Genomic DNA, 144,179 nt, shown 5'->3' with positions numbered 1-144,179 from the left:
ATTTCAGGCTTGTGAAGGCAAAAACAATGCATCTACATAAAAATAAATAAATAACAGGACTTTCATATAAAAGGGGACAGCATCACTGTTGCTTAGGATGTCCAGAAATGGGAATACTGGTGGGTATGCTACTTAACAAGGACTAGACTTTTAGAATTGACAGACAAAGGAGGAATAGCTCAGGAGAAGAAAAGAGTGTTCTGTGTTCTTTGTCTCCTTTGTAGACATCCAGATATTGGTCAAAAATATGCCAGCAAGCTCAGGAAAGAACCTAGTTCACTGGAGTCAAATGAGCCCCTCTGTGCTTGTGACAATGTGTTTGTTGTTCTGGATGGATGGAACCCCATGTGAACTAAAATGACTGAAGACACTGTCCCCAGGGTTATTGCACTTTTTAGACAAGAGTCAAGTTTTTGTGTTCTGAATAAATTTTCATCTACTCTTCAGCAGCTCGGAGAAGTGGTGATGGGACTCTGTAGATAGCTTAAAGCACTGGATGAAGGGTGTACAGGGATAGAGACTGGGAAGTTAAAAACAGTGGTGGTTGATGTTCCTCTGTCCAATACAGACATGGCAGGGCTTCCAGCTTCTGCTGAGCAGTTTGGGGCTAGGACTTGAGACTCAAACTGCAGCAGCTGCCCCATGAAGCTGAAATTTGGGGAGATGATGCTTCTCCTCTGCTTCACAAACTCAAAGGCCTCGTCCAGTTTGACTCGGTTGGTTCTCATGAGATAAGCAAGACAGATGGTTGCTGAGCGGGAGATGCCAGCCTGGCAATGCACAAATACCCTTCCGCCGTCATTTTTAACAGAGTCTGAAATAATCAATTAAAGGACATGGTTAACACAGGGGTCAGGTTGCTGCAATGCTATAAAAGCACAAACTGCTATTTCAAATTTCAAATTTATTCTTTCCATAACACTCTTGGTGTGCATGGATCTTCACAGACAAAGACTCTTGTCCTGAGGGAAATAGCAACCTAGGGATTTCTATACTAAACTCTACAAATAGTTTTCTTCAGTCACTGATATTTGTTTAAAATACTCATCTCTACTATTTAAAAAATAAAAACCTATCAGTGGAATAGCAGACTAAGTTTACTAACTGCTTTCTGTAGCACCAATGTTATGGGATTCAATGTTTCAGACAGCTTTATAAAGCTAAGGATCCTCTCAGAATTTAGCAATACAGCCTTCTTTGGAGCACAGACACTAATAGACAGCTACAGATTTACTTCATGTTACTTTAATCCCTGAGGAAACAGTTCTCCATATATTTTAAAATTAAACTGGGCTAGAGTTTTCCCCTTGAGATTTTTGCCTCAAGGGTAATGCAACTGACTGTTTGGAAGCACAGACTGTAAAGAGCATGCATTTACCTATGAAGTCGATGGCTTCGTTAAACCAGGAGCTGATGTCAGCCTTGTGGTTGTCCTCCACTGGGATGCTTTTGTACTGGTAATGACCCTCAAAATGGTTGGGGCAGTTTGCCGAAACGTTGATTAAGGCTGTGATCCCCAAAGCATCCAGCATGTCCTTTCTGGAGGCATGATAGGCACTGCCTAAGTAGAGAAATGGTAGGATTTCCACCGGCCCACCCTAAAAAAGAGACAAAGGAAGAGGATCAGTTAATTTCACTCTGTGATTAAAATAGCCTCCCTCTTCTTTTGTTACATGCAAGCAAGCAGATGTTTGCTCTCTTTACTTGGTTTTAGAATTAAATATATATATCTGTATCTGGGCATCACCTCTGGAGATACTCAGCCTCAAGGGCTATTGTCAATTCAAATGATCCCTTATTTCTTTGTATGTTTCCTACTGACCTGGTCATAGAGCGGGGTTCCACAGGAGCTACAGCCAGAATCCGCACTGCTGGGCATGCTGTTGGCACTCAGAGGCAGGCTCAGGCCCGTTGGAGCAGTTGGCTTGGTACACAGCTCAGCGCAGGCAGAAGAGAAGGCTTCATACCCTCCTGGAATAGTGAGGAAACAGAAAGGTCTTATTAGCAGCGGCCAGATATCAATTCTCTGCGCCCCCTGAAAACACACACCCACCAGATTAGGTCCCCCAGGATCCCTCAATTTTCAGCATTTGAAAGCTATTCTGTAGCACCAATTAGCACAGGGGCTCTCGCTTTAAAGGCAGGTTGGGGTAAGTTTTAAGTCTAAATTCGATCAATAGCTCTTTGCTGAGATTGTTTTAATACCACTCAAAATACCGGGAGGGCAGAGGGGAGTTCGGTAATCGCTGTCTCGTTCTGTTTCTTTCCCGTGCCCTTTGCTAGCTGGAGTGCGTTGGGCAGCCCAGGCAGGCAAAAGGAGGCACCCTCGAAAATCCCATCTCCCGAGGCCCAGCACTGATCGCCCCACCGTGCCCCGAGCCCTCCCGAGACTCACCCTTGAGGAAGCAGATGCGCGTGTCCCTGGCCTCCCTGCAGAGGGTGTTTACGGCCAGCATGATGGTGCTGTCCCGCTTCGGCAGCTCCAGGTCCGCGCTGTGCTCGTCCAATAGCACCACGGCTTGGTAGCCCCCGCTGAGCAGGCGGCTCCGCAGCTCCTCGTTGGGGATAATGTGCTCCAGCCCCATAGCCCCCTTGGCCCGCCGCTTCACTATGGTGCTGAAGCGGACGTTGGAGGAGCCCAGGATGTGCGCGGAGTTGAAGGAGAAGAAGGAGCGGCAGTCCAGCACCAGGCACTGGCAGGCTCTGTCCTGCAGGAGCCCCCGCAGCGTCTCGCAATCCAGGGCGCCCACCTGCATGTTGACCATAGCTCGGCGGGCGGAGTGCGAGCGGAGGGAGGGAGGCGAGAGCTCGGAGCGGCGCGGCAGGTCAGTCCCCAAAGGCAGGACGGAGTCCGGCGGGGGGGCGGAGGAGGGGGGTAGATTGCGGGTCTCCTTCAAGGTCAAAGTGCTGCTCCGGATCGGAGAAGGCGAGTCCTCTTTGTCTGTGCCTGGGGGCGGTTTCCTCTCCCGGCTCCTTTGTTTCTTCTCAGGGGGTGACTTGGTTTCTACTGTTAGCGCTTTAAAAATAATGAATCTCGTAAATTTCTTCTCTTGTTTTTAACTCCACAACCACCCCTCTGTAGAGCAGAGGCAGAGTCTGGCTTGAATTTTGCTGCTGGAGCCTCACTTCTACTAGCGGCTCTTTGCGCCTCCTGCTCAGCGTTAGCAATTTCTCTTTGCTCGCTGCAGCTTGCGCGTGGCCTTATATAGTCTCAGCCTGAGCTCGCTGTCTGCCTTTTTTTTTTTTTTTTTTTGTGAATGAGATTGGGTCACATGACGGCTTCGGGAAGACGTCACTCGGAGGGGTGTAGGGCAGACACTCCCTGCCCAGGAGAACTCACGTCATCGACGCTGAGCAGTAGCTTGTATGCAAAAAACACACAGACAACGTCCAGCCCAGTCAGGCAGGAAATCAACTGATGCAACCCTACGCCCTCCAGCACTGCGGGCAGAAGCAACCGGGCCTCTGGGCGCTGATTAAAGGGCACACAATGTACAGCGGAAAGACGAAGAATATATACACGATCCGTTCATATTATTTACTGTTCCACGTTCCCTTATAGGCTTGGTATGTAAGAATACACACCCAGTCATAGTGCGATGAGAGGTTAGACTGCAGAGCTCACTAACTATTTCTCGGGGTAGAATTAGAGCTCTTCCACTCAGTGTCATAGACCCCCCATACGGCTAAGGAGCTAAGTGAAGTTCTTTTAAAGCACAAGTGGCAGTGGTTTCTCCTTCAAAACAATATTAGTTCATGTCCACATTCCTTTATAGATCTGGTATGTGACCGCAGGCACACACTCTTCATGTTATTTCTCTTTAGATATAGATATATATATACACACACACACACACACTTTTACTGTTTCACATTGCCTCATAGGTCTGGCATGTGAATGGGGTGTTAAGAATAGCGTCACAGTGTGGAGGCAATAGGAATAGACATTTTAAAAATATATATATGAAATGCCTAAAAGAGACTGTGTGTCTGTGTCCACATTCCCCAGTATGTTTTGCATGGAAGAAAAAGCAATATAACTCAGTTCTAGGCCTGGGATTGTATTCTTTGCAGACTCAAAATTCCCACTGAAATCAGGGTTCCCAAATACCTGGCAGTGGAGCTGTTCAACCTCTGATTTTTTTCCCCTTCACCAATGCAGCAAGGCTTCCGAAAAGTTATTTTTCCCTGTGGGTGATGAACTTTCAGCAAACCGCTGGTGTATTTCTTACTCGGTGCTTCCAATCACAGTTACTCTCGCTTCCCCTTCCGGGGTGCCTGGCTTTTAATGCAATCTCACACACAGCCTGTCTCTCCCTAGCTCTGTTTTCTCTGGCCCTGACTCTGTTATCGCCTATGGGGAGAGGGTCCCCCTTGTCTCTCTACCTTCCCTTTTCCCTACTGCCCACTCTTCGGGACTCCCCCTTCTCTCCCAGTCTTGCCCCACACACTTGCTTTTCTCTCTCTGCCTTGTTTCTTCCCCTACCACCCACCTGACTCTCTCTCTCCATTCCTTTCAAAACAAACTTTCCCTGTTTTCATTTCCTCTAAGTCCCTCAAACTACTTTGGACTCCCTCTCACACTTTCTAATGCCCAGACTGCCACACTTTTCTGGGACTTTCCAGACCTTTCTCCCTAGGCGCCTGACAAACTGTTAGCTGACCAGCTACCTCAGAATGTTCTGGAATCTTCTGGGTAAGTCCCTGACAGTTCCATAAACAAGTAGGCCTCTCCCTGCAGCCTTCTAGAACCCCTGGAGTTCCCTGCTGATCTGTATCTGACCAAGTGCCCCAGAGCCATCCAGAACCTTCTGGGGATTTACTGTCTAATTGCCTGTCTGTAACTGATAAACTGATTGTGCAATTGTGTCTATTCTGCCAAACCAGGCGTCCTCTGCCAAAGCTGCAGGCTCTCAAAGCAAAGCAAATCTGGGCGATGTTTTTTTCCCCTGAAAAATAAACACAGGATTGCACTTTTTCATTTCTGCGTATTTATTATTGTTATTACAACAACAACATGACTAAGAGACAGATTGCCAGTGAAGGATTCGTATGTTCCAATGCTTGATGTTCCAGTCCCCTTTCTATCATCTACTCAGTTCCTTGAACCAGGGAGGCAGTTTACAACACATCGTTTCCAGTGGATCATTAATGCTCATGCAGCATGATCAATGAAATATTCCGCTCAGGTGCCCACTTGGTTAGAATAGTCTATTGGATGTGCTGCATAAGATGCTGCCATTAGCAAGATTATTATCTAAAACCCTCACCCTTTACAATGCTCCAATCAAAGTTTTACTGACCATGCATCCGCAAATCTCCTCTTTTAGGGGAATAATAATAGCAATAATTATTTATAATAAATTGATCAATAGTCTTTTCACAAAAAAAAAACAAAAACAGTCAAGAAAGGATGGGCCAAGAGCTGAGGCTCTTATTTAGAGTTTATTGTCTTGGCAGAACTCCTCCTTACTGTATATACCCAGGAATCATTTCAGGGAGAACGAGGGAGTAATTCAGCAGTCATTTAATGTGGCACACTGCAATAGTTTAGAATGTGGGTGAAACCAGACAATCCGTATGCTCTCGAATGATGTCACATCAGAAAATGATAAAAGACAAAAGCACAACATCACCTGTGAGTGAACACTTTCCACAAAGCTATCACTTTACATCTGACCTATTGGTCCTCATCCTCAAAGGAAACCTGCACAACACTTTCAAAAGACGAGACTGGGCGCTTCATTTCATTATCCTGCTAGACACTAAAAATCATGGACTGAGCAGAGACACTGCATTTATGGCTTATTACAACGATCGGTAACCCACTAACCCCCTCTTTCTGTCCTATGCCTGTAGAGGTGTTAACAGTTCACTCTATCTTGAATGCTCCCTTACAATATGTGGTAACTACCTATGCTAAACAATATGTTCCGCCTTGCATTTTGCCATGATGCTGGGAGAACCTTTCCCAGACCTGACGAAGAGCTGTGTTTAGCTCGAAATCTTGTCTGTCTCACCCACATAGTTGGTCCAATAAAAAATATTACCTCACTCACCTTGTGTCTGCAGAATCCCATATCCAGCAGGAAAGGAGACTATAATTCTGAGATGGAATTTGACTAGGATATTGGGCTTAATACCTGTACTGTTGCAAAAAACACCAACGGGATTGTTAGGCCTGGTCCACACTACAGAGTTAGGTCAATGCAAGGCAGCTCACATTGACCTAACTATGTAAGTGTCTACACTAAAATTTCACTGTCGCTGACGTAACTGCCCCACTATGCCAACTTATTACCTCTACCTCTTTGAGAGGTATACAGTCAATGTCGATGTAGTCAGGTTGATGCAGTGTGTCAGTGTAGACGTTGCATTGCTTACATTGACTGTTCCTGGCTTTCAGAAGCCATCTCTAAATGCCCCACACTGACAGTACAATCAATACAAGCGTTCCTGGTGTGGACGTGCACCACTGATACAAGGAGCAAAGTGTAGACACACACAAGCGATGTAATTACTGTAGCAGTTGTATGCTGATGTAAGTTAGGTTGATTTAATTTTTGTATTGTAGACATGCCCTTAGTAACCATGAACCAAGAGGTCAGAACCTCAATGTGATGTTTCATCTGAAGGACAGCACTATCGGCAGGACAGTGCCCTCTACTGTCATGCTAGGGCACCGGGAAAGCACTGATCCAAAGGGACAAGGGCCTTCTCCTCATTGCAACACTATTTTATCCAGCATTCTGGATTCTTCCTTGGAGGTCTCCCATTCAAGTACTGACTTGGGCCAGCTCTGTGAGATTGGATAAGATCACAACCCAACGTGGCATGGCTGCAGCTATAACCTTGCTGTACCAATATTATCTTGCCTGATATCAGCCTCAGGGCACTTTTTCTTTTATCCAATTAAACCAATTTTAACATGTGGTTCGGCTGCTTTAAAATTATTTGAGCATAAAAGTAAAATAAAAATGGATTTTTTTTCCATCTAGGAAGCCTTTATTTTTCCTGAGCTTATATGATTAATTATTCTCTGGTCTTTGAACGATAGTTAGAATGCACCTCAATAGCAACAAATCTTTTCCATAACACTGTTACTAACTAGCACAAGAATATTAAATATTGGACCAGATACACTCTAGCTGCTGTTGGAAAGTGCAAAAAGAACATCATCCATGCCACCATGGCACCCCTGTATCCTAGGGGAATCCACCCAAATGAGGGCGATATCAGTTGTGCCAATTGGTTTTGTCACCGAAGGAGGAGAGCTTTGATTCTGACCTTGCTTACGCTAGAACAAAGTAGGAGGCACACGATTAATATAAAAGGAATTACAGCAGTGTAAAACCAGTGCCAGTAGAGAGGACAATTAAGTGCTGATAGCACTAAAGAATAATTTCCTTGTCTTTGTCTCTTATTTATTTATTAAAAATAAATATCCTTTAAAAGCTAAGATAATGAAAGCACAGAACAGTGTTAAAGCCACATTTAAAGAGTTTAGTTTAACTCAGTTAACTTATATTAGAGTTCGACTTCATGGTTTAACAAAAATCAGGAAATTCCAAGTTAACCCCTAATAAATCCCTGTTTCCAATCAGGCTAAAATGTCATTGTGAAAATAATAATAACACCAATAGAAAAGGACTGTGCAGTGGTGTGAAGGAGGGAGGTGGCTCTTTAATATGATCACGGTGTGACTCACATTAGTCCAGACTCCATATTACTTTAATGTTAGAGTCGTGCGGCTGTGAGTTCACTTTTGTTTTATACAAGCTTATACAAGTTATTTAACAAGTTCGTAGACATGAGAACCTCATGAGGATGATACCATCTTCATGGGGTAGGAGATTCATTGCACAGTGACCTCACCATGATTTCATGGTCACATTTGCTGTGCCTTTACATGTTTGCTGTCTCTTTGTGTATGGACAGTGGGAGGGAATGTTTCATTATCCCTTTTCAGAGTGAAGAGCTTCACATTCCAACCTGACACTTATCTAGGAGTGTAATAATTAAAAGACCATGGAAAGCTTCTACAATACAGACTGACTCTAACGCTGATTTATTTAGCAATCCTGTGATGATCACACATAACCCCTGACCTGGGATCCTTCCACTTACACAGATTTCTACCATACATTTGGTATTCTCCTTCTTAGCTTTCAACCTGTTGAGAGCTAAATTGATGCCAGAGATGGTGAGTCAGGGCCAAATTCAGACCTGATGTAAGTGAGCAAAATGCCACAAAAATCAGAATTTCAGCAGATTTGGATTTGGCTTGCCACTATGCTTTACTGACTTTCACGTGTGCTTTGCCTGAATAAAGATATACAAGATTATTTCTACAGTGAGACGGACGTGCGGAGGAAAATGGAAATGTGCTGGATTCATTTCTTAAGCATGTGTAACATTTTCTCTAAACTCCGTTTCACAACCCAGCATTTCTGTTTATAAACATTTGTATAAATCTTGTATATCAAGAAAAATTCACAAGTGGGAAAAAAAGAAAGGGATGAAAGGAATTAACTAGTAAAATATAATCAATATAGAATTACCAATTAGAAATACTACAGATAACTAGATTTCTTAACACATTTAAATCCCAGGACTGTATCTTCTTGTCGAGTTCTGACCAAGTTCTAGATTTTATCAACTTCATAATGCTGCAGAGGCGAGAGTGGGGAATGTATTTAGTTGTCCAGAGGGCCTGTCCGGACAATGTAACAGGAGGCCCTGGGTTGGGGGTCTTATTCGATGAAAGGGAGGCTGAAAATCCAATATGGTATTTTCTGTATATGCTTATGTCTGGTTGTGTTCTATTGAACTGCTTCTTACTAACTGAAAGCTCAGTGGTGTAGAGGCTCAGTGGTATAGTGGTTATGGTGAGGAGTATGGCTGGCATACAAACAGATGGACCCCCCCTTTGGGGAATAACAACATCTCCTCCTTTATGTCAGCCTTGGCTGGGGCAGACCTCCTCTTCTCTTGTTCAACAGAAAACCTTCACCCATTGTTCCATTAAATCCCTCCACTAAAATACCAGTTCTAGACGCATTATCTGTCTACCCCAGGAATGATCACTGCCTCCAAAGTCTATGCGATAGGAGTTTGGGGCAGGTGTGGAAAAAAGGTCATACACTGAAACTTGGCCCTTGTAACTGGGAATGGCCCAACAGAATGATTTACAGGAGATCCCAGATTTGCTTGAACTGGCCCTGGGAGTCGGGAGATCTGTCTTCTATTCCTTACTCTGACACTGAGTTACTGTGTAGCCTTGGGCATGTCAGTTAAGGGCCAATTTTCAAAAGCAGCCACTGATTTTGGATGTCCAGTATCGGATACCTTGGCCTTGATTTTCAGAAATGCTAAGCACTGTCCCTCTTGTTGAAGTCTGTGTTGATGGCACTAGCACCATTCAGCAGATACTCAGCACCTGGAAGGATCAGGGAAGCAATACTCATGGCTTTAGCCAAATTAGCATTACAGTTAATTAACTCTAATCATCTACAGCAAAATGAAATGTACTGAACAAAGGAATTATCCATCTGATAGTGGTTGTGAAGTAACTCTATGTGTAAAGCTGGGATCCTTCAGCATGAAAGGCACTATATGTATGTAAAATCAGAGCATAATTTGTACCACGGCTTGCTGGAGTCAGCCCCAGCACCTCTTTTCATGTCAGTTGCAGACCCAGCATCTCTACTGTCAGAGGCAGATCTCACACAATTGGCACAAGCAAGGTTACTCTGTGCAGAGGATGCATCTTCCATGCAGCGTGACTGTGCACATATGTTCACGTGCGAGGTCAGACTGTGCAGGGGATGCCATTTTATTGCTTGAGTCCCGGCACCTCAGTCTTTGGAAATTAAGTACTGTGTAAAATGCATGTACACTAGGCCTTTTTAGTAAGGCAAAGTTACAATAAAACGTTTAACATACTACATCATACATTACTTATTACTTATTCAGAACCAGGTTAATATTCAAAGAACCTGGCTAAACATTCTAGCTTGCCGGCTTGGGAGCCCTCCTCCTCTGAGTACACTAAACAAGGTGACCATTCTCTTTAGCAGTATCCAGTAATTCATCCTCATTACCCTTTTATCAGAAACATACACTAATGAGCAGTGAGGTAAGAGCAAGTTTTGGTGGGAGGGAGGTAAATTTTAATAGAAAATGAATGACATAGATTGTAACCAGATAGCAGTAAGAGGCATGTTGCTCTCATGCAGAAATCTGAGACATGGATCTATTGTTAGTCAGCTGATTCCAGCATCATGTGGGTGCAGCGATCACATGTGAGTTCCTAAGCTCTGAAATCAGCAGCTATCTAGCAAAGATTGTGATGACGCAGCTTGGAGCAATACAAACTGTAGGTTGCTCTTCTGACTTTCTCCTTTTTGTTATTATTATTGATTACACATATAGCTCCATAAATGCACCTGGCATTTAGTAGACAAGTGAAAGGCATAGGGTCAGATTCTGATTTCAGTAACATTGGTATAAATGGAGAGTAACTTTAGATTTACACCAGGGTGAATCTGCTTTGAATTTACACCAGGGTGAATCTGACCCATCCTGAAGAATTTACAAACCCAGGCCCAGATTCAGATGTGAATCAAAGTAAGCCTAGAAAGAGGAAGGAGTCTAATTTGATGTAACTTACACCTTCTGGTCCCCTCAATGCATATATTATACCAATTTAGATTCCCTCTGCACTCCAGGGCCCAGTTCTCCATAAGCTACAGCTGTTTGCACTAGTTTCCTGATGCAGTGGAGCCATAAAGCCAGTTTAACCAACTACTCAGAAATTCCTCCAGTGTAGGAAGCATTTCTGGGGAAGAAAGGACATGACCAGTGCTCCTGTGTGGTCTAGCTACTCATAGCTGCCAGAACAGCTCCTGGGGACAATAAGCAGCTGGCAGACATTTATAGTACAGTAGTCAAGGGACCAGCTGTAGAATTGAGAAGCTGCTAGTGTGATGTAAAGTCACTTTTACCTCCCTCTGAGATCCTGTGCCAGTGCATGTCCACTGATCCTAGGAATCAGGGCTCCTTAGAGTTACATACACTTACCAGCATCTAAGCAATATTCCCTGCCTTACACATCACCAGTGCTTGAATTACAGGGAGGGTTGGGGTTGGGGGGGGCTGGGCCCCTTAGTACTTTTAGGGGCTACTGCAGTTCTATCTTCTGATCCCCTTCCTTTTCGCTATCGTTTACATTAAAGTAAGCCAATTCACATTCAGGGGCTCCCTATTTTTTTTCCTGTAATGCAAGCATTGCGCATCACCCCTACATTTGTCCCACTATGTCTAATGGAATGTAAGGGGGAGAAGTAGTTGAGGGGATGGAAGAGAGGAATGTAGCAGCAAAAGCAACTAGCAGGCAGATGTAAGAAGGTGTAAACTAAAGTGGCCACCTCTATTTAAATTCACAACTTCTGCCTTCTTAATGTGTAAATTACACCAACTTAGATTGTCTGACAGTGGGTGTGAGCAGGTCTAAGCATACGGGAGTCCAAGTATAAAGGGAATCCAATTTACACTTTGGTTACCTTTTCTTACTTTTTCTATAGTATCTGTTTGCTCCCAGCACCAGCTTTTGAGGAGTTTACTCCTGTGAATACCTAACCTTTGAGTAGCACCTTCTGATTGTCTGTTAAAAAAAACCCCCAGTATCAGTAAATATAGAACAGCTTATTCATTTTCACTATAAAGTGTGTTAAAATATTTCCTCTATGAGTTGATTCTCTCATGTGATAGTGTGAGGTGATGTTTATGTGTAAGAGAGAGGCTGGTGAAAATGCAGGATTAGTCATAGAAAGGAACAGCACTTGCCTGTTTTGAATATGAAAACCTTTAGGCTTGGGGGAAAAAGTCAAGCCTCGTTTTCCTGTTTTGTTTCTAAAAGTACATTTGAATATATGGGGAGTGACTCACCCATGTGGTCTGTGTCTATTGCCTCTAATGGAAAAATGTGGCATACCTCTGTCTATAGCTTTATTCATACAATTTTTTGCTCATGTGACGTCCTGTCATTGTCCCCTGTGCCTTTTCAGTGCTACCTCACTACCCACTTGACTTTATATAAGTCAGCGTTTACCTGATCTAATCTACCTGAGATATTACCCTCCAATGAGATCCTTTTGCCTCAGGTGAGCTTACACGATGTTCATCTTGCTAGTTTTCTCCTGTACTTTTGATAACATTTTGTTTTCCAATTGGAATGAATAAGTGATGAAGTCATAAGGAAGATCTGGCTGAAATGAATTTTACCAAACATGGCACATTCCTGATGGGGGTTGGCCAGACTCATATCCCAAATGTTCTGTGGATCCTGGAGCCAGCTGCAAAGTGTGATTTCACCTCATACCCTGCACAACATGCTGAAGTCTATTTAGATAGAGGCCCAGGAGAAGGGAGTTTAATAGGCATATGCTTCCTACAGAGCAAGTTTTACCGCTCATGTAGTGTCAAAAACACTCTTGCTAACAAAAAAAACTAGGAAAACCATAGAGCCAGCATACTCAGCTGGAATCCTTTCCTTGATTTAAGCAACCTTTGGATCAGGCACTAGTTGTCATTTTGTATGAGCCAGCCACCAAAGTACCCTGAGATGATAACATCTTTTGGTCATTCCTAATTTAAAGACAAAGTCAAAAGAGTGATCTAGAGGGTCACCTGAGAGATACATCTTTCCCTGTGTCACACTGCACCTGCTATGATCAGCTGAGGCACTCACGCTGATAGCTTCTTGGTTTGAACTGGAAGGAGTGGATGGGATGGCATTCTTTATTAGGAGTCCTTGACTCTAGATTCACTCCCCTGCTATATTTGATTACCTTAAGGTCATGCCGAAAAGCCAGTTATCCTAGATCTTTTTGTAGTAGTGTGGCTGGGTGGGAGAACATGAGTTCCGGTGTTTTCTAGAGGGTTTGCATGTGGAATTTACACCAAACTCTTGTGCATTTAGACCCGGGCCAAGGATGGGCAGATTTATGATAAATTCAAATAAATATACAAGTAAGTCTTCCGCATTACTGGTTGCCTGTGCCAGTCAGAACCACCTGGACAATATCAGTTTCCATAAGAAACAAATTAGGAAGGAAGAAGCAAGTCAAAAGGGACTGTATGATAAGGCCTTGGAATTTGTATAGCTCTGACTTCAAAATAGTTTTATTGGAGCTGGGCTTGAACAAAATCCCAGAACTTAGCACCCCAGAACTTTGAAACACAGGGAATGCAGCTCAGTATCTGAATTTTAATGCTTGGGCCCATGATTAGTTTAATTATTTGCAGGATTTCTTCCTTCTATTCTATTCTATTCTATTCTATTCTATTCAGGTTCATATACCATGACCATCAACCTGATATCTCGGAGCCTGGTGATTGGTTTCCTTCTCTCAAATCTGATTTTTTTCATGAAAAAGAGGAAGAAGAAGTGAAATTTGATATAAGTTGAAGGCAGATTCTGAAATAGTAAATAAAGGAGGCATGAATCATCCTTTTACAGAAATGACGGAAAAGGTAGTGGTTTGGAAGAAGAAAGCTATGTTCTACATGGTTGATTCAGCGCTCTGGACTAAAAATGAATCACCAGAATATTTCAGTGACATTACCAGCATTAACACACACAAAACCCCCAAGCTCAGACAACCTTGCTTATGAAACTCACTTGATGGAAGTTGTATGCATTGTTGTAGTTGTGTTGGTCCCAGGTAATATCTTTTATTGGATCAACTTCTATTGATGGAAATTATCATTCAGATCAATATGATGGCTTTCCCAAAACATTGTATTCAATTAGATTTGCAGTATGTGCCAGCTAGTCAGAGCTCATTGGAAATGGAAAATATGTTGTAATAATAATAACAATACTGTAGCTTATAGCTACACAGCACCTTCCAACACAAAGTGCTTTAGAAACTACAGGCCAAGTTCTTCTTTGCCCTGTGGCACTTTTTATCCTGTTGCTTTGGTACAGAAGCCATAAAAGCAGAGGATATACCAGTGGAGAATACCCCTCATATAGGGTCTTCCTTGGATGGTGTAGAGCTAGCTATGATAGCTCTTCAATGCTGCCTCATAGCTCCTGGTGTAGGCATTATGCTGAGAGCATGGCTAGGGGTGGGGAATGGGTGCACTTTGGCTGTTCTTAGCTACTAGTTTGTAGCTGAGCATAATTTAGAGCATCCCCAAGGCCGTTCTAACTTACACCAGGCTCCCGGCAGGCCCTAGTACAGTCCCAGAAATATGGGAAGGTACAAAGGGGCCTTAAAACCCCTTTGGCCACTTGCTCCATTCCTGGGCTGAGCACAGCTCAACCAACTGCTATAATGAGGGACCTTTTCATCCACTCCTGAAGTGCAACCCCCTGTAGGGTGTAGCAAGGCAGCTGTTTCACAGCAACACCAACACCAGGCTCCAATCCTTTACAATAATATATTATCATAGTTTTACACTAGAGTGGCCCATTACTGTAAAATACTGTAATCCACTGGTATCAAGGTAGCCATACTAAATAACTCTCATTGTTAAAAGTCAGAACTTCTGTTTTATAAACTGGGATTTTCAATGGAGCCAGCTGGAGCTAGGTGCCCAACTCCCAATACATTTCAATGGGCTTTGGGTATCTCACTCCCTTAGGCATCTTTGAAAACCCCAGCCTTGTTAAATCAATGTTAAAGCTTGTGGAATGTGAAGTTTCAAGCCAAGCTGATGTAAAACATTCAGGATTCAGATCAGCCAAATCCCTGACAAGCTATTTTTAATTAAAGAATGTAAAGTTACAGATGGATAGGAAAGGCAGAAAGTGAGGGTGACAAACAGAGCGACAAACAGTCATTTCCAAAGAGCCCCTTGGAACATCTGAAATGCTGCAGTGAGGTCATTTACCAAGAATATCAGCCAATCCCAATGCATGTGGTTCCCATTAGAATAAGATCAGGAGACCACCAATGCTGAAAATATTTCAGTTTGCTTTCTTAAAACTGAATTTAGTTTTCTAATTTTTTTAAATCATGCTTACGCCACCTTTGTAAGTTAGAAATGTTTTTGTGGACAGTCACTTGGACATTAGTTGGATTCCAGTCCCCACACAAGTACTATTACTCAGAGATTTTCCCCCTGAAGGTTTCATATCTTTTTAATTAGCAATGGGGCATGATTCATATTCAATATCTAACCAAAAATGGTTTCTTTTGGTCATAAATGATTCATGACCAATTATCTATCTAGCTAATCATGTCACCAGTGATTAGAGAGAGAGAGACCAAAACAGAGGGAGAGAGCAAGATTTACAGGCCAGATCCTGAGCTGGTGTAAATCTGTGTATATCCAATGAAGTCAATAGGAGTACCATACGACAGGTTTAATTCACTGGCATTACTCCAGTCTGTGCCAGCTAAGGATCTGGTTTAGGGGGAAAGGGACTGATTGAGAGAACATGCAACTATATGTGTAGATCCTTACCCATATATCTCAAAGGAGTTAGTATGCATGGGGCCGAAAGAAGTATGTCTTCTGCTGGCACTGGTTACAAGACACATGGCCACCCATTTAGAGTTGTAGTAGCCTGGGAGCATCTTAGTGCTGCTATGATATGGAATTCAGGCTCTGAAACAAGGAAAACAGATCTGGCATTACCTGTGACTCTACATTTGGGGACGACATCACTGACAGACAGCCAGAAAGCTCCTACTGTGTCCAGAGGACTGGGAGAGAAAAATGTAAATCTGGAGAAAAATATTTTCATTTCTGCATTGAGGTCTGGAGCTTTCAGTCAAGAGCAGTCAATCAAGTCTCTCCTTTCCATTCTTAAGGCAAGATTGTAATAGGAAACTCAAATGCCTGTAGTATGGGGTGGTGCAGAGAATCATTGCCCAAGTGGGGCTCCCAGAGGCATTGTACTTGAGGATAATGCCTCCAGGAGCTCAGAGCTGTCTCTCTACTATGCTCTTTGTAAAGGCTCAGTATATGTGTCCCATCAGCTGACTGAGCCCCACTGGCTAATAGAATGGGAAGAGCAGGTGGTGGGGAGGAGTAGTCCCCACTGTTGCCTCTCCACTGTCTGCTTTCTTTAGGAAAAGCAGAGCACGAGGTGAGCCTAGCCCCAACATTGAGGCACAAAGGGGAGAAAACTTGTGCTCTCTGCCCTGCCCCTTGTGCACCCATGCAGAGTCAGCCACTATCTACCCTATAACTTAAAATGAAGGGGCTTGAATCTATGAGTAATGGGGGTGGAGAATGCCCCCCAACAACAGGAAACTCCAGGTGATACTTAGTTTGGATTTTGATCACTATATTTCCTACTTAGAAAAGCCTGAAGTAAGTGAGTCCAAGGCTGTGAATGCTGGTACGTGCAGATTTGCAGCTCATCTGATTGTCCTTGGGCATAATTTCTCAACCTGTGGTACGCAAGACACAGGCAGGGAGTACCCAGGGAAAAACAGAGTGAAGGGGAGGCGGGCGGCAGCTGCCGACTTCTGGGGAAGGCGGGCGGCAGCCCCCCACTTCCCGCCCAGTCACAGATCCCAGGTAGGAGCCTGATGGCAGCCTCCTACGTCTCGTAAGCTGGGCTTGCATCTGGGTGGCAGCCACCCGCTCCCCGGCTCCAAGCCGAGGGACAGTCTCCAGTGCCCCGGCTTGAAGACGGGCAGCAGCCGCCTGCCCACATCCCTGGGTCCCAGCCGGTACGGAACGCTCCTGTGCCCCAGCTCGAATTGGGTGGTAGTCGCCCACGTCCCGGACTGGCAGCCAGACAGCAGCCGCCTGCAACTTGCCCAGGTGGCAACCCCCATCCTTGGCTCAAAGCCCAGTGCCCAGAAAACTTGTCAATTTCACTGCTCTAGCTGAACAGTGAAATTGACAACTATGACAGCCACAGATTTTACCAGTTACCTTTCTTTTCCTGTCTCTCACTCACCCCTTCCTCCTCTCAAATCTATGGCAAAAAATTTGGCACGGCGCTTTATATTTCCCAGCACAGGCATGCCGCTCAAAGCCTTCTAGCTGTGGCCAACTGGGCTCTAGCCCAGGTACATACTTGAATTGTGCACCCCTGGTGTAAAGGTGGTAACCCTACCCACACTAGATCTGACATCTGTCATATCACAGCCTTATATACTCAGCCCTTCTTCCAACATATGGCTCACATTAGTCAGTTAATATAGAATCCTGTGGAAAATTGGGTGTTGGGTACTTATTAAAATTTTCAGAACTTAGGGGGTACTTGCTACTTAAAAGGTTGAGAAACACTGCCCTTGGGGACAGTTATTAAAAATGTTTCCTAACAGCCTTGTTACCTCTTCTGTACAAGCACTTCCAGTGTTCATAGTCATAGTGAGACACCTCACTAAACAGTTGATCTTTAACAGTGTGGGGCTATCTGGTTTTCCTACATTTCTTTTCAGTTATAATATGAGTTTCTCCCTTGCTTCTCGCTGCAAGAGCTTTGTTACAATTAGCTCAGTGCTGTGAAGTGAGAGCAGAGTTTGCCAGGATCATATATAAGGCAGTCAATGATTTTACAGCATTTACACAAATAAACCAGTCAGGAATGCTACTTCTACCAGGGTAGGGAAAATACCTGGCAATTCAGAGTCTACAATATTTTCAAAGAGCTTTACAAACAGCAACTATTGGACCCCCTCAGCATCTCTGGAGGTAGGTAAACTGTTAGTATTACAGAAAGGAAAAGCAAGGTACAGAGAGCTGAAGGGTGAAATTCTGGTCACACACAATTTCCTAAGTAAAAGGATTTGTGGCCCCCAGCAGAAATTGCAAATGAAAATTTTCAGCTACTTCCTACTGATTCCAAATGACAAATAGGTTTTGGAACACAGCAGTGGTTCAACTGACTCCTTGGGATATTGGTCCTGCATTAGCAACAAACCCTGACCAGAAGAAACCAATAGAGACCAGCTGAAGAATTCTAATGCAGCCTACTGGGATTATCACTAAAGGCCAGGGAGCACCCAGGATATTGAGTGGAAAATAAAACCATCCCCCCAATATGGTATCAGGGCATGGAGTACTCGTACAGCCTGGCCTTCAACAGTACTGCACTCCTGGCTGTGCCTGTTATATCTTCCCCTGCCCAGGGTTTCCATTGGACCCATGCAGTTCATGGATCTACTGGCCCCATCTGTATCACTTCCCTGCACCATAGACTGGGACTGGATGGTTCAGGGGGATTGTTAATAAGAAGGGGAGCTTTTTACCTCTAGGGTACCAATGTGAATCTGTTAATGTTGGTATTAATTAGTTAGTGTTATTATTATTATTGCATTACTCAGAGACATATATATATACATGGTAGCAAGGCATGGTTCTTGACCTAAAGAGTTTGCAATCTAAGACAAGATGCAATGAGTGAGTGTAACAAACAACTAGGGGGAGAGGGATAGGAACACATGATTACATGAGCTCACTACATGTTCAGTTAACTGGTTTTGAGTCATTCTTTCTCTCTCTCTTTTAATTTTTGTTTTGCGTTAGATATATATATATTCAAATATATATTATATACTGACATCAGAAGTCCCTGCTCGCAGTCTTCCTCAGTTGGGAATTTCCCATATGCACCATGAAAGAAATGAGTTTTGAGAGGGATATGAAGGAAGACAAGGTAATAGTTTTACAGACTAATTTGGGGAGGGTGTTCCAGGCATAAAAATTGTTGTAGAAGAAAACACAAAGGTACTTGTGGGAGAAATGAACAAATAGTCCATCGAAGCTGACACCTTTGGTGGATTAGAGGGAGCCAGGGTGTCATGATAAGATACAAGTTTGGATAACTAGGTAGGGGCAGAGTTGTGAAGAGCTCTGAAAGTGACAGCAAGACATTTGCATTTCATGTGGTGGAGCAGAGGGAGCCTGTGAGAGACTTAAAGAGGTAGGTCGAATGCATGGTTGGAATGCATGGCCTGGAAAATGATCTATTCTTAGCAGTCCCCTAAGAAGGACAAAGTGGGTGGCAGGAAGGCCAGCATGGAAGAGATTACAGTAGTCAAGGTGGGAGATGCTGAGGTCTGGATGAGAATGCTGGTCAGCTAGATAGAGAAATAAAAGCCAGATCTTGGAAATGTTATGGAGGAACAAGAGGTAAGGTTTGGGAATGGCCTGCATGAGTGGGTCTAGTTCGAGATAACCACCAGGTAAGAAGTCTTGGAGGATGTGATGCTGCCAATAGTGGTAGAGAAAGGATGTTTTAGAGGAAAGTAATGAAATTCAGTTTTGGCCTCATTATATTTAATTTGGATACATCCAACAAGAGGATTTGTCAGTGAGACACGCTGAAATGTGGGATTGGATGGTGGGACACAGTTCAGGTACTGACCAAATGTCCTTACCATTTGGTAGGTGTTTGGTGGTCTATGAAGAATGAGTTGGTGGGTTTCAGTTTATTTACTAGTGGACAGGTGACCACAAGGTGCATGCATTGGCTCCCTTTTCTTAGTGGAAAAAACAAGAGGAGAGTGATCTTCCCACTTACCATGACAAATTGTCCTTCCATAGCAAGCCTGAGGCACATCAGTGGAGCAGAGTACATGATGCTTGCCTTAACTCTGCCGATGATGTACTTGCTCTATGGCACTGTCATAGGCCGGCTGGCCCCAGTAAATGAAGAAGTTGATTCGGCATCCCTGTGCCAGAGCAGATGCTCTCATTGGCCAGCTAAGAGAGCAGGGCAGTATCTGGGGCTATAAAAGGTGAAGGAGAATCTGAGGGGGAGAGACCCAGTGAGAGACAGTGACCTGCTGCGTTGGGGCTGCCAGAGTGAGGAGAGTGGAGAGGAGGTCTCTAGGAAAAGCTGCAGAGAGCAGAAAGCTCTCTGCAGGCCATCCCTGGAAAAAGAAAGGAATGATCAGGAAGCCAGTAGAGGGGCTAGCCTGCTGACTATTAGGAGCCAAAGCCAGTGTTGGGTCACAGTGAGAGATGCCAGGGCAGTGATGGAGAGCTGGGACATAGTGAGGGACCCCAGGGCTGTGCTGGAGAACAGGGGCATGGTGAGGGAAGCCAGGGCTGAACTGGAGAGCTGGGGTGTGGTGAGAGATGCTGCAGTGCTGCTTGATGTACTGTTTGGACTATGGTTGTGTTACTTGGTGCTGGAACTTGTTTTCTCGTGGTTTATGTGCATGGGGCTTTCTTTTGTAATAAACTAATCCCACAAGGGCCGTTTGTACTTAGAAAGACTGTTTGGACTATTTCTGGGGTCTCTGAAGGAGGGAAACTGAGTCAGAAATGCCTGTTGGACAGTGGCCTCCCACAGGAGGGTGCTCCAGCGGGGACCACTCTACGACAGACACTTTTTAGCAGCATTAAATTCATTTTAGGGAATGAAGAGAAGTAGCTGCAATCACTGAAACCCACAACTACTAGGAAAATGTCACAGAATATGTAAACAGAACTAAAAAACAATCCTGTTCAGTGATAGATTCCAAATCCTGGATACACTGCGCTATTTTTTTCTTGAAATAACTCTAACCATTTCATTGAAACAACACTAACTCCTCTCACTACTCCAGTCAAGAGATGTGTGATTTTCAGCAGTGTTGTCAGCTTGAGGAGTGGGCGACCTTGCCTGGTGTGAGTAATTCAAGTATCCACTACCCAAGTGATTGCAGCAGAATCAGAGAATTTGTAAATTGTGTCCTGCATCCAGCCATTAGTCACCAGCCTGGGGAAATGCTCTCCTGCAAAGTTAGTGTCCCAGAACACACTGTATGTTTGCTTATTTGCATTCTTTTCGGTCTTTCAACAGCAACAGAAACATTAAAGCTTCTCAAAAAGGATTATGACCTAAAACAGCTGGAGTGAAATACTCTGTTTTTCCCCAAAATAGCAAATTTCTGTAGTTGTTGCTCATCATTCACCCTACTACTGTATAACAGTCGGAGGTATTAGTTTAAAAGTATTATAGTAACTATATAGCACTTGTCATCAAAGGAAGTCTAAGCATTTTACATATTAATTAATTAAAGCTCTGTGGTAAGTATTATTCTGGGAGGCAGTGTGCCTTGGGATTCCTGCAGAGAAGCAGAAATGAAGACTCTTGAGTTCTGTCCCTACCTCAGACTTGCTGGGTGACCCAGGACAAGTCCCTCAGACTCCACGTGCCTCAGTTTTTCCAACTGTAAAATAGAGATAATTATACTTAGCTTCAGTTGTAAAGTTCTTTGAGATAAATCCTCAGATGAAAAATGTGACTGTTTACCTTGGGGGTTATGGTACCAGGACATATATATCAAATGCGGCTCTGAAGGCCACTCTGTTTTATATCCAGCTCCCCATAGTTCCAGCCACAGGATTGCCAGCACCCCTTCAGCGCTCCCATTCTTCTGTAAATACCCACTACACCAGAAACCAGGATGGGGGAAAGGGCTGAACACGGAGCTGTTGCCACACAGGGATTCTCTGTACTATCTACGTATTTATATAGCCCTCATCACCATAAGCTCCTGAGCACCTTACAATCATTAGTAGATTTTATCCTCACAACATCTCCCTGTGACATAGTGTGTACTATCCCCATTTTAAAGACAGGCAACTGAGGCACACAATAGATTAAATGACTTGAAGAGGCATGAATTGAAGGCAGGTCTCCTGCATCCCTGTCCAGGGCCCCACACACTAATAGACCATCCTTCCTCCCTACACAGGGGGGATCCTGAGAGGGCCAAATCCAGTAGGTTTCCAACTTACTTTGTGGAGCCAGAACAGAGCAAAAAATGGAGCCCCAGATGTTAACCTAATGGAAAAGCTGTTACATTGTATAAAGGTGACAAAGAATAGCTCATAAAAAAGACTATTCTGAGCGCAATGAGCAAAGGTCATTCTCTTGTTTGTGTATTATTTACACAAGTGACTGTGCCACACAGAGTCATAAGCAAACCAGGGAGTTATCTGAACAGCTCAATATCGCATGACTTATTATAAACTCACGAGAGTTGGTCCCACTGAGCAACAATCACAGTTTGGATAGATGGTGCCTGTTCATTACTAACAAAAACCACCATGAAGGTCCAATCAATCTTCAAAGAGAATGAGCAATTAGAAAGGATTCAGGCAAGTCATTCTGAAGGAGCGTATGCTCAATTTCTGATCACACATCAGCATAAATATCCACCTCTTTGCTTTTCAGGGATAAAGAAATTGTTGGGAGTGTTATCTGAGTGTGCTGACGTGTATTTAACTGCGAACTTTGCTCAGGTTCACATTCCTGTTTTACATGACCCAGCGACCCTGAGCCCTGAGGTAAGATCCTGCCTTCCTCATCCTGCAGCCACAATCTTTCAGCCCTTTTCACTGATTTACTGGAATTTAACTCAGTTTCCTCTCCAGCAGTGCCGGCACTAGACATAAGCAGACTAAGCAATTGCTTAGGGCCCCAAGCAGCTCAAGGGGCCCCCTTTTCGTTTTTAGCATTTGTTGGGGGTGGGGAAATAATCCTGTTTAGGGCCCCAGTGAGCTAGCACCACCTCTCAGCAATGAAGAAGTTCTGGTGGGAATGCCAGGCTCCTGGTGTCCTTGAAATATCTGGCATCAGCCAGTGCACTGAGGCCCCATGTCTTTATCCTCACAACACTGTTGTGAAGTAGGGCAGTGCTGTTATCCCCATTTTACAGATGGGGAACAGAGGCACAGAGAAGCTAAGGGCACGTCTACGCTGCAAAAAACAAAAAAACCCGCGGCAGCAAGGTCTCAGTTGACCCAGGCTCGCAATACAGGGCTAAAAATAGCCATGTAGACATTCCCACTCAGCTGGAGCCTGGGCTAGACCCTCCCCAGGTTTCAGAGCCCAGGCTCCAGCCTGAGCAGGAATGTCCACACTGGTATTTTTAGCCCCACTCCATGAACCCAAATTAGTCGACCCAGGCTCTGAGATTCGTTGCTGTGCGGTTTCTTTTTCAGTGTAAATGTACTCAAAGTGGCTTGCTCAAGGTCATACAGGAAGTCTGTGGCAAAGCGGAGAATTGAACCTGAGTTGTTCAAGTTCCAGATTAACCACTAACCCAACCTTCCCCTCTAGGACTGCCCAACCCCTCCTATACTAGCTGAAAAAGTGTGAAATGGTGACATCTACAATGGTTTCTTCCGGGTGTGAACAATAGGCCACAAGCATTGCATCTGCACTGGTTCGGCCAGTCCCCCCACTCCAAGCATTGCAATTTCACAATTACCAAAAAGCCATTTCTCTCAGGAACAGTGATGGGTTGTAGGGACAGGTGCTTTCTAGTTGCTGTTTCTAAGCAATTATAATTTTCCTTTGCCCAGCATTCATGAATAACCCATTAATAACAAACAAGTGGGCAGAGTCCCAGCACTTATGAGCAGCTAAACAAATGAGTGCAGTGCCAACTTTTATGGGCAATAATAAAACAATGTGACAGAGCTCCCTATCTCCTCCTCCTCCCATGTCAGGGTTGAGGTGTGTAGACCAGGGGGAGCATGCTGTCCCTAGTCTGTTGATAAGTAAAAGCCATTAGCCTTGAGGGCTGCCAATACAGCGCTTTTTGTACCTGATAAGGGTGTTCTGAGGTTTGATTTGTTAATGTCTGAGCTTCTCACATGGAAAGGAATATGGAATTATGGAAGTTAGAGATCATCTATCTGGCTCCCTGGGGCCAATGCAGGATTGTTCCTTTCAGTGTAGTTTCTAGTCCTTTGTCCAGTCTATTTTTAAAAAGTCCCAAGAAATGGAGTTTCCATCACTTCTGTTGGGAGACTGCTCCATAGTCAAATAGATCTTGCTGATGAGAAGTCTGTCCTGCTATTTAGCCTATAGCTAGAGTACAAAATGTAATTACAATTATTATCATCAGCAGCAGCAATTCATTTTCCTAAAGAATTAAACTCAAATATAAATGCACAGGGCCAAAATCCTGGGATTCTTACTCAGCTTGATTTAAGACTATTGTGACCCATCCGTGCCTAGGGTAGACCACCTGAAAATACCACTGTCAGGGCAGGCTGCAAAAAGAGAGCAGATTCTCCCAGCACTGGTGGGTAATACTGAAGTTAGACTCCCCAACCAGTCACAAACAGTGCTTCTGATTCCCCATACTGGCTATCAAGAAACTAAAACAAAAAATACACAGCCCTCTTTCCTGCATTTCAGTCTCTGGCTCCCAGTCAGCACAAGATCCAGTAAAGAGATAAGTTATTTAAAACTCTATTCCCTTTACCAAAATGTTCTCCTGACTCCAAAGGGTCAGTCATATTACCAGATCAATATAAGTTTGTATCTTACCCAAAATACCACACTGCCAGCCAATCTTTTAATTACTAAAACTAAAGGTTTATTATAAAAGGAAAGAAACAAACAATAAGAGAAATGGGGGGCATGCCCCCAGGCGCTGGCCTGGGGAGGGGCGCCGGCCAGGCCCTCCTTGGAGGAGCTGCCCCTGTTGCAGGCAGCCAGGGCATCCTCCCAGCCCCTCCATCCCTGCACTGGGCGCAAGGAGGGAGCCGCGGGGACCAGAGCCCATCACAGCCCTCCCCCTGCTGCCCGCACAGTGGAGGGAGAGTGGGAAACAGGCCCACAGACACAGTCCCCCCCCCCCCCCCACGGAGCGCTGCCGTTGCTGCTGCCACTGACGGAGGAGTGGGGGAGAGCGGGACATGGGCCCGCAGACACCCCCCCACGCGGGGTGCTGCTGCCGATGGGGAGGTGAGGGGGACAATGTAAGTATGGCCCCCGGGTGCCGGAGACCCACAGTACCCCACTGCTTTAAAGTTCATATATATCAGATTCTCAGTAGAATTGTGGACTTTGCAGGCTTGTACAGTCCCTCTGGAATACATCCAGTATCTGGGTGGGTCTCAGCCCTTTGTTTCACAGCTTCATTTGCAGATGAGTTGATCCAGAGGTAGGAAACAGGAATGAAAACAACATGGGATGGAGCAGCTGCCTTTTTATGTTCCTCTGCCATGCGGCTTGTGGGAAGAAAAATTCAAAGAAAAAATGGAGTCCAGGGTCACCTGGGCAAGACCTGGTGACTTATAAGGTGTAGCCTCTAGGTTCTTTCCCTTGGTTCATTCTACCTTTGAGTTCCCTTAATGGGCCATTAAGCAGGTTTATTGCTGCTGCCATCCGGTCTGGAGTGTCACCCAGAAACACAGCACAAATTGAAACACAGATAAGTCATACACATTTATAACACACAGTACCAAGATGATACATGCACATGAACAATATTATCCTATTTAGCAGCTTATAACCTTTTCAGTGGTACTTGACATGGCATATCTCATATGAATTATTGTAATTTTGAAATATTGATGTTATATAATATCATAAAAGGTCCCCCTAATCCAGGCAGTGTCACAACTATAGTCAAGCAACCTCTGTTGTCTTCACTGGGAGCTTTGCCAGAATAAGGGATGAATACAAACTGAGTAAAGACTTCTAGATGTGGCCCTGTCCTTTTAGTCCAGGATTCATTCTAAAGTGATCTTCATGGAAAGAAAAAGTCCAGTTATGTTGTGAAACATCTTCAGAGCCTTACTGTCTGTCTCCCACATACATCAGTGTGACCAGGGATGTCTTGGTACCAACTGGCAAAGGGTACATAGAGTTTTACAGGGATCCCTTGGGCCAGATAGATACATAATAGTTCACCAAAGGATGGCATGGGAGGTCTCTATCAAGAGCCACCAGCCCACTGGTCATCATTATTGTTTCAAGATGGTTGTGGGGGAATTAGTTTAAGATATATGTAAAATGAAAAATATTAGGTTCCAAAGCTGTTGCAGTAAACCTTGTCATCTGAGTCGAGGCAAGCCTGACAGCTAACTCAGTCAGCATAAAGAACAATGAGCATCTGTGGAGACAGGCTATATTTACTGTCTGGGCCAGATATAGGCCTGAGAATGTACAAAGACAAAGGAACCACAAGATAAGTCTCTGAAGTGGGGACCTCTTGGGGTAAGAGACAATAATCTGAAAATGCATAAAAAAGAAGAAAACGGACAAGATTTTATCCTTTACCTAGGAAGCAAGCTGACCATGTATTTGCCTCATGAACGGAGGGTCAAAGCCAACGTGGGTCCAAATTGCTGTAAGGGCAATGGGTGTGCATTGCTCCATAAATCATAAAAGTATCTAGCTAAATAAGTCTAGGTTCAGGAATATGTGTTATGATTTTATATATAACTATTTGTTTCCAATACTTCTATGACAGTCTGTACCCCTATGCTGACCCCCTTTTACAGGGCTAGGATAAATTTTGTACAAAATATGCCTTGTGAGGTATCATTTGAAAACTCTTAATTTGCTGATCATTATTATCCTGGTAAAATATGTGTGGCAACATTACATGTAAAGTTATAGGATCCCTTTGCATGGTAATTCTAGACATGTTTCAAGTCTGGGGAGAGGAGCCATAAACCGATTCCCCAGAGACAAAAATCTAGCCAATGCCTCACCCAGGTGTCAGCAAAATCAAATGGACCATCACCTGTTTAAGTGACCATACTTTGGCAGAACAGAGGGTGTGGATGAAAATCTACCTCATGACAACGAAACAGCGGGGGGTTGCCATCCACACAGACTTTCTGTCTCCTCAACTTCAGTTGCAGATGATTCTAAAGGAAGAGAAAGGACTATAAGAGGTGCCCCAAATGATCTCTTCCTCCATTTCTCTCTACGCACTGCATACACAATACCTGAAGAACAAAGGGAACAGCTTTGGACTCTGGGGGAAGGATCCTGACTGAAAGGAATTCAGCCAGTAAAACTGCTACAAAACGTGGTGAGAGAGACTTTTGCTTTGAATTCACTTAGCTTGTTAAGTTAGGTATTAGTTGTGTTTTATTTTTATTTTCTTATATCCAATTCTGACTTTTATGCCTCATTACTTGTAATCACTTAAAATCTATCTTTTGTAGTTAACAAACTTGTTTTGTTGTTTTATCTACACCAGTGTGTTTAGATTGTTTGGGAAACTCCATTTGGGATAACAGGATTTGTGCATATCATTTTCTATTAATAAAATGATGGACTTTATGTGAGCTTGTATTGTCCAGGAGAGAGCTGGGCCGTACAAGATGCACATTTCTAGGGGAAAATCTGGGACTGGGAATTTGCTGGTGTTGCTCAGCAGTGTAATTCATGGGTGGCTGGCTATAGCACTCATACAATATAATTGAGAGTAACTTACATACGGGAGGCTGTGTGAGAGGAGACCAGGAGTGGTAACTCTCAGAGCAAAGGATGGAGAACTGAGGGGACACAGTGTTCATCGGTCCAGATTGTACTCTGGGGAATGTCACAATTTCTACTTGGTATTACTAGACTCTCTATCCTTTGTTACATAAACTTATATTTGTTTTCACTATAAACATAGGTGCTATGCGTTAAGCAGAGCAGTGATCTGAGGTGTAACTGGTAAGCTGCGATGTACTGCTCCTTTTGGAGCAGTGAATCCGTGAATATTGTGAGTCTCCAGTGGAGCAGGGCTGGACACTCCCGGTAGGTGCTTGAGGAGCTCAGAGGCTGGAGCGTGCCTATAGCTAACCTGTAAAGACAGAGTGGGACCTGCATATGTCTAGAGGGGAGAGCCTGCGCTGCCCGTGACCACTGTATTTGGGGAGCTGAACCACAGTAAGCACAGACAAGGCTTCCCCACACAAAGAGCAGATGGTAGTGAGGTGCCTCACAGCCCTGGGTACCCCTGGGAAGCATCACAATCAGCTCTTCTCTCTAATATGCCAGAACAACAGGAGCAAACTACATTGTGGTTTACTTGTGTCACCAGTGAATTGTGAACCCTGAACCTTTTGCATATTGCATGTGCCAATGACGTGAAATCAACATTACTGTGCAACAGGAAGCAGCAGATAAGACATGGTGTAACTTAACCAAAGGCTGAGCAGCAGTTAAGTTCTTGTTTATATTTTAAAACGTATAGACTCATTGGTTACAAGTACAGTTGACAGAATTATTTATTGCAATTTTTAGTTCTTTTTTTCTGTTCCATGAACCAATCCTGCTTTTCTCTGAATGCATCTGTTATCCCCAAAAATTTACTTAATAATTTGGACAAACAATTTTTAGCTTATGGGATGTTTGCACACTGCTCACTTCCACCGTTTGTTATTTGAATTGTGTGGTCATGGTGGTATTGTTTCTGCTCCCTGTCTGAATGACTGAAATTTTAAGGTCAGAAAGTGGAGGATGAAAGACAAATAGCAAATTACAATTAATATGTGTTCCCGAATGAATTTCTGGACAAATAATTACTTGTGCTAACATCTCAGGATTCATGAGCATTTTAAAAAATACTGAGTGGTCATCCAAATACAAACAAACAAGTAATATTACACCAATTACAACCAAGGAGCAAAGTACAGATTTGCAGACTCTGCTTTTTCATTAGTCAGCCAGATCAAATTACCAGTATTGGTAAATGTCACTCTAAAACTGACTGGGTGCCTATTTTGTTCCTGAAGCCCCAAAAAAGAGGGCTGCTTCCTTATTTTCTTTTGATAAGTGTACAGAGTTTAGCACATTCTGTCTGTGGTACTCTCTAATCTACCACAGCTGAACATCAATATTCAAATTTCTAGGGCACTGATGCTTGACAGCACAGAAAGTGGAATCCCCACTCTGGGCATGCTGAGATATTACCAAAATATACTGCACAGTTAATTTAATGGAACAGAAGCCAGCACAATGGAGATACTGATTAAAGGAAACAATTGCAGAGGATTTCCTCTTATACTAAGCTCTGAAAGAAAACAGTAAGTAACGCAAAGGAAATTAGTGCATTTTCTCTAACTGAAAAGGTCACCCAGTAGCCAATCTCAGTGCTGACATACATGCTATACTTCAACTTTGTTTTTATCATACATTATAACTTCCCAAGGTCTCCAGGAAGGGAGTGAAAAATTGCAAGGTCATTGGGTGGCTGATGGAACATAACTGACCATGGTTTACACACTCCTTACAGCAAGACATCTAGCTTTACGTAATTACATACAAAATGACCGTGTCACAGCATTGCAACTTTTGCATCTTCACATACTGATGCAACTTCATCATATCATATAATCCATCTTCTGTTGGTGTCAGGATGATTCAAGACCCCCACAGGAATGTCCTGCAAATCCAGTTTAATAGGACACAGGAAGGACCTGTGAAAATTGGGACTCTCCTGTCAAATGCAGGACAGGTGGCAACCCTGTAATCCAGTCAGGTGCCCATTCACTTTGATGTAACACTGAGTTAACTATCAATCACTGGGAATACAGCAATATCTTTGATTCAGAATATTATCATATTAAGAATTGAGACAAGTTAGGTGAGGTAATAACTTTTACAGGACCAACTTTTGTTGATGAGAGAGACAAGTTTCAAGCCATATAGAGCTCTTCTTCAGATCTGGGAAAAGTACTCCCAGCATCACAACCAAATGCAAGGTGGCACAGATGGTTTAGTATAAGTAGTTAGTACATATTGTAAGGAACCATTCAAGCCAGAGTGACCCATTAACACCTCTGCAGGCTTAGGACAAAAAGGAGTTAGTGGGTTACAGATTGTTACAGTAAGCCATAAATATGTTCAGACCGTGATTTTTAGTGTCTAGCAGAGTAATGAAATTAAACTTTCAGGCTTGTCTTTTGAAAGTGTTGTGCTGGTTTCCTTTGAGAATGAGGACTGATAGGATTGATTGCTTGTGAAAAGCGTTCATCCACAGGTAATGTAGTATTTTTGTCTTTTATCATTTTCCTGTGAGTTCATTTGAGAGCACAGTGACTATCTGGTTTCACCCATCTAGTTGTTATTGAGGCATTTAGTGCACTGGATGAGGTATACCTCATGTTGTGATAAGCACATGTAGGATCCCTGGCTCTTGAAAGAGTTTTCTGTGGGTCTTGATCATTGTAGTTGTGGAAGTATGTCTGCAGGTTTTGCATCTGTTGTTCTGGCAGGATCTGGTGCTGTTTTGAGTTGGTGTGTCCTTGTCTGTGGGGAGTTTTACTTCGGATGATGAGCTCAGAGAAGTTGCAGTGTGGGGTGGTTGGTGACAACTAGGAGTGTGAGGTCAGAGGGGGTTTTATTTCTTTATTGAAGCAGGTTCTCCCAGTGTATTTGGGTGGCCCATTCCATGATGCAAACTACTTCTCTGGTGGAGTGTCCTTGTTTGGTAAGTCAGTTTTAAGTGTGTTAAGCTGTATATCCTGGACTGACCCACGTTGTTTCTCTAATATCCTGGGACCAACATGGCTACAATTACACTGCGTACATATAAGAAGTAAACATAACTTCTGGGTTCCAGGTACTGCCATTGCCTCATTGTGGGTCATTAATCATATCACTTAATCTCTCTATGCCTTGGTTTCCACATTTGTAAACTGGGAACAATAACGTTTAACTACCTCTAAGGCAGCATTGTGAGAATTAAATTAATCTCTATGAAGTGCTTTGCAATCCTCAGATAAAAGGTCCAAGAAAAAGGTAAAGTAATATTATTACACAACTGTACCTTCATCATACAATATTATCTTAGATGCATCACACTTTCTTGAAGCTCAAAAACACCTCTGAAAAGACCATGAACTATTGGTATTAATAATCTTTTACTTAGGTGAAAAGAGAAATACTTTAACATTGATATATCATAGGAGTGAAGCGATAAGCATATTATTTTAGCAAGGTAGGCACACAGCATACGTAGCGTATGTCACAGAGCCTTATGAGATATAACTAAAACTCCAGATGCAAAAGACTCAGCAAACACTAAGTGAAGGCCAGGCTGAGAGAACAGAATTTTTCTCTATGGTACTTGCACCATTCATTAGTGAGTCACATTTGTCCATTGAGAAAATGCCACCCCACAAAGACCTGCAGAGAGAAAGATGGCAAGGTTTTTAGCCTTTAAGCTGTGAGGTCTGGTGGAGAACAGGTGACTAAAAGACCAAAAATATATGAAGGACTCAGTTTATGGAGGGATTTCAAAGATCACAAGTGTGACCTTTAAACCAATGGGAAAAGCTCACTTTAATCAGGGCAGCAGCTCACCCGTCTGGAAGCTTTACTGCTGACTTGTATAAGAACTGAAACACGCAAATCAATGTAGATGGAGGTCCAGCAAGACTAAGTTTAAAATAATGGAGACTGGCTTGCTGTTATGGAGGCTTGAATCAGGGGCAGTGAATTGGATGATCAACTAATTAGAAAGGGATTAAAGAACTAAATACACATAATTTTATGAAAGTAAGACTATGGTAGAGTCTGAACCCTTCTATAGCGCTTCTGGGGTGTGAAAGGAATTGGTTAGCGTGGTTTGAGCTGGAGAATAACCACAAATAAAGAAATTAAGTGACATATAAGTAGCAATAAGCTGAATATCAGGAAATGGTTTCTCACAAATGAAATCTGTTAGACAGTAGTATAGTCTCCAAAGGGAAGTGGTGGAAGACCTGTGTTAGTTTAATTTGACTGAGCAAAGCACTAGAGAATCAACTGTACGGAACAATCCTTCTATGGTCCCTGGGGATGGACAAGAAGAAGAATGTGTCTTTTTCATCTCTAATTTCAGAACATGAAGTCCTTACTCAAGCAAAACTTCCAGTGAAGTCACTTAAATTTGGCCTGTGTGAGGATTTTAGAATTATTTCTATAATTCTACACAATGTATCCAATGCAAGGCAAATGTGTTCTAGTTTGACAGGTTTTATTGTGCCTTTTGGTTCTTTAAAGTTCAATCATCCACAGCAGTCGCAGCTATATCTGCTGGCAGTATGCACACACAAGTCACTGGATGATGCACAGCAGAAACAAGGATAGCTAAAAGGGTCAAAGTCTTTGGGCCTGATTCTCCTCTTGTCTACATCAGTATTTCACTAGAGTAACTCCATTGACTTCAGTGGAGTTGCACCTGATCTATGCTTGGGAAACAGAGAATAATCAGACCCTTTTTCTGGAATAATATAATGTGATGGGTTTGCATGGTCAGACACTTTACACCTGGTGCATTTGGCTGCTTTCATTGCTCATCATCACTGCTGTTGCCTGGAGTATGCTGCCTGTGTGAGGTTTGTTATAAGATAGCACGCCATGTGGTGCCTCTCAACAGCAGGGCTTTTTCTTATGTCATTAGTGAACTAAATGAGGGAATCTAACAAGAAAAAACTATCCTTCAGACTAACCAAAAGCAATCAGTTCCCAGTGGGGAGAATGCTTCACTGCAGTCCACAACTTCTCCTTTTTCAACTCAACATTTACAGTCAGCGCATAGAGATTTAGTGACTTTTGCAATCCTCAGAAGAATCCCAGTGGGCACAGGATTGTATAGTCAGCCCAGCGTTCCCAGAGACTTACACATTCAGAATGACTTGCCACTCTACCCCATTGCCCCATCAGCAATGCTGTGCTATGCTGTTGGAGAACCATGCCCTCCCAGCAACAATAGCACTGCTCTAAGAAGAGAGCAGGAGGACAGTACATCTTGTAACTGAACTGAACCCAGTCTGGCCTGTTGGGAAAACAGGAAATGACAACAGAGGCTTCTTATTTACATAAAGCTCTAACCATGAGTCATTTTTTCTTTCACAGCTTCAGCTTGTCACTGTGATGAGCTTTTGCGCGGTAAGTGAGCACATCGTCTGCTGGTCACACGCTCACGCAGCATCCATGTGACTTGATCAGCATCTAGTTCAGGGAAATGTGCAAATGTTCAGAAGGTAAAATTTCCCTATTGTGTGGGGAAAATTATGTGCATGGCTTCTATTAGTGAAAGTTATTCATTAATAGTTCAAGTTATCCCAAGATGATATCTTAATATAAGCCTTATGTATCCATTCTTGCCTACCCATCATATACAACATTTTGCCAATTTCTAATCCCTTTGGTACAAGGGGTCTTACATTAATTAATATAATTAATTTATTTTCACACAATTTTACAGATAGGAAAACTGAGGCACAAGGCTGTCTTTCCGAAGGCTGCTCAGAAACTCATTGGGAAAGTTCTGAACTGAACACAGGAGTCCTGACTTCCAGTCACCTGGTTTAGGGCATCCCTGAAGAAAAAAGCAAATCTCATATCTTCCTATAAGTATAAGAAGTCAATATGTTGTAACAGTACAATTAATAATAATGGGCTAAATTTATCCCTGTTGTAACTCCTCTGAAGTCAGGGGTAGATTTGACTCCTCAATATGTTATTTGCATACTTTGATGTTATTCTCACTGCTCTTACCAGTAACAACCATCTACAAAAGTGGAAAGAGCGCAGCAAGCAATCTCCACTGAAGCAAATGGAATTGGAAACATCCCTCTATCTTACAGTAAATGAGTGTGTTTCCATCAAGATTTCAGGGAGCAGACTGAGTAAGTAGAGGTGAAGCTGGGAAGTCACTAAATTATTTCAGAATAAACCCTCAAAAGAAAGACAAATTTAAAAATGAGGGAAACAGAATGTAACTGAGAGTGTGTGAGGTTTCTAAAAATGGAATATAGGGAAGTGAAATATAAATGTGGTGAGGGAAACATTCTTTAGGATTCGGGAGAAAACCATGACGAATAGAATGGCCATCTTTGTGAATTGCACACAGATCGCAAAGTCAGCTGGGCCACTGTGACCTATAGAGTCAGATTTTTAAAGCCAAAAGGGATCATTAGATCAGCAGTTCTCAATCAGGGGTCCAGGGCCCCCTGGGGAGCCACAAGCAGGTTTCAGGGGATCCGCCAAAATAAATCAGAGAGCAGGGCCCACATTAGACTCGCTGGGGCCCATAGCAGAAAGACTAAGCCCGAGCCCTGCCACCCAGTCCTGAAGCCAAAGCCTGAGCGATTTAGCTTTGCCAGGCCCCTCAGGTGTGGGGCCTCAGGCAATTGCCATGCTTGCTAGCCCCTACTGCCAGCCCTGGCTTTTAATCCACTGGATATGCAGAAAAACAGTTGTTGTGGCACATGTGGGCCATGCAATTTTTATAGTATGTTGTGGGGACCTCAGAAAGAAAAAGGTTGAGAACCCCTGCATTAGACCATCTAGTCTGACCTCCTACACAGGCCAAAGAATTTCACTCAGTTACCCCATGGCTATCATTTTGGCAGAGTCACAGGCTGGCCCCTTTAAAGGGAAAAAGAAAAAGCAAAGAAAAATCTGTGGCTGGCCCATGCCAGCCCTCTCAGGCTTGCGGAGCTCTGGGGCTGTTTCACTGCTGTGTAGACTTCTGGGCTTGGGCTGCAGTTTGGGCTCTAGGACCCTGTGGGGTGGGAGGGTCTCAGAGCTTCTGGGCCCAATAAATGGCTACCAGAGCACAACTGAAAGAAGGAGCTTCTAGAGTTAGGAGCTACCACAAAAGGGAGCAGCGTATGCCTGCCTACTGACTGATCTCTCCAAGCCTGCAGAAAAGGGCTCAGCTGTGGAAAAGCTGGCAGGGGCACAGCCCAGTTCCAGGAGGAGAACTGTGGTACTCCTGCATGTAAAAAGGGTAAGCCTGCCTGAATTATTACAAAGGTCAGGAAAAGGCTATGGGATTCCGGAATTTAGGAGAGGATGCCTGCCTGCTTACACTAGTATTGAGACTTACAGAAGAAAGGTGTTCTTGAGGGTCTAAAGAATTTGTATGATGTATGAGAATTAATAAATAAGGTCCTCTAAGAGGGAATCTTGGGATACGTACTCTAGTCGGGCAGTAAATTGCAAGGACGTGCCACAAATGGGCCTGCTTGGTGGATGGTGCCCTGTCACTGGCAGACAGTACTATAGTGTAGTAAAATGTCAACTTGCGGGGTATTTTAGAAGCATGGAATCTTCCTAGCCTACTTGTTTCTTGCAGGATCTGATTCAATGACTTGATAGGTTTAGGCCGTCTGAATTCTTCAGGATGCCACCAGCTGTGGTGTGTTCCTTTTTGTTGGCTCTCACAGTGGAGGGGTGAACTGTACATCCACCCTAAAATTGTGACACAGAGGTACTGCATTAGCCTATAATAGCTAAAGTCAGTTCTCGCAACTAGTCTAATCCCTAAATTAGTCAGTTGGATCCTTTCTTTTCAGAAACCTTAAAGTACCAGAAAAAGTGAGAAAAGTCTAATTAATACACAGCAAAAACAACGAGAGTTCTGTAGCACTTTAAAGACTAACAAATTTAATTTCAGCAGGCATAAGCTTTCGTGAGTTTCAGCTCACTTCCTCAGATGCAGTTGAAATTTGACTTTTAAAACACAGTAATCTCTATTGCTGCCTCTCTATCACTGTGTGAGAAGATCCAGGGATTCCGTGTGGTCCCCAGTGAATAAGGGATTATTTCATATATAGTTTTGCTCCTCCCTTAACCCAGATGGTTAGGGAAGAACCATCAACTGGCTTCTTGGGAGGCAAAGGGGAGGAGGATTCCTCTAGACAGTAATCTTGCACCCAGGAACCTTGAACTGCAGGCTGCGGGAGTTTGTTACACTTTTGCTTAATATAACTTGGTTTGATCTCTGTTTTATGAACAGGCTCCTTTGAAGGAAACCCTTGCTGACTGTACTTGTTTTGTTTCTGAGGATTGAGCCCAATGGCCTAAACTTGTTTCTTTCTTACTGTATCACATTCAGGCTTCTTAGTCTCATTTTCAAAGCCCTGGACAAATCTGCTTCTGCCGACATCTCTGCTCTCATTACCTCCTACTCTCCTTCCTGCTGTCCATACTACTTCTAAGCTACTCTTCTAAATGCTGTCTTGTCTTCGTGCCATGTTCTGTGCCACCCCCTGTGTTTGGTACACACTGCATGCAGAATCCAACACTTTCAAAAGTGGTTACAGATTCGAGGTGACTCAATTTGAGAGCCTAAATGGGTAATTATGGCTTAACTCAACATCCACAGCTCCAACTGAAGTCAGTGGGAGTTGTTGGTGCTCAATATCTCTAAATGTGAGGCCCAAGGTTTCTCCAGTTGGGCACCCAAAAACCATCATTCCAAATCACTGGCCATTTCTGTAAATCAAGCTCATCCCGTTAAATTTTCAAAAGTACTTAGAGACCAAAACTCTACTGGGAATCATTGGAAGCTGTGGATGCTCAGCATCTCTGAAAGTAGGGCCCCAGCAACCACTCTCTAGACCCATTACATCTACTCTGCCTTCTGCTATTGATTATCTGGCAGTGATGTGCCCCCTCCCATTCCAAGAACCCCACAAATCACCATGATTTTTACACAGTCCACAACACAGTAAATGAGAAAAGAAAACTGAAATGGCAGAAAATGCAGTCTGCTATAGAGGGGCTTGTATATGAGGAATTATTACAAGCCTATGTCACTACCATTAAAAAGGAAAAGAGATCTACTTCCAAAGCTCTGACCTATTGAGTCCCACAAGGCCTTAGGCTTGATCCACTTCCCATCATTTTATGTGGCACCCAAAGAAAACCAGTGGGAGAGCTTCTGTGGCAACAAAGGCTGAAGTGTCAGTAGTAAGTGGATGACACTCAGTTCTCCATCTCCATTACATCAAATGTAAACAATCACATCCCAGCTCTCTTACTGCTTAGCTGAAATCAGCACCTTAATAAAGAGTAGCTGACTAAGGTTGATATGGGGGAAGATGGAAGTGATGCTGCTAGGCTTGGGAGTGCTTTCGATACATTGTCTCCTTTGAAAAATTCCCCCCTTGTATTGTTCTCTCCTCTCCGATTGTTAAAGGGGCTCGCTGCCATGGGGTGTTCTTGGACTCATCAACAGTACTAAATGCTCAGATAGCCGTGCTAGCACCAAACAACCACCCCAGCCCCCTCCACTCATTTCAATCTGGGATTGACCAGAAGAGCCCACTCCCTCTTATCAGATGAAGTCCTGGCTACTGGCTGATCCATGCATTCGTTACTTTCAGTGCTGATTATTGTAGCTGCTATCTAAGAAAGAAGTCACACCCTGGAAAATCTGGTCTTTCGTGCAGCAGTCCACCTACTCACCAACACAACTCCCTGTGAATACATGCCCCCATCATTTGGCTGTCTACACTGGCTCCCCACGTGTGCTGCTCAAGAGCCCTATCCTGATGTTTAAAGCTCTCTGTTGGATTGGACCCAGTTATCTGAGCGATTGCATCTCCCTCTAGCCATGTTCTCTTGTGACTCCCACACTCCACTGGATCCAAAAAATGGTGAATCGGGGGGGATACTTGTGAATGCAGGAGGCAGAGTTGTCAGAGCAGCTAGAGCTAGTTTATGGATCTCCTTCCTGCAAGGGATAAGAATGACCACAGACGGCAGTGGGATGAGAACTAAATGCAAAAATCATCTCATCAATATGGCTTTCCCTCAGTAAATTCTTCACACAAGCTATGAAATAATTAAGTTACTTCCCCTGGGTGGAAAGGAAGAAGGGAAAGATTGTGGTTATGATGTCTACGCTGGGGAGATGCTCAGATATTACAGCAGTGGGGTCAGTTAGGTACTACATAGGCAGATAAATTTATAGTAATCTTCTAATCTTCATTTAAAATCCACTTCTACCATTAACCAATGATTTTAAAAATATGATAAATTTCTGCACCACATCACAATTTAGACCCTGTGATTTTGCTCTTTTATGTGCTTGAATAATATTGTCCATGTCCAGTTTAGGCCTGTGAGTGCCTGGGGGCAGGGACTGAACCTTCTTGCTTGTCTAGTACTTAGCATGCAAGTGCATTCAATAAACAATATTAATAATCAAGTCCTCACCTAAGTGTAAACGCACCCGATCTTGACTTGTTCACTCACATGAATTTCTCCATTTACTTTTTTTAAAAAGTACATTCTTAATCTCTTTGCTTCTCTGAACTGTTTTCTCTTCCTCAATGTCATTTTTGACACATCCTGCAGTCACTGACACACCCTGTAGAATTCAATAGAGACTCAAGTAAACACACCCTGAAAACAAATGCACTCACGTAACCCATGGTGACATGAGGGCTACACGTATACCGGGTAATAAATGCACAATGACAAAAGAGTACAGCACACACCCTGATGCACTTCCAAATGCAGGGCTACAACAGTTCAGCAGCTAGCATACACTTCTAAGCAACAGAAGAGGGTGCATAACTGAATAAGCGCAATGACTGTGCATACTGACCTTTGTAGAGAATGTAATTGACCTAAATGGTGATTGTACATACTCAAGAACAAAGCTTCACAGATTTACCTTGACAAACAATGACTGTTCATGACTTAAGTCAAAGTATCATGGTTGAGCATCCAGAGTCAAGCCAAAGGTTATCAAATAGCACTGAACAATGAATAAGTGATCTCAAAAGAAAAAAGCGACCATTTTATGTGAACTTTAAAGGACATTTATTATGCAAGTTTGTGTGGAATGATTAAGGGAATTGGGATTACTCTTTTTAGAAAAGAAGAGATTTTGGGGATTGATACAATAGAGATGATCACAATTATGAAAGATCAATATAATTTATAGAGATACATTAATGAGGAATTAAAAAATAAGAGCTGTCATATAATCTACATACTAGGAGTGCAGTATCTAGGTAATTCAGGCAGACATCTTACCGAGAAAATCAAATCTATAGAATAAATTATTGAGGTAGGTGATTGAAGGAAATCACAGAAAGAATTCTGGAATCTATATTGCCAGAATGATATCGGCAAACTGGAAAGAGTGCAGAGAATAGCCACAAATAATAAGAGAACTACAGGGGTTGACTTGTGAGGACTGATTAAGATAAATATGGCTAGTGTGGTTAGCAACGATGACTAAAAAGATACACAACAGTCTATAAAAGATTGGCTGGAGCATAAACACCTAGGCCTAGTCCTGGGTCAGATTCTGAGCTGCTGTAAATCATCATTGCTCCATTTGAAACAATTACTGACTTACATCAGCACAAGATATGGTCTGTAAGAATTATTTAGTATAACACAAAGGGAAAAACTACAAGCAATAAAATAAAGGAAAATGTAGGTTGAAGTTTCTTGACAATTAAATGTATTTAGCTGGGGAACAGTCCCCCAGAGAAAGAGTAGAAGCCTCATAATTTGGGATTTTAAAACTAGAAGATTGAGCAAAATGCTAGAAAATGTGCTGTGGGGAAAAATCCCTGAATAAGCAGGGAGATAGGGTTTTTTCTTCTGTAGCATCTATGATTTTTGTGGGGCAAATAGGTTTGTCTGGGAGACAGTATAGGCAGGGGGTACAACCCAATGTTTGGGAGTCTAGAAAACCCAAGTTCTCATTCTGGTTGCAATTTGCTCTAGCCATGAACCCCTGTCTGTGTCTGTTTCCCCGTCTTTAAAGTAGGGATGGATTTATCTCCCAGGGAATTTTGAAATCCAACAGGATCCTCCTGCATCCCAGAGTGGATCATTAAAGCAAATCTACTGCTGGAGTGGAATGGTATTGAATTCATCTGGGAGGAAGTGGCAATCTCACCTTAATTACAAAACCATTTTATTGTTTCTCAATCTTTAATCTATGAGACAGTGTTTACAAATCCAGAGTTGCCAATGATCTGTTTCATCTGTAAGAAAGAGATCAGGAATATGGAATGTGTTACTTTTTGTACTTTTGTGAACATAGAACTAGGAGCTAGGAACTCCAGGTTGTGAATCTTGGTTGTGAAACAGACCCCACTAATACCACTATGCTCCTAGGTGAGTCACTTCACCTCTCTGACTCGGTTTCTTCATCTGAAAGATGGACATGATATTTACTTACCTATTTCAAAGGAGTTAGGAGGCTCAATTAATGGTAGTAAAGCACTTTGAAGAGAAACACTACATAGTATTAAGATTACTATTATCAGGAGAAAGATAATGTATTGCTTCTTTGTGAAAAAGATATTTACTTTCAGATCCAGTCATCAGTATCAGATTACTTATTTTAACTCCAATTATGCTATAGTCACTCCACATAAACTCTTGCTTTTAGTTCTCATTCTCACACAGTATGATCTAACCAACCACACCCAGCTGGACTGCAGTCAAATTCCGGTTCTTATCTCAAGTTTTCTAGAAGCTTTATGTAATTAAACAATATCATGACGAGGGTCTTATCTTAGGGCATTAAGTTCTCCTTTCCTTGGCAGGACTGTAAGTGAGCTGTATCAGGCTGGAAAGCTGTTCTAGCATTGGCATTGCTGTGGTGGGCTCATCAGTTTCTTCATAATTTGACCTTTTTGTTACAAAGAAAAACATCCCACTGTGACCTGTTGCTGTGCTGTATGTATGCCTAAGTATGTAGACAGAGGTATTGTTTTAAGCTGCCCAAAGCTCTGTGTACATTATAGTTTTTGAGTTTGCAACCAGCTTAGTAACTTGCTTAGCTCCAAATATGTCCTCAGCACAATATGGTTAATATTAGGTGACTGTAGCAGCTAACCCTGTTTCATCCTTGCCATTATGTATTCTAGGCTGTATCTGGATCAGCACTGTTTTGCACTTTGCACTGCAGATAGGAGCCTCTAGCCAAGCCTCTTTAACCGGCTCTACCTCATGAGAGCTGGGAATTACCCTATTCATTTTGATGGGTTGTTACATTTCAAAAACCTAATGCTGAGTATGTTAAATAGTTCACTGCTGATCATTTAGGAGAAATATCCCACTAATGTGCTTGTACAATGCAGTCAGATAATATAGATGTCTGCATTACAAAAGGTCTATTAGTTGTTTTTTTTCATCCCCTGGGGCTTCTGAAGGATTGTTCCCTACAGTCTAGTCTCCAGGGCTTCCTCCAGTCTAGTTTTAAATATCCCAAGAAAAGGAGTTTTCACTCCTTTCCCCTTGGGGACCTATTTCATAGCCAACTGGATCTCACGATCAAGAAAGTTTTCTCTGCTTGTTCCAGCCTAAAATCACTCTTGCTTTTAGCCATGGCCTTGGTTTCCTGCTAAGCCACCAGAGAAGGGGGAAATGGAGAGGTGAGTCACTGGGGAGGAGGCAGATGGCAACAGCCTCAAGAAGCCAATGAAAGTGGTGGAATCACCAAGGAATGCAGTGTGATGAGTTTGGTATGCACAGAGTTCTGCCAATTTCCTCTTCCCCTGATCTGCTTTAAGTAAGAGGAGGTATTTTGGCTGTAACCATTTTTTTTCCTGTGGAGGGATCTTTGACACCCTCCTTCCCAAAGCAGTGATTAGTTTGTCCACAGCCAACAAAAGGCCCTGGGGGCTAGGGTGCGTGTGATCCATACACCTTCCTCTGAAGCCTCAGCTGCATTCTCAGTTTCCATTTACTGCAGGATACAGAGATCATTTCCTGAAGCACCCTCTCTCAGAGGCAGGCTGCAGTTCACAGGGCTAGGCTCTGGCTACAGAGCAACCCAACTGCCCCTGGGCTAGCCCAGCATGCAGAGAGGGTGATTATTATATGTATTGTTTGGGCTTAAAGCCACGAGCAAGGTCAGAGCCTCTATGCTAGGCACTGTACAAACACACAGTCCTTTCCTTATCCCCAAGAGCTCACAGCCTATGCACAGAAGGGCGGGGGGACCCGAGGCAGAGAGGGAAGCCCCTCTCCCAGGAGCCAGGTCTCCTGAGTACTACCGCAACGGCCTGAGAGCGAGGGCTAGCCGCCGCGCCGTACCGGGGAAGGCGAGCCTGACGCTTTGCTCCTCTAAGCCTCGACCGCTTGCTCTAGCCGCAGCCGGCTCCCTCTGGCCCTTTAACTCGGCGGCGGAAGCGGCTTCCGCGGCCGGTGCCGGCCGCCCAATGGGGATGCGATTCGCGCGGCCCATCACTTCCTGACCCTCACCGGCACAAGCGAGGCTGAGGGCCGGGGGAGGGGCCGGAGGCTGCGCCGCACCCGCCACCAACATGCCCTTTGATTTCAGGAGGTGAGTGCGGGGCAGCAGCCCCCTCCCCCCCCCGCGGCGCGTGGCATGGGGAGAGACTCGGGACTTGCCTGCGCGCGGAGCCTTCTGTTCTGCGGCGCGCGGCCGGGGACTAGGGGCCCTTACTGCACAGAGGAGCGGGCGGGGGAGCCCGGGGCATCCCACGCTGTCCGCGGCGATACTCTCGAAGGCGTCACGCAGCGGGGCGGCTGGGAGAGGTCGGTGCAGCTCCTTCCCTCCAGCAGTGACTGGGGAAAGAGTCAGGCACGGGATCTGGGGGCGGCTGCTCCCCGAGCGGGTGTCCAGTTGCTCAGGGCCGTTCGGCCCTTGTAGGGTGCAGTGCCCAGTCGTATCCATTCACCAGCCACACTCTAAAAGCCTAGCCTGAGCCTCGCCCTGGGCTCATCATCTGGGGGTGCTTCCTGCAACGTGCACGTTCACAGGCTGCTGCCACCTGTGTGAGTGTCTCCTACCTAACTGAGCACTGGGCTGTGGTCTCTGAGGTGAAGGAAGCACAAGCAGGGACGTGATCTTCGTGCAAGAAAACACGTTTATTATGTAATAACACCATAAATGTGTCCAGTGCTTTGCGAAAACAAGGTGAGCTCCCTGCCTCAAGAGCTTCTGACCTCACATGGGCTGAAATGAAACAGAACACAAGTGACAAACCACCAGGCAGGGGAGAGGGCATGGAGGCCACATTGATGAGGTTGATGTGGGCAGGATGCCTGGGGAAGGGACTAGGTTTTGGGAGGGAAGGTGCATGGGAAGTTGGAGGTTTTTCCATTGGGGTGTTGAGCATCTTTATACAGAGTATTGAGGGCGTGTGGGTGTGCTGCCTGGAGAGGTAGAACCCTTTGTATGATGATGTGTGATTCCTAAACTAGCTGGGTGGAGGGGTATTACTTTAGACACAGACAATAACAAAAGAGTGGAGTTGAGCACTCTGCCTTCCCTTCCTCTCCTTGCAGGGAGATGCACTGACAGATCTTTGATCCCAGTGTAACTAGGGTGACCAGAGAGCAAGTGTGAAAAATCAGAACGGAGATGGAGGATAATAGGCATTTAAGAAAAAGGCACTTAAGAAAAAGCCCTGAATATTGGGACTGTCCTTATTAAATTGAGACACCTGGTCTCCCTAATGTAATTCTCTTACCAAGTATTAAAATTTCCTTAGGGGCTGCCTAATATAATAAGGCTACATGTAACTAAAGTTGTGTGTGGTGCTGCTATTGACATTGAAATTCTCATCAATCAAAGTAGCATGGACATTTCCGCATGCACTCTCCTGCATTTGTGTTAGCAAACATATGTCCTGAGACCTGTAAAATGAGATTACCATGCTTCATGTAACCTCACAGATGTTTAGATTCAAACTCCAAAATCTTGGTTAACATGGACTTTGAGGTTGTAGTGGCAAAATAGTTCCCTGTGCTCCTCATGCCCTTTCTTAACATGAGATTGTAATGCCACAAACTTGCACTGGAAAAGCAGAAAATGTGCAGTTAAAGAGTCCTCCTGTGCCCCTTACAGGTGTGTTGGGGTTACAGTTAAAAACGCACAGTAAACGGAGAACTGGGAAATGCAAAGTTAAGGTGAGATTTCCCACCCAAAAATCTATAGAATCTTAGCTGTGCCCCCTTTGGGATGCCTTTGATTTCAGGAGGTGAGATGCCTGGAGAAACTGGGAACATCCCTCCCAAACAAAATTATCATTTTCTCTGGGCCCACCGCAATTCCAAATCAGGCCTTTTGTTTATACAGGTCAGAGGGATTTTCTTTGTGTTCTCAGGCACTAGTGGGTAATTGCTTCTATTGGAATGAGCACAATGGAGCTTTGTGTAGCTGGAAACAATGCAGTTTCACTGAGTCCACCTCCTGAAGTTTTATGGGTCAGTGACTTCAAAGCCTCCTATCTGATTTGTGTGAAACTTGGTAGAAAAATTATTCCTTAGCTTCAGAGATAAGCTGCCAATTTCAAACCTCATTGGCCTCTATTTGCAGACAGTAGGGGTGTATGGGGAAAAAGGGCTTATAATGGGATCTGGGTTGCAACCTTATCTATGGAGCAACTGCTGTCACTATATAATAGTATGTGAGGGAAGTGTGGCTTGATAAATGCAATTCCTCTTGGGTCTCAAAGCATCAAAACTCATGTGGAAACACAAGCTCACCTTTTAAAAAAAAAAAAAAAAAAAAAAAGGAAGGAAAGGGCTGATGGTTCACAGCAGGATGAGACAAATAAATTAAATAAGCCTGGGGTTATAAAGTTTGATCCAAACGGCCCCAAAATTTGGAGGTATTGGTTCAGAGCTATTTTTGGGAGATTTCAAAGTCACAGATAAACTTTGCATTCTTTGTTTCTTGTCAATCCAAAGGGCTATAAATAATTTTTTTTGTAGAGCCTCATCTTACATAATGTAAACTAAAAAAAACCCAAAACTATTTTCAGCTTTCATTTAAGATGAAAAGCATAGAATTGTCAAACTGGTATATCCCAGAACCAAGTATTTTTATGGTACAGAGATTAATTGTCATGTCTGACAAAATAAAACTATGCAGTGGTGTTGTAGCCCTGTTGGTCCCAGGATATTAGAGAGACAAGGTGGGTGAGGTAATATCTTTTATTAGGCCAACTTCTGTTGGTTAGAGACAAGCTTTTGAGCTACACAGATCTCTTCCATAGGAATTAGTCATGTTGCTCTATAGTGTAGCTCTAGATAGAGCGGATTTCTGTAGTCTGGACTGGAGATGATAAAGGCATGGGTAATGAAATGAGATCTCCGTCTGCCAGGAAAAAGCATACCCTTTTGGACAGCCAAAAGTGTAAGAAGGTGTTCTTGGCTTCTGCTGCCCTGTGGGTATTGAAGAATAGAGATGAGAGCAAGACTACAAATCATCTTCACAATCTGTGGCTGTAGCTCCTCTTATCTCCAAGATCAGTAATGACCAAAAGTTTCCTTTTCACAGCTTTTCAGCATCCAGCATATAAAATGGGCTGGTGGGTCCCAACCCAGCTCCTAGTGGAAATGGGTGCGTCACAGATAGTAGTAATTGCCTGAGAGGCCAAAGATTGAAGAGCCTATAAAGACTGAACACTTCTCACTCTTCCAGGAGTCAGGATTAAGGCACATTGGCAGGTGGCTTTGTGGGGGAAGCTTTTGCTGTTGCCTATGCAGTATCTGTTTGTGGATAAATAGAACTTTTTATCTCCTGTGATGTCAAGCTGTTCATTTTCAAGAACACCAAATTCATTTAAATTTAAAATGTGTTCACTCTAAATTAGTTTAGAATGAATGAATGAACAACCACTCTGTCCCAAAGAGCATTAGGGTTTTAATAATACCTCAGGACTTATCTAGTGCTTTTCATCTTCATAGCATTTTATACATAATGACTGATCCCTGCAATCCGTCTGTGAAGTAGGTAAGCAGTTAAGACCTTACTTTATAAGTAGAAATCTTTGGTGCATACTACTTCGGGTCTGCATTGTGAAGACTGAAGCACGTGCCCTTTTGTCAGAACACCTTAACCCAGTAATGCACACAGTCTTGCTGCCTTTTTATTCTCATGGCCAAAACTTGGCTACAAATAGAATATAGATATTTTCCCACCTACTTCAATCTCTGTTTGTCATGTCAAAACACCTTCGGCTCACACCACCCTTTCTACCACAACTGCCAAACAACAGGTTTTGTAGGGAGCTGCAGATGTTTTAGGGACCTATGGTTTCCTCCATGTCCCTGTGTACACGTGCTTACACGTGCAACCTCTGTGAAAGTTAGAAGCAGTCGTAAATTAAACTGTAACTTTGGGCCATCTTGAATGGGGATTGTAGGGCAAAAACATGTCTAATGCATGATGTGGTCAAACTGCTTACCAGATCTTGCTTCAGCAAAGAGCAGCATCTGAGAGAAAAAAGACCTTGGAATTTTACATGTTCTTTATACTCAGCACAATGAACAGGTCAAAAATATTGGTGTGTCTGTGCATTGGAAACTGTAACAATGTGGAGAGAGAAACTTTGCCACATGTTTTATTGTCCTTATGGCTGACTGCTTTTCCGGTGACTGGCGATTCTTATTACAAAGCTAGTCACAGATGGCTGTGTAGTAGCCACTGAGGCTTCTGAATTCTTTCAGGACTGTTAAACTCCTGCTGTTCAGCCTGAGAGCAAGTATAAAGAGTATATATGGAGTAACTGTAACTGAGATCTTGTTCTAACTGTGGGCAATTGCAAAGTTATGTGCTAATGGATCCCAGTGCAGTGCTATTCTGGCATGTGGGTAGTAAATCACCATTTATAGCTCATGGAGCAATTCAGAACTTAATCATTTAATAATTTTATTGGTTTTTTTTATTGCTTGATGGTATGAGTGGAATAATAGGTACAGGTTTCAGAGGTATGGGGAAGGAGCCAGGCTTAGAGGGGATTTAGATTTAAATTTTAAGGCCTAATCTACACTAGAAAAGGTTTGGCTTTATCTGTATAGCTATGCCAGCAAACCCTCCCAGTGTAGATACAGCTTATGCTGGCAAAAAGGTGGTTTTTGCCTGTATAGCTTGTCTCAGTTCCCTGAGCAAAATGAGCTGTCCTGGCAAAAGCATTTTTATACAAGTATGACTGTGTCTACCCCTGGGGCTTTTGCCAGTATCACCAAAATTACTGTACTCTCCGAAGTTTCTAGTGTAGACCTGGCTTTAGATTAGAAGTGCTCTGTGTCAGGAGCTGTCTCTTATTCTGTTGATACAGAGCCTAGCACAATGGAGCCCTATTCTCAGTTGGCTCCTAGCACAAGTGTAATAAACATTTGGGGGGGGGGGGAAAAGGAATGGGGCTGCCCCTGCAATGGGTATTGTAATCAACATCTTAAAACGTAACTTGGGGAGGTCTGGGCTGGGCAAATGTTTGCTTCAATTCTTATTTGTCTTTCCTAAGCCTGTAGGACCATCTCTGATTAAAGCTGGTGTGCTTTCAACCTCAGTTGCTTTTAGTGGAGCACGTGTGTGTGTGTTTAATTTAAACCCACTCATTTTGATGGCTAATGGACAAAAGTGATGCTTGAATTATTCAGCCTGGAGTATTTGAGAAGCTAGTGAAACAGACTACAGCAGGAACTATAGGGCAGTGTTATATTGCCCTATTTCTCTCCACCTCTACCCCAAATATTAATAACTGGCCTCAGATTGACAGATTATTGGCTACTTTGAAAATTTACAAAATTTCTCTTCTGAATTCTGTGATTCCATGCAGAAATTCTGCATTCACTTGTGAGCACAAGGAAAAGAGCTGTTTTCAGTCCTCAAGCCTCTGAAGGAGATGAACAAAACTTTCCTTCCTAACTCTGTTCTCTTTGACAGATTCATGAGGGTCGCAATTCAAAATCTTGATGTGACCCTCAAAATACTAGTTTACTGGGAGTTGGGTGAACACCTTTTCCTTATCCTCCCTTCTATAAATTGAACATTTGCGTATTTTTGCTCTTGTATATTTAGCTCCTGACTAAATGACGTGTTACTATTGCCAGATCCATATCAAATGGCTAATGGAAATGTACATATATGGTTGACAATTTTAATTTGGAGTCTCAGTGGTGCTTTGTGTGGACTCAAATGAGTTTGTATTGCTAATAGCAGGGTTGTAAGTAGTTTGCACTGCACCAATCTTTCTGTTTGTTCTCGCTGTGTGTTGTTTAACTAGCTGCATTAATGCACAGTGGTGGTTTCTTTGGCAAAAACTACTTTTTTAAATGAGCTCTGGGGTGCCCTTTGTGTAGAACATAAAAGTGTTGGTGCTAGATAGCAGTGGGGTTGTGTTTCTGTGAGGGTGAGGAATTAATGCCAACTTTCCACTTCTATGGCTTTTTCTTGACGAGATGTGTTGGGCTTAATTTTTTGCTTTAGAATCATAACGTACAAACCTTGGTATGTGCCTGATAGTAAATTGTGTAAATTGGGACATAAGCTTTAGCCTGGTTGGAAAGTACTGATTGGGTCCCATGCAAACTATAAGTTGTAACTGTCTCATCTCCCTTGTTGGCATTTTATAGAGTGCCTTGCACCTTCGTAAACGTTCTTAAAAACTGGGTCAGAGACAGGAACCTCACTGAAAGCCAGATGCTGTGTCTGATCTGAGCTAATCCTGAGGTAATACAATCAGATACAAAAGAAATCAAAGGATACTCCCACTGCCTGTGCCTGAGAAGCAGCTCACAGGGTTTGAACACAGTAAGAAGTCTTAGCTGTATGTTTCACCTAAAATTTTTTAAGCCTATCTGTCCTCAATGCAGTAAAAAGTTTGTGATGGAAACACTGCTGTAATATGCTGCTCCATAGCAGACAAGCAATGGCTCAGATAAGGAATGTTACTGAACCACAGCTCTTGTAATATTCCATTGTGTTCAGTGGGTGACTGTAGCTCAGCAAGTGCAGTAGAATAAATCTCAGGTGTGGCTTTTGTGGGTAGACCATAGCGAAATTGGGATCTTATATACCTATCAAATCCTTGCCTTTTCTGGTAGCTAAGATGGGACCCCAGAACTAGGCCCCAACTAAGCCTTTTAAGGAAGTTAGAAGATGGTCTAGAAAGATGAATTTGTTCATGTTAATTAAGATGATTGGTTACCTAGAGAATCCTTTGTAATTGGAAAAGATCATAGAAGGCTGCCCAGGAATTAAACTGTAATTGGTCTGTCAAGGAAGGGAGCAGCAAGTAAGAAAACCTTAACTGTTAGCTGTACCTTTGATTTTTGTCACAGGATAGTTACTGAGATGCTGCTCAATATACATTTGGTAGAGACTATTTGGTGCTATCTTTGTGTTACTGGAAAAAGGTGTGTGTTGTGGTCTGAAATCTTGTGTATTAGGAATGACATTTATTTAGTAAAATATTGTCCCATTTTACTTTAGGAATGTAGGGGGACTCTTCAGTGCTTTGGGTGTATACTGGGAGCAGCATGATCTAGTCTTTGGAACAAGGGACAAGGTGCCTGGACTCCTGGAACTTATTCTTGACTCAGCTAGCTCTTTGTGTCCTCTTGGCAAATAATTTCACCTTTTTGTGCCTCTGTTATCCGATCCCTAAAAGGGACATATTAATTGCAGAGCACCTTTCATTTGAAGTTCTCAGTTCTCATCTCTTTGGGGTAAGGAATGTCTTATTTGTACTGTAGGAGCATAATCAATTGTAACTAGCAGAGCTCTAGCAGTTTCCATGTTTGGTGTGGAGAAATCTTTGTTTCATTGAGTGGAACATTGTTTCTCTGAGAACCATGGCTGTCCAAACCACATTTAGAGGTGACTGTTCTTCTGTCTTCCTCGCCCCTTTGCATCCACCACACTTCCCATTATCCAGACACAATACTGTCCCTCACTGTTCAGAAAAACCATGCGAGGCCAATGCTAGCAACAGTTGTGTACCACACTTAACTTGTTTTCAGTTTTAGTGTGGATAGGGCCATTGTTTTGTTAGTCCTTCAGAAAACAGCTACAACATATTTCAGCTCATATTGTGGTTCTGATGCTTTCTTTACTTGATCAGATTTTATTTCATGGCGTTGTAGAGTGAAGGACAGGAGTGAAGTCTAACCATTTTTAGTCTTTGCTCCAAAAGACCAAGTGGACATCCAGCCTGTTGGTTTTGTTAATTACTTCACTCAGAATTACGTTCTCTCTTGCTTTCAGTCCAGCAGTGGGTTTGGTTCCTTTCAAATAGCAGTCCTCTTACTTGGAAATTTTTTCTTCATTACATTTTTCTTCTGCTCTGATGAAGTACAGTGTGGTTTGCTCATTTTATTTAAAAAATAAATAAAAAAATCTCTTCCTAGTGCTCTGCCATCCTTCATTTTGGCACTTCATTCTCAAAAAATACTCCTTGGCACGAATCCACAGCCAAGTCTCTCTCTGTCAAGAAATATTGTCTCCCTCCTAACTTCCACTGAAATGTAGTTGTGCCTAATACACATTTCCTTTGAAATTGTATGTGTTCTACTGCTTCCTCTCAGCCCTCTCTTTTCCATTCTGCTTAACCTCTGAAGCAGTTTGTTCTGTCAACACGTTTCAATGACAGTGATTTATTTGATATTCCTGGAGGATGGAGAGCAACCCACACAAGCACTTGAAGACTAAGATGGCCAAACTTGCAACAGAGTATATAGTTGGCAAATAAGGCATAATACAGAATATGTATTATGACGGGTGGGAGGAGCAGGGGTTGGAGAATTAGGTCCTTGGCAAAGAAGTCAGTTCAATCAAGGAACAGAGAATTTGCTTAGCTTTTTGCACCTTCTTCTAGTGTTCAAGTGGGGTGAATGTACCTTTTTTCTAAAAGTAATTTGTTTGGTTTTGTATATCTTTTTCTATAGACAGATGTTTCTAGAACTTCTGTATGAAGATACACAGTGGGTGCAAGTTATCTAAGTAATGACACTGCAAAGTACCACCATACCATAGTATGTAAGCACCCACCCTCCTGCCAAGAGTGTTTCTGATGTCCTCTCTTCTCTTACAGTCCATTTTTCTACAGGCTGAACTTGTAAGGAATGTACTGTCTATATTAAAACAGAATGTGCCAGTCCTATATAGTGTTAACCTCATTAGCTTACTCTCAGAACTCCTCCTTGTTTGAGAAACTTCCTCTGTTTCAGTATGTCTTGGAATCAGAATTAAGAGGGAGGAGCTGGCTGGCATAGAAACTTATTCCTGTCCTTTACCCCAGGCCTAAAAGGGCAAAGAGCTATCAGGTCAAAGAGGGACGATGGGAAGGGTATTAGAGGAGCCCTGTTGAGGAGTGGTGAGGTGGGAGGAGCGTGTGTATTGTGTACGTGACTTGTCTTATGCTAGTCCCAACACCATCTGTCTTTAAAACAAACAAATTCATTTGAAACTACATTAAACCCTCCACCTTCCTGAATTTTCCAGAACCTACTGGAACTTGCTTGAAGCAGTTTGGAATAAACTGTTTTCACTGTGTGATTCTGAAACTAAAAAAAAATCATTCTTTTAAAACTGGGCTTCTGAAATACATATTTAATGCACTGTTGTAAATAAGGACAAGTTGATTGCTTAAGGATATTTGCATCTTATCAACTGTTATGAAAGTGCTAATCTCATAATGTGTTTTAATAACTGGCTGGTATTTTTAATAAGCAGCTTATTCATTCTGCTTTAAATGTATGTTTGGCCATCTTCACTCCTATATTCAGGGCCAGACGTTAAAAACTGTGTGTGTATCCAGTTTGCATGTGTAAATTTGATTTTACAGGAACATGCAGTTTAGCTTACACACTTTTGAAAATTTGGGCCCCTATTCAGGAAAGCATCCCTATTCAAGATGGCAGTTGTGCTTAATGCACGCGTTTTAGTGCTGTCATAAATCAGGGCCCTGGCTTCTTAAAGTGTATGTATCATGAGGTTTACACCAGCACACACTCCTTGTGTTTCCCTGGTAAAGACTTTCCAAAGCATATATTTAAAAAAACAAACATTTGATCTTCGACATTTAGCACTTATGGAACTTTTCATCTGTAGATCTCCAAGCACTTTACAAAGGTAGGTACGTATTATTAGTCCCACTCTACAGATGGAGAAAGTGAGGAGCAAAGGTAAGTGACTTGACTAAAATCACACAGCGAATCAGTGCTGGGAATAGAATAGAATCCAGATCCGCTAACTTCCAGTCCTGCATCCTAACCCCAGGACCACACTGCTTTTTTATGTCCCAACACCTCTCCTGACCATCTCTCTCTCTCTCTCTCTCTCTCTTGTTACGCTCTCCTCTCCCATTAGACATGAAATATGAAACTTTTGTCTAAACAAAGAGAAACAGCAAACTCAAAATGAAATAGTATGAACCAGGAACTCCTGAGTTCTTCTGGGTCTGCTACTGACTTCCTATGTTATACTGGACAAGTTCCTTAACCTCTCAGTTTCTGTTTCCCCATCTGTCAAATGGGGATAATAACATTTCCAACTTTACTGCAAGAAGAATAATTAGTATTTATCAAGCATTATGTTAAAAGTACTAAGTGTTCTGCCCTATACATAAGAGCTGGTAGCTACCTTTGGATAGGAAGCAAATGACCTTCCTGTAAACAAAGGATCTCAAAATAAAATCTTAAATGACTATTTCCCTAAAGTATGGAAAAAGTGGTTTGTACAGCTATAGCTTCTCTTTGGCATGCAATTTAACCTAAGGCAATAGGCTAAGACATTTGTCTTTTTCCTTTCTGTAAGTGAATTTAGTACTGTTGAAAGGTTCTGGCTTATCTGACAGCTCCGTAGAGTGAAATCCTATATTTATCCCCAGAACAGGTACAACATGGACAACAAGAATATTTTGTTTGTTTTTAAAGGGACACCCTCAACTTGAAATTTAACTACAAAAAAAAAAAAAAAAAAAAAAGATACTACACAACCTCTTCTCTCGTCCCTCCCTGCCCCCTGGAGAAATGTGGCTTTTTTTTTTTTTTTTTTTTTTTTAAATCAACCTTTTTTCTTTTTCCTCATTTGCTGTGTGAAAGACCTAAATGAGGGGAGAAAGTAACCCCAGCCCTACACTGAGTGTTGTAAAATGCACAAGGGAAACAAACTAGGGAAAAAAGTACCCTTTTCTCTAATCAGAGTTACAGTGACTTTAGGTAGGGCTTGCAGCAATAGAAGTCAAAAAACAACAAAATTAACTCCCCTGCCTCCCCCTTCAGGTCCTCTCCCCCAAATCAAAACTTCAGAAGTGTCTTTGTTTTTCTTTAAATTGTTCCTAACAGTTCATGCTTCAGGGTTTCTGCTGGCCACTGTCGGGGTTAGGAAAGGATTTCTAAAACATCTCTTTCCTCTGAAGCATAGGGGATGGCCACAGCTAGAGATGGGATGTTGGACGGGAAGGGCGAGGGCCCTGAGGTGGCATCAGACATTCTCTCTCTCAGGTGCTTGCTCTTGCTCACATGTTCAGAATCTCTGACCCTACAGTACGTCGGGTCAGGAAGGAATTTTCCCCCAGGTCAGAATGGTAATGATCCTGGGGGGTTTTCACCTTCCTCTGCTGTGTGTGGGTGCAGGTCATCTGCCAGAATTATCTGGGTATAGTTCACAAAATCATTTCCATTCCATTGCGGGGGCCTCGGGCATTGGTGCATCTCTGTCCCTCCTGTGCTGTCCCTGTGATATAAATAGCCTTATTTCCTGTGTGCTGTAACACTTTGGTCTAATTTTGGTTGTTGGGTTTAGTGTGTGGGTGCAGGGTGATGTTGGTGGCCTATGATACAGGAAGTCAGACTAGATAATCTCAGGGTCCTTTTGGCTTTAAATTCTGTGATTCAAACAGCACTGTGCTTGTGCATGGTAATTTCAACGTGAATTGGACACAACTGTTCTGGTTGTCTTACCTTTTTCTTTTCACTCAGATTGGATGGTTGTCCTAAATGGTGAAAAGAAAATTGGATTTTTAAAAATTGGATTTTTTAGTAGCAATAATGGTAAGAAATTTGCTTTTTAAAAACATTTTAACCTGGCTATCTCTTTTAACTCCCCTGCCCCTCCCCTGATTTGTGGAAATAGCATCCTCCTCTTTTGTGAGAAGCTGCTAAGGAAGTGAAAAGGGAAGGCTGTACATCCATAGCTGCAGTAGGCTGAGTGAAGGCGTCTGTATGCTTCAGAAGCATAATCTTCTATTCTAAATGAGTTTCAAAGAGGTTATTAGCCACTCAAGATGGCCGCATGTGATAGAGTATGTGGCAACCCTGTTATTCTTTTGGCATTGTTAGGACTGCTCTAATTGTCTAGCATTCAAGGACTGTTAGCCCACCAGTACTGACAAAGCAAAGATGAATTCTCCCCAAGTCATTGTTTCAGAGCAATGACCCAAAGAAATGAAAGAAGAGTTGGTGGTTCTTCAAAACTTGTTTTTCCAGCTCTGTATCATGTGGCTTGCTTCTTGTAAAATCTGCTCCCCTAGCAGCACTAGAGGGTTATGTGTATATCCTTGTTCTTGCTCCTCTTTCATGTCTCCCTTTATATAGCTTTTCTAGCACCCTGTAATTTCTCATCTGTTTTTTGTTTTGTTTCACTTTTTTGGTGTCTTGGCAGAGGAGGTAGCTGTAATGGTGTAAGACGTAAGATACCTGTTCTCCACACCCCCTTCCAGGAGTTATGCCATGAAAATCTGCTTTGCTCTTTTATATTCCCAAGATGATACTGAGGGAGGGGGAAGCAAGCGTGTGTGTGTGTGCACACGCGTTTGTACACACATGCCTCCCACTGGCTATCCTGCATGCTCAACTACCTCACAGAATATTTAGTGAAGGGCTTTTTCTTTTTAATTTAAATGGTGGTGAGTATTCCTCTCCTCGTACCTCAAGTTGTTGCAGAGGTAGGTAGGCTTTTAACTCAAGCTTCCTTCATGCTTCCAATTCCCATTATACTTTGTTCCCTGACTTTCCTTTGTTTCTCTATCCTGTCATGACTTTCGCTTTGCCCAGGTAGCTGATGTACCATAGGGATACAAATGCCGTTCAGTAAATCTGCTAGCAGACATAGCACAATAGGGTCTATGGGAATTGGATGTCCCAGAAATACCATAGGGAGCTAGGAAGAAGGGCATGCCTCTCACTCCCATTCTTCCATAAGTATGAATGTCCCCAGCTGTAACTCCCCTAGGCTGACAAAAGTCCCCCTTCTAAACCCAGGGTTACTGTGATTCCATGAAGAATGTAGAAGGTGGCAAAAGATGTGTCTGGTCCTCCTTTCTCTCCCACACCCCCAAAATACACTGAAGTTTGGGAGGAGGAGGAAACTTCTAAAGGTAACTTCGTGACTGACTCCAATCTCCTCCATATAACATCCAGCCTTTGCTAAAAACCTTCTGAGAAGTGGAATTGTGAATGGAGCCTTTAGCCTACAGGTCATTCGGACTTAATCTGGCCCACATTTATAGCTGATTTTTTTCTCTGTGTTCTTGTCTCCAACCGTCAAATAATTAGTTATTCAAAATGAGTTGGTAGGTTCTAAATTCCAAATGGACAAGTATCCACACAAACAGGGGTACCTTGATGTCTGAACAGAAGCAGAGACTGAATGAGCCATGGTCTGTGACCTCTTGGCAGTAGAGGCGCTTCCTCCAGAAAAATATTGAGGTTGTAGTGGCTGTGTAGGAGCAGCCTGTTCTGTAGACAAATGGAAAACTTGATACTGTAGGGCCATCATTTTAGCTCATCTCACCTGCACAAAAATTGCTTTTAACAAATATTCTTAAAAATGCTTTCTAAAATAGAATTGCAGTTGCTCATTCTTCCCTCAAAAAAAGCCTGTGTATTGCACAGATGTCTGATTTGCTGAATTGCTAATGCATCTCCTGTATCGTGAAATGGCAAATATAAAAATAGGAACAACTACACTGATCTTGGGAGAGCTGATTATCTGTCCTGGCTGGGTGTATGACATCTGGATTGATGGACTCCACCACCCCAGCTCCGCTTTCTGAGTAGCTTGCTCATGATACAACAGTGAAATAGAAATGCCAGGGGAAGGTGACAGAGACCACGCAGTGGGGAAGTTGTTGCCAAGCGGAGGGGAGGCCGACAAACCCTAAGATTCTGTTTTTTCTTGTTTCAAGTCTAAATTCATCCTCTTCACTTCATTTTTAGAGTTGATTTGTATCTTCCAATCACAGCTGAATAGAAATAGCTTCCTGGCCGAGTTCATCAGCAGTTGTTGAGTTTTGTCCTTACGCAGTTGTTACATGGAATAAGTACAGATGGTTTTGTAGTCTAATTATAAGCAAGCCAAAGTTTAGGTGTTCACAGAATGACTAGAGAAAACAGCAGTTGGTGCTCTCTGGCCTGTTAGAAGCCAAAGTCTCTGCATGCAGCACCTCCATATTGAAGGCGGTGAAGAGCTGCATTTGATTGGTTGCAGTTTTATGTATCCTTGCCTTCTCATCCATTGCAGCCTGTTGACTGTTGCTCTCTCCAGCGACATACCTCTGCTCTGAGAGAAACACCAGGTTACAGAATAGTCCAGCCCATCTGAAGAGAATGCTACAATGGATACTCAAACAGTTTGACTTTACTGTGACAAATAGAAATATCTGTCCGAGAACAATGAGGTCTCCTTAAAATGAATATATATGAGTGTAATTGTTATGCAGCATTCATATGGCAAGTAAAATATGTAGTACTGTGTTAGTCTCTTCCTCCTCACATCTCCCAATTGTTGACAAGTATGTTTAATGAGTGCTTTCTCCGTAAAAAATGAGCATGCTTCCAGTCACGTCAGCCAGGCAGTGGCATGTGCATAGGTGCATCTTTATCATTCAAACCTTTCTTAAAAAGGAAACGTTAACATCAAGCCTTGCTGGATTATTTTTATACGTGAAGTTTGTGGAAAAACTCCGCTTTGGTTCAGTTTTTTTTGGTTTGCAATGAGGACCTTGGTGTTGGAAGTTTTCCCCTTAATCTGGCTGTCAAAGGTGGATATGAATACATGAACATGCACATACATCCTCTCTGGCTTGCAGGAAAGATTTGAATGGTTGAGGGGGCAGTAGGGAAAAGCCAGTATTGGAGATGGGTGCACTACCCAGTTCTAATCAAGCGACTACTGCTAGTGCAGTCGTATACCATTTCATCTTTCTTTGGTTCCATGAAGGAGCTAGAGATCTGAATCTTCTTTCTTGGAATGAAAATTGGTCAAAAAGCAAATCCAAATGCACCCAAGTGCTTCTAAAGAGAGAAAAAAACTGTCTGGTTTGAAAGCAAGAAAGAAACTGCCAGTTTAGGTTAAAGTGACATTTGTCAACCTAAAAGCTACATTTCTGTCTGAAAAGTATTAATAGGTGAACTAAGGTTACTAGAACTAAAGTAGATTGAAATCTTTATTTTTTAATTTTACTTATGCAATTGATAAAATGATTATGTATTGTCAGTTGTATTGTGTTTTTCCTTTTTATAATAGCATCCCCTGTTTGCGTGGCTCTTTCAAGCAGTTAGAGTTGCATTTTCGTGTGTTTTTATGGTCCATCTCTGTCCCTGTGTCTCCCCTTTCTCCTTCCTCCCCCCCACCCCCACCCCCAAAAAGTCTGTAAGGCCACAAACTCATAATTTTTTAAAAAGTGACTAGATTTCAAGTTGATTGTCTCCAATGTAGGTTTTGTTTAAAACAAAATCTGCTTAATGCATGTTGGGTTTCATTAAATCTTCTTTTGCAGCATTGTGAACCTACCCAGGAGCAGAGCTGTGCTTGGCAACTATTTTTGACCACAGTTGTAAATAGCACAGGTTCATCCACAGCACGGGTAAAGGCCAAGGGCATCTGGGTTCTGGCTTTAACCAAATGGTGCCCCCTCCGTGCTGGCAACAAAATTGCGCTTGGATGAAACTTTTTAAATCAGGTTTCCTAACATGGTTTTGTTTTGTTTTTTATCCTAGATAGTGTGGCCTAAACGTTCAGTAACAGCAGACATGCCAGGGTTTGCAGCTTGTTTTCTAGGTGTATAATTAATTGGTCCTGTGGTATGAGAATGTTTCGTGAGTGAGCTCAGAAAATGCAATGCTCTTTTTGCTCTCGTACCTGTCCCACTGCGTGGGGATGAAATAACCCTGTAGAGACAATATTTTGTGGTTCTGTGATTGAGCCCTAAGGGCCTCCCAGTAGGAAATGCCAATAACCAGCGCTAGAGAGGTCTAAGAGTTCTGTCATGACAGATAGTAGTGCCCTTGCAGCATGTGGGCTCGATGACTCTTCAGCTTCCCTCTTGAGTGCAGATGTGTCATTGTGAAGTGGGTTTTCCACCACCCTCATTACATCTTTCACTACAGTGAGTTATGTGACTCCCACCTGATGTTTGAGCACTTCTGCCCAGAAAGCAGACTCAGCGTGACTAGCATAGAGTCGTGTCTCTCTTTTATTTAAAAAAAGAAGCAACCTTGTTCTGTGTATGTTGCAGCTGTCCCCCCTCGCTGACCTCCAACATCCCCTCTCTCTCTGATCAGGAACCTATCCTTGAGTCAGTATAGTTTATTCTATCCAGAGAGGATTCAAGAGGGCTGAGGTTGTTCCTGAACCAGAAATCTTTTCGGGCAGTTCAAACTATCAAGTTTGCCAGTTGTTTTATCCTGTTTCTCTGTTTATTCACCGGGAGGTTTTATATCTAGGCTGGCAGAGTTCCATTTTTGGTTTTTGTAAATTGGATGATTAATTATTGATTTTTATTTTTAATCTTTTTTCTGATTTTTTATCTTTAAATAAACTTTCACAGTTGTGTTTCAGAGGGCTCTCTGCATGGCCACAGGGCTGGTGACACCAGATCCCTGCAGGTGCAAGGTGAGGGTGAGGCTGTGGTCCCGGCTTAACAAAGCAGGGAACCCCAGCCTGGACTATGAGAAGGAGGATGAGCCCCTTTCTGCAGTGAAGGCCACCTTGCTGCTGAATGGCCCCTTCCTGGGGATAACCCCTTCACTCCCAGCCGGTGAGTGAGTGAGCAGGGCTGCAGATGGCTTCATGGGTGGTCACAGGGCCAGTGACACTGGATCCCTGCAGGTGCTAGGAGCACCTGCCAGCTGTTACAAATAGTGGTTTTTTCATCTATTTCAGTGTGTCAGGTGAAATCGACATTTACCAGTCACTAGTTATTTAAATGGAATTTGCCAAGCCTAGTTATATTGCAGAGCTAGGGATTGTGATGGAAGAGACATAGCTCTCTACCCAGGATAAGTGGGTAGGTCTCTGCCAGCATTGGGCCTCAAGAACACAGCATGCATGTGGGATAAAAGTGCCTACAGTGCCGTTCTGCTTTGTCGATACAACAATGTGCCACCTAATGAAAATGTGGGGGCAGCCTGAATTTGATGTTGAAATATCCTAAACTGGAGAATACTGTAATGCTTGTATTATCCCTTTTCATACCTTAACTCAATCAGATCCTCAGTTTTTGAACTCTACTTGAATTTCTTGTTCGATTTGCTCAACAAAATGGTTAACTCAAATATTCTTTGAAAGCAAATTTGACTGTAAAATCTGTGATACTAGCAAGTTAAATGATCTGCAGACCAAGAGTTAATTGCTAAAGAAATTCACGAATTGATTCAGCAGATGTCACCTTTTTTGTGTTTACAGACTGATCCCAAGGTTATTGATTATTTTGAATTTTTTTTTCACTGTATGATAACTTGGGCTTTGAGAATGTCTAGAATCCCCCCAGGAATTAGTGACCCGCTCAACTACAAATCTAGCTGGTTCACCCTATCTTAATTTTTTCTCTATACTGTGGTACTCTTGCATAAAACTGTCCAAGCATTTTCACTCAGAGGTTTGTAGGTGATATCTAGGGATTATTAATGTTAAGCTAATTAACAGGGACACACTCAGACTTCAAAACAAAAATCCTTACAAATACCGCCTTTGTTTATCAAAACTGAAAGACTTTACAAATCTATTATATTTGATGATGTATTTGCATTCCTTTCACTTTACCCAATTAAAACTAACCAGTCTGTTTTATTTCAGGTACTCCTGCATTAACACGATGGTGTAATTCTTGGGTTGCAGTTGTTGTGGAGGAATGTATGCTTTTTAAACTCACTAGTAAAAAAAGAAGAATAAAAGAAACATTTTTTGTGGTGTGAAGTTTTGTAAAAAGCTTGTCCTGATGCAGCCTATATTTCAGGCTAAATGTGACCTGACCCTGTTGTTCTAAATCCAGGCTGGATTCATTTCTGGGTGAGAAGTACCTGCTGAAAAGTAGTGCTATTGCCAGGAGCTGGTTACTGCAGAAGATGGAGACTCCATGATTCTTTCACCAGACACGTTCTTATCATAGTCACTGACTTTTATTGCTTAGTTCAGGTGGCTTGATTTATTACAGGTTCACTGCCCTGTCATAGATATATCAGCCCCAATGTAATCAATTTTTTTTTCATTTCAGTGATATCAAATACATAATTTGTCCTAACGAAATGAACAACCACTCCTCGGGTGGAGAGTGGGGGAGGAACAACACCTTGGCCCTGACCAAATATCCTAGGCCTCTTCCTTTCTTCGTACATATGCTAATGCAAGATCGATTACTCTGGGGACAATGTCTATCAAAAAATGAATCGATGGGATAGGGGAAACGGATATTTAATATGCAATTCAGCTTTGGAAAAATACACTTCACTTAACAGTGAAAAAAAAAAAAACCCCAACAAAAATCCCTCCCAACCCACTCTAAGCATTAAAGTCAAATCTGAATCATATGAAATGGCAGGGGTGAAGGGAATCGGCTCATTGCAAATTTAATCATTTACTTATAACCTTGGTAGTGTTTGTTGGTATGTGAATTCTATTCTGCAATTGGGTTGTGTTTGTGTTGCAGTTTTGCTTGGCTGCTGAGATGATTTGTGGGATATAAAATGCGGTCCTATAAACAAAAAGCAGAACACCTCTTCCACTCCCCAAAATTCAGTACATGTGTAGATGTGTATGTATATCTTCCTTCTCTCCCCCAACCTCAGTTTTGTCTGCGGTCTTGCTGAGAGTAGGTGGTTAAGGAATTTAATGTCTCTCTGTAGTGACTCACCAGAATGATTCACTAGTATGTGGAAATAGAACAACCCTGAGAGTCACTTAACCACTCTGAAAGGCTGATTCGAGTGGCACGCTCAGCATCGCTTGCCCTTTCTATTCTGAAGGCTGCTATTCTGTTCTCCCCACGTGCATTCCTTTATGGTGGGCCCACAGTGCTCCTCCAGGCCCAATGAGGGGGTCTGCAAACATCATTGTTCCTGCATGTGTTGACAGGAGCAGCTCCTTGTATGCTAGATATTGAGGTTACGTCTACATCGAGTTTGAAAACCTGTGGCAGCAAGTCTCAGAGCCCAGGTCTATAGACTTGGGCTTTCAGGGGTCACACTAAAACTAAAAACTGCTCTGTACACATTTGGGCTTAGGCTAGAGCTTGAGCTCTGAAGCCTGGGGAAGGAGTGCATTTCAGAGCACAAGCACAAAGTCTACACAGCTGTTTTTAGTGCAGTAGCGCAACCCCAGATCTAAAGACCCGAGCTCTGAGATTCACTTCCATGGGTTTTAGAACGCAGTGTAGATGTACCCAGCGATACCTGTCTAGATGTAGGGAGGAGAACATCTTGATTTCCGTCAAATGAATTCCTCCAGATGCCAAGGTTTCACTTTGCTGCAACACTGCTAATATGTATCCACCAGACAGCTTGAATTCTTTTCATTTGTTGCCGCCTATCACATTCTTAGGTCTGCACATTTTGTGTCTGAAGAAGATCACCGTATCTTACAGGGGGTTATTGTTGAATTTCATGTCACTCTTACAAAAGCTGTAAGGTGCTTACTTATCGCTTTTCGATGATGTGGCCTTTGAATTTATTTAAAATGCTTTGGGATCCTTTGGACTGGCAGGTGCTATGCAAGTGTCAGATACACCTCCTCCCTGCCCCAAAAAGCCCTGTACACTTCTCTGTACAGTGGGGGAAAGTGCCTTATGCCAACTAACGTGGCAGGCTCCAAAGCATCTGGGTTTGAATCCTGCCCAACCTGCGACGGACTCGCCTCCTGGTTGATGGGCACAGTTGAACCTATTCTCTCTGTGGGAGAGCCACAACCCAGATAGGTGCTTGGTGTGTAAATCCTTCTCTTTGAGAGCTTGAATGTTTAGGGACGTGTGCGTGAAGCCGCATCTACTCAAACAATTGATACGCGTCATTTCAGACCCAGAGGAAGCAACTGCCTCCAAAGAATGACTGAAAGGGTCTTTGTCAGTGACTGCTCCCATGAGCACATGCGTTGCCCCAGGGTTCAGTGAAAGGAAGGCAGGAAAGAAGACAGTCAAAATTGGCACCAGCTGTGCTGGTTGCCTCAGCATGAGTTGCCTCTGTGCTGGCCTGATATCAGCACTGACAGGCTCAGGACCTGTCTCAGGCCCAACATTCTTGATGCCAACAATGTTGTTATTGGAGCTGACAAGAGTGAGACTGAAAGAGAGCTGAGCAGAGCCCAAGCATGGATTCCTGTATAGGGAGATGCTTCGTTCCAAGGACAAGGCGTTGAAGCCTACCACTAAGGCACGAACAGTGCATGGTAAATTAGTACAGACGTAGACGCAGATTATGCCCATTATGGGTCAGTGATATGTCCTCACAAAATCATTGAGATCCCCTCCAGGGACATAGTCTGTACCTGAGAGGTGCCCAGGACTGGAGCCAAAACATTGTTCCACAACACCGCTGTTCAAAGAGTAGTATTGTCTTCACCATTGCTGGATTACATCTTCTCTCTGGCATTGAGCAGGGATGCCTGTCTTCTATCTTCTGAGTGTGACTCAAGAGCTGGTACCTGAGATCCCTGTCATATGGTGTCACCCTCAAAGAAGCGTGAGTGGGGCAACCTCAAAGGCCCTGCGCCTCCTACGAGTCAGTGATAGCCTAGTGGACTTCCTGAGTAGGCAATCCGTGACCAATTGTAAATGGCCTTTGCACAGATCCATCACAGGATCAGTGTTGCGTCATTTGGGATCCCCCATAATAGACTTGCTTGCCACCAAGGACAATGCCAGGTATTGCAACTTTTCCTCCAGATGGGGCCTCAATCCAGGATCATTGCCAGATGTAGATCATAAACCTAGTACAATGAGACCCTAGATGCTACAGTAATATAAATAATTAATTATTATTATTTAGTGATTGGCTTATAAATCTTTATGATCTAGAGTATGTGTCTTCCAAACTTGTGAGTGCTCCACAGACAAATTAGGCTTATTTATACAGATCTAGTCTTTTTTTTTCTTCTTCTCATTCTTGCTAGGCTCTAGGCCTCAATGACTTTTGTGTGGTCATGAGTTCCGTTGGCTAATTATATTTTCTCTCCTAATCCATCCCGATCTTGTCCCTGCTGCCAGTGCTGCTTTCTGTCTTGACCATTGCAGTATCCTGCTCCAAGCCTAAATGCAGCTGCCTTGTTCACCTGTCTTTTCTGCTGCTCAGGCCACATATCTGCATTTGCTCCATGTTAAATTTAAGCTACTACTCCCTCCCTAAGCTCTCCCTTTACCTCTCCTTGCCTACAATCCAAGCTCCTCTTATCACTCCTTTTGTGTCCTTCATCCACTCTTTGTGCTGCCTCTCATACCAGCACACGTGCTGGACACCCTTCCTCTCCCTTTTCTGAAAGCTTGCCTGTTCCACAAAGCATTCTTCTTATCATATGTAATCCATTCATTCACTTTGCTCTCTACTGTATGATACATATGGGTATATTTACACAGCATTTTGGAGTCCATGGGAGTGAGCCTCCCAGCACAGATCAACAGACCCAGGGTAGCTCTCTAGACTTTGCTTTGAAGTTACCGCTTGGACTGGAGCTCAGTTTCTGAAAACCATCCCTCTCCTCACTCAGCTTTCAAAGCCCAAGCTCCAGTCGGAGCCAAAACTTCAAATCGCTGTCTATATGGCTGTTTTTAAACTACTTGCATGAGCCCTGCTAGCCTGAGTTTGTTGACTCTGGATTGGAGGCTCGCTCACTTGGGCTTTAAAATGCTTTGTAGACATAATGTCTTCATACTGTAAACTTCTCAGGGCTGGGCATGATTTTCTTTGTGCACGTCATCTGTTGTGCAGTGCTCAGGTATTAAATGTTTGTAAAGTGCTTTGAGATTCTCATGTGACAGATACTACAGAAGTACAAAGTGTTGTGATCAGAGAGAAACTTGAGTCCCAAAGTCTGGATCTGGCTCTAAAAGCTCGCAAAGTTGAGGAGTATTATGATTGAGAGTTTTGGCTCAGTTCTGTCTCTAGCTGTGACTTATTAAATGGGAGGAAACAGGGAATGCAGCTGCAGTAGCATGGAAAATGGAAGGGCTAGATTTGTTTTTCAGTAGGCGATTACAATCAGCAGATAAACTGACGTTTGACCTGTCACCTGCATTTATGTTGCTGTGTTATCCCACCAGCTTTGACTCTGTCCCTCTTCAGAGATTTCCCTGTATAAATAAATATAAAAAATAATTTGGTTTTGGAGAGGCGAGGGGGTGGGAGGGGAGGAGTACAAAGTGGCCTTTTGGAGATGGGTGCCATCTAAGTGACTAAAATGAGAGCTTGTCAAAAGAGAGGGCCCTATTTTGAAAGAAGCTTTGCACTTATTCAAATACCTATATATTCTGCACTTATTTTTATCCTGCGATGGGTCATAACTTTAAAACCAGTGAATATTTCTCACTCTCAAAATGTTTCCTTTTATAGCGTACACATGGTGGTGGTTTTACTGCATTCAGCGTAGAGCTATTTCCTATTTTCCAGTTGTTCAAGTAACACGCCAAAGCCCTGGCTCTGCCTTTTTCTTCTCCGTTGACTTTCTCGCCTTGCCAATCCATTATTGTGATTTCAGTGAGACGACGCCAGTATTGAGAGTTTAATGGGCCGCGAGCAGGAAGTTCAGCTATTTCCTCCTCCTGTGAGACTATGATGTCATCACCCTCTCTGGATCACTTTATCATCTGTTGTTGCTTTGGTGTATGTGGAAAGAATGTAAACAGCACTTTCCAGATGTTCTCAGGGTGGCTGCAGATCCATAAATGGGCTGTTCAGTTCAGACACATTAATAATGTGTTTAGGGGGTGGCAGTGAATAGAACTGTAAAAATGTATAGTGCTATAAGCATCCAACTCGGCATGCTCTGTCAGTTACATCACACATGAGCAAAAGCTGGCCAGGGGAGTGAGTATCTGAGCACCTCACAGACGCTAATGAGTATATCCTCCCAGCACACCAGAGGAGAATTTCATGGGGGGAGGAGAAACTGGGGCACAGGACGATTAAATGATTTGTTCTGTGGCATAGTCAGGCATTGAACCCTGGATATATGAAGTTCCCAGGGCTTTAACCACACGACTGTTTTCTTTCCTCTTTCTCCTTCCTCTCAAACCATTGCGCCCAACTTTGAATCCTGAATAAAATTAAACAATAGAAAAGTCTTTTAGTAAGCCTCTGGAAGGCAGGTGTGGAGCTTGTTATATGGACGGTCTAGTCAGAGTGGTGATGAAAGAATCCAAAAAGTCATTCTAGTTGTCTTTGAACTCTCCAAATAGCAGATCTGGTGGACAGGTAACCTTGGAGGTGGTGGCCTGTGATCCATAATAGGCATGGTACAGTTTGCAGCCGCAAAGTGAGGGTCTTCCACATTGAGCTCTCAGTGCTCCTCAACACGAGATCCCCTCTAGGTCTGACAGTAGTTAAGTGCTACTGGCCCATAGATTAATTAGACTAGTCCAGGGTGGGTAGATAAAATATAGCAGAGCCATGGTGGCCAATGGCTAAAGTGTGAGACTTTTTCTGGCTCTGCCAAGTTTGTTGTGTGATTTTTGTGGAAGTCATTTAACTTCTCTGTACCGCTGTATGTCCCATTTGGAAAATGGGGATGATGATGCTTCCTTACCTCACAGGGTGTTGTGAAGTTAGTTCAGTGCTGATAAAGTGCTTTGAGACCTTTCGATAAATACTGAGGTTGACTATAAACAGAATACTTTAACTACTGTTTTAAAAGGAAGCTGACTATTGAATTTTAGTACATAGAAATTCAAAAAAAGGGTGGAAAAATAAATCTTAACCTTCTGTCTTCCCTGCATGAAAATGCAGATTATCATAGTGTCCAGTTTGGGCCTGGAGAGGTTTTATCTATCTCAAAGCAGCTGGGGATAGGGACTTAAAACTGAACTTGGGAGACCCGGGATTCTGATCTGGAAAAAGTATCAAACCTCATGCACTGTTAGGGAATTTAAAAATAAAAATAAATCAAGGCTATTTTGGGGGGGAACCAGTCACTTCACACTTTAGGGTGTGGGGTTTTTTTAATGGACTAATTAATTTTTATTGAGTCTTGGAAAATCTGATGTCAGACCTGCATTGCGGCAGGGCATGGTGGAGCACAAGTTGATTAGAAATAATATAGCCAAGATTATAAGGCAGTGAAAGTTTAACTATGGGAGTTTAAAATAGCAAAGCTGAGCCATGTCGATATTAAAAGACATGACTGAATAGAAATAGTGGTCTAATATTAAACTGGTTTACTTTCCTTGCGGGAGGAAGCAAAATGCTTGGCTGGTTTCTCTCCCTATATCTGATGTCCAAGTATAAGTTTCTTACCTCAACATCTTGACTTCTTTTTGGTTGTTGGGAGATGGGTGGGGGGCTGCAAACACACACACACAATGCAAGTTGCTTTATGGATTAGCTGGCAGTAGTTTACGTGCGTCTCATCATAGCACATACAACCTTGGTGTAACTTCATTGAAGTCAACTAGATGAATGCCCCTTAAGTTTCCTGGCAACTGAAGCCAGAGCTCCCTGGAGCATTTTCCAGGCATCTTCCATGAATCCCTGCTGCCGTGTCACCTTTCTTTGTTTTTAATTATTTTAGCTAGGGGAGGATCAAAATACCTGCTCCCGTTCCACCTGAACCCACCCAGGTTCCTGTGTGAAAGGGGCTTTTCTGTCTGCATTCTTAACAGACCTATTCTTTAATTAGGTCTTCTGTCTGTATTTTTCTTCCTAGTACATAGGAAGTGATTGCCTGACCAGCTCAGGATTAATTTAAAGGACACAGCTATGTTTCTGTAATTCAGGTTTGGGGCTTGGGAGGTGTTCTTTTTAAAAAATCTGTTCTGTGGATTCTGCTGTGAAAAGCAGAAAAAGACTGGATCGGGTAGGTTAATGTGCAGATGTTTAGTCTCCAGAGATCTGGATTCAAAATGTTATTTTCCTAAATGTAAATATTCATATGAATTGTTCTTCTCCTGGTCCCTGGATATGGTTGTCAGTATCTTCAAAATGACTACCCAGTCCCATGACACTAGCAGTTTCTCTGATATTCCATCCTTGTCCAAAGTGAGTGCTGCAAGTGGAGAAGGGGATGCATTGGGGAGTGTGAGGGAAAAAAGCCTGCTGGTTTGTACTGGGCTCAGTTTCTTGCATTCATGAGCCCATAGTTTGCATACAAAAAGTTTGAAGAGGGAAAAGAACACTTTTTCTGATGACATCATTGATTATCTAATGGTCTATAATTTCTCCACCATAACCTCTTTCCCCCCAGCACTAACTAACTAACTAGGGTGAAGAGACACCTTGCTCTCATGGAAGGGAGGTGGAGGGGAGAGCTTGCAAAGATGGAGCCAAAAAGTAGCTCAGTTACATAACTGTACAAAAGGAAAGAGCTTTGGGTGGTTTTTTTTCATGCCCTTCTGCAAAATGAAAAATGTTTTTGGAAACCTGAATGGAAAAATCCCCTGCATCATTCAACCCTGCATATGAAGTATGTTGAAATATTCCACCTGTTTTATGGCTGTTGCTTTTCCTCTTTCAGGTTTGATATCTACAGGAAGGTGCCAAAAGACCTTACACAGCCAACCTACACAGGAGCTATTAGTAAGTACCACCTCTCATTGCTGCCTGTGCATACCCCAGTCTAAAATTAGGTTTCTTTTGGCCTCTGTCTAAAAGGTCTGATTTTAAAGGGATATTAAACACACGAGAAATGTCCTCTTCTGTAATTGAGACAGCTTGCTGTGAACAGTCTGTACTGTTGTACGGAGAAGCTGGACAGCCCTTAAGACAACTTGGAGTTAGAACCACATGAACAGAAAATGGCGCAAACGGAGTTGTTAAAAGCAGGATCTGAACTACCAACCATTTAACTTTGACCCCATCTGGGGAGTGGCTAGCTCCCTTGATGGGTGTTTGCCTGCTCCTGACAGACTTTGTAATTCTTGCCATGTTTTTTCCTTAATCCTCCTCTCAGATATTAGATATTAGAAACACTCCCACTGTATCAGGCTGAGAGAGAACTAGACCATTTGTAGCTTAGAAATGCTAGCCTTTTTCTGGCCCATGGGACTTGCTATTGGGTGGTTTGAGGAACCAGCCCATCTCAATGCCAAGAGCTAAGTTCTGGAGTCAAGCTCTGAGACCGCTGGGAACACTGTGGAGGCAGCACACAGAGGGCAGTAGGTTAAGAAGCCTCTTGTAGCATAAGAACTGCCATGCTGGTTCAGACCAAATGGTCCATTTAACCCAATATCCTGTCTCGGACAGTGGCTCATACTAGAGCTTCAGGGGGCATGTACAGAACATGGCAGTTGGGTGATCCATCCCTGTCTTCCCCTCCTGGTAGTCAGAGGTTTAAGGTTGCCCCAAGTATGAGATTGCATCCCTGACCATGTTGGCTAATAGCTATTGATGGACCTATACCCCATGAACTTACCTAGGTGTTTTTTTTTTTTTTTTAAGATAGTTGAGTTGAAAGCTGACTGAAAAGTTAGAGGTAACTCATAAAACTGGGTGACTGGGCAACAAAATGGCCATCACAACATTTCATGGCAATGAGTTCCATGGATTAATTGTGTGTTATGTGAAAAAGTACTTCCTGTTGTTTGTATTAGATCTGCTGCCTATTGATTTCATTAGCTGACTCCTGGTTTTTGTATTGTGGGAAAAGGTAAATAACACTTGTCTATTCACTTTTTCCACACTATTCATGATTTTATAGGCCTCTATCATATTCCCCCTTCGTTGTCTCTTTTCTAAGATGAACAGTCCTCATCTTTTTGGTCTCTCCTTGTATGGAAGCCATTCAGTACCCTTGATTATCTTTGTTTTCCTTCTCTGAACCTTTTCCAATTCCACTATATCATTTTTGAGATGGGATGACGAGGACAGTATTCAAGGTGTGGGCATACCACTGTGACATTATAGTGACATTATATTTGCTATCCCTTTCCTAATAGTTCCTAACATTCTGTTATCCTTTTTGATTGCTGCTGTGCATTGAATGGAAGTTTTCAGAGAACTATCCATGGTGGTTCCAAGATATCTTTCTTGAGCAGTAACAGCTAATTTAGAACCCATCATTATGTATGTGGTGGTGGGATTTTTTTTTTTTTTTAAGTAAGTGGAATACTTTGCACTTACCTATGTTGAATTTCATTTGCCATTTTGTTGCCCAAATCACCCAGTTTTATGAGTTACCTCTGTAACTTTTCATAGTCAGCTTTCAACTCAACTATCTTAAATAATTTTGTATCTTCTGGAGACTTTGCCACTTTGTGTTCACTTCCTTTTCCAGATCATTAATTAATATGTTTGAACAGCACAGGTCTCAGTATAGATGCCTCTCTCCATTGTGAAAACTAACCATTCATTTCTACCCTTTGCTTCCTATCTTTTAACCAGTTACCAATCTAGGAGAGGACCTTCCCTGTTATCCTATGACTACTAAATTTCCTTAAGATCCTTCGATGAGGGACCTTATCATAGACTTTCTGAAACTCTAAGTACACTATGTTGACTGGATCACCCTTATCCATGCCTCAGAGAATTCTACTAGATTGATGAAGCATGACTTCCCTTTACAAAAGCCGTATTGAATCTTCCCCAGCAAATCATGTTTACCTATGTATCTGATCATTCTGTTCTTTTCTATATTTCCTACCAATTTGCCTGCTACTGAAGTTAGGCTCATTGGCCTGTACTTGCCAGGATCTCCTCTGGAGTCTTTAAAAATTGGCATTACATTAGCTACCTTGCAGGCATCTGCTACCGCAGTTTGTTTCAGCGATAGGTTATATACTACAGTTGAGTAGTTTTGCAATTTCTTATATGAGTTTCTTCAGAACTCTTGGCTGAATACCATCTGGTCCTTGTGACTTATTATGGTTTAATTTATCAGTTTGTTCTAAAACCTTTCTGTTAACACATCAGTGTGGGACAGTACTGCAGATTTCTCACCCAAACAGAATAGCGCTTATGTGGGTATCTTCCTACACATTCTTTGCATTGATCTTCAATGCAGAGAATTCATTTAGCTTCTCTGCAATGGCCTCATTTTCCTTGAGTGCTCCTTTAATACCTTGGTCATCTAGTGGCCCCCTGCCGGTTTGTCAGCCTTACTGTTTCTGATGTACTTGCAAAATTGAACAGTAAGAATTCTTTTATCTTAAGCAAGTTGCTTCTGAAATTCCTTCTTGACCTGCCTTATTGTACTTTTACATTTTATCTGCTAGAGTTTGTGTACCTAGGACAGGGGTTCTCAAACTTTTTTTTTGGGACCTCCTTTGAAAATATTTCAGGCTGTGATGACCCCCCCAAAAAGTGACAAACCCCCCATGCCATGCCACCCCCACTCTTATGCCATAATACCCTTACTTCTGCACTGCTGCTGGAGGGGTCACTGCCTTCAGAGCACCTGGACAGCAGCCACTGCTCTCTGGCCACCCATATCTGAAGGGTACAGCCACAGCATGCATGGGGCCTGACAGCTCATGACTCCCTCCCCCAATAATAACCTTGGGACTTCTTGAGGGGTTCCGACCCCCAGTTTGAGAATCCGTGACCTAGGATTTGACTTCCAAATTTTAAAGGATGCTTTTTTGCCTCTAACAGCCTTCATTGCTCTGCCGTTTAGCCAGGGTGGTATTCTTTTGGACTTCTTATTGTCTTTTCTGATTTGGGGTATGCAATTAATCTGAGCCTTTGTTATGGTGTTTTTAAATAGTCCCCATGCTGCTTGCAAGCATTTTACTTTTGTGACCACTCCATTTACTTTCCGTCTAATAAGTGGCCTCATTTTTGTGTCATTCCTGCTTTTAAAGTTAAATGTTAGCGTGTTGGGTTTCTTTGGTATTATCCCCTCTACAAGGATGTTAAATTTAATTACATTTAAAGTCATTATTGCCAAGCAGTTCAGCTATAGTCACGTGTTGGACCAGAACCTGTGCTCCACTTATGACTAAATCAAGAATAGCCTCTCCCCTTGTGGGTTCCGCAACTAGCTACTCCAAGAAGCAGTCATTTATGGTATCTAGAAATGGTATCTCTCCATCACACCCTGAGGTGACATTTACCCAGTCAATAAGAGAATAGTTGAAATCACCCATTATTATTGTGCTTTCTGCTCTAGCAGCCTCTCTAACCTGCCGTAGCATTTCACAATCACTGTCATCAGTGGTCAGGAGAGAGCTGGGATGATAGAAATAAAAATGGGATTTCTCTGGGATCAGAGGTGGGACTGGCAGGGAGAGGAGAGCCCAACATGAATTATTTGCTGCAATTTATTTGTCTTTATTTTTCACCTTGCCATAAATTGCCTATAACAATGCACCCACATCCCATGTACCTGTGCATAGTTTTTGGCTGATGTAAATTTCTTGCCTTGGGCCTTTCTTCTTCCTTCCGCCTTCTCAAATTGGCTGAGTAATGCAATTTCACACAATCATTACCACTGAGTGCTTTGCGTAGAGAGGTAAATACAGATCTAGCTGATCCTGCCAAATTTGTAATTAGATGCCTAATGCGGCTTTCCTGTTACGTTCCACACTGACTCCCTTTGATCACATAGCTGTCCCCCTTCACTCACCCTGAGGTTGGGTCAGTGGCCCTGTATTCATTGCTGACACAAGTGATGTCATATCCCTTGGTGGCGACAAGCGCTGAATAGAACTGAGTCAGTAACAGTGAATCAGAAGGATGTGCAGCTGCTAAGATTATTCAGGATGTGCCAACACAGTACTCTTCGTAGACCACCCCACCCCCCAGTCCTCCCAGGCACAGCCATACATGAACTTGTTGACTGATTTGGAAGCCCCTAGCTTCTGTTGTTATGAAGGGACCCTTAGAGTTTGTCAAGGTTCCAGAACTTCCCTTCCATTTGGGGAACAACTATCCCACACCTCATCTGGTCTTGTTGTGCTCCTTATCACCTGAAAAAGAGTTTTTAAAAAACTCTTTCAGAGCTGAGCCACTGTGCCCCTCTCTGATCTGTGACATTTGATTAATGCAGTAAGTTTGTCATGGAAAACTTTGGAGGGCAGGGATTTTACTAAAATGACCAACTGACTCATTTCCCCTGCACCTGGCTTATCAAGCTTCCCTTACACTTGACAGGTTCCTCTCTAACCACTTCACTTCTCTTGCCTGCCACCCTCATGGTGTGGAGGGGATTGGTGTAAGCTTTCCAATTGGATGGCCAGCCTGCAAAACCAGCTGGCACCTCTGAGTATGGTGATCTCTGTATACAGCCTTCTTGATGTCTGTCTGACCCAGCCAGTGACCCTTCATTGTAAAATCAGCATCTCTTAGCTTTGCAGGCTTTTTATGGAAGTCACAAGTGAGACAAGCCAACTAACTGCCCTACTTAGGGCATAATGTACCAGTTGGCACCCTGTCAGGACAGCTGGATTTTGTGATAAATATCTTGTGGAATTTGGGTTGTAATACTTTTATTTAAGGGAGTGTGTGGGTGGGTGGGTGGGGCAGGGGATTAGTTCCCCATAACAAATTTTTACCAGGGCACTGATAAAAGAACTGTTGTTGCATCTCTGAGCATCCAACCTGCTTGAAGTTCTAAAACAGTTTGTAGCAGCTGATTGTTTACAGACCAGCACTTCCCATGTAACTGCTGCATAGGCACCGGTCCATTGTTGCCTCTGGAAGGGAACTTGCGTAGTGCTGAAGCTTTCTGGAGTAGAAATGTGTTTGTCAGCAAGACTCCCACAGTCACTTTTGGGTTGTAAAACGTTGCTTCTTGCTATGGCAGCTTATTGGAAGGTTTGGTGTCTCACTGCTGCCTGCATTAGGTAATGTTCAGCTGATCAGGTTCTGTGAGACTGAAACGTCCGAGATGGGAAGCACTGAGGTCCATCCCAGTCCGATGGGAGTGTGGGTGGCCTATCTTGATACAGTGGGCATGTTCAAACACGGGATGTTTAGGAGCCAGCGGGTGGATTTCTTTGGTGTCTTTCTATCTTTTGGTTATTCTCTGTCGACTAGGCACTCCTGGCAGCGGGGTAGAGGGAGGGTTTGACAACCTCTCCAGACATCGCCTTCCTTAAGCAGTACATAAACAGTAAGTGGCTGCTGCTGTGCTGCCCCTGCTTGCTTTACAATACTCCCACTGATTTCAGAGGGAGTGCGATTGTGCCTTTACTGAGTAAGGAATCTGAGGAACGCCCCACCATGGTACTGCTGTTGGTGACACCTCCCTGAGTCCCACTGAGGAGAAGCCAGCATCTAGAGTCCAGAAAATTTCCAATGGCAGCTGAAGTACCTGTAGGTCTCCTGATGAATACCAGTGTCATATGCTTAGCCGTCACTACTTCAGCAGAGTCTCAGGCTTCTCATTAGTGGCGGACTTTTGCTGAGAGGCTGCTCTGCCTGCTCTGAATTGGGGTGACTTAGAAGTTGGAGGTGAAGTGCGACAAGGACCTGCTGATTGCAATTAAGAAGGAGGAAGAAACATTGCAAGCAACATGGGGCAGAAGTGGACAGCAGTTGGAGTCTATAGTACCAAAGCAGTGGTTGCTCTAGCAGTGTTGCTCAAAGAGCTTTCATTCATTCATATATTCCATTCCAGAAACAGATAAGACAGTTCAGTTTCTCCCTCTCATCCATTTCCTTCTTAAATAGAACCAGCTAATCTTTGACATAGGTTAGAAACCTCCTGAGTTTCTGTCCTGGCATTGAACAGGGGTCCCCTGATGAGTGCACAGTACTAAGGCTTTTACTACTCTATCCCTGCTATCCTACAGATAGGCATGGGTCTTCGACAAAGACTGGGAATCACAACCACACTCCTGCAGGGCAGTGCCAGGCACTAACCACTAGAAACCCAATATTGGGGAAAGATGTAATCTGACACGCAAGGTTTTGCAATCACAAGGGATTTAATGGATGCTGCACATCACAGATATGTCTGAGATTCACAATGCAGTGATTCATAGCACAGGTAAAAAACAAATATTAATATAAATCCAAACTTCATTAGGATTGGAGGAACTAGAACAGTCCACTAAGATTTGGTGAGGTGAGAGCCGGAGAAACCTTAAATGCCTACAGTCTTCTTTATCACTGTATAGACTAGTTTCTGGAGATAATTAGTACACAGTAGTTTCAGACTCTCATCTTATATTCAATTAAAATCTTCATTGAATAGTCATTTGACTTTCCATCATCAAACCAATGAACAGTACATATACCACGCAGTTAGGCAGGCCGCCCCCACTCCATTGAGTCCCTATGTCAACCTTAAGGGCCTCCCTCCCTCTGTTGCAGTATCTGTGAAGATAGTGAACAGCCATTGCAGCAGACCTAAGTATCACTGTGACAAACTGGCTATGTTTGGGTACGTGGGCCGGAGCAGGACATGCCTGGGCAATCTGACAGGTGGCATCTGGATGGGCATGAGCTGTCTGACATCATAATAGGGGCCTGCAGTTCAGACAGTGGCTCTGCCAATCCCACAATTTAGCCGTCAGTGCACATGCACAGCTTACATGTACATGTTGTGCACACGGTAATGTTCTACAGAAATAATGTGTGGAGGTTGGAGTTTTAAATACACATCAGGAAATATTAGTTAAGACTCAGGTGGCATCTGTAACATGATCCCCCTCCTTGCGCTTCCTAGCAGTTTGTACAATATCTGTTGTTAGTTTAATGCCATAATAATATTGACATGCATCTGTGTTCCCAATCGGAATGCTACATTATTGTGCTTTTGCTTTGAATTTCTTCATTTAAAAAAAAAATAGATGAGGGGGAAAAAAGGGGCTGGAGTGCATAAATGGAGGTGCTTGTTGCATGTGATACATATGGAAGTTAGCTTGGAAAAGACAGTGCTGAAAAGTTGTTAAGCAAGCATCCTGCCCTCCAGGTTAGAGCTGGTCAGGAATTTTTTTGACAAAAAGTTTTTCAGTTAAAAAATGAGTTTGTCTAAACCAGAAGTTCTCATGGGAAAGGGTTGAAGTCATCAATATGTCTGTTTTGACCTTTTCTAAATGAAAGATTAGTTTTCTGTTTTGAAACAACTTTTTATTTTAAAAATTAAGTGAATTAGAATAAAAGAATAGTCAAAATCTAAACACTTGGACCCGAACCAAATTTTTTTTTGCCTTTTTGGTTTGTGAAAATTGGAGACTGATTTTTAATCTCAATTTAATATGTTTAAAAAAAAAGGGGGGAGGGGGAGCAAAATCTCAAACTTTTACAAAGGGAAAAACAGTTTCACACCCATCATTACACAAGTTTTCTGGTCAGCCGAAAGCAGCATGTTCCATGCTTGTAAACATTAATATATTTCATGGCGTTATATAGGTGGAGTTCTATGAGAACAGGTCAGAGCTGGTTCTTGACAGCTCTGGTGGATCACTGCAGTACCCATGCTCCTGCAGTTGAATTAACCATTGTAATAAAGCAGCTATCTTCTTAATCTGCCTCTAGACTTTTAACTATTATTCCAAGCATAACAAATGTGTGATCTAGGGAATAGCGAATTCATGTAGAAACAGATAAAGGATTCCCTCGTTAAATAATTGACTGAAGCAAATTATGCAAGCCTTCATTATGGGAGCACTTCATGTACCTAGTGTTCTGCAAGCATAGAGGTACTCATGTTCTGTGCCTGAAAAGCTTCCATTCTCAATTAGAGAGAAAATACAGTTCAAGTACGCAGGGTGCTCAGATGAAGGTCCTATTTCCAAACAGCATGCTTGTGTGTATGTAATTATATAGTGGCCCAAATTTTCAGAAGTGACTTACTGATTTTTTGGGTGCCCAGCTTCAGCGGCATGATTTTTCAGAAAGAACTGAGCACTTGTCCCCTAAAAATCAGGACCCTGCAAGGTAGCTCAGACTGGGCATGCAAACAAACTAATGATGTCTAAAAACTTAGGCTAATATAATTTGCCTCTACTTTATATGGTAAGTATTGCTGCAAATCTTCAGTGGAGGAGCAGGTTTGAAGGGAAGATCTGCAAGAGGGCAGACTGGTGTACAAGGAAGAGGGGGGAAGTTAAAGGATTCCAAGTGTAAGTGATGGCATAGAAGAAGGTGTAAAGATGGAAGTGAAAAAACCTACAAAAGGGGTATTGCAGAGAGCAGTTTCAGATTTGAATAAGAGGGAATGAGAGCAGAGAGAGAGCCTGGTGTGACATTGTGGAGTGTCTATAATAATAAGACAAGAGACTTGAATGGGGTGTGGAAGACAAGGGGAAGCTAGTGAATGGAGTTGAGGGAAGAGAGTTGTGTGACCCAAACAGCAGGTGACAGATGATCTTACCAGTCTCTCATAATTTCAGTGCAAAGGTTTTATTTGTTTGAAATAATGACTGATATTCTGCATGCAGTATGTGAAAGAGAGACTTCCTGTGTACTGCCAAGGACTTGTGGCCCATCAGTGACCTGATCTCCCTGTTGTTTGGCTGCTTATGAATAACAAGGATCCTGACCAACCAGTTTGTGCTGGATCAGTTAGGTAGATGAACAAAGGTCCCTCTGTATTTCTCCTAGGCATTTGCCCCAATGTTCTAGGTAAAATCTTCTCATCACCACACACAGTTGTGCACTGTGCCAGAGACTTTCCAGGGTGGCAGTAGAATGTTGAATTCTTCTCCCTGCCAAAGGCACACAGAGGGAAGGAAGTGTGTGTGCGCGCACATCTGAGGTTTCTCCTAGTCTCTCCTCTCTTCCACATTTTCCTACTTCCTACTATTTTCAGGTTTTCCTCCTTTTTTTTTTTTTTTTCCTGTTTAAAGAATGACCTACCTAATGGCTTTTGGCATCTCTGTTAATCCTTCTGCCTGCTAGAGTGTGAGTGAGCTCTGAAACGACACTGCTGAGGAAGGGGGAAGCAAGGTAGGAATTTGCCTTTTCACAGAGTTGTAGGGATAATGGATTGGAAGGATGAAGCACAGAGCTTTGAGACCTCTGGGCTCCATCTTGGTGTTTGCCTCATCTATCTCCTCCTTCATCTCCTTGCCTCCAAACTTCCCCTCAGTCTTGAACAGCAGTGGTGGCTACAACACCTTTCCTCTTCAGACAACCATTCTGTGGGTCTCCTGAGGGAATGGAGATGAAACTGAGCTGCATCAGCCATGTGGAATAAAATTGAGGGAGAAAGGTCCCCCTATGTTGTTCTCAGTCATCTGTACTCAGTGGTTGTGTTTGTGGCAAGGTGGTCATTCCCATGGAATGCTCAGTCATTGGGACAGTGGTAGGACTGATGGGTGGAATCATACTCCAAGGAGTATTCCTCTGTCGGACTGAGGGAGTGTGAGCTCTGATCATAATGGTCTCATTGTTCTTCTGTGATTACATGCCGTTTCCTGAACTGCTCCTTTATGGTGATTCACTCTGGAGTCGGAATGTGGAAAATGGTTGTTTAATACAAATGTAAATTCCAGTTGCCACATCACTGTCTCCTCTTTCCGTTCTCCTGGCCGCCCCCGCCCCCCCCTCCCGGAGTGACAATCTCTTACTCTCCTCAGCCTCTTTTCCTCCCATCTCCTTCCCCCCCCTCCCCTCCCCTCCCCCCCCCCATCACCACCACCACTGTGGGTTAGTGGCTCTGTAACTATCACATGAGGCTGAGTGCTTGCAGTGTGCTGAGTAGTGTCCTGATGAGGAATAGTCAATAATACGCAAGCTACTGAGGGAGGATTACTTCTTTTGGCTCCCCATGAGGTATCTTCTGGACTGAATACACTCTTGGTTAGCTACATTAAAGAGAATAGATACACCAGTGGCCTGTTGAGAGCCCTGTCGTCAGAGTCACCGTAGGCCTCTTGTTCTCTGGGTTACTGGGAATCTTCCACCGTTGTAGAGCTGAGACACTGGGTGGCGTAGGGGTTCAGCCCATCTTGTCTGTTATCTCCATCTCCCTGCCACACAGTCTCAGACTATTGGCCCATCTGGGAACCTGCCTTTGACAGTGACTTGGTAGTGTGTAGTACTATAATGGTGTGGGGAGAGGATGATTTCTTCCAGACCTCTGCAGGAGACCCACTTGCCCTGCTGGCTGCAAAGTGTCATTGGCAAGTGCTTTGAAGAAGACATGTAATTGAGCAGCCTTTCCAGATGGAGGGTTGGCTGCCACCAGTAGGGGCTGGAAGATGGAGAAAGTGGGAGTCAAGGGGAGAGGGAAGGGGGTTGCATATTACACTTAGGGTTTCCCTTAGAATATAGGCACTGATCAGGAGCCTACATTCTGATATCAGAGCTGAGATTCCAGGCAATCAGTTTCCTACTGATGCCATCATATTCTGCCGACATAGCCTGAATTGCTGTCCCTGAACAAAGTGGTAGCTCCTAGCTATTCCTAGAAGGCAGAATAATGGTGGGGGAAACCAATGGAAAAACGTGTGTGTGTATGAAAACAGATCAAAATCTTGTGAAAATTTTTAAAATTAACTTTTCCCCCCCACGTATCTCTTCCAGTCTCTGTCTGCTGCTGTCTCTTCATACTGTTTCTTTTCCTGTCTGAGCTCACCGGATTCATAGCCACTGAAATGTAAGTAAAAGCTATTGAAAGTTTTTTGGGTTTTTTGTTTGTTTTGTTGTTTTGGGTCTTTTAAAGTCTGATCCTTCTTTGGGTAATGTCACTATGGATGCTCTGCATGAATTCTTGATCAGAGATTTTTGTCAGCAGTTCTATGGATCCATGCCTGCACCCTAGGGACCCTTGTGCTCCAGTATGAGGGTATATAGGAAGGGGCGGACTCACTGCCACTCCAACTCCTTATTAACCATCTGTAGCTTGAGATGGAGTATTAGTGTTCGTTAGCTAGCCATGTTGTTTTGTTGTTGTTTAGTATAGTTTGTGCTTTTGGGGGGGAGGAGGGGAGATACCCCCTTCCCTTTTTCTTTGCCCAATCTGGGTCTTTGTTTGTTTTTTTTTTTCTCAGGGCTTGATCTGCTGCCTTGAGTATGGGTTATGGCCAAGCCCCTTGGCTTCAAACCCTGCCAGATCTGCCATGGACATTCAAGCTACCTCTGCTGCCTGGGAGAGACTCATGTCCCCTCCACATGTAAGAACTGCTCAGGATTTAAGAGCAGATCTAATAAATTGAGGGAGGACAAACTTAAACTCCTGTTTATAGAGCAATTTCTGAGACTTACAGGGTCTGAGTTGCTCCCCTGTACATTGGATCCACTGACTGCCTCTGGTCTGGTGGTAAGCAAAGACCCTGGGGGTCCTGTGGTACCATCCAGTTTCTCATATTAAAAAGACCCCATTCTCCAGAACTGGATAAGAGAAGGAGAAAGTCATCCCCTTGATCTGGGCCTCAGGAGACCCCATATCCCAATACAGGTACCGCTGAGGCTTCCATTCCTTCCAGTGCTGACCCCATGGCACCAGCTAAGAAGCCACATATTGAGAAGCCACCTAAAGCAGCACTGACATTGGCACCAGACTCAGTCTCTCCTAAATATAGGGACTCAAGACCCAAGCCAAAATCGTCGTCCTGTCCCAATCGTACTTCAGTACCATCTCCAGTATTACACGACATACTGACTCCTAAGGTTTCCTATCCAGAGTCTCCGCTACCATCCAGCCTCCTGTTCCATGAGGATCTTTGAACCTTGGAAGGGTTTAAATCACATTCTCTGCCAGTTTCAGAGCCTATTTACCCTCTGTCTCTACAACCTTCAATGGCGACATATCCTCCAGTACTGACACATTCTTCACGCAAGCTCTTTGAGGGTACCAAGAGAGCTTTTCAGCCAGTACTGACACATCCTTTTGTACCTTTTCACCATACAACCACATGTCAAACTTCGATACCAATGAACGTTCAGATCCCTCCCCAGGGCCCAGCACTGACTTGACCACTGGTATCGACACCACTTGCCCCTCAGATGGACGTGGGGGATGATGCTTTATCTGACTCTGAGGTGTCTGTACAAAGTTCCTCTATCTCCCAGCCCTCCTCTCCTGGGGTTCACTTTAGGGTAGAAAACTCCAGGAGGGCATACATCTAGAGACCCTGGCAAGGACAACTGTGGGTTCCTTCCCCTTCCCTTTATGCTCCACCACAGTGAGCATACTGGAACGCGTTGGACCTTATGATAAGCAGTTCTGCAGGGTCCCATTTCATAAAAGGACATGTCAGGAGCAATAACAGATGCCCTTGAGTTTTGCCCCACAGGCACATTGCACAGAGAAGCAAGAACCAGCTCCTTTGATGAGGAGGAAGTAACACCAGCTCCTCACAAGACAAGGATGCCATGTCTCCTTCACCATCTTATCCTGATCATTTCAAGGCCTTTCAAGAACCTATGAAACATGTAGCAGACACTTTACCAGTTCTGTTGGAGGAGATAGGGGAGCCCCAACATTCCCTCTTTGACAGCCTTCATATGTCTCCTCAGGGCAAGACTGCCTTGCCCATAAATGATGTTCTGCTAGCCCCAATCCAGCAAACTCTACCTATTATCCTGCCTACCTGCAAATGGGCCAACAAAATATTATATTCCACCCAGCGGCTCGGAGTACTTTTTCTCCTACCCTTCACCCAACTCTCTGGTTGTTGAGACCATTGACAAACAAAACAGGTGACATCAGTTCAATTGAACACCATTGCACAAAGAGCCAAAATAACTGGACCTTCAGGCCGCAAGAGCTGGAGCTGTCAATTACCAAGCCCTGATGGTAAAGTGTGATTTCACACACTATTTTAAGTTCTCACTTTTTACTGAACACCTGCCTCAGAATCAGAGAAAACAATTTCAAGCCCTCATCGGAGAAGGCTAGACAGTTGCTAAGGCGTCTCTCCAGGCCTTGCTTGATGCTGCCGACACAGCTCATGTTCTATGGCTATGGCAGTAGTCATGTTCCAAGCTTCCTGGCTGTAGTCCTCCGGCCTCTCCTGGGAGGTACAAATACTGTTGAGGACATTCCTTTCAAGGGGTCCGAGTTGTTTAGTGACACCACAGATAAGTCCCTTCATTCTCTCAAAGATTCCCGGGCAACACTTCAATCCCTGGGTACCTATGCACCTGAAACAAAGGAAAATACAACAGATTGCAGATAGCTAAATGATCTCATTCAGACCACTATGAGCCTATGAGACTGGCTAAACCCCCTGGAAAAATCCTAGATTCATTAAGAAAGGACCGTCCATAGCCATCACCTCCCAGTCAGCAACACCCTCAAAACATCCATTTTGACCCTTGATCGAGGATCATGAACTATTTCCCACTCCGGATCCTGTGCTGCACTCCTTTACCCTTTCGGGGATCGACATTACCATTTTCTACCTGGCTGGAAGCTCCTCCTCATAGACAAATAAATCCTGGAGGTGATTTCTGCAGGTGGTCCCATCCAGTTCAGCTCTTTACTGCCTTCTCACGCACCCCTGTCCTCCTTCAGGGACCCTTCTTAGGAGGATCTCTTGGGGCAGGAAATACCTTGCCTTCTAACACTGGGACAGATGGAACCTGTTCCACTGGACTTCACTGGAAAAGAGTTCTAGTTTCAGTATCCTTGTCTCGATGAAAAATGGGGGATAGAGACCAGTTCTGAACCTCAAGACTTTGAACACCTTCAGCCATACTCAGCAGTTCAGAAAACCTTCAGGATACTTATTTTCATGTTGTCATGCATCCCTCACACAGACAATTCCTATGTTTCGTAGTAAGCAGGGACCACTACCAGTATTGCATCCTACCTTTCAGCCTTTCTGCTGCTCCAAGGGTCTCTACCAAGATCCTGTTGGCTGTCACAGCCATCTTTGCCAAATGGGAATAATTTCCCTACCTGTAGGACTGGCACCTGAAAGGTTGCTCATTTCTCAAGGCATAGACAGCAACCATCAAAGCCCTATCTCTGTTCCATTTTTTGGGCCTCTGCCTCAATGGAGAAAAGTTTACTCTCACAACCACTCAATACATAAACTTAATTGGGGCCACTCTGGATTCCTCCACCACCGGAGCGTACTTGCCTGAGGACAGAATTGTCACAATGTCCAATCTTGTTTCAACAATACAACAGAGCCCACAAACCCCAGTAAGATATTGCCTACAACTTCTGTACCACACGACATCCTGTACATCTGTGACACCTTTAGCAAGACTACACTCTCAGTATCTTCAAGCCTGTGTGAGAATGTTTATGCCTGCAATAAGCACGATCTATCCAAATGAGTGTCTGTAACTCGGAGGGTCCTCAATTCTCTACATTGGTGGAAGGACCCACAAAAGATGTGCATGGGAATTCCATTCCTACAGCCTCCTCCCATGAGGATCATCACCACAGATCCCTCCCTGATGTGCTGGAGTGCATATTCCCAGAACCTTAGGGCTCAGGACAAATGGAACCCTAAGGAGGCGATGCTCCATATCTGTATACTGTAGCTCAAAGTGGTTCATTACGCTTATCAGCACATTCTACCCCACATCAGAAGCCACCCAATCAGAGTAATGCTGGACAACAAAGCAGAAATGTATTCTATCAAACAACAAAGAGGAGCAGGACCCCAGTCCTTATGTGCCAAATTTGTAAAATTATGGAACTGGTGCATATCACACCGCATTCAGATCTCATCGACCAGGACTACAGAACAGAGTTGTGGACTCCCTCAGCAGGCACTTTTGCACCAACCATGAGAGGGACCCGAACAACTAAGTATTCAGAAATATACATGTCACCTGGGGTCATCCAGAGAGAGACACCATCCGACGAAACACCATCAAGTGCGAAATGCTGGCTGTTCTGCTGGAGGGAATAGCCACAAATCAAAGGGAGATGCCCTAATCATTTCTTGACCTCATGTATTGCTCCATATTTATCCCCTCCCACCTCTCCTGTTCACGGTCCCGAACAAACTGAAACAGGAGAAATTAGTAGCTCCTTTTATAGCACTCTCATGTGGTTTCCAGAGCTGGTTTGTAAGTTCCTGCAACTGCTTCTCTCCCTTTTCTTGACAGCGAATTTCCTTACCCAGGAGCTGGGATCTGTCTTCCACCTCAACCACTCAGCGCTTCATCTCAAAGCGTGGCTTTTAGATGGCTCTCTGGTGTAGAACAAGTCTGCTCCCCAGAAATACAAACAGTACTGCTGCTTAATAGCAGGAAACCCATAACAGGGAAAACTTCCATGCAAAAGTGGAAGCTCTTTCAGGGTTGATGCAGCCACTGAACTATACCTCTTTCCATGTCCTGTCTGACTTATGTTCCAGCTCCATTAAAGGTACACCTTGCTGCCATCACAGCTTTCTACTCTCACATCAAAAGGTTCACATTCTTCATCCACACAGCCACTACAAGGTTTATCAGACCTGTTCAACCTATTTCCTCCTGTCAAGGAATCAACCCCATCACAGGACCTCAACTTGTCCTTAATGCACTGAGGAAACCCCCATTTGTACCTATGAGGAACCGTTCTCCCATTTCTTTGTCCATCAAGACTTTGTTCCTCAGTATAGCCATCACCTCATCTAAGAGAGTACGGGAACTTGGAGTCTTGATGTCTGGCTCACTGTACACAGTGTTCTGTCATGATAAAATGACACTATGTCCACACCCTCACTTTCCACCTGAAGTTTCTTCAGAATTCCATGTTAATCAGGAGAATCATCTACTAGTGTTTTATCCCAAGCCTTGCTCTTGAAGAGAAGGAACAAGCCTCTATGCACTACATGTAAAAAGAGCTCGGCCTTTTACGTCAACAGGACTAGGCCCTTTAGATCTTCCACTAGACTCGTCGTCTCTATTGTAGAATGCATGAAAGGACATCTGACCTCCATCCAAAGACTGTCTAAATGGGTTTCAGGATGTGTCTTGTCCTGTTACGAAGCCTTACGGGTTCATCCCCCTCTAAATTCTTGCTCATTTCCCCAGGGCTCAATCTACCTTTAGCCATCTTAAAAAATATACTGATATTGGATGTCTGCAGTGCAGCCATCCGGTCTTTGTTGCATATATTTTACCATGTGCATTATGCTCTTATGCCCAGTTACAGAGCTGATGTGGCTTTTGGTGATGCTGTTCTATGATTTGTACTGAATCCATATCCTTGGCACCTGCCTCTGTATTTGAGCTACTGCTTGGGAGTCTCCTGACATGGAACATGTATAGGAGGAGAGGTCCTTTGCCTTGTACAGTAATGAGTTCTTTGAGAGGTGTGTCCTTATGGATGCTCCACTACTTGCCCTCTGCCATAGAGTCTCTCACTGGACTTGCATGGGTTGAGAAAGAACTGGAGTGGTGGCAGGTCTGCCCCTCTTTATATTCCCATGTATCGGAGCATGAGGGTGTCTAGGGTATAGGCACGGACCCATGGAGAGTGCTGACAAAAATCTCAGATCAACAGTGCACGGGCATACACGCATCCTGACTTGGCGCATCTTGAAGAATACCAGTTATTGTACAAAGTAAGTAACCTCTCCTCCTTTAACCAAATCATCCCTCTGTGACCTGGGCATCATGGCTAATTCACTAGTCCAATTCATTGTTTAACAGTGTTTGGAGTCCTCCTCATTGAAACCAGATTCTCAGGCATTCACTCATCTTTTTCATTTAATGATGTAGCTTAGGAAAACTTTAATTCCTTTGAGGGAAAGCTGTTCTTTCCTGCTCAATCCTTTCTTTCCTGCTATTTACTGGATTTCATGTTGAGTGTGATGGCTATGATAGTCAGACAGAAGGTTCTACACAAATCCAACCCTTTTCAAAGTATCTCATGGTTGGTCAAAGGCATGGGTGGCAGGTATAAGAGGTTTGGGAAGGGTAAGCCTCCCCAAACAGCTGCTGGTGGAAGCTCCTGCTCAGCCTCTGCCCCCAAGGCTCCACCTCTGCTCTACCCCAGGCCCCACTCCCACTCTGCCCCCTACAGCTTGGCCTCCCCGCCCACTGCTTGTGCCTCTTTGGTCTGTCCTGCCTGCCACTGGTGCATCTTTGTCCTTTCCCCCTAGAGGTGTGAGTGGGGGGTGGGGGTGTGCCTTGGGGAAGGGGCGAAGAGTCACGGGCAGGAGAGACCTCGGGGAGGGGGTGAAGAGGTGCAAGCTGTGGGTGGGAGGGAGGGACCTTGGGGGGTGTGGCGGTGAAGTGGTGTGAACGGCATGTGGGGTGGGGGAGCCTTGAGGGAGCGGGGCCGGGATGGAGCGTGGGCAGGACCTCGGGGGGAGGAGACCGAGCACGGGTAGAGTCATGATCCAGATGCCGTCCCCTCCCCAAGGCCCCCCTTCCCCCACCCAAGGCAGGAGTAATGTGCCGCCCATGGTCAAAGGGTAGTATGAATGCTTTAAAAAAAAAAAAAAAAAACTCCTGCAGTAGGAGTTTCCTTGCCCTTTGCTGCAACTTGTCCCCCATCACCCCAACCCAGTGCAAGGAGCTTGTTTTACATGTATTTGAGTCAAGGTTGTCATGGAAAAGTGGTGTTCAACCCATCAAAATTTTATTATTACGGTGCTTAGTGGTTAAAGCAGGGGCATGTGAGCTAGGACTCCCTGGGTTTTGTTCCCAACTCTGCTAATGACTCTGTGACCTCAGACAAGACACTTCTTCTCCCCATCTGTAAAATGGGTATAATGCTTTCTGTCTTCATACAACACTTTGAGACCTACCTTTTGGAAAAGAGAGACAATGTAAGCGTAAATAGTCACTAGTAAATGTTAACGCTGAAAGCTTTCCTGTTCAGCTGAAATAGAGCTGGGGTCCTACCTCAGATATTCACAGACATGCTATACTGGTGCCATAGTCGTTAAAATTTCCTCTTGTCTCTTGTTCCTGCTCAAACTTTACTCGGAAATATGGTTCACAGTGTGTCTGTGACCTCTCAAAATCCTGCACTGAACAAAATGAGAACAATTTTTTTTTGTAAAATAACAGCAGAACTAAGGGTTTTAATTCCTCAGTCACTGTTTCCTGTTTCACCTAAAATTCCCTTCCTGTCCTCATTTTTCTGCTATCCTAAAATAAACTTTCTCTAGTGACAGTTGACATAGTTAAAATCTGTTCTGTGTTCCAAGTGTCATTGACTATCATCCTATTACTATCCCAGTGAGCTCATTGGGGTGCCTGTGATACAGAATTCCTGGAAGTTAGGCAGCCTGGGACTTCCATGAGAGGCAGTGCTTAGAAAATGGAGCAGATAACTAAAGGAACCTAATCAGCCAGTGGGGGTGGTGGGTATGTATGTATCCCATGCTGTAAAGGACTGGTTGCATCCTGGCATTGTCAGCATGGTGATACGTCTTCTCAAAGACACTTCAGGTGCTGTAACTTCTTGAAAGTTCATCTGACAGGATACAAGACTGTCTTATCAAAGTGTGAAGTAGATCATGACCCCAGTGGGGTGGGGTGGCAAAGAATGGGGGAGCAAAAGGGAGAATTGTTCTTGGAGTAGGTATTTGTGAACAATAATACAGTAAAATTGGGGTGAGAACATGATGGGAGAGGGTGAGATGACCAAAGTGAGTGCAGAGAACTGATTCCACATGAACCACCAGTATGGGAGTCTGGAAAATATGAAAATCCACTTCTGCTCATTATGGGTCTCCCCAGAATCTCTTACTGATAGCAACTGGGACACTGCATTTGTGAAGAATTCCCCTCTCCATCTAGGGAAATGACAGGATATCAAGCAAAAAAGTACTTCTGTGTTCATAAATTCTGATGAATTTTTTGTTTTAATTGCTTGCTTATTACTCTACTTTTTAGGAAGCCCAGTATACTGCAGGTGTTAATAATACTAACTCCCTCCACTTTCCTATCAAATTTGAGTAACTAATGGTACAATTTGAGGCAGCATAGTCTAGTGTTTTGGAGTACAGGCCTGGGAGCACAGAACTCCTGGGTCCTGCTTCCAGCTCTTTGTGGTCCTTGAGCATTTCCTGGGTGGGGTTACATATCACTTGCCTTCCTCTCTGTGTGTCACCATCTGTAAAACGGGCATAGTACCTACCTGCCTTACAGGGGTGTTGTGAGGCTTGATTAACTAATTGTAAAGTGCTTTGAAGATGTAAAGTATTATTTAAGTGCAAATAAATTTTCAACCAGCTTTTGTTACCCTGCAGGCTTCTAGTGTGTCTTTTATTCTAGGAAATCACCTACAACAAATCTCTCTGCTTGAAATTTTGTAGTGGCAGCTAGTTTATAATGACTGACTGATGTGTGCAGATATATCAGATGAGCTTATGAGCTTACCTGCTTTGTCTGTGTCAACTGTATTGTGAGACATCAATCTTTCTCCTCTTGTGCAATAAAATAAGTCATCTTAAAGCAATAATGCCCTTCCCTAGGTGAGGTTGCATGGGAATATCTGCACTATATGGGTGGCTCAGAGAAATCAAAGCCTTTGGCCTTGTGCATTACAGCCAGAGGCATACCAATATCCTCATATTAGCGAATACCTAATCATGTATTAGTGCTTACCTAATGTCCCCCTACTGCAGCATATCTATGTGCAGTATGTATGCACATGGGTGTAGGCAAGAAGACAGCCTGCACAAGATGCAGTCTGTGTACAACTCCCCTCAGTGCTTGGGTAAGACTTCCCCATTCATGGATCTCCCTCTGCTTTCTTGTTGCTGTAACAACTAAAACATCTCTCATGCCTCTTAAATTTCCACTACCATTAGAAGTCTGATGTCAATAACTTTCTTCCCCCAATTGAAAGGTCAGTATCTTTGACCCTGCCCATTGATTTAGCATATGTGCTCTGTATAGCAACGGACTGGTCTGGGAAGTGAAAGAAATTGCATCTTCAGTGCTAGCATGGCAGTCAGAGAACTAACCACTAGGTATGCTGTAGATTTTGTGGCCTTTCATTTCCCAAACCTGCTATGTGGTCCTGGTGACTAGCTCTCTGGACAGCCATATGGGAGATTCAGGTTTAATTCTTGACTGAGGTTACATATCCTGCAGAAACAGCATGCCTAAGCACTAGTGGGAGAGCAGCATCTTATGCTGTTCAGCTGGAACCCCTCTTCCCAGCTGAGGGGAAGCAGAAAGAAGCTCAAAATGGGCTTCCTGATGAGAATGGTAGTGACTGAAGACTTTAGGTACAAGAAGTTAAGAGAGCTCCTTGGCTCTGCTGGGAAGCATAGATAAAGGAAAGGAGGCCAGTGTCCCATATTTGGGCTTTTACTAAGTTGTCATTACAAACACAAGCCTTGTCCCATTGAGCAAATGACTCAAACTGTTAGGAAAATAAAGCTGTAAGTGTTGAATGCTTCTGGTATTTCCTGGGCAGGATCCATGGCAGGTTGAGGACCTCCAGGAATTGCTCATCATAATTTTAACAACCTCCCTAACTCATCGCACTCACTGTTACGTCATAAATCAAGAGCATAGAAATAATCTGTCCCTTTTTTTTAATTAACCTAGATCTAGTTCTAGATGGTGGTTATTATTACAGTATTCTAACTGGTGAGATAATAGTCATGTATCATGTGACCTAATTAATACTCTGTGGAAGTGATGGTAAGGATATTTCCAAGTAATTTATAATTAGGGGAACGAAGTAATTAACCCAGTTGATCTGCCACTTGATTCCATTATGAATATGGCAAATCAGTAATTGTTGACCAAATAACTGTACACTTATGTTAAGAGCACCAGATTGGAGTTACTTATGCAATTCTGAAGTAACTAGGTTAGGTTTCAGTGATTATTTCCCCAGTGAAAGATCCTGGCCCACTGCGAGGCAACTACCTGGATAAAGTACCTACAGAAAAATAATTACTTTTGTGTAAAAGTATAAGTAGTCAGCAGCATCCAAATCTGTCATTCTGTCCAAGGCTTGAGACTTACAGTGGGGACACCTATTCTTGTTATATATCTGTAAAAGATCCTGCACGTCTGATGGGACAAACGTGCTTCTTGCAGTGCTCACATACATATACTGTTGGTAACTAAGAGTTTGTCTACATGGTGAGCCAAGATGTGAATCTACAGTGTTCTAGCTTACCACCCAGAAACATTTTGTGTGCTGCAGTGCAGTGAAAATCCCAAAGTACGGCTTAACATACTGCCACTTGAAAGCATAGCATTGTGCTCCGGGACTTTGCTATGTATCAGTGTCCACATGGGACATTGCAAGCTGTTGCACTGTAGAGTCACACCTTGGCTTGCCACTCAGTAACTTGCCATGTAGCCCTAACTGTGCAAAGGGAACTTACGAGCTTCTGGCCTTGGTCCAAATTATTGAGCTATAGATGCAGTTTCATTAGTTCATCCACTTGAGGGACCTGATAAACACTGGAACAAGACAGATTTATTGTAGAAGAAAACGTGTGATTCAATAGTTAAAACAGAATGACAGTCAGGACTCTTGGATTGTATTCCTAATTCTACCACTAACTGGCATTGGGCAAGTCACATAACTTTTTTATGCCTTAATGTTCCAACCTGTAAAATGAGGATAGTAATACGTAGCTTCCTACTTCCCAGGGGTGTTGAGAGACTTAATTAATGTTTGCCTAACACTGAGATTTTCTAATGAAAGGTGTTGTATGGTGGCAAAGTAGTTATGCTGTTCATTCTAATCATCATATGTGTGGCTTAACAGGAAACGGAAGGTTGTGCCATAATATCGTTTACAATGGCTGACTCAAATGGATGTTGACATCTTTAAAATGGATCTCCCCTCTTCCCCACCTCCCTGAGAATTGTATTTCCTTCCTTTGTAGGACAGTGTGTTTTGTACACCGCTCAACTTAGCAATGGCTAAAATGAGACGGTGACCTTTTAAATGAGGAAGTGACCAAAATGCAGGGCATAGCAGGAAACCACAAATGGCAGAGCAATAACACATGTCCAACTTATTTTGCTTTGGAGAATTTGCTGTCCCACTTCTCATTCCTTATCAAGAATTGGGAAGATGAGACATCGCATTGTATAAATATTGATTCTTCTTCCTCTGTCTGTGGATGGAAGATTGTGGCGCAGGGGTCTCAGTAGAGGACTGTACTGATGGGAGCCCATCAGGTGGACAAAGAGAACAATGGATAGGCTTAGATAGTGTGACTGAGACACTGAAGAGGCCTGTGAGAGTCATCACTTAGGACAGATGGAAAATCTCTTGGGGTGATCCCTCTCTTCACAATGTTTAAACCCCAGCAAGGCTAACTGTCATCTCTGGCTGACCTGAGAGAACAATGGCAAGTAGGAGCACAATGGCAGCAGGGTGTCCTTTCTCAGACTGTCAGGGCGAGACAGAGACTGTGTGGTGCCTGGGAATGGACAATATATGAGAAGAGAGGCAGTTTGCTGTCAGGGAGGCAGCAGAAGAGTCTGGATCCCTGTGAAGCAAGAGCCAGGGAGGGCGTGTCCAAAAGAAGAGGTGCCAGCTGAGCAATGCAGACAAGGGAGAAGGAGGAGCCATTTTGGGTGGGCCTGGATGGAGATTGAGGTTCAGAAGGATTAAACCTGTCTCCTTTAGTGTCTGAAGGATCATAGGCTTCTCACCTGCAAGTGCTGAAGTGTTTCATATTACTGACTGGGGACCTTGGAAGAAAATAGTTTTTTTTCTTGAAAAAATAAAGTTATTATATCCCAAATGTCAGTTCTAAAGGCTCCAATTTGGGGAGTGGCTAATGTTGCATCGGGGTGAAATCTCTGAGTGATAGATAACCAACAGCTCTGCTACTACGTTCTCTGTATATGTGCGGTTTGCACTATGTGCAGTCTCCCCAAAGAATCTCTGAAACCTTCCTGTGAAAAAGCTGCAAGTTTGTAAGCAAATGGGATGAGGGAGTGAGGAGCCAAGCAATATCTCCTAGGAATCTGAAGTATTTCAAAGTGGCTCTTGCTAGAAGCAAACCAAATTGTTTCTGTGGGGTCGGCTTATGCTGCGTAAGGAAGTTCTCTCACTCTTAAACCGTGACTGCAAGCCCTTGGGGTGGGAGCGGTGTGTCTTCCCCCCTTGCCTGACCTTGTGCTCTCACTTGCCCCTTTCACATACACGTCAGGAGTAGTCCCTAAGAAAAGCCAGTAAAAAAACACAACCTCTGCTACCAGAAGCCACTGTGAAGCAGCAGTGCTTGCCTGCTGTGCTCCTCTGGTTTTGGCTGGGGTTCGTACCATCTTCTGAGGCTATAGTGCAGCCCTACAAGCAGCCAATCTAAAGAGCTAGAATCCACATCTGCAATACTCCCCCTGCCCAACCTCTGAGAGTCAATTGCTTCTGTCACTGACCGAGCCCAGCAATGGCGCAGGAATCTCACATCCCCTTTGTCTGTCCCCAGAAGGGCAGCTATATGCATGCTGGCTAGAGTCTTTATTCCTCCAGCAAGGGCTGCTAGTCACTGTGTCACAAATTGCTCATGTTATTTCCTACTTCACATCTGTGTTGACTGGTAAATAATGGGAAAAAAACTCATGAGACTCTTAATTCCCCTTCTTGGCATTAGAGGGAGGGATGGCAGCTGGGTAGTGAGTGCCTTAAATAAAGGAGCATAATTCAGAAACCTGCCAATTCCATTAAGACCATAGTAGTGGCTGAGGGGGAGTTCTTAGAGAGAGTGACCTTGACACTAGAACTCTGCTTTAGCTGCACATTTCAGAGTGTCTTGTGGGAGTGAAACTGCCAGTTCAGTGAAGGGGGATGACATTTTCTTTGAGGCCTTCCCCTAGCAAGCCAAGTCCATAGCTCATTACTAGGTATGCAGCTGTGGTCTGTCTGGTGGATGGAGCATGGGATGGAGAGTGAGGAGTCCTAGATTCTGTTCCTAACTCTGTCATGGGCTTTGCACCCTTGGGTAAATTGCCATTCTTTCTCTTTGCCACAGTTACCCCATTTGTGAAATGAGGGTGATTCTACTGCTTACTTCCCTTTGTAAAGAGCTTTGAAAGCCACAAATGAAAAGTATGTAAGTACTAATGTATGAAAGTACAAATGTTATCATGTGAACTATTCCAGTACCCTGTTATAATCGACTCTCGAGGGAACTAAGCATTACTCATGTATGAAGCTGCATTTAACTTTCTGGCTGGCTCATACTCTCAAAATGCCCAATAAAAATATTAATGTCCTTGGAGTATACCAGAGCTCTTTGAAGTGATCAAGGAATTTCTGAATCTGATACTTATTCCATTGCTAGCTTTGGCATGGAAGCACCTTTTCATTGGTAATGTTAAGCTGCCCAAAACAGTGACTGGGTGTGCCCAAATCTTAAACAGCAGAGAAGAGTGGGGAGAAAGCTGGACACTGTTATGAAACAGACTGGCTGGTAAATTGGGATCCTGCTGGAAGCACTCCTGGGGTGTAGAAGGGTATAGCATTTCTGTTCGAGATTAATGCCTCTCTTGGCTGAGGTCACTCTTGGAAGCCGTGTTGCAGGTATGACTTAATTTTGGCACTACATAATCTCTCAGTAATAAATACATAGAAGGCTTAATACCTTCCATCAGGAAGGAGAGTTCCCTGCCAAGAAGCTTCTAACCAGGTCACAAATGAGCAGATTTGCCCTTCCCTCTGTGTCATTTTTATTAATCACTTGGAAAATATGTTAGGTAACAATTACCAACAGCTTGTCAGGCCAGTTAATAGAGAGGGGAAGGTAGAGATGTGAAGCTGAACGCTAGCACTGTGTAGGTTTCAATCAAATACCAATCAGACTCACTGACCTGGTGATAATTATCTTCTCAACAAAACTTGTAGTTTAGTTGTCTGCTTCTCCCATCCCTCTCTACACCCCCTACTGGATAAATAAGTCAAGCCATTCACCAGCTAGAAGCTCATGGTCCAAAGATGTACCATCAGTGCAAAAGCACTTTTGACCCATCTTTTAGCACCCTTCATCTGTATTGGCTATTAGATTGTTAGCTCCTCTGGCAGGGAGCTTTTTCCTTTTTGTTTGTCAAAAGGATTTAGCACACTTTTGAGCATTAGATGAAAAATAATGTAGCATTCTCACTGCTGAAGGTAGTCTATGCAGTTTGCCTGAATGAGTTCCCATAGCTTCGCTATCATATCATATATATATCATACATATCATGTGTCAGCAGATACATCCACTAATGTGCTTATCTGGTCTGACTGGATAGTACAGAGGTCTGAAAGATCTCCTAGGTAATCTTATTCATCAACTTGGTCCAGTGCAGGATTTTCCCCTATAATATTTTCTCCAGAGCTTTGTCTGGAATAGTTTTTAAATGTCCCAATCAAATGGGCTTCTAACTGTGTCTGCACTGTATTTTTTGTTATATTTTAAGTTTTCATAATAAGCACAAATGGTGGCACTAACAAGATTTCTCCCGTCAATCTAGACACGGCTACAACACTGCATATATCAGATCATAGGCTTCCTTCTTCCTAAAGGGGTAGGAACCACATAATGCAGAGGGCTAATGCACTAATTAGCCCTCCACCTCTAGAAAGTTCAGAATCTTGTTTCACATCATGAGTGGAAACCCATTCTGGGGGAAGTGTATAATTTTTTTTTGTTAGAGCAAGTGAGTTGGCTTTGTTTCCTACTGGATTCAGTGAGATGGGTAAAGCCCCTCTGTCATGCAATTTCTATGTGCAAGTTACAGAGTCAGGTCCCTGGTGTCTATACCCATCTGATGTTGTATCTCCTTTGGAAAGTCTTTCTTCTTACACTTAATTTGTGACCCTTTTTCCCTCCCTGTGCAAATTCCCCTAATGAACAGTAGCCGAGCGTGTCAGTTACAAAGTGAAACCCTCTGTGCTTATCTCCCTGCAGAGTTAACGAGCTGTACGTAGACGACCCAGACAAAGAAAGCGGAGGTAAAATAGAAGTGAATCTGAACATCAGCTTACCAAACCTCCACTGTGAATGTAAGTATCTCTGTTCAGGTCTAGATTCCTTGCTGTATTTCTAGAGGTGGCTACTCGAGGCTCTTGGTTTATTCATTTAACGTTGTAAGAGCTGGGAGCAATACCCACCCTGTGTTTTGATGAAATGGTGTTGCCCTTTTCTCTTAGGGAAGAAATAAAATCTCTACCAATAATACCAGTGTATTATTCTTCCCTTTCTGAATAGTATGACTGTAGAGTGAAGAGCTTATGCCATTGGGGTAGGCATTACAGAGAGGCTTTTCTGTAGTGTCATCTCCTCTACAGGGAGTCAGTTGTGCCCATGTTTGCACAGTCCAGTGGCCCATGTTTACAGAATCCAGGTGTGGGAGGGAGGTCAGATTTCTGCAATGTCTGAGTCACTGTAAATACCCCACTACTTCACATTCTAAGCCAGGTCATCTTTTTCTTGTGACCCTACCTAGCAATGGAGTGTGATTCTGTCCCTCTGCAGTTCTAACCAATGACCCAGCTCCCTTAGTGAGATCTGACTAAATCTGGTTTGCTCTTTCATAGTCTGCTTTTTTGTGTCTGAGAGTAAGAAACCTCTTGAGTTCTAATAACAGCTCTGACCCAGACATCACATTTGGCCTTTGGCAAGTCACTTAACTTCTTTGCCTCACTTTCTCAATCTGAAAAATGGGAATTCGGCCTACATCGTAGGGGTGTAATGGCTAAATTAATATTCATAAAGTACTCTGAAGCTGAAAAGTTCTTTGGTGATTATTGCATCACTGCTGATGCACAGTGATAACGTTTATTATTTTAACAGGTGAATTTACTTAAACGATTCTGACAAATGCCAGGAAAAAGCTGCTTGTACCCCACAAAGAAATTGTGCACATCCCTTCCTATTCATAACTTTCTCTGTGTTTATCTTTCCCTTTTCCCCTCCCAACTGTGTAGTGGTTGGACTGGACATTCAGGATGAAATGGGAAGACACGAAGTTGGTCACATTGACAACTCGATGAAAATACCTCTCAATAATGGGGATGGCTGCAGGTTTGAGGGCCACTTTAGCATCAACAAGGTGAGTGTGAATGACACCTTTTGTGGGTGTAGGGTTCGGGAGAAGCTGGCAAGTCCCATAAGCAAAGTGCTTATGAAAGCCCACATCTGGATTGCTCTGCAGTTATTGGTGTTTCAAATTGCAGATCAGGACATGAGCTGCAGCATAGTACTAGGTGCTGCACAGTTAGATCTACAGAAGTGTTGAATCAAGCTCCATCTACCCATCTAGAACAACATTCCAAGACTTGTCATCTCTTGAATAGCAGAGAATAGCCTGTGTTGTATCCAATAGCCCTTTTCATTAAAACAAGCTCTAATGTCTAAGGCTCTGTATGAGCTATTGGTGAATGCAGAATGGTTGCTGTGTTTGTCCTCCATAATCACAGCATCTCCAGTACATGATTCACTGCTGTGCAAAGAGTTTTGGCACATTTTGATCCAAATTCTCTCCTGTTCCAAGAGCAGCAGAATGACTGAATGTTTCCCACTAGGGGATGCCAGCTTGCCAGAAATTGCTTCATGTTTAGTTGCATGGAACACGTATACACATGTGCCCCTGTGTGCTGTGTAGAAATGGAGCTCTGGTGTGCTCTGAGGGAATGAATATCTGGACCTGAGGAGGCTCAGGCTCCTCTCTGGGATGGGTGTATCCAGAATTGGATATCTTGCTATGTCATGCTGCTGATGACTCAGAGGGGTGGGGAGATTGGGAGGGTGTAGCACACTGGCAGCTTAGTTGTCATCTATCACAGGCAACCAAATCCTGCTTCCTCCTTCTCCCCCTCCCAGGTCATGTTAAACCACATCTAAAAATAACAGTTCCAGAGGCAGAGCCCCTTGCTTATGTTGTGGCATGAAAATGATTTGGGACTTACTTGTTCCTTGAAGCATAATCTTTTTAGTCTCTGTCTTTGAGCAGCCAGTGAAACTGATGACTGACTAGCTACTAAGCTAGGATAGGGCTCAGACTTTCAGAACAAAAAGATGAAACTGCACTGAGAGCTCTTTGAAGTGTAGGGCTAAGGTATTTAAGTTCCTGTCTGGTACGTGTAGTGTGTCTGCTCCCTGGAGCAGTTCAGAGCCAGGAGGTTTGCTGTATGTTCTTCTTTCACAAAGTACGAGTAGCATGATCCATCTGCTGCTCTTTGTTTTTATTATTTGGGTAATGACTCACTGGTGAGGAAGGGGGTCATTGGAGCAGGGATCAAACCCAGGAGTTCTGGCTCTAAAAGCATGAAGCTCTACTTTCAGAGCTAAAAGACCCCCGCTTGTTAGCAAAGGCTGAACGGACTTACAAACTTCTGTGGTCCAGCCAGTAGAAGGGGACAAGCCACATTGTGTAAGCATGGGTTAAGTTGCATTATGGTAGGGACTAGAGATTCAGGTCCCATTGTGTTAGACACTATACACACACATAATGAAGACATGAGCTTACAATTCAGGCTCTGATTCTGCAAACAGCTAAGCCTTTCTGAACTCTGTGTGAGACTTCTCCTGTTGAATTCAATGGGACTGCTTGTGTGTGTTAAGTTAAGCACATGCTTAACTGTTTGCACTGTTGGAGCCTAAGTGTATGATAGCATATGGCAAGACAACGTGGGTACAACAAGCAGATGGGAGAGAGCGCGTGGGTAGCAGTGCGATGATTCTAAGTAGTTCTTAATGTTAACTCTGTTTCTCCATCCTCAGTATCATTCCCCTAGCATGCTTATGTGCACACATGTCATGTGCACACATACAAGCATTCCTGAGGTGCTCGGGTGTTCATACAACCATTTGGATTAGATTTGCTTTGATCTAAATTTACCACCATGTGGTCTTCCCTTATGTGCCAGTCTCTGCTGATGCAATGTCTTTCGGGATCATTTCTGTAATGGCCCGAGTGGTGTAATAATCCTCCCATTACTGTCCTACAATGCATCAGTTGTTGCTAGGTATTGCCAGCCACATCAGCACTCGAGATCCTTTTGTTTGCATTGAGCTGCCAAGGAAGATTTACCTGCCCCTTCCAGAGCAGCGGTTGTATTGACTCTGTTGAAAAGCTTCATGGTACAGTTCTGGTAATCTCATTCTGAAGTGCCTTTGAATTCCAGAGTGATCCAATCAAAAACGACATCAGAGCTCTTCTGCTTTACATTGTCATGGCAACTGAAGTCCTTAGGTGAAATCCGTGTACGCAGAAGTTACTGTTTCCCTAAACTAACAAAATAAACCTGTTCTTGAAGGGGCCACTGTCAGGGTTGGAATCTGAAAATCTGACCAGTTTGTATGTACATGAAGCCTCTAATTCTTTTATATCTGCTCCCTTTTATTCTAAATCTTTTTTAACAGAATAGTGCACATGAGCAACAATACAATAAGACTAGCACCCAGGACTTGTCTAGGCAGCTCAACAATAATGGGTCCATGTACAAGTGTGAGAGCTGGGAGGAAAATTTTGGACCACTATTTTCCACTTGCGGCAATTGTGAATCTTCATTTTGATGGGAAAAAGGAAGGGAAGGCGTGCCTTAGATCTTGGGAATTGGAAATGTTGGGGTGTGATCTGTTGATAACGTTTAGCAAGCTCCTGCACTGTTATATAAGGGCACCTGGCTCTTGTATTTTGGGATGTAAGCTGATCTCCCTTCCATGTGCAGCATTGCCTTGCTGGCCAGGTGCATTATGGGGCTTTCAAACTTTCTCTGAAACATCAAGTATTGGCCATTGCTAGACTAGATAGGTCTGATCTTTTCTTGTGTTCCTATTTTATATCGTGATAACTAGTAATACCTAGGGGAATACAATATAGAGTTACATGTTTCTTGTGTTTTTTGTTTTGTTTTGTTGAATGATTGACTGACTGTAGGTTCCAGGTAACTTTCATGTGTCAACACACAGTGCCACTGCACAGCCTCAGAATCCTGACATGACGCACATCATCCACAAACTCTCATTTGGGGACAAGTTACAGGTGAGTCCTCACTCCAGGACATCTTGTTGTCTTCAGGGGCATAGGAACCAGTCTTTATTTTTCCTAAATTTTGGAGCTTTTTATAGAAGGGCTGTGTATGGTATAGGGGAGGGCAGGGAGGAGCTGTATTCTCCTTCACAATATAGAACTTCTGTGGCTGTTATTCATCTGTAGATCTCACAGTGCTTTTGAAAAGGTGGGTAAGAGCCCTATCCTTGCTGTACACATGGGGATGGGAAAAGGAGGCACAGAAAGGTTGTGATGTCATTAGCATCACAAGAAACAGAATTTAGGAACCCTGACACCAGATTCCTTGCTACAGCATGAGGCAAGTTGCTTTGAATATTCATTTTGCACGTCGCTTCAGTTAGTGACTTTGTGGAAGCTAGGTATGTCCATCAAGGACTACAAAACCACAGGAGTGGTGGTTGAGAGCATATAGTACTGCAGCAAATTCTCATAGCCCCTCTTTCCACTATACTTCTACGGGAGATCAAAGATTACAAAGGGAGACATCTAGCAACTTCTCCCTTCTCATAGGACAAATTGAGCTGTTGCTCAAAGCTGCCACCCTACAGCCTGGGAAAAGGTGAACATGTGTATTTGCCCTATGGCTAGGGTTTCACCTGGTGCTGTATGTTAATTATGTAACTTCTGACTTCTTAATGGAGATAGGTCACAACATTGCACCTCTGTAACTTGCTTCCAAAAAGCTGACTTCAGGGATACAGGGTGCGTGCACACACCTATTCCATAACTTGCCCCCAACATGGCTTAAACAGAGCCTCTCTGTAATCCTGGTTCCCAACACAGACATCTCATTACACTACTTATTCCCTGTTCCACAGGTGCCTACTTATCCCCAAACCTTTGTAATGCTAATGAGTCTAAAGCATTGCTATGTAAAGTTCTCTGTTTGATTCTGCTCCTGCTTCCTTTAGGACATGTCTTGTGTTGGGGCATTGAAATATTAGCATATTGATTAGTTGGTTTAATGTCTGTAAAGCACTTCGAAAAGTATGAAAAAATAAATCTTAACTTTACTAGACTTGGTGGTCCACTATAATAGGTAAGTGCTAATAGGGACTGCTGCTGCTGTCCATACAGTAACATTCCCATCACTGTATCCTGCAGTCTTTGAGTGAGGTAACTGATGAGAGTGGGAGGGGTGGGCAATTGGAGAGCTTTGAACATAGAGTGGAACAGGAGTAAGATGTCTGATTGCAGATGTTGTCTCCCCCAGCATAGGAGTATTTAGCACATCATATAGTCTGCAGCTCTCACAGATATAGCTGGCTATTGATGTATGCCATTACAGATTGATTCAGAGGTCTCAAGCCTCTAAATAGCATGTGCTATTCAGTCACCTCTTCCTCTTCTTCATGCGTGTGTGTGCATGTGCTACTGGCTCAGTAAGCAAAACCCATGAGCTAAAGGGCATGGGACATGGGAGGAGATGCTAACTACACTGCTTCTAAATAGACTGAGCAAGCACTGGTGAGAGCCACTGAAGGTACTTCTACGCTGCAGCTGGGAGCGTGCTTCCCAGAGCAGGCACATCATTCTGCTTGAGCTAGTGTGCTAAAAATAGCAGTGTCGCCAGGGTAGCCTGAAAGGCAGCTCGGGCTGGGGCTAGCCAGCCGTGAAAAAGCCCACCTGATCTCCTGGATATGTATTCAGGTAGGTAGCTCAAGCTACCACCATGGCCACCCTGTATTTTTAGCACGCTGCTGAAGCAGAGTTAGTGTGTCTGCACTGTGGCAAGCAGACGCCCAGCTGCAGTATAGACATATCCAGAGTGATTTTGTGAAGGGGTGTGTGGGTCGTTTTGATGTGATCTGGATACAGGTGAGCTTTCTTTGTTCTGTGTTTATTTTTGGTTTCACCTGCCTTTATCTTAGGGAACATGCAGATCTAATAAATGGGTTGAAGGGCTTGCCTGATACCCTTGTTGCTTCATGTGTCATGGCCTGAAATATGGGTTTTTCATAAACTCTGTAACTGCAAAAACCTCCTAATTTATCCCTCGAGAGATCTCTCTGCCTCCTTATGCTGACAGACTAGGAGAATATTTATCCCCTCTCTCCAATGATGAAAAGCCCACTTAAGTCAGAGGCAGTGCTATTTTAGGGTTCATTAATCTTTTCTACACTTCATATCAGTAGGTCTTGCATTTAAAGTGCAGAGCTAAAAATGGGGCGGCAGTGTTCTCTCCAGTACACTGGATGACGGCATGCTCTAGTTGTTAGAGCATAGGACTGGTGTTCAGGAGATCAGGGTCTAATCACTTACCTGTATCATACATATGTTGTGTGATCTTGGGTAAATAACTTAACCACTCTGTGCTTCAGTTTCCCTGTCTAAAAAATGGAGATCTCTCCTGCCATCAGGGACCAGATTGGAGGGTGGCTGGGAAATAGTGGTGGTACTCCTCCAAACTGTGCCCACAAAATAAGCTCTGTCCACGTGAATCACCAAAATGAGATGCTATTCACTGTAAATGTTGCTGATGTTCAAACTATGACTGTGCAGATCTTTGGGTTCAGCTCCTGCCCAATTTGGGAAGTGGGTGGGGGTGGTATCTCCTGGCACCACCTACTTGTGTCACAAAAATGAGAGAGAGTTCTCAGTAAATTGTTCAGGTCTGTGATCCTCGCTTTCCTTGCTTACACAGAAGAATGAAATAATTTAAAATGAACTATCATTGTGCACCTGAGCTAGCACCTTTCAGAGATAAGGAGGGTAATTCACATCTCTCACAGCTTCTGTTCCAAGCTGTTTCCTCCTCCAGGCTCTTTGTAAACCTCTCTGCATTGGTTGTGCTTGGTTCACATTTTTTGTGGTTTTCTTTGTAATCATAATAGAGTCTTCAGGTTTAAAAAACTGAGATTCTGGAGAACAAGATAGGAATAGCTTCAGAGAGATGCTGGTACCATATATACCAGCTCTTTCCAGTCCCTGCTACCACACATGGATTAGTTAGTGTTTGTAAGGGCCTGAATGGAAGATACTATAGAGAGGACACTTATTTATTATTACTTGGTGTTCTATAGAGCATACACAGACAGGATCTCCAATCCACTATAGAAAAAGTGCCTTAGGAAAGGCAGGATTAGCCTGAATACTAAAGACTCTGACTAATGTAGGTATCCAATATGGCTTCCTATGATTTGAGTTTCAAACGGCTGTCCTAGCCTTGAAGGAGAGTATACCTATAGCTTGAGTTTTTGACATTGAAAAAACTTGGGAAATATTTTCCAGACACTGGACACTTGCCTCCAAAATCTATTGTTTGAGCCTTGAATATGTGCTGTTGTGCATGGCCTCCTAGACTTGTCTGTACTAGGCAACCTTAGTCCCACCCGTTAGCACTGTTTCAGCTGAACTGTCATCAAAACAGATGAATGCCAGAGTTCAAACAAGAATCAAGCAACCAATTTTTACTAATATTTTAGCTAAACCTGCTAAGAAGCAAGTCTAATTAAAACAGTGGTTTAAAGACTGGCCTGACTGTTGGAAACTTGTCTAAACTAAATTTCCTACTGGTTTTAATAGTGGCTCAAACTGAATTGGTGGGAGACTTTTTGTAAATTTCCTTAGGGTAGACCAGGCCAAAGTACCAAGAGGATCAGAAGCAGGTGTCATGTTACCTGCTAAGATCAAGGACAGTAGGGGAACTTTTATATGTATTGTGTATTTTAGAGCCGATGTGGAGTGACAGATATTCCCCTGGCCTTATCCTGTTAGTTTAAATTGAACCTTAATGTCCTGTGTGTACCTCAGGAAGGGTTGGATGGTTCATGGAGTTATGTAATGCACAGACACTCCTCTGAAATAGATGTTTACCTGAGCTCATCCCTTCTGAACTAGTTTCGAAGTACCACAGCTGCCTGTAAGTATGCTGAACTAAAACAGCATTCCATACACACATCCATGCTCCTGTGCCTGCTAATCACACTTCCAGCTGCCTTGCTTTTCCACCTCTTCAATATATTATGATGTAGAGAACCAGCAGGTTTTCTGCTGGCATGCTGCAGTGGTGGGGCTTGATTGCACTGGTTGGTCGCTAGTAGTGCAGCCAGCAGCTCATGTAAATCAAACATGTACATTCCCCCACTGACATATGTTCCCTCCTTAGATTATGTAGCATGAAACCTGCCTGAGAGGTCACTGTTATTAGGCAGACTGCTAATGCTGTCCCACAGTATCCCCTAGCATGCGGACAATTCTGCTTGACCAGTAAGTCCTTTGAGTAGTCACTTAAGTGTGGGGTTTCTTTTGGAGGAGGGGAGGTACTCAGAGTTAGCCTTAAAGTACCTAATTCTGCCAGGATTAACCATTCAGCTATTCACCTACTCTGCCCCCTGAGCTGAGGCTTGAACCTTCATGTTCTGTGCCAGGACTTGTACTGGATGTTGATGCTGAAGGAACGGTTGGAAGAGCTGCTGTGTTATAATAGGTGCCATCTTTCAAATGAGACCTTAAAGTGAAACCCCTTCTGCCTGTCCCAGGGGCTTTCCTAGTGGAAGTTTGACTCCCATACCAAGTATCAAGAAAAGCTGGGGTTAACCCTGTAGCCAAGTCAAATATTCCCCCTCTCAAGATGATCTGATGGCCGAGGCTGTGTGTGAGCTATTGCTGAGCGCAGAATGCTATCTGCCTGCTTAGTTACTACACTTCTACCATCTAACTCAGCACTGTGTAAGCCTTTTGAGATACCAGCAGTCTGGAAGCCATTATAGAAAAGCCATTTGTGCTTGCATTTATATTTGTCACCTGCATGTTACCTGTTCCATCTGTTGAATTTGGTGAAAAACAAGGAATTTGTCTTTCTAGAATTTTCTTTCTTAGGATATTGTTAAGGGAGCTTGTTTCTTTCCCAAACCATCTTCCTCTGGAATAGTGATCAGGGAAACATGCTATAGGATCAGGTGGAGGTGTCCTATGCAGTCAAGTGTTTACAGCTATTGGGAGGGTGGTGGGCAATGGAAATTGGTGCAGTGACTTGTTAATAGAGTGAAAGCTTGATGAACACAACTCTTCCTCCAAACAAAACTCTGCTTATATGTTGTCTGGCTTTAAATATTCAGTAATTTCCCAGCTAGTGGATCTCTCTTCTCCTTCTGTATATATTAATGTGGCATGTGTTACCACTGCAACCCTCTGACTACAGCTGCAGGACCTCTGTATAGCTTTCATCATTCCAGAAATTTCCCAAATCAGTCATTCTGTTGGTGGATGTTGGTCCTGATTGTTTTCAACTACTAATTCTATTATTCTGTACCTTAGAGGAGCGGGGAGTTATGGGAGAAACCCAATTGATCTGGAGTGCGGGGGGTAGTGAGTGCCTAATATTTGCGTGCCTGGGCCCAGCTGCTAAGGAATGTTGAATGGATGACACAGCTGGCATGTCTCCTTCCCTTCTTCCAAGACATTGTGTGTGTGGTTTGTTCTAGGGACGCGCTGAGAGAGAGCTGTGGAAAGAGGCAGCTCCAAGTTCTACCCAGAATTTGAATCTTCAGAGTGTGACTCCTAGTAGGTCACAGTCTCTACATTTAATTTTTGTGTAATAGAATAATGAGAGTTCGCCAGTGCAAGCTTTTATTCTCCAGTTGGGAGACTTATCCTAATTACTGGTTGGTGACACCACCCACCAGAGCAGACTAGTGTGTGATGATGTCATAGTTTGCCATGGAGAGACACCTCAAAGCTTCAGACTGACGTGTTTCCCAATCAGCAACCTCCAGTGCAGGAGTGCTCGCTTAGCTGAAGCAATGTAGAGTGGATATTATTGTTAGATCCTTGAAGGTTGATCTTACAACCTCACCAATTGGAACCAACTCTTGCGGTAAGGGTCACTGAGAATAATTTGGGTCTTTTTCTCATTGAGTTGTGGCTTTGCATTTGGGAAGACTGAGTGAGACTGGAGCCTTCAAACATGGAGAAGCAAAAGCACCAAGCTAGAGTATAACCACTAGATGTGTCTTCTTGTTCTCCAGGTCCAGAACATTCATGGAGCATTCAATGCCCTGGGGGGAGCGGACAAACTCAGTTCGAACCGTATGTATTGTTGGTACTTTCAGGGCTTAGCCAGCCCACTGATGGTGGGCAAAGGCAAAGTAAAACCAATATTATTAATGCAACTCTGATTAGGGGGGCAGATAAGCAACCAAAGGGACCCAGGCATCAGTGAATGGAATTTCCATTCCCATCCCTGGCCCTAAGGAAGGCTTAATCCATGGGGTCCTTTGCTACCTCCCCTCTTGCAGCCTGGACATTGTAGTAGGTGGTATTCTCTGCAGCTTGATTATGATCACCTGCCAGAAGAGGGTCTGGCTGAGTGTCACATGGATTGTAGCAAGTCTGAGCAGGGAGGTTATGGTATTTTCATCTGTATGCTACTCTTCTAACCCCCACCTCACTTGCTAGTACCTCCAACACTAAAATCACCCCTCTCCTTTACTAATAGCTGTCATGAGCTCCCACCCTACTGCTGGAGGCAGGGGCTTTTTCAGTGCAGTGCTCCTCCATGACCAGCCATGTGAGAAGGTGAAATACCAATGCATGCTGTACTTCAGTTAACTCTTCCTCCATCTTCAAAGCTGAAAGGCCTGGAGAGATGCCACCCTCTCCTCTTCGGCACATGTAGTGAGGCTTCTGAGGTCATTCCTGAACCAAGATTTGCCAGCATTTATCAGCGTGTTGCACTGTGCCTGTGGGCTCTGTCACGTGACTGAGCAGTTTCCCTCTTCCATTGCTGAGTGGTATTTTGTCGTCCATGGAAGTGCCCAGGGCCAGTTGTACCACGTGAAATAGGTTAATAATTGTTGAGCTGCTATAGGAGAAGTGGGAAGGAGAGAACACAGTGGAATGATGATGTGCCATTCCTCCAGTCTAGCTCTGCACAGGAGAGCAGGGCCACCCAGCCTGCTGTGCTGGAGAGCAGAGCTGTGAACTAGAGCTCCAAGGATGGGCAGGCCCCCAAGCTTAGCCAGGGCCAACCCCTGACCAGTGCAGCTTTTAAAAAGGTATTAAAAGATCTGATTGCTTGAAGTTGCTAAAATCTGACCATTCAGAAATGAGGCTGCAACCCAGACCCTAACTCAAATCCTGGAGTCTGTTTTTCAGTGGTTTCAGAAGTGGAGCTGCTGGTTGTGGTTGAATGTCCTGAAATGTCTTGTATGGAAGACTCTATGAAGAAGTGCAAAAATACGTTGCTTCATAGTAAAGATTGAGTTTGGGATGGAGGAGGAGGAGCCTTCACTCTAAACTTACTTGCCTTTGTAGGTTTTATGGTTTTTGGGGTTTTAAAATAAAACAATCCTGCAGGTTGGGTTTCTGTTCCTGAACACTGGCTAATTCTATCCTTTCCCTTTTTGACCCATAGCTCTTGCATCTCACGATTATATACTGAAGATAGTCCCCACGGTGTATGAAGATATGAGCGGCAAACAGCGGTACTCATACCAGTATACTGTGGCAAACAAGGTAAGGCTGGAGATGACTTACATAGGACATGCCATTGGGGAAGAAAAACCCAATGAGTTCATGGAAAACTCTTTTCTTACCAAACCCAAGCATGCTATTGCTATTGCGCTCTGTTGTTAAAAGTATGTGTGTTTGGTAGGTATGCAGTAGCCCCTGCTGGAAGAGTGAGGAACTGAATTGCTTTAGAATGAGGACTCTTGCAGTCACCTCTTCTATACTTAGCAGCAGCTACATTATAGTAGCATGAGAATTTTTCTCAGAGCCTGGTGCTAATTATTCTTTCTCTTGAGCATTGTTGTCTTGCAGTTGATTCTTTCCTATGTGAGCTTAACTGATACAAGTCTCTATATATTGTACCGAAGACCTTCACAGCCTGAAGTAATTCTAGATCCCACCTAATTCTTTTGCTTAATAGGGTTTGAGAGAGATTTACTGACTGATGCTTTCCTGTTTTTACAATGCGGGAACCTGGGAGTGCCATTCCAATGACTGAGTTGGTTGGGGGCTAATTATTTTCCCTTTAAAGAGCCATTAAACTCTCTGAAAAATTAGCATTTCTTTTAACACAAAGAGCAAACATAATGCCTTGTTTATGGGGGCACTGCCATTTGCTAATCACTCGAAGGTGGACAAGGTTTTTGCTCTTACTGTTCTGTGGATATATGTGCAGTACATCTTTTGATTGCTTTAGCCAAGTGGAGCACTGAGTTGCTTTTGCTTCCCTTCAGACCTTTAACATGCAGATTCTACTTGGGGGTCCTGAGGTTGCCATTCTGGTAAAATACCTACTTGTTTATTATGCTCTCATGAGCTGTGCTGAGACTGATTGTCTCCTGTGCTTTCTGGTTCTGCTGTACAGAGTGTCCTGAGGGTTTGGTTGGCTTTCTCTCCCTGGATAGAATGTATTCTTTCTGTTTAATGTCATGACCACTGTTCTGATAAGACTTTTGCAACACAAGTTCTGAAATTAATTAGGAAAACGTACAGCCTGAGCTGCTGCTCTTGATACTTCTGTGAGCAGGATTGCCAAGACTGAATCATCAGGATTGTGTTGGGGAGGGTGGGAGTGGGGGAAAGGAAGGAAAAAATGAGGTCAGTTCTGTCAAAAGTGTTCTCTTCATAACCAGAGTACAGGCAAATGGAGCTGTGTCCGCATTTTCTGTTCCTTGACTTGTCTGTCTGTTTGCTCATATCAGTTGCTTGCCACTGGAATCTTGGCTGGTGTTTACCTTCATATTGAGGGCACGGCTAAAATATTATACAGCAAAACTAAGTATTTCCTTTGTGAGACCTAGTAGAACTAAGATATATTTTCAAAGCAGGTTTTAGAAATCCCTTTCACAGTGCTGCTATCCCCATACCTGCCAATGGTCTTTCTTACTGGAGAACTGGCCTTTGGCTGATACTTCACATGCACCTGCTATTTAGGAAGTGGATTAAAAGGCCCTGTTCACAATGGAACTAACAGCATCTTTGCTGAACAGAATAAAAACAGTGTTTGCAAACTCTCTGCTACATTAGGTCCCATCCTTGCCTAGAGCAAGTTTCTTAAGCTGGTTTAAACATGGCTCTGTCCAATTTGCACTGGGCAGGCAAAAGATGATAAAAACCGTTTGTATCCCAATGTGTATGGGGCCTCAGACACAGGAAATGCTTTGTTGTTCTGAATGCATGGGGCAAGCAGACAAGCTGTTGTAAATCAAATTCTCTTTGTATTGGTTAACTTACCAGTGGGTAAGCTGTGCTGCTGTAAGTTTTAAGTGTACACTAGCCCTTAGGTATTAATTGTAATGATTAGGCTATCTCCTGATGTTCTGTTGTAATTTTCCCCAATAGGAAACAGTAGAATTAGGAGCAACCCAGTGGGAAAGGAATCGGTTCTGAGATCAACTTCTTTGAAATGAAATTGCTCATGCTTTCTGCTGTCCTCTCTCCCCACTCTCTTTTCCAGGAGTATGTTGCCTACAGTCACACTGGACGCATTATCCCTGCTATCTGGTTTCGCTATGATCTGAGCCCCATCACAGTGAAATATACAGAGAGGCGGCAACCTTTGTATAGGTTTATCACATCGGTGAGTTACTTTAGGCCTGTGATTCTTCCTTCTTGCCCTCTCCTGCTCTCTTCCTGCCTCCCTTGCCCAATCTGGTAACTGAGTTTCTGCTTCAGAGCACTATGACATGAGCTGAGAGTAAAGCTGAACTCCGCCTCTGCCTTAGCCAGCTCACATGTATCAAAATTGGAGGAAAAAGTGGAGCATACGGTAAGAGAGGACCAAGCTTTGATGGTTTGATTTAACTGCTTTGGCATAAAAGACAAATATCTTGCACCAGGGGTCCCATGCTTTTTGCCCATTGGGAGGGAGGAGAGGCACATTGGAAATATGCCAGGAACATAGGAGCAAAACGTAACTGATACACAATAAGAACAGATTGCAATAGACCTCCTCTCTACTAATGGAACAATCGCATGCACAGACTAAAGGACCCATCGTGCAATTGGCTACATGGCTCAGTGTTAAGCATTACATGCAGGGACTTGTAAGCTCTAGGTATCTATGGTAAACTGGCTGAAATAACCTGAATTCGGTGGTGCCCACCCAAGACCTGTGTTGTGGAACTGGGGTTTGAATATTTGAATTGTAAACAATATAAATGGTGCTTTATCAGTTGTGCTGTGCTTAGTCCCTAGGAGATTTGGTTTTTGGAGTACTCAATAAACATTAAATTCCTTTCATTCAGCTTTAGAGATGGATCTAAACACCCCCAAACTCTGAGGCATAAGGACTGAGATCCAGAATTTCATGGTTTGGCTTCTTTAATTAGCATGTCTGCCTGGTCTCAGAATGTGGTCAATAAGTTAAAACATTAGGGCTTACTGACTTGGTTGCTAATGCTTCTTGCTGTCCTTCTCCCTCCCTCCATGGTCTTTTCTTTTTTGGGGCATGGGGAGGTAGGTAATGTGGTTTGGAACCTGGGACCAGTTCATACCCCAGTACCCTGCACTGCTGTTCACTATCATGTCTATTTGCCTGTTGCTAACAGGCCATATCATGGTTGGGAATAGCTGTAGCATCTGTACTAAATAAAGCACTGCTTAACAATTACTCTGTAAGTAGCTGGTGGGGAGGATGTTCCAGACATTTCTCTTTTCTCCCATGACTACCAACAAATTAGCTTCCAAGGTTATAGACCACAGTCCTGCCCATCTCAACTGTTCTGTCCATGCTGTGTGATAGTCAGATGATTGTTGGTTTGCCCAACCATAGATTTATTTTTTGCTTTTTGCTTAGTGTCTAGAGTTTGATTTTGTTTTGTTTGTGGGTTTAGGTGGGTCCATTTGGGTCGCTCTGTGTTAATATTTGTTATGTTGAGATTGTGGGTAACAGTTACATCCATGTCAGCTTTAGTTCTGTCACTTGAAGGTGACTAATGTAACTTGTGTGTCAGACCTTTTGTATTTAGTATCCCTATCTATCATGAAGATCTTTGTTGTATAAATGGGACCCTCTGGCCTGGATGCAGTTGCCGTTCAGGTCTCCTTTATGTTTATCTAACCTGAGAACTCTGTGCTTTAGTTTGATCCCATGTGTGCGTGCACTGGCTTCTTAGGTTTTCTCAATGTGAGTGTGGGGAAGCTTTGTGAAAGGATTAGGGAGAGCAGGGCTGCTGGGAATTAAGATGCCTTGGTCCTCAGCTTTCTTGTCCTATCTGAGTGACATACTCTGGTCTGTCATCATTCCCATCATTCTAGCCTTTCCTAGTACTATTACTAGCCTGGTCTTCTGCATCATGATTGCTCTGGAGACTGGATTGTCATCACTGGTCTGCTTAGACCACTGCATTCTGATCCAATGGAAGATTATCTGCTTGTGGCAGATGGAGTTATTGTTGAGTGGGGCAGATTTGGAAACCTCTTGGCTCTTGCTATGCAGCAAATGCTCGGGTAAAAACCGCAGAAGAGGGCTCTGGAGGGAGAACCTGCCATTCCTTATTGAGCAGCCTGTTTACTAGATGGTGCGCATGTGATTGTCACAAAATCATTGCAGTACTGAAATACGTGCTTGGAGGTGTAGCTGGGAAAAGATCTTGTTGGGCTGTGAGAGGCTTCAGCAGGGTCGTAAATATAAACCTGTTTGTTACCAGAAAGGCAGCTGAATTCTTAGTATCTGAGTCTGTGGGAACCCTAAGTATGGACGTCTGTTGAAGGAACGATGTAGATGTTGAAAGAGTGGGTGCTAAGGAGGAGGGTGTCTGGTAGTTGTGTGTAGGGAGGTGCTGGGAGGTCAGGTCAGAAAGAGGTGTTGGGACTATGCAACATAGTTCCACTGGACTCTTGTGCTGCCATTGTTCATACCATATTTGTTCTGCGGATAAACAAAGGATGTCTGACATCTTTCACTAGCATGGAATTTCTTTTTAAAATCCCAAAGCAGCTGAGGTTGATACATCAGAACACACAGCACTGTACCATATGTTACAGCCTTCAGTAGTTCCATCCGAACTATAATGCTATCTATTCTAACACTTGTTAACTTGTGACTGCACCTTTTGTTTTCAGTAACATTAAGAACTTAATTTTGTGACATGCAAGAGGCCTAATATATACAGGTCAAAAAGCATTGTGCTAGAAAATGCTTTACATATCCCATTTAAAAAAATATAATGTTAAACACAACTTAGCACTAGATAAAGACCAGGGTTACTATGATTACCCTCATGTCAACTGGTTGTGAACCTTGCCCTTAACCACAAACAGCTGACACAATGTTAACCTTGACAGTCCTTGTCTCAAGAGTCTTTAACATCATGATAGTTAATAGGTTGGTTAACATGGTGACATTTCAAAGAGTAGAGAAGTCACTGGTGGATAAGGGTGTATGTGTGTGCAGTAATTCGTACCTTATCAGTTGTGAGCTCCTCTATATGGTTGGCCAGAGAGCAACCTGTTAGTACACAGGGTTAGCTCTAGGGGAGGAGTAAGCAGATAATTAGAAAGGAGCTGTGTAGCACCCCCCAATCCTTAGGGAAGATTAGGAGAAGAAGTGTGATTTTAGAGGGCTCTTCATTCTAGCAGTCAAAGGCATAACAAGATCCAGTGGCTGGAAGTTGAAGCTAGAAAAATTCAAACTGGAAGTGAGGAGCAAATTTTTAGCAGTAACAGCAATTAAACATCATGACAGCTTATCGAGGCCTGTGGTGGACTCCCCATCAGGTGAACTCTCTTAGAAAAACACCCAGTCTTGATTTAAATACATATGCACTAGCTCAAGTACAAGTTAGTGAGCTCAGTACAGGAATTACTGGATGCAAATCTATGGTCTGTTTATGGATGATTATAATGACCCCTTCTGCTCTTAAAGCTTGATTGTGAAGAAACCCTGAAGATCCTCAGTATGGTATTTCACTTTGGGAAGAGAGAGCTATGTTGCCATTGCCCTTCTTTCATCTTCACCTCGTTGTACCCATGCAGCCTTGCTCTCTTCCTGACACATTCACTTTTTTCAGTCCATCTTCCATCCCCAACCTGCACTGCAGTCACCATCCCCAATCATATCTATTAAAACTTGAATGTACTGCCTACTTTACCACTGTATGATCTCTCACTGTTGTTCCTTCCTTCCTTCCTTACTCTCCTCCATTTGTTTGTCTTCCCTCTTGATCGGGTAGGTGTAAATACCTCCTTAAGGCAGGCACTGGTTACTCTATCTAGAAAGCTCCTTTGCAGCCCATGGCACTACACAAATACCAGTGTGGTGCCTGCTTCCCCTGAATCCCACCATAGAACGGGACTCTGAACACCTACGAGAACTGCACTGATGGACTGTCTGACAAATGACACAGTATCACTTCTGTAGTGATCCAGAGACAGAGACCTTGTGTGTGCCACCTCTGTTTTTGTTCACAGCAAGCTTAAAAGCTGTGTGTGTGTTGGGAAGCCAAGTCCAAACAAATGCCAGGTGTGTGTGAGTCATAAGCACTCAGCGGTACAGAGTTGTGCAGATGAATATGTATTTTTCTGTGGTTTTTTCCCCTTGCGTTGCTGCACTAAAGTCAGATTTTCCTACCATCTGATGCAAACTCTAAAAGCGTTTTTTGTGGTGTAAATCACCTGTCAGCTGATCCTCTGTGGACTGAAATAGCCCACTTCCTCAGCTGTCACTTTCCCTGAAAAGTCACTCTGCGTCACATTCAGAGGGGTGGTAAGAGTGGTAGCCAGAGTGCGGAGACTTTACTTGCTCCCCCCAAAATATGAACTAAGCTTCAGACAAGTGCTCTGGTTTCTGAGGCTTTCATCTGCCAGAATGCCAGCTGTGCTGCAAGAAACACATTCACTCAGCCCCACCGTCACTGAGGCATCTTGCTGTTTCATTGAGCTCATAGGATACAAATATCGTTGGTTATAAATATGTTTATAAATGAGTGATTTCTTCCCCGCTGCCTTCTCACATCATTAATGAGCTGATTCGTCTCTGACTGTAACAAATTCCCTGCCCAACTTCGCCACTGCTGCTCATCTATGTGGTGTACCAGTGGGATTTGTTCTGTGGCAAATCAGATATGGTACAGTAGGCCTAAATCGGGGTTGGCTCCATCCCAGGGAAATTGTACAGCTAACTTCCCTATAACCGCTGACCCTTTGTCCCGAATCTTTAAATAATCTTATTCCATTTTCCCATCCATCCCTAGGATCTGGCACGTGTCCAAATCCTCCCTCTTCCTGAGCAAAGGAAGTATTGCAGTTTGTTCCCCTTTTACCAGCCCCGAGTCACTATCATTCTGTGAGCCACCCCAGGCTGCACTCTAAATAACATACAAAAAGACTATGTTAAAAGAATATTGAGGTTGCAAAGTCAAGCGCACACAATTTAGAAACCTTAGCAACCTTAATTTGGGACCCTTAGCCTTTAGTTACATGATCACATACTACTTTTACCATGGGATCCCTGCCTCATTCATTGCCCAGGATGGCTGATGCTTACTGAAGGGATATCTGTTCAGTATTTCTTTTTATCCCCATCATTAGTATCTGACCTATGCCTTATTTACTGCATACAATTTAAACCTAGCACTGAATATAAAATTATTAATTTCCTCATGGGCTTTTCTATGGTCTCATCACTGTAGCATTGACTGCTTCCCAAATATTAATTTATTGTCACAGCATCCCTTTATAGCAAGATTGGTATTAATCCCATTTTATAAATGGGGAACTGAAATGATGTAAAGGAAATATATTGATATATGAGAGATATTAAGGCCAAAATTGTTGTCTATTAATTTTGGGTTCCCTCACTAAGACATGTAGGGCCTGACTTTTCAGAGTACTTAACATTTTAGATGTTCACAAAAGAGCTCCTATTGATTTTAGCCACAGCTGTGAGCACACAGCTCTTCTACAAATGAAGCCCCATGCTTCTCAAGTTGGGCACTCAGAAAATGAGGAACACGCAGCTATTGGCTACCTTTGAAAAGTTTGGTTGTGACTTGCCCAGCATCACACAGGAACTCTGTGGTAGAGGCATGGATAAGAATCCATTTCTCCAAAGTGACAATTGACTTCCTTAAAACCCATTACTTACTTTTTCTTGTAGTCCCTCATTCGCTGCACACTTTGCGACTTCTGTAACAAATGAAGCTGGTGGGGCCAACAGCTTCATTCGCTACGCAACCCTGATTCATTCCTGGAGCACCACCCATTTTGTACTTGAATAAGGCAGCGGTCTCATGGGAAAAATAGTATGTGAACATGTAATTAAAGACTATATCAAAGTGCATATATATACAGTGTGTGTAAAGGGGAATTAGGGTTGCGTGTGCAATCTTAATGCTGTTGTTTCCTAGTTTTTGAGCATGTGACTATGAAACCTAAGTGTTCTTTTAACATAGGGTTTTTCATGTAATTTTCCAAGTTTAAAAAAAAAAAAAAAACAATCTGGGAAAAAAACACTTAGAATCATATTGATCCCTATACCCCCATGGGTCATCAGTACGATTGGAACCATTAACTCCACAGCACAGATGTCTGCCCTTTAAACTAATTAAGTGATAGAGGATTATGGCCTGCTATTGCTACATGAACCAACTACTGGAGAGGGATGAGACACAAACAGTATTAGTGGATTTTAAAGGTGTTTGCTAACAGAGGAATATTGGAACTCTGGAATCCTAGGTTCTGGAGACGAGTATGCTCTAGTAGTTACAGATTCTTCTGATCCTGTCCACTTCCCAAATTGTTTCCTTCTGTCACATTTCTCCTCTGCTCTTGCCCTCACTTTACTCCTGTACCCTCCCGAGTCAGGTTTTCTCCTTCTTCAGGCTGCCTGGGCACCAGCAGTAGGAAAGGCAGTATCCATTCTCTCAGTTTGGTGCTGGGCACCACAGTGGCCCCTAACAGCCATGACGAGCAATTGCAGAGAATGCTTTGAGCTCTGTGGCTGTGGTGTATGCTCAGTACAATGGCTACAGAACTCTGTGGGGATGGAATATTCAGATAATTTTGCTGTCAGGCTCTTAGCAAACCTCTACTGAGTGAGTATAGTTCAGACAAATGGGGTAAATTCTCATAGGGACACTGAAAAACACTTCTCTAACTTCCAAGGCAACTCTCCTGTGAAGTTTCAAGTCCTTGAAGCGGAGAGAGAGGCTGTTTCAGTCAATAAGAGTTGCATCACAAAGGATATTTTATCATCAACTGCAAGACTGTGGAAGGACAGAACCAAGGCCAGTGAGGCAACAGGAAGGGGGAGTAGAGAGATTCTAGAGGGCTATTCCACGTAGAAGATGATCCAGAGGAAGACAAAGTGGGTGAGTTAATATCTTAACTGGCCCAACTTTTGTTGGTGAGGGAGACAATCTTTTGAGCTACACAGAGATGTTCTGATGACTTGAAGAAGAGCTCTGTGTAAACTCAAAAGCTTGTCTCCCTCACCAACAGAAATTGGTCCAATAAAAGATATTACCTCATGCACCTTGTCTTGTTAATATCCTGGGATCAACATGACTACAGCAACACTGCATACATCCAGAGGAAGAGACATGCATACTGTAGAATCGTAGAAGTAAGAGATGGATTTATGATGTGACAAGTCTTTGTCATTTCTTGGGGGCCAATGCAGTTCCCTGTGGCATGTTTTTTAGTGTTCTGTGCAGATGTATTTAAAGTGTTCCAAGCTGTAGTTTCTGCCACTTTGTTGGGAGACTGCTCATACATTTGTCTCTACAATAGTGGCAAAGCATGGGAAGAGATAAAGGCACTTTATGTGAGGTTTGAGATGTGCTGTACTTTTTATTGGAATGTATGATAGAAACTGGTGGATGAGATTCCTTTGCCTTGAATTCTTTTCCTTGTGTTAGTATATTAACACTCTCTGAGGAGAGTTGGGGAACAATGAGGGCATGCTTTGGAGCTCCCCTACATAGTAGGTGCACATTTCAAAAGCAATGACTGATGTGTCCTGATGTCAGCGCTGTGGTGAATCCTTGGAGTATTTCTTGGGGTAGCTACAGGATTAAAGTAGACCATTCAAAATAGCTTCAATCTGGTACTATGCATGGGCCAGGAGTATGAAGGGACTGGGTACTTACTCAAGTAGATAATAGAAGCAGGGGCTTCAGCAAAGTGGGAACAAGGTACACCCTAGAGGAAAATCCAGTTTTATTTGTGATACTAGGGATAAAGAGGGGACTCTTGTAAACACACACCAAAGGAGTGACATTGGGTTTAGCTTGATGACCTCATCCTTGAGTGGGGCTGGCAGAGAGAATGGGCTTATAGTATTGTGAAGAAGTTCCTTTCTGCTTCAACAGGACTGGGGGTCCCCATGTCTTGACATGTAATCATCTCCCCAACATTGATCCCGCTCAAAATACCCCCGTGATTCCATCAAGTACTATAACAGTAAGCACTTACCTTTTCCCTGGGCTTCAAGCTTCTCTGAAGGTCTGTCTCATCATCAACAAATCCCTAAACACACTCTCTTTTTGTAAATTTCAGATTTGCGCCATTATTGGAGGAACATTTACTGTAGCTGGGATCCTTGACTCCTGCATTTTTACAGCCTCTGAAGCTTGGAAGAAGATTCAACTAGGGAAAATGCAGTAGAGATGAAACTGTTATTCAAGTCTCCAGGGGCAAGAGTAAAGAATTAGAAACCCCCCACCCACCCACACACACATCTGTTTCTGTTTCTTTTATCTGATTGAATCAATACATTATTCTTTATTCAGGTTGTTCAGTGAAGCTCTCTTCAAGAAATCAAAAATCTGTCTACATATCAAAGCTGAGTCACCAGCTCCCCCCCACCAAAAAAAAAAAAAAAAAAAAAAAAACCAGCAAAAAAACCCCAAAAGGTTTCAAATGTAGACATGGCATTTATGAATTAAATCCTCTGGATCCTACAGTGTAAAACTTCAGTGTCAGGAGGGTTCCTTAGGTAGGGGTTGCAAAGATTTAAATGAATTCTCTTGCAGCTCTTTCATGCTATTGGAATTGCATGACTAGACAATCATGCTTTTAAAAGGCAAAATTATGTATTAGGAAGAAATTCTGCCCACAATGCCAAAAAAGAGTGATATATCCATTGATGAAGAATGGAAAGTGTTTAGTCCTCACAGTGATTCCAAGGGGAGAAGGGCAAAATGACTTCAAGATGTGTTTTGGTTTTTATTGAAAAGCTCCTCTGCAGGAGAAAATACAATTAAACCTTTCCCCAACCATCTTCTCCTGGGTTACAGCCGGCCATTGGGGAAGGGGATGGCCAGTCCTGTACTCTTTTTGGATGTAAAAATATTTTCATTTCTTCCCAATAACTAAATATCCAGTCTTGTGTTTACAGATGGCATGAAGTAAAAGACAAATTGAGTAACACTATTTTATGTGGCCTTTGTTTTGAAGGGGAATAATTGTCATTGCAACAATTGCTTTATATCCTGTCTCCTGCTTTTTTTAAACACAGACCACCTAGTTTGGAGTCTGCAGTTTGATTTGATTTATTTGGAAAGGGCCACCCATGCTACTTGTTCAGAGAAATGCTGTGCTGTCTTGGGTGGATGTACACTACTTGAGGCCTTGTGCTGTGTGTGTATGCAATGCACACCTATAGAACACAGTAAGCTTGTCCTTTGGGGTGTTGAGGTGCCTACATTCCCAACACTTTCTTTTTCTTTTTAAACTGAACCTGGCATCTTTTACCAGCCCTAGACTGACAGTTACTGAAATCCTCTGTTTATTCACAGATACTGCACAGGCATAGCCGGGTAAGCTTTCCTCGCTCCTGTCAGTATTTCTGAACCCTAAGCATGAAAGGGTAGCTCAGTCTTCATGCCCGTTCATTCAATCCTTGACCTGTCTGAGACCTCCAACAAATGAGAGTATGGGGGGAAATTTTTTGCCAGATATAGATTATATGTAATGTGGACCTCAGTCAATCCAACTGGACTGACCCACCAGTGCATTCTCCATAGGCCCTTAAACATCCCTTCAGTCTTTGCACAATTTGTAAATTGCATGACCTGAAGGGACACAAATTGAGTGTTCCTGGGTTGCTGCAAATCATAAAACAATAAACCCCAAGTGTGTTGTCAACTTTACAGATTCTTGAAGGGGCTTAGGCTTCTTTGGAGTAATCATCTGTTGTCCTTAGTCCTCTCCTGGAGGTGAATGTGTCCAAATAATATGTTGTAATTAAATGCATCTTCACTATTCCGTATTGATGCAAGAGCCAGAAGCATTTCAATCTGCCCAGTATATGTGTCTATTGAAATTGTCTCATTGCTTTAGAAGTAGGGAAGATAGCCAGTAATTTTTAATCTTTTGAAAAAAATGGTTTGCTACCTACCCTGTAGTAACTTCTGCAAAATTACAGTGGTGGAATTTCCTGGTTTTTTTAATGGACTGATTGCTATTATTTTAGGTGTGAACTGGATCTTTTAACTCCCTGTATCTGTTATTGTATGGATGGATTTTATACATTTTTCCATTTATAGAAATCAAGTTGAAAACAGTACATTTGTCTTCATTTCATTGTGTGTGTCTGCATGTTTTTGCCCACTTGGAGGTGGCTGCTTTGCAATGGGAATGTGGGATTTTTCCAGGGTCATCAATTCTCTTGCCTGCTGAGGAATTTCTTCTAATTCACTGTTCCCAAACAAAATTTAAAAGCAAACGTATCCTCATTTTTCCTTTTGTGTTTGGTGAATTTCTGCTCAGAGCCTGTTTGGACTAAAGGATTGAAAGGATATGATTTTAGCATCTTGCATAGTACATCCTAGTCCTACCCTTTAAAAATGGAGGGTCTTGGCTACAGGACAGCCAATTGGGCTTAGTTTTCAAATAGACTTCATCTTACCAGCTTTCTTTCCAAAACAATCCACTGAAATAGCCTAGTCAGAGAGCTGTTTCATAACTGCAATAGTGAGTTCAGTTGTTGCTAGAGATGGAGCCCCAACAGCCTTTCAAACTCCAAAGGAACTTGGAAGAAGAGAAGGTTCAGATCTTGACTTCACAGCTCAGACCCGTCTCTAGTCAATGGATCCAAATCCTCTCAGGCTTCACCAAATGAATGCTAAAACAGGGATTTGCTGTATATTCTGACCCATACTTTGGCAACATGAAACCTGATGTCAGAGTATGTTTAATAAAAGAGTTTGCTGTTCATCTCTCTTAAAAGAGAAGGTGACTTGTAAAAGCAAAGTGGCTGTTGCGGTAGCAGTCTCCTCCCCTCCCCCCCCAACGTTATTTTGTTTTGTTTCTACAGACTCTAGAAGACACCAGTTAAAATGACTTAACTATTAATGATATTTTAAACAATAATGAAAACAAAACTCATCTAAGCCATAATGGCAAGAAAACAGTCAGGGGACCAATAGTCTGATATCTAACAAATGTACCCTAAAATTCAAGCAGAACTTTCCACAAAGCTGTTCCATTCATAGATGTTCCTTTTCCATTCCCCCTCACTTTACTTTTACATGTACCTCCATCAAAATACTGACTTGAGGGTTTCTTGGAGGGACAGCCACAGAACTACATATTTAACACACATTAAAATGTTAATCTCTGCAGTAACTAAATAATCCTTCTAAACCCTCTGAAACCTGCATTATCCCTATTATACAGTTGAAAAAACTGGTCCAGAGAGCTTTGTTTAAGGCTCGGGGGCAAAGCAAAACCAGGGTTTCAATTCCCAGATCTGAGAAAAGTCCACGGCAATGTGATGTTTCCTCAAATGTATGTGGAATGCTGAGGACTGGTTCAGGAAAATGGGAAGCAGAGGGTTCTCTTATGGGGCTAGTGTTTGGAAGTGGTGGAAACAAATACTCAGAAGAGTTTGTGCATGTCTGCAAATATTTTGCAATCCAGGGTTTAATAGAGCATCAGCTGGACTAAATAAGATTACTGAATATTCACTGTAGGCAGTTCAGCTAGTGACATCTATAGTTAAGATTCCTCAATACTGTTCATTATAACTAAGACCCGGGTTTTAGTTGCTTATTGCTTTGCCATAAACAGATGATTGAGGCCAAAATTTTCCTTGCTGGATCTCTGCCTCAGACATTTTTTGGTGGAAAATTTCAGATACAAATGTTCACTGAATGAGGCAGGATCTTGTGGAAAAAAAAGGTATGCAATCATGTAATTAAAGGCTCTCACAATGCATACCTTTACATTAAAAGAACATTATTTTTGGATATAATGATGTAAAGCTTTGCTTTGATTGGCCTCTTATTCCCCTAGCCTTGCAAGACCAAGTGTGATGGGATTTTTCATTTGTAAATGTTTTATTTATTTTAATGAGCTGTGTACAGTAAAATCATTGTAAGCATTCTCATGTGGGTGGAAAGTTGAAATGGTAGGTAGCTTCCTTGAATTTTAATTGACACTGACTCACTACCCAGGCATAAAAAATAGGTAGAGCTCAGTTTTGGTCAGTGCTCCTCAGTCTCCTCAATGCCAGCTGACTTTAGTGGAAGTAGTGTGCACTCAGTACCTTCCATGATTGGCCCTTTTCACTATGTATCTTGCTGTATAAAAGCACTTTCCTTAAATGCTTTGCAATACAGGGTTATAAATGATTGAACCATTGTGTCAATCAAGCCAGATGGTTTGTCAAGCTGAAGGGAAGAGGGGTTTATTAAATCAAATGATTTGGACAATGATCATGTGCATTGTTTGAGTCACCACATTCTCTTTAACTTTCATACTCTTTATTAACATCTATAATTATGTGACACAGTACAAAACACTGAGGAAGGATCAGGTCCTGCCAGCTTGCAGTTAACCTCAAGCCTGGGTTTGAAACCAGGTTTCCAGAAGTGACAAGCCTGCGTACGAACTCACTATACCGTTAAAAAGAAAATTGAAAGTATTACAGAAGCTGTTTTTTATACATCTGAGTACTACAACCTATCAGTTTACAAGTGGTCCCTTCTAGGTAGAGCAAAACACAGTCATGCTTCTGAAATGTTTTTCAGCTGAGGATCTCTTAGGGTATGTCTACACAGCAGTCTGGAGTGAGAGTTCTAAACCAGGTTGACACAGTTGGGCTAGGACGGCTCACTAGTGCTCTAAAAATAGCTGTGTAGACAGCACTTTGAAGTTGAAGCTCAAGCTCTAGTGCTGATACCCACCAGTTGACTATTCAAAGTGCTGTCTGTATATCTATTTTTAGAGCACTAGTGTGAGCCCTGCTAGTCAAACTCTATTGAGCCAGGTTCAAGGGGTTATTCCAGTTGCTGTGCAAACATATGCTTATTGCTTTGCAGACTTTAATGACCTGGCATTACCTCCCATCCTAGTGAAATTATATGCATCAGAATCCATTAAACTGTGGCTGCCGCTAACCTGCTTAACTGAATGCAACTGCAGTTTAAGGGGGGCTGTGCAGCATGAAGGTAAATTATTTTTATGGTGGTTATTATGGAAAATGTAAATTGTAATTTTCTTAGTGTTCCCTTTCCCAAATTTAATTTTTAAACTTCCAACAAAACCCTCATCAACTGCCAACCCTGGAGCAGCACCTTAAATGATGCTCTCCTAGTTGTGAGGCAAATGGATTTTTGCTTTTTGATTGGGGGGGGAAGGGGAAGGAAGTGGCAGTCGCACTTAATTTTTCTCCATCATGCGCCTAGATTTTTTGCGCCTGAGGTTTCCGTTTGCAGGCTGCCTTAAAGCCACAGCACCCTGTTCAGTCCTTCGCTCCCCCTGGCAGGACTAAGTATTTATTGTACAACCTTACTGATTTCAGTGGGGTTTAGGTCAGCATGTGCTGTTTTTGCAACAGCAGCCCCAGCCGGCTGCAGGTGTAGAGTGCCTAGGTGAACACCTGGTGGCGCTGCTCACCTCCCTTCTCGGCTCGCCTCCCCCTAGAGTTCTCGCGAGAACTTAGAGGTCGTAGGGTAGGTGGGAAGTCATCCATTCCTCTTTCCGGGCGGCCATAGTGGAGCCAGCAGCGGGGTAAGGGAGGCGCTGGGGGGAGCGGCTAAATCCGCCGCCATCCTTTCCACGGGGGCTCGATACCGTGCCCGGGGTATTGGGGGGAGCACGGGAGCAGTGCGGCCGACACGGCAGTGCCCGTACGGGGACCCTGGTGCTCCCGTAGGAGGTGCTTGGGCCCTTGGTGGAGGTGGGATTGCGCTCAGTAGGGTGCCACTCTGTGGGTGGAGGTAAAGCACAGCGGGCAGCTCTTTTCTTTATTGTCCGGGGCGCGGTGAGCTGCTGGGGTCCCAGCCCTTTTGGGGAAGACCTACACTAGCTGCCCCATTGGGGAAATGACTCGAAGCGGGGAGGCTGGGTTAAAGCCCCGGGGTATGGTGTGTTTCTCAGCTCTGAGACAGTGAGAGCTACCTCCTCTACCTGGGAGAGCAACGAGGATAAAAACCAAGGCTGCACATCCCCCGAGGTGTCGGCTCCGTAGAAGATGTCTCTCCACGGGGGTTGAGATGGAAGATAAACAATCCAAGATTTTGTTCCCCTCGCTCCATTTACGTCTGGTGGAGTATTTTAAAATGCACACGAGAGGCTGTTTTGAATGGTACTCGTATATGCCATATTCCCATCAATAGTGATACTTGAAGTTTCTGTAAATGATTATCCTTGATCTCTCCTATATTGTAGGGGTGGCCAAATTTACTGACTCTCCAAGCCCCATATGATAATCTTCAGACGGTCAAGAGCTGGCTGCACCTGCTGGGGCTCAGGGCTTGTCCTGGGGGAGGTGCTTCCAGCAGGACAGAAGCTCCTAGCCCCACCACTGCAGGGCAGAATCCCTGAGTTTACCCTCCCCCTGCAGTAGGCAGAGAATGGGGGGTTATGGGAGGGCTCCGTAAGCCCCACTTTAACTGTAAAAGAGCTGCAAGCAGCTTGGCCACCTCACTATATTCTTTTTCTGCTGGTGATTTTCTGTGTTGTGGCCTGCTGTTCTCGCCTCTTGCTTAGTTTCATGCTTTCTCATCTTCCACCAGCTTGGGCGGAACTAAGCCTCACTGTCCAGTATCTGATTTGTAATTGGGTTATTTCAAAGCCCTGGCTTGTATTCTTGAGCAACCCAGGCTCACTACAGATTGGAACATGCACATGTGAACCTAGACAGGTAGTGGGCACATGTTTATATCACCCAGGATTTAATCTGCCTTTAAAGCACTGTGAGCTGCTATGTGAAGTTACTGATATTGTAGGGTGTAACCACCATTGTGTTAACAGTCCAAGACATACCTGACTTTCAGAACTGCTGTATGCTCTAAACCTTCATTTTTCTCTTTAATAAAAGCATACAAAACCTGATGCAATCCCTATCTCTGCAAGCCCCCTCTAATATCTACGTTATGTCCACACTGGAAGTAGAACTATGCTGGTTACAGCCATGCTTAATTATGGTTATTGCTAGCACAGTTTTCCTGACTGGTGTGCACAGAGCGTTTTGGGTCAAAAGCACTGTTATAAAATAGTGCTATAGATTGTCAGGGTGATTGCTTACAGCATGGTTTTTCAGGCAGAAATCCCTCACCACACTGGTCAGTGAACATGTTATAACCTTGTTGCAAACCCAGGTTTGTGAGAATGCAAGCTAGAGATTTGTGGATAGAAATTAAAGTAAGTATTTAAACGATTTTGTTGAGATCTTATATATGTAGATTTTCACATCTAGCCTGGTTTTATAAATGCCTCTGAGTTTGAATTGTATGCTTCGTGCAGCCAAAATGAAGTTCAACCCTTTTGTGACTTCGGACCGCAGCAAGAACCGCAAGAGGCACTTCAATGCACCCTCTCACATTCGAAGGAAGATCATGTCTTCTCCCCTTTCCAAGGAGCTGAGGCAGAAATACAATGTCCGCTCTATGCCTATCCGAAAAGATGACGAAGTCCAGGTAGGTGCCTTTTGAGTCCGGTTGCAAAATTTGAGCCTTGCAGACATTGGTTGTATGTAACAGTTCTGCAGGAGATGGGCCAGACAACTGCAAATAGCCATGAGGGTGTTGCAGTTAATTTCATAGCAGGCTGGGCCTGTTCACTGCTTGGTAGAGGAGATCTTAAGGGAAAAAAATGGGTGGAACACAAGTATTTTGAGAGCCAGACTTGATTACAGGCCTCAAACAGGACAAATATAGACAGAAAAAACAGCTCTTCTAATAATTTACACATCAAGCCGTTTAGAGTTAACAGAATCTAGTTCACTGAAGGAGAAATACAGAACAAGTTGCACTTCCTTTCCACTATATTTTATATCTTGCTGAATATTATATTGCCTAGAGTTATACCCTATGAGATCTCGTAATGTGCGTGCACAAGGGGTAAAGTTGGGATTTCAGTCTGTGAAGATCTTACTGTTCTTATCCATGTCTGAGATTGAGTTTGTGAAACTTGAGGAAGTTAAATGCTCTGTGTTTGTATTCAGGTCGTCCGGGGACATTACAAAGGCCAGCAGATCGGCAAGGTAGTCCAGGTATACAGAAAAAAATACGTCATCTACATTGAACGTGTACAGCGTGAGAAGGCCAACGGTACAACAGTCCATGTTGGAATCCATCCTAGCAAGGTATAATACGTGCATGGGAACTGTAATACCCAAAAGGAATTTCAGTTAGCTCTGGAAATAAGTGCAGTTTGCTGAAGTAGAGCACTGTCCTAGCACATATAGTAGCACGAGGAGCTGTAGCACTGGCATAATTATACACGTGAGGAAATGTGTCATGGTTGTAGGAGGGAAGTTGGAGCCAAAATTCTGGGTTGTTCCCTGCTGTGAATTGATTAACCATGAAGAAATTATTGCTAAAAACTAAACTTGTAAAATTTCAAAAAAGCTTGGTTGTTTAAAAACATTGTAAGTGCACATCCATATTGTAGCAACTGCCATTTTGGGGACCACCCCTTCACCCACATTCCCAGTAGTTCTCTGCAGTGGTTAAAAATGTGATTCAGTCTTGCATTGTGGATTGATATGAACCATCCTTCAGCCTTGTCATGTTGCATTTGTACCACTGCGATGGATGCATGCATTAGAAATACCTAAATACACACCCAGAAATTAATGAGTTGTTGCCATGAAAAAAATTTCTGGTTTAATCTGGCTTCAGCCAAACATGGCTTGTATTCAGTGAAGACTAAGCAAATGCTTGTTTTGATCATTATAGACTGACAGATAGATTATATAAGGAACTAATGAAACAACAGCAAAGCTAGCTGGAAACCTAGTTTGAAGCAGATATAACAAGACTTTTGCCTGGCCCACAATGACCAGGCAAGTGTGTTAAAGCAGTTTTGGGTGAATCCAGCTCTGGCAGTTTCATGAAATCTCTAACAAACTGTGTATATGATAGAGGAGGAGCAGAATTATTTCCAAAGAATACGCTGTTTTGTGTCCAGATATTGGGTTTGCGCTAATGGGCTCCACCACAAATGTTACACTTACATACAGTGGAAATACGACCGCAACAGCAGCTGGCGTAGGTTCTGCCAAATGCATCATATCTACCATAATTTTATCCTATATAGGTTCTTACAGTGCACTCATCACTACAGTAGCCGTGTGGCTGCCGTAGTGCGTTCAGCAAAATGACTAATGTCCATCATCCTTTCCCCCAGAGGAAGATGTTTTTACTGGGCCACCCCTAACCATGGAAGCTCCCCTTCTGTAAGGAAATTGCCAGCTGCAAATATGAGAGGGGGGAAACATTCTGGTTATGTAATGAACTTCTAGGGGGATAGCAGGAATTCTACAGTTTCCTGCCTCTTACTCTAGCATGATTTCTTCTTTTGTCCCATTGAAGTTACATTTATTTCTTCAGTGCTGGCAGGAACAGAACTAAAACTGGCTAGGATTGTACAACCCTACTGCAGATCTATGTGGACTTGAACTAGATTGAGTTGCATTTTTGTAAAATATTTTAAATTTTAAATTAAATTTAAATTTTAAAATATCAAAATATTGCTTGATGGGAGATATGAATTAATGAGATCTGCTATTTTCAAATTTAGAGGTTTATAGATTTGGTTTTCCTAGCACTTCTTATTGCTCTCTAGCACTGCTTAATTCAATTGTTACTTCCTTGGCTGCAGATGTCTGGAAACTAAAGTGCCCATTGGAAACTCTCGTGTATATTGTTGTCTTATTATAAAAATAACTTCAGGAATCTGGAGACAAATTGACCTTGGCAAGTAAACACTAATGTACCCATGTTAATAAGATTTTATAACTGTCTGGTCAGACTGTATAACCATTTGATAGCAGCCTTGCTTTCAGCAGAGCACACACAGGCTGTTGGCTCTTACATTCCAAGAAAGGGGACCAGTAAAATTTTATTCGGAATGTTGGCTGCTGTTTTGCATGATTTTTGTTTCTGGAAAAGTGCTATTCTTCAAGTTGCTAACAGACATAGGTCTGAACTTGCTTTGAAAGATATTTAACTGTATGGTGTACAAGCAATGCAGTTTGCTGATCTTGGGCTGGTTGTGCTATAGTGACCGTCTAAAAGAGAATTTTATTCAAGGCTGGAGCACAAGGATATGCAGATTTATAATTACAAGAAAGCAACCATTAATCAAAATGTTTGAGAATCTACCTATTCTATACTGTCTGGATGGTTGCCTGTTGAAGTTATTTGTGTAGACCCAGTATATGTATGAATTTTATTTACGTTCTTATTGCTACTTTTCTTTAAACTTTATTTTATAATCTTTATCTTTAAAGTGGTCAATATATAGGTTATATTTTGAAATATTCAATATTGAATAAATGGATTGGCTGTGCTAAACATTTTGTTACTAAACCAATAGCATGTAATAGTTTCCAATATTATGGAGGGCTCTCAATATGTGCCCTATAAATAGGGAGGAGCTGTTATTGTGAACAGCTTTGCTCAAGTTGCTTATTTTTGGTACTTATGCTAGTTAATGGTGAAGGAAGCTCTCTGAAGGTGTGATCATTATATATAATCAGTTGCAGTTCTGCAAATATGGTGTTATTTTTAGATGGTCTAGTGGCCACTAGCTCCAAATTCTCTGCTGTATCCCATCTTGATGCAAGTTGTGGATTTCCATTTGCATGTTTGTTTTTTGTCAGACAACATTAAGACTTTAAGGAAAAACTCTGGATAGTAGAGGAGATGCAGTGAGGGAACAGCAGGGAAAGGGTTAAATGATATGTCTTACAGCTAAAAGGAAAGAATACTTTGTCTGTACAGCATCTGGTATAGTTGAACCTCAATTCCTGATTGGGGCCTATAGGCATTACCATAATACAAATAATAAACTTGTCAAACATCTCAAAGTGATAATTTCACTCTTTGGCTGGCTGGCTTGCAACCATCAGCACCCAGAAAAGCTACCTGTAGCTAAGACCATTTTAAAATTAAAATCCTATAAATTCAGTCCATCCCAGCACAGTAGGGCTATCAATTCGCAAATATCTGACTTATGTCTATTTCAATTCATTGTTGTTTGCAGTGTTGTAGACATGTTGGTCCTAGGATATTACCCCACCCACCTTGTCTATTTTAGTGCATGAATACATACAGTTCTAGAGCTTGTTCCATGTGCTGGCCTTTGTGTTGCAGTTTTCCAATTCAGATGAAAATCTGGGCTCTGGAAAACTTATAAGATAGCAAGTGAAACAAGGGCATGAAAAATTCAGTGTAAATGAAGAAATCAGCTGGCTGTTTTTATTTATCAGGAAAACAAGTTATTCTAGGATTAATGCCTTTTGTTCCTTTCCACTGGTTCTACATATGCTGTGTATTAAGATGACCTTACCTATCACTGGGGAGGCAGTTCTAAAAGATCAGTGAAGCATTTATGATGGGGGTTTTTTGTGAGGGATACTAGAGAAATTTTAAATTTGTTGTCCTAGAATCCTGTGTAGTTTGAAATGTGTATGAACTCCAATATCTGAGCTATAGCTCTAATCAAATTAGATAATGCTGGGAATTTAAAATTAGAGACTGTGGCATGAGTGATGCCAGTAGGTTTAACTGTGATATTCCCGAGGTGTGTTATGATGGCACAGTTCTCTGCCAGAGTTTGTTTAATAATACAGATTTTTTTTTTTTAAACTATTTCTCTTTTTTCTCTAGGTGGTGATCACTAGGCTAAAACTGGACAAGGATCGCAAAAAGATCTTGGAACGCAAAGCAAAGTCTCGCCAGGTTGGCAAGGAGAAGGGCAAATACAAGGAAGAAACCATTGAAAAGATGCAAGAATAAAATGGTCTCGTGTGGTACCCATTAAAAGGAACTGCTAAAATGAAACCTATTGTTGTGTGTTCTACTTTTGGAAGTGCTGGTACAGTCTATCTGGATTGGTGTTTGTCTTTGTACCACTTTCATGTTTTAATGTTGGCTGCTCAGAAAAGTGCTTTCACTAATTAAAAGAACAGGCTTGTTTTCTCATTATCTATTGAACAATTTAAAATGGTTAAAGCAGATGTAATAACTTCTCATCATGCATGCATATTGGTTTCTTTATGTAGTACAAGAGATGTGTATCAAAGCCAGTAAAGACAGACTATACCTAAGAGTTTACAATATAAGAAATCAAGAACAGTAGCAAGATTAATGCAGGAAAGGTGGGGTGGGGAGGGGAGTTGGCAGGAGAATTATGGAGAAAGTATATGAGCCTAGGATGAATAGTGAATGCCTTGGGGGTGTTTTTTCCTCCTCTCCATCTCTATAAATGAAACTAAGACATGTATAAATGTTGAAGGAACATAAAAGTATTTGGTTTGAAGTATCACAGGGCAAAAGAAGAAGAAGAAACTGGCCATGTTTTTAGCCTTTTACAAAGGCTGTTTTCTTTGTTTTTAAAGCAGATGAGAGCAGCACTTGCAACGAGGTGCTCTTGTATTAGCCACCTTTTGTCTTCAAAGAAGTTAATGTACTTGTGTGCATATTAGTTGTATTTTTACACTGGCATAAAGTGGAAGTAAAAAGATGGACCAAGATATTAAATTACCCAGTCACATGATATCTAGTCACACTTAATTTTATTTCTGTGCAGTTACTGAGCTGTGATGTGCCTTTAAATTACTAAAGTTTGAGAACAGGCTTCCCTCATTTTCAGCATTTCATTAAATTCTAGTAGTTGTCTTTTCTAGCTATTTGAGTGTTCTGTAAGTAAAACATAATTCCCTGAACTTTGACACGAATGTTGATAAGCTTCGACAAAAATTCAGCCCTGCCTTGAGAATTTACAATCTAAAATGTGGGAAGCAGTGAGAATCTAGAGGAAAAATTAATTTGGACTGTTTTTAATAATTTGTAGGCAGTGGATTAATGTGGTGTTTTAGGAATGCTGAGTTCAAACTAACGAGAGATGTGTAGCACTTTAAAGACTAACAAATTTAATTTCTGCATGCAAAAGCTTTCGTGGGCTCCAGCCCACTTCCTCAGATGCAAGTGATAGAGATATACAGGAGGCAACATATACAGGAAGCAACATATACATATAAACTGCTGTTGCATAGATTGAAGACTCATTCTAATCTCTTTGGGAATGTCTACACTTCAGATAGACACCAGTGGCTGGCCCATGGGGAGGTAGGTCTTTATTGCAGGGGTTGATGATCCTGAGTTCTGGGACCCTCCCATATCCTGGGTCCTAGAGCTTGGGCTCCAGTTCAACACAGAACATCTACACTGCAATTAAACAGCCCCATAGCCTGAGCCCAAGTCAGGTGGCATGGGCCAGCTGTGAGTTTTTGATTGCAGTGTAGACATAGCCTTGTAAGACCTCTTTCCACACATCCAAACACAGTGCTTAATATACTTTAGTTTCTATTCAGGTGGGAGTGGGTCAATTGGATTGACATGGCCATGTTGGAGAACTTCTGGGGAGAGTATTTCCACTATTTTAGTAAAACAGTGCTTTACCATTTTCATAAAACTACTCCATCTCTATCCCGTGATCTTCACAGCATGTTTTAAAACAGGTAAAATATCTCAAATTTTAGATGGAGAAAGTGAGGCATAGGTAGTATAACGTACCCAGTCATGGAGGGAGATGGAGCGAGGTCTACGCAGTGAATCCAACTCCTCTGTTCTAATCACTGTTTAGACCCAAGGGCCCCTTTTCCACTGATAGGGGTGCGACGTGATTATCTCCACCGGAGCTGGGGCCTGCCTGGCTTGTGTCTCTCGCTGAGAGGAAGCGGGAAGCTGCTGGGGCCTGAGCTCCATCCTGCTTGTCGGTGGCGGCTGCGGCGCTGTGGGCACCAGCCATTCCCAACGGCGGTGCCAGGGGAGGCCGCGTGGGAGTACACGCCAGAACGGAGGCGGCGTGAGCGGGCTGCGGGGCTTCTCACTGCCGACTCTTGTCCCGGCTGAGTGAGGGACGGAGAGCTGGGGGTTGGGTAACCGCGCAGACGCTGAGAGTCCCTTCCCCAGAACGACTCGCGAGCCTGCCCCGATCATCACGTGCTGGGGGCGGTTTCCGGGACTCGGCGGCCTCAGGCCAATGTCACGTGCCTGGCGCTGATTGGCCGGCCGGGCTGGGGCGGGGCTCCGCCAGGAGCAGCTGTGGCGGCGGCCGAGGAGGAGGACTTGGAGGAGCCGGAGCCGACTGAGAGTAGAGATCCCCCCAGCCTAGCCATGGCGTACGGCGGACTTACGGTGCCCATCATCGTCATGAGCGTTTTCTGGGGGGTAGTGGGCGGTGTCCTGCCCTGGCTCGTGCCCAAAGGGCCTAACCGAGGGTGAGTGACGGGGCCCCGGGAGAGAGGGGAGCGGACCCTGCCCACCCCTACGCAGCGGAGAGCTCCGAGGCGGGGGCTGGTCTCGTACGGAGTTGACTCCGTGTCCTTGCTTCCCTGGCTGGGGAGAGGGTCCGGAGCAAGGCCGCTCGCCATGGGTGGGGGAGAAGAAGGCACCGAGGCAGAGCTGTGAGCCTGGCCGTGGTGGCCGCCCGCACCTGGGGTGCGGATCTGGCCCTTTCTTCCCCTGGGGCCTCTTTTTAGTCCTCTTCCATTCCCGTTGGGTGCGTCGGGGCCAGGCCTCCCCTTTGACCCTCCCAGGCAGCGTGTGTCTCCCCTCAGGTAAAGCCTGTGGGGATCCTCGCTCGCTGCCCGCCAGGAAGGGCCCCCCTTGCCCAGATACTCGGTGCCCCTCATATAATGCCGCCCTTCCTCTGGAGACAGGTAGGGCAGCAGCTGCCTGCCCAGCGGTGGGGGCCCGGCTGCGTTTCAGTGACACAGCCTGAAGTGGCCTTGTGCCACTTGCTCATTGTAGTTCCCTTTTTGTTTATTTTCCGTTTGATTGAATGCGTCTGGCTTGTTCCAGAGTTGAACAGAGTCATGTGATGGGGCGCGCAGACCTCTGTGCTGCTTTGCTGTCATCGCTGACCATCTGCAGGGACTGAGCCCGAGTTCCGAACTGCTGCTGCTGTCACGGTGTCGCTTTTGTTTAGCTTTTTTTAATGACCCAAGAACCTTTTTCTCTGTACGTCTTGCTGTCTGAAATACCCTCCCTGTATTTATCCACCAGATCATACAATGTTCTTTTAGTTCTGTTCTTAACTACTTCGGAAATGTTCGTACTGTGGTGGAGGGGCACACAAGCACCCATATAAACATTCTCCATCTCTTCTTAAAGTTCATTTTAAAGCATTTCTCTTCTCAGGTGGATCCATAACTTTTCAGTCATTTGGTTGTCCTTCTGATTGAATAATTTATTCACCCAATTGATACCACTATTGTCTTCTCATTTATAATGCATAGACCATTCACCATTTTGCATCATTAAAATTTCTTGTAAGTTTATTTGAAAGATACTCTATACATTTTATAATTGTATTGTGTTTTTAATTAACTTTTTACAAACAACAGCATTGATGTTAAAGTTACTATTCCTATGCAGATCTATGCATTTTATATCGTGAGAAACCAGAGTGAGTTACTTGATCTATGTATTTCCAGTGCAGATTTAGGATTTTTATTATCTTGATTGAACTCTTCTTACAGATCTGAAAACCTACATATAGAGGAATTCCTCTTATTTAAAAATAAAAAAAATCATGACACCGAATACTCATCTTCCATGGCCACACGAATGACTCATTTATTGGAAAACATTATTTTCTCATCTATACAGGATTTTGAAATGTTTGTTCAGCCAGGATTTTACCACTGCAGCTTCTAAGAGTTGCTTCATTGTCAGTTTAGTTTGTGACACCTGCTCTGACAGTCCCCACCAATAAGGATCCTCCTATCCAGAGCAACTGTTATACTATCTCCAAGGTTTTGTTTGTCCTTTAAAGATCTTTAATTTTACAGTAGTTACAGCCAACAGGATTCCCTAAACAAAATAACTGGCTCTTAATTTCCTGAGTTTCAGTGAGACTTTCTGCAAACAGTGTTCCAAATGAAGAATTCTATAAACTGTTCCTTTGGGTGTTTACATATGAATCTAACAGAAAAGGTGCTTTAGGATTTGATTCTGATTTATTCGGTTCTAATTAGAAACAATTATAAAAAAGAAGGAAAGGAAGCTTGTTACATTAGATTTTCTTTTTGGAGCAGTCTTGTTAGACATGTTTGTATGGTCTTGTGCTTTTTATTTAAATATTTATACTACAATGCTTTTATTTGCAAATAGCAAACTAAATCTGTGCAGTGTCCTAGGTTACAGAGGCACATCTATCTTCCTGTTATACTGTTACATTACAAGAAATTATATTGTGATTAGAGCATTCGTATTTTTGAGTCATCTTGCATGTGATCAAAGCCAAACCCATTCTCAGGTTTATTTTCTGACTTTGACTCCTAATCAGTTGTCTTTTCCTATTTCTTTCTGCAGCGTTATCAACACAATGCTGGTGACCTGTGCTGTTTGCTGTTATCTCTTGTAAGTATAAATAATGCCTCCCCTGCTAATAATGGCACAGCTGATTCTGTGATAAAATGTAAAAAAAAAAAAAAAATCTTTTGGTTGAATTAATGGTTAGAGGGAATTTTTCAAAGCACCAAACAGATTTACGAACACAACTTCCTTTGAAAATCAGTGGAACTCTTGCTCCTAAATACCATCAGCAATCTTGAAAAAATTCCTCTGTTCGTGGATAATGTAGTAAAGTGAATCTGGATTAGTATTATTCTCTGACATATACCCAAGTCTTAGTACTTTTGTATTGATTTATTTTGGCTATTGCTTTCTGCTTTACTGACCTTGAGTTACTCAGTTCAAGCCTCTTGAGGATTTCTCACTTCTCAGATAATTTTGTATTCATTGTAATAACTATTTGTGTGTACCTGTTGTGATAGAGTGACAGGTCAACCATGCCTAAATCCTTTGAGGTGTCAAGGGCCCTTGATTTCCCCTGAAATCAAAACTATGCACCTTGATTAAGCCTTATTTTATGGTATTAATAACAATTCTTTCTTAGACACCTAATGAGCAGCTTCTGCACTCCTGTGACCACTTTTCAACCCTTCCTGTTTCCCATATCCTTTTTCCTTGCCAATAAATAATTAAGTAGATTAGTTATAGGTAGAGTCTGTAGTGAAAACCTTTAATTCTGTGAAGTGTTTTCTTTGGTAGGGCCTCGTGATTGAGATCACAATATCTTTCAAGCCATTTCTACACAGCACTTTTTTCTCTACTAGTACAGACTGTTATGGATAGTAAACTGACACACCTTGTTTTGTGGATATATCTTGCCAAGTAACTTGTTCATAGTTCAGTGGTGGAACAAGTACACTAAGGAATGTTCATGCATTCATAACATACCCTGGTGATGAGTTTAATATAAATAATCTCTTAGAAGGGTACATCTCAATTTCTGGGACTTTGGGTAGAGGGATTGGCAGCACAAAGCCATGTTTTGAGTGTCTGCATTATTTGTAGTTGAAGGCATATTTAAAGTAAGGTCTGTCTTGTTCCATCTTGGGCTGGCTAGAGGGGCACACGTTTGTGTGAGTTTAGCTTGGTTGAATGCTGTGATATGCAGGTTTTATACAAGCAAGGCCCAGTTTCTGTTTATGGTTCAACAGGCCTGAAGTATTTCACATGTGAAGCCTTGTGGAATCTGCCTCCTGGCTGACTTTTAAAAACACGCTAAACCAGGACATGTCCTATTTTTTTAAAAAGCCATTTTAAAAATCTATATTTAAATATGTACATAAGCATTGGGAGTCCTGACAATCACACTTGCAATTCATATAAGAGTAACCACCCACTAGCATAATTATGCTCTGCTTCTCAGGCTAGTAGGTATCCAGTGCATTGTAAAGTAATCAGCTAGGCTCTGGCAAGACCGTTCTCTGCTGTACAAGTGAAACTGAGAAGCAAGGGGCTTGCTTTCACTAGTAACTCTTTGCCATATTTGGTCTTTGGGGCACGGTGATTCTGCCGCTTTAGCTTTGAGTCATTGTGCTTGTCTCTGTTTTATTATTTTAATCAAACTAGAGAGCATAAAGCTTGAGGAGAGTGGGAACTGGGATGCCAGGTGATTTTGGCCCTGCCACTGATTTGTTGCATGGTCTTGGCCAAGCCACTTAAAGGCCTGTTTTTTTAGGTGCTAAGCACAGGCAATTCCCCTTGAAGTTAGTGAAATCAGAATGCTCGATATCCCTGGAAACTAGATTCTTTACTTTTTTGTGCCTCAGACTCCTTATCTGTAAAATGGAGATATTTACTTCACACAACGGCTGAGGCTTGATTGAACACTTTGTAATCCTTGAACAAAAGGTGGTTGGAAGTGTTGAAAGAGCTTATCAACTGCTGTACTGTGGAATAGGGCAGTGATAAAACTGCTCTTCATTAAAATGGCTTGGAATCTGCTCTTAGGTGTTATTGAATGAGGGATAGATTGACTAATTTTAATGAATGCAAATAAACATGGTCCAGGGTTATTCTCTATGGCATTCCCAGTTGCAGAGAAGAAAAAGCAGAAGCTAAAATCTTGATATAGGATGTCTAAGTGGCTTAGTGAATACACACAATCACAGATTTACATCTTTGGATTCTTCTATTTTTATGAATGTAGAGGAGAACTGGTGTCTCTTCTGATGCTCCAAGGTAAAATTGCCTTGTGTTTTTTTTTTTTTTAAATAGTTTCTGTAATGTTGCACTTACATTCCATTTATTAGTCCTATTGGAACTTCAGGATTTAAATGAAATGTTCTTTGTGTGAAAGTATTTATTATATTGGTATCAGAGTCAAATTGGTGTTAACTGCATTGCCACAAATGTAGTCTCCTATACTTGAGATTCCCCTGCAAGGGCCTACCATTCTGCTGAAGTGGCTGTTCCTTATTATGCAATTTTTATGAAATGTGTCTTGAAATTCTGGACTAAATAAAATGCAAATATAAAAATAGTCTTCATTTATTTTAACTGGTGATAGTCAGTATTAATGAAGTTCAGTTTTGTATCTACTGTCACTTAATTACTTGGTGCTAGCCAAATACATCCACATTTAATTGAATTTATGCCAATTTAATCTGTTAAACTGCAATCATTGCCATTTTTTAAACTAATGGTTTCCTCTTTATGTGAAATTGATAGGGGTCATCCCAATTAAGCTTGTTGCCTGTGCTATACAAATTTGATTGCTTTATGAGAAACTTTACCCAATTTATTGTGGATTTGATGTACTTGTGCTATATTCTGTAGCTCACTAACAGGAGTGTAACCAAAATCTGAGGAGCACAGTGGAACACAAGACAGGGTATTTAGTGGTACTACTTCAGTAAAAACGTCATTCAATTTTTGTAATAGTAGCAAAATCTGAATTGTCCGTTCCAGGTCTTTTTTTCCTATTGCCTTTTTTATAAGAAGGTTTTCTTTCTGTGGTGCATTCCATCAAAGACCTAAGGTGCTCAGCTACATCTATTTTGGGATCTCCGAAGCCACCCCTGAGGTAGAAGCTATTATTGATGTAGGAGCACACTGCATTACTACCCAGTGGTTCAGAATAGAAAGTTTGGAATACTCCCTCCATTGCATCTGCAGGAGAATTCTGGGTGGGCTGACTGTAATTAACCAAATTGGAATCTAAACAGATATCAGAACCTAAACTCTTACTCTGCTGTAGAGACACAGATTGTAGTGTTCAGCACATTAGAATGGAATTAGAATTAAAATTGCTCAGAAGTCTATACAGTAATACAATGACATGGTTGTGCTTGATCATGATGGACCCTAATTTCTTTCAGTTAGCTGGATAATTAGCACTGACTATTGCGGGAGGTATTGTATGGAATGTAAGAATCCAATTTGAATGCCTTGCCTGTTTTCAGCAGCACTAAAACATTATATGTTGAATACAGAGGTTTACTTTATTGTGGCTTGTCATGATAAATTATAGTGTAAAGCAGCACTCTGTAAGCTACATGTGTGGGGTTCTGTCTTGCAAAGCACGATTTCTGCACTCCCCTACCTTCTACTATGTTCTCAGTGATCAGTTCCCCGGCATTGCAGGGAAGCAATGGAGCTAAAGAGCAATCTGGGTATTGATCTATAATGCCACTATGCTTCAGAAGTTCTGTATAGCTTTTGAAACCAGTACAGTGGTTGCCTAGAGCCTAGTTGTGCACCAGTAGACATATCAATATTCAGAATGAGCTTTCAGCTCATTTATTTCACAGCAGTTTTGGGTCTGATCTCTCTGAACATCGGCAGAGCTCTGGGCGTGTGTGTTATTTCCTGGAGTTTCTTTCTCTGCGCGATGTAAAGAAGCAAATTATCCTCTTACAGGAATCAACTGTTCCTGTCCTCCTCCTCTGTTAGTTCAGGAAGTTAATGATAGTTGGTACAATGCACTCTGGTACCCCTCTAATCTGCCTTTGTATCTGAAAAATAACTCTACAAGTAGAGTTCTGGTGATGGAGGGGAGAATTTCTGTCAAATTAGCAATGAACCCTTGAAGGATTTTCTTGATATACTAAAAGGATTAGTTAAATTCAACATGATGTGTGTGATACTGAGTGATCCTTTCCCTGCAATAGCTAGGAATAACAAAATAAAAGCATTCCAGTCCTTCAGTTTACAAGTAAGAATGAATTGGCCACTTTCTTACAGGTCCAGGGTGGACATTTACCCACTTCATAATACCGTTGTGCCTATCAGCACAAGTGACTGGTCCCAGTTGTTGACTTATACTGGGAATACCATGAAGTGTGTGAGGATTGAGAGGTTGTTAGAATACTATGGGCACAGTACTTGCTTGATTTTAGCTAGTGTCCTACTTAATCTTAGTGTAAAAAAATAATAATAAAACCCTAAAAGCAACTCTGTAATTTACAAATATTTATTTTGTCAATGCTAAGAGGATTGATCTTCCTTTTATCTAACCCTGCATCTTTTGCCTCTAGCTGCTGTAGCCATTTTGCCACCAACCTGCCCTGCACTTCATTCGCTGGTTAAAGTATCCAGGTTTATGTGGAATTTTCCATGACTGCCTAAGCATTCTGATGCATTTGTGGCAGCTCCCATTCAAAGCTGCTCTGCTTTTTTCCTCCTTACAAAGATTCTAGAAATAGAAGATGGCTGAGACAGTATGTTCACTAAACATTTATATAGTTAGTATTTTACATAGCTCTAAATTCATGCAAATGAGAAATTTTCTTTGTAAATATTACAAGTTCAGAAAAAGCCCAAGCAAGTATATCTGATAATACTGAAATATTTATTTCTTTTCTGAATATTTTCCGCATCTCAAATTCCTCTTCTGGGTTCTGGCTGTGGCTTCTGCTGGGTTAGTTTATCACCTGCTCTGAGGGAGAGGCAGCTGCTGCTGATCTGGATTTTGTCTTGTTCCAGTAGCTTTGCACCTCTTTGATCTAGACACCCATTTCTCTGACTTCCGTTCTGAGTTTGTTCTACTTTTGTTCAGGTTGTTATGAGAATTATGTTGGAGGCTGGATGTTTGAAAGTGTGTTAATACATTTCATTATGACCTTTTATTTGATCATAATGTGTCTTGTAAAGACTAAGCCTAGCACCTCTGATTTTATGGGGGAAACATCTCCACACAGAGGCTAAGTGATTTGGCCAATGTTCCATAATAGGTCAGAAAAAGAACCCAAATTTCCTAATTCCTGTTCCTTGGTTTTAACTGTTAGATTGTACTTCCCTCCCTCAATTTAATCTTTGTCTTAATGTTTATTAGTATAAATGAGGCTCTGCTGCAAATCAAATTTTGCCTGTATTCTGTATATCTAAACATTTGACATAGTTATGGATAAAGTAAATGAGACGTGTTCTCATTTAGAAGGTGATGTGTTTTAGTAACCCTCTCTGCCATTCAGAGAGGCCCTGAGCAGTTCTGCAGGGAGTGTTGTTGGAACATGGACCCTAAAGATGGGAATGTGCCCCAGAACATTTCACCTTCCAAGAAGAAGCAGTGACTCAGAGATGCTGTCAAATCCACCTGACAGTGTCATTTTAAATTGAACTGGACAGTTCAGTCCAAACATGCTACAGTTTTCTGCAGAGTAACATGATGCTGGAACTCTTCCATTGGTGTCAGACCTTTAGGATCTTGGGTTTAGCAACACTTTGACTTGGTGTTAGACCTTTAGCAATGATGTCTTCTCTTGATATCCTTTATGCCTTGACCAAGTTTCCATCAACCATACTCTTGATGTGTCTTGTTTTTTTTCTTGCAGTTGGCTGATTGCGATCCTAGCCCAGCTCAACCCTCTCTTTGGGCCACAGTTAAGCAATGAAACAATCTGGTATCTTAAGTATCACTGGCCTTAAGGATGTCTGTCCTCTGTGCTGCATATTTGTGGACTAGGTAAATATGGTTGGAGACCTTCTCCAGTTACGTTTTTGGGTTTGCTAAGTGCTCAGTGAAAACTCAAGCAATAGCATGGATAATGGGTACAGGGTGGCAGTTTCACAAGATGAAACAGTCTTTTCACAGGCTGTATCAATGAAAGATTTGAGTTTGGGGCTGGGGCTTTAATCTCTTTTGGACACTGAGCTATTAGAACTAGAATGTTTGATTTCTAAAAGGATGAGGAGGGGAGTGCCACCCCATGTGACAGTAGGTGGTGTAGGGGGAACCATCTGTTCCTCCTCCTAACAACAAAATGAGAGCCCAGAAAAGGGGCATTGGGGGATCTCTTTTTTCCTTGAACACCTATCCTAAGTGGGTTTTCCTATTTAGCAATCACCAAGTCCTTATACCCTTTTGGTTAAGGAGGCCTGACCACCTTCCTGCAGAGCAGGTAATCCCCCATTTTAACTGTCCAAAGTAATGTTATTCATTATTTGTATTGTTGTTGTGCCTAAGAGCCCCAGTCATGAACCAAGACCCTATTGTGCTAGGCCCCATACAAACACAGAACAAAAAGCTGGTCCCTGTCCCCCAAAAACTTACAATCTAAGAATAAGAGAAGTAGTAGTGATCTCAGCACACTAGCAGCCTGACCACTATCAGGTTTTTTTGAATTGTGGCAAAGGGGAGTTTGGAGGAGGATAGTGAAATAATTTTTCCAGTGTAGTGTCGTTCCCCCCCCGCCGCCAAAAGCATGTGGGGCAGCATGGGAGGAAGCACAAAGGTGCTTGTTTGAAAATTTAACGACTGAGTGAGAGAGGCTGGCATCATGAACTAATCGGAGTCAAGTGTTGACATCTCAACAGCGAATGAGAGATGATGGGTAGAGTGGGACTAGATGGTGAAAGTCTTTAAAAATGAAGACAAGCAGTTTGTTTGTTTGCAATACAACTCTCCTCTAAAAAGTGATCAGAACCAGTACAGAGCACTACCCCATAAACTTGCAAACTAACATAGTATTTTTAGTGGTGGCCCAAAGAAGATAATTAAGTCTTGTGGTCATTAGCTGAGCAGTGCTATAGGAATGTCCCTTGAAGCTTATACGAGACCCATCAGAAACCATAATTAGGGCTGTGTGTTTTTTTGGAGGCATAGTGACTCCAGGTATCATCTTTGAAGGGCTGGATTTGGAAACAGGAGGTGTAAACGGTGACTTGCTGTGCAAACAAGTACAGTGGGGACTAATTCCATGACTGTTTTTTATGCAGATAAAATTGAATAACTCACAGCACTGTGTTCTACTGTCTTTGTCTTGCAGCTTTAAGCCCCTCCCCCCACTATAATTTTCTGTATTTGAAAGAGTTGAACAGCAGTAGACAGATGATAGTTGACATTGCAGCTCAGTTAGATGTTGGCTGTAAAGCTGGTTGAGTACTAACCCTGAAGTAAAAGTTGAGATCAAGCGGAGCCTGATCTGAGTAGTGTCAGACTATGGTATAGATAGGTCTCTGTTTCCTACATTTTCAGTAGTAGCCAAAGGTAGGGTAGGCTCTGCTGCAGATAGAAAGCTCTCAGTGTACAGCAGCTAAGTTGGATTTGTTTGGTGTGATTGTAGTGGGTCTTGTTTCTGTTGAGTAATGACCTTGACCACAGGCAGAAGGGCTGGCATATTCCTAGAAGGTCAGGGGATTGGAATTGGAATATAATCACTTCCACAAGACACTTTGGACTAGAGAGTAGGGCTTGCTTTTAATTGATAGTGAACTGTCTGCCTTGTGGAGTGTGCTGCCACTACCAGCAGGAACAAGCTGGAGCTGAGAAATGGAATCCAGACAGAGTTACTCAGAGAATATCTATTGGATGATGTTTCCCTTTTAGTGGAGTAGCATCCCAAAGTATTATAAATAAATTGATACGGAGGAGCGGAGGGATTAATATCTGATAAAATGACCAGAAAATCCCTCATCTGAGGGGAAGCTGGGAGAGCAAGTTGGAATCCAGTCAAATGATTTTGCCAGAGAATCCAAATTAGACTGCCTTCCTGCTTGACTTCTTGTGATAAGCAGCTATAAAGCAACTTGTATGGGTTTTTAACCTTCCGTTTACTGGGTGTCATTGAGTTACATGTATGTGTTCTTGCCTGTGTGAAGAATCGTAGTAACCATGCTGGGTATTGATCAGGATTATAACATGGTTTTCTAAGCATCTTTTACTGTCCAGCTGCAAGAAACATATTAACACATTTGGCCCACCACAATTATGTTGACAAGGCTATTGAGGAGTACCCATCTCTCACTCATTCCTTCTGCCATCAGTGTACCTATGCAGCCACACGACCTTCCGTGGGCTTCTTGCTGCAGACAGACTTGCGAAGCAGACTGCAACTGAAAGAGAGCTTGGATGTGCATCCCTGGAGTTGCTTTGGAGAGTCTGTGCACACACTACTAAGTTCCAGGGCACCTGCCAGAATTCTCATCAGACCCATTTATTTAGATTTTTAAAATGCCCCTAGTACACTGGGATGGGGGCAATAGAAATATTAAATAACTGCACAACTTTCCAACACAAATTATCTTCTAGTAGCTTCTAATATGATCTAATTAAACACTGAGCAGCTCTTCAGCTAGTAAATTCATTCTGTGAAAGAGAATGATTGAATTGCTTTTTGCTTTGCAGGTAAAGAAGAGATTTCCTCTAGATGTAAAAACTCCATTGATCCAAAGATGCCCTTAACATAGCTGGTTGGATATCAAACCTGCTTAATGCCTTAATGTTTGTATTGTGCTTAAAATGGCTTGCTCAAAGCCCTATATTTTTTTCCTGGTTTCCTTTTACACTGTTTAACAATGTGCCTAATATATAAGATTTATACCTCATTTTCTGTGCTATAAACATCTACTTTTTTGATTACTCTTGAAATTTAATTTCTAATTTTTTCATAGGACATGAGTTTGAGGGCAGCCTCTTCCTTGTTCACTGTGTTGCTCATTCTCCATGAACTTTACGAAACTTCTACACACTAGGCTGTCCATTTATAGTGTGATTTACAGGCACATTCTGTTTGACTACAATTGGAAAAAAAAGTGTGCAATAAAATTATGGTGGTGTGGGGAAGATGCTGCCACATGTTTATGGCCTTTGTTTTTACAATTGATTGTATTCTTGAGAAGTTTAGTCCTAAATTTCTGCTTCATACACAATGTTCTTGTGAAGCATCTAATGGTTGGTATAGTTGTATTGTTTTTGGGTAGAATTCTGTAATCTTAATTTTGCTTAGTTAGCCAAAGTTCAATTTTTGAAACTTTCAGAGCTCTGTCTGCCTTTATTTAATACTGCTTGTATTTCACTATACCATCTGACTGTAAGAGTGCTTATCCAGCTGACTCCAAGTCCCTAACTGGTGGTCCATGCTGAGAAAAATTACTCAGCTGCTTTCCCTGTGAATCCTTTCTTGGAGGGTTTCAAGTTCTTCAACTTCAGTACCTCTTCTTTCAAGAATATATAGTAATGGCCTATGACAAAACAGCTTAGTGTTTTAGCCCAAATCATCATCAAGAGTTGGTATAGAAATTCACTGTTCTAATAATAAACTGTTCCCTAAATTATGCTACAGCAACCAACTCTACCTAATGCAAAAGTCTGCAATTAGGAAAAACCCACTAGATATAGATACATTCATGTGCCTTAGAAATATCCGGACATTCTCTGAAAGACCATTCAGAAGAAAGGAGTTCCAAAGCTGAGACGCCCTCCCAGAACTCTCTATTGCCTGATTCCAGGAATTTGATTTTTGGAGATAAGATGGCCAATTTCAACAAGGCATAAGTGGAGATACTGTTACTGGACTAATCTGATGCCAGGACTTTTGGGGCATTGATGGTGGTAAACTCTTTGGATTGACTCAGTCAGTACACAATAGAAAGCACAGACTACATTTTGTACTAGCTGATGCTTCCACATAGTCCTCAAAGGTGTTCTAATTCTTAACAGAGATAATGCCAGTCCTAGGCCACATGTGAAAAAGACATAACTGATGAGAGCCATATATGTCAGTTGGGCCTCTAGGAGCAGAGATTAATCTAGTAATACCTGAGATTGAAAACCACTGAGGGGCAGTAAAGGTTGACCAAACCTTCTCTGTGCATGGTATAATCAAAATCCAGTTCATGCCTATATGAGTTTGACACACCCTCCTTCCTATTTAAAACTTGTCTAGGCTTTTGTAACCACTGCAGTTTCCCCTCTAGCTCTGTGTGAATGTGGTGGTCCCTTCATTATACCCGAGCCCCAAATAGTTTGTAGTGATGATATTCAGCATTGGTAGTGGGCTCAGGGCTTTACAAAAAGCACAGAGAGGTGTTAACAAATATATAGCAGCCAGAGCAATAAACCATGCTGGGAAACAAGAAGTAACTCAACACTTTTACAAAACTAACTACTTGGCCCTATCGGATACGAGTTTAGGAAGAATTTGAATGAGGAAAGTGGTGAAGTGGGAAACCACAGCAATAATCACAAAGCAGACAGATGTAGGTAAATAATGTTCCTATTAATTTTTTTCCCAGCAGAGGAGTATGCAACTTGGTCAGCTACATGCAAATTTTTATTAAGTCTCCAAAGAGGGATTTTGAGCACAAATAGAAATGCTCAACGTTTTCCAAACAAAAGTAGTCAAAGCATTTATAATAGCAATACCAACAGTTTAATGGATGTTGTCAGTGTTTCCATTATAAAGCCTGGGCTGACCTTTGGCATATGCTAAAATCAAGTGAAGGGTCTGGCCATAGTTGACAAATGCTAGTAAATTCAGTTTTAGCCTGAAACTCTTATCTGCCCAATTGTGCCAAAACACTGTAGAATACACACAATTTTCAGCTGGATTCCAAATATGTACACCTAAATGTGCAAAAAGCTAGGTTGAAATCTATGATTTTGCAGATACACTAATGTGGATGAGTGCACAAACTAATTAAATGAGCACATTAGAGATTTATGCATCTGTGATGAAGTAGAGATATTCTTGGTTTTCTGAGTGCTGTATGTGTGCCTCAGTTTCCCACAGATGTTACTGATGTATTTTGGTGATGGGACCCGAGTGTGTGATCATTTCAGAGACCACGGATGGGCCTTCCCCATCCACACATACAGACCTAGCTAGGACCCCCTGCACTGGCCCAACTAGTTGTAACAGGTCAGGGCAGGTGGAGACAAAGAGGAGTGGCTACCTTGCCCAGGAAGGAGACAAGGACTGGGGAGGAGCCAGGGAATGGCTGAGGGAAAAAGGCCAGTCCACTGTGAGGGGCAGGCAGAGAAGGAGTCCTGAGAATGGGGCGCTCAAGGTGGTCGCTGCTATAACTTCTACTTAAGCTGCTAGCAAAGTCTTTCTATGCTGTGATCCTGAGATCTAATAAACCCTTCTGACTTCCACACTGGCTGTGAATCGCCTCGGGCTGCAAGGTGGGGTGTATGGCCCTTTGGGGGTGTGTAGGAGCTCCCCAGAGTCCTGGGCTGGGGATCTCATGGGGGGGCCCAGGCGAAGCACAAGTGCTAAACCCTGCATGGCCAGAGTCAGGAGGTGGCTGCACTGGTGTGTGGAAACCCAAGGGAGCAGACTCGAAGCACTAGAGTCCTGACTGGCTGTGTCCAGTCATTCACTAGCACGGCTCCTGGGGGACTCCCTCACAGCATCCAACTATTTAATTTGCACACACAGATTGCTGGTCTTACCTAAGCTTAGGCCATGCCTTTACGTACAGCGCTTTAGCTGTACCAATATAGCTGCACCTCTGTAGTGCATCTGATGAAGATGCACTGTGCCAGTGGGCGAAAGGGTGGCAGAAGTTATGTCAGCGGGAGAAGCTCTCCCACTGACATAGCGCTATGCACACAAGTGCTTATGTTGGTGTAATTTATGTTGCGTGGGGGTGGAATATTCACACCCCTGAGCGACATAAATTTTGCGGACATAGGCTGTAGTGTAGATATAGCCTTAGTATTTTTCCTCAACATAGAGTTAGGCCTGATTTATCCTGGTACTCTGACTCACATCTGGTGCCAGGTTAGAGTCTGTTTCCTGAACAGAGACCTGCCTCCATCTCTTTTCAGCTTCAGGGAAAGTTTCTTTTTAAAAATCAGGCAACTCCCTTTGCTTTGTATCCATTGGCTCCCCCTCTCACTTTCCACAAGCCAAGGGGGTGTTGTGCCCAACCTGGATAGAGACAAAATGTCAAAGGCCTTGATACTTATATTGTTTGCTAAACATTAGTACTTGGGATTGTCTAAAGCTGTTGACTGGCTTCCTGGAGACGTGCAAAAAGCCATCTAAAGACAGTGTTAATTCTTTGCACCCATGTAGCAGACAGCATGGTAGTAATCAAAGAGGTCCACATTTTTAAAAATAATGCAGATATTGCCCATGTTCTTCACGCTCACTATCTGACAACTGTCTCAGAGAGGAAGTGTTAGCTCACAATGCTGATGCATAAAATAAAGGGAAATTCCTGTCTGGTATGTATATTTTTCAGCTGAATTTCTGAAGCTTGCTCAACTGGACTCTGAAGATACATCTCTGCATCAAAGTCATCACAGGGGAAACCCATCCCATGAACTTTATTATTTTTATCTCATACTTTGACAGCTAGTTTGAAGCCCAAAATATAAGTTTTGTGAAAGATCTAAAACACTGCCTATTAACATTTTCTTCTGCCATTGAATATAACGGAAAGTCTAAAACTAGCTCAGCTAACCTTTGTTGTTTATGTTCAACTTGTCTTTAAAGTTGGTGTCTGTTCAAGATTCCCAAGGACTGTTTTCTCTCTGAACAACACAGATTTTCTATTTTGATAACTATTAGTACGACAAGATCTACAGAAACAATAGTATTTTTACAGTAATGTTTGAAATTAATAATTAAAAAAATGTAAATCTCAGTTAAAACAATTTGTTTGGATTTAGATTATTTTCTGAACTATTTGCAACCCATCCAATGTGGCACTATAGCGTGGATAGATGAAAACCCAAAAATGAAACTAACTATAAGCAGACTAATAGAGCTGTGCAGAGGATTAAATTCCATCTCCTAAAAGATGGAGATTTTGAAATTTGACTTCATTCCAAATTGGAATGACACCCAAAAATTCCAAAATCCTCCATAAAGGAAATTTTTTTA

At 42.9% G+C, this 144,179-nt stretch overlaps 4 protein-coding genes across 8 annotated transcripts in view; 3 read left to right on the top strand and 1 right to left on the bottom strand.

Moving 5' to 3' along the window:
- The window catches only part of DUSP1 (dual specificity phosphatase 1), a 3,755-nt gene extending 568 nt beyond the window's left edge, over positions 1-3,187 (bottom strand). Inside the window, exons 1-4 of the mRNA XM_067566582.1 lie at positions 2,396-3,187; positions 1,823-1,971; positions 1,379-1,598; positions 1-814 (exon numbers count right to left, since the gene is read on the bottom strand). The exon at positions 1-814 is cut by the window's left edge and continues 568 nt beyond it. Coding sequence (XP_067422683.1) covers positions 444-814; positions 1,379-1,598; positions 1,823-1,971; positions 2,396-2,765 — 1,110 coding nt within the window. The 5' untranslated portion in view covers positions 2,766-3,187 and the 3' untranslated portion in view covers positions 1-443. The remainder of the gene's footprint in view (positions 815-1,378; positions 1,599-1,822; positions 1,972-2,395) is intronic.
- Positions 3,188-28,648: 25,461 nt separating this feature from the next.
- ERGIC1 (endoplasmic reticulum-golgi intermediate compartment 1) lies at positions 28,649-116,160 on the top strand. 5 transcript variants are annotated; one of them, XM_067566550.1, is made up of 11 exons: positions 42,123-42,377; positions 67,125-67,186; positions 78,026-78,098; positions 78,493-78,615; positions 93,238-93,332; positions 94,257-94,381; positions 97,211-97,315; positions 103,315-103,375; positions 104,703-104,803; positions 106,755-106,877; positions 114,800-116,160. In XM_067566550.1, the coding sequence occupies exons 4-11, from the start codon at positions 78,515-78,517 to the stop codon at positions 114,905-114,907; spliced, it is 819 nt and encodes a 272-aa protein (XP_067422651.1). In that variant the 5' UTR covers positions 42,123-42,377; positions 67,125-67,186; positions 78,026-78,098; positions 78,493-78,514; the 3' UTR covers positions 114,908-116,160. The 5 variants fall into 5 exon arrangements, with proteins under 5 accessions (XP_067422649.1, XP_067422650.1, XP_067422651.1 ...); XM_067566551.1 differs by lacking the exon at positions 42,123-42,377 and adding an exon at positions 45,186-45,203; XM_067566548.1 differs by lacking the exons at positions 42,123-42,377; positions 78,493-78,615 and adding an exon at positions 28,649-28,755.
- Positions 116,161-120,180: 4,020 nt separating this feature from the next.
- RPL26L1 (ribosomal protein L26 like 1) lies at positions 120,181-126,543 on the top strand. Its single transcript, XM_067567348.1, has 4 exons — positions 120,181-120,259; positions 121,997-122,169; positions 122,697-122,837; positions 126,370-126,543. The coding sequence occupies exons 2-4, from the start codon at positions 122,002-122,004 to the stop codon at positions 126,496-126,498; spliced, it is 438 nt and encodes a 145-aa protein (XP_067423449.1). The 5' UTR covers positions 120,181-120,259; positions 121,997-122,001; the 3' UTR covers positions 126,499-126,543.
- Positions 126,544-128,770: 2,227 nt separating this feature from the next.
- ATP6V0E1 (ATPase H+ transporting V0 subunit e1) lies at positions 128,771-139,921 on the top strand. Its single transcript, XM_067567349.1, has 4 exons — positions 128,771-128,984; positions 131,083-131,130; positions 136,896-137,026; positions 139,688-139,921. Exons 1-3 carry the CDS (start codon positions 128,881-128,883, stop codon positions 136,987-136,989), a joined length of 246 nt encoding a protein of 81 aa, XP_067423450.1. The 5' UTR covers positions 128,771-128,880; the 3' UTR covers positions 136,990-137,026; positions 139,688-139,921.
- Positions 139,922-144,179: the final 4,258 nt, after the last annotated feature.

The sequence above is a fragment of the Emydura macquarii genome, unplaced genomic scaffold (assembly GCF_026122565.2).
Source record: "Emydura macquarii macquarii isolate MOO-44397 ecotype Brisbane River unplaced genomic scaffold, CSIRO-AGI_Emac_v2 contig_2768, whole genome shotgun sequence".
NCBI classification, from domain to species: Eukaryota; Metazoa; Chordata; order Testudines; family Chelidae; genus Emydura; species Emydura macquarii.
The sequence above is the reverse complement of the archived record's forward strand: the minus strand, read 5'-3'. Positions and strand labels throughout refer to the sequence as shown.

Excerpts from the sequence above, each read along its gene's own strand:
- ERGIC1 (XM_067566548.1), top strand. The coding sequence starts at position 28,688 with ATGGAGATACTGATTAAAGGAAACAATTGCAGAGGATTTCCTCTTATA. Across the intron at positions 97,316-103,314 it reads CATTTGGGGACAAGTTACAG|GTCCAGAACATTCATGGAGC; the intron begins GTGAGTCCTCAC and ends CTTGTTCTCCAG. Across the intron at positions 104,804-106,754 it reads AGTATACTGTGGCAAACAAG|GAGTATGTTGCCTACAGTCA; the intron begins GTAAGGCTGGAG and ends TCTCTTTTCCAG.
- RPL26L1 (XM_067567348.1), top strand. The coding sequence starts at position 122,002 with ATGAAGTTCAACCCTTTTGTGACTTCGGACCGCAGCAAGAACCGCAAG. Across the intron at positions 122,170-122,696 it reads GAAAAGATGACGAAGTCCAG|GTCGTCCGGGGACATTACAA; the intron begins GTAGGTGCCTTT and ends GTTTGTATTCAG. Across the intron at positions 122,838-126,369 it reads TTGGAATCCATCCTAGCAAG|GTGGTGATCACTAGGCTAAA; the intron begins GTATAATACGTG and ends TTTTTTCTCTAG.
- ATP6V0E1 (XM_067567349.1), top strand. The coding sequence starts at position 128,881 with ATGGCGTACGGCGGACTTACGGTGCCCATCATCGTCATGAGCGTTTTC. Across the intron at positions 128,985-131,082 it reads CCCAAAGGGCCTAACCGAGG|CGTTATCAACACAATGCTGG; the intron begins GTGAGTGACGGG and ends TTCTTTCTGCAG. Across the intron at positions 131,131-136,895 it reads GCTGTTTGCTGTTATCTCTT|TTGGCTGATTGCGATCCTAG; the intron begins GTAAGTATAAAT and ends TTTTTCTTGCAG.